Consider the following 106,318-nt stretch of genomic DNA (forward strand, 5'->3'; position numbering starts at 1 on the left):
GCGGGTTGCTGAGTGGTCAGCATCGAGTTCATGGGGGTCAGAACTTAAGAGACCCCTGACCACTCGAAACAGTTCCGCCGGTCGAGATCCAGCAGATGCAATGGAGGCAGAGAAGAAATATTTCTTCTGAGCCCGCACTGCCACGGAATAAGTCTTTAAATAGACTCTAGCCCGTGTTCGATCAGATTCGCTCCGAGTTTTCCGCCAGCGTCGCTCTAGTCTCTGTCTTTCGCGTTTCATCGCCAACAAGTCTTCAGTAAACCAAGGAGAAGGCTTGGTTCCAATTCGCGAAAGGGGACGCTTAGGTGCGATTGTGTCCACCGCCCTGGTCATTTCCTCATTCCAAAGGTCAACCAAGGCTTCGACAGAATCACCTGCCGAGGTGACAGGAAAATCCCCAAGAGCCGTCAGAAAACCATTTGGATCCATCAGTCTCCTGGGGCAGACCATTCTAATCGGTCCCCCACCCCTGCAGAGGTTCTGAGTCGCAGTGAGTTTGAACCTAACCAGGTAGTGATCTGTCCATGACAATGGAACTAATGAAAGTTCCTCCACACCAAGATCACCAACATCCCATCCAATACAGAAAACAAGGTCCAAAGTATGACCAGCAGCGTGAGTGGGGCCAGATATTATTTGGGACAGACCCATGGTACATGAAAGGTACATGAAAGGTTGTCGCACAGAGGAGGGCTGGGATCTCTTCTCGATCGTCCCAGAGTTGAATAATGGGCTGAAGTTGCAGGAAGCCAGATTTCGACTGAACATCAGGAAAAACGTCCTAACTGTTAGAGCCATACGACAAGGGAACCAATTGCCTAGAGAGGTAGTGGGCTCTCCGATACTGGAGGCATTCAAGAGGCAGCTGGACAGCCATCTGTTGGAAATGCTTTGATATGGATTCCTGCATTGAGCAGGAGGTTGGACTTGATGGCCTTATAGGCCCCTTCCAACTCCACTATTCTATGATTCTATGACTAACTCCATATCTATAATATAGGATATTTATTTAAAAATTGGGCTGAGTGATGATACTCGGCAATCCATGTCTGCTTGTAAGATTTTATTATCCTGGCTAGAACTAAACAGATTTCCCTTTTCTAGACATGTCTAGCTTGTCAAAGGAATAGCGTAGGTGGTTCCTTTCTAGTGGCTACAGCCACATTGCTGACAAAGTGAACCAGCAAATCTTGGTTGTTTCCATTTTAATCCTAACAGGCTCTCTATTTCTAAGATGCTTAATGTGCCTGTAAGTTATATTCAATAAATGAGTCTCCAGGTAGTCATTCAGTGTTGATCTTGTTCATTTATTTTTCAATCTATGCAGGTGTCTGACAAAAACAGACTAAAAATACTGAGTGGTCAAACTGGCAATCTTTTACTTGAAAACTTTGCTATGAATTTATTATGGCATAAGCTTTCTTGGATTCAAGCCCACTTCATCAGGTATGTCTTGAATCCACAATAGTTTATGCCATAATAAATTTGTCAAGGTGCTACAAACCCTTTAAGGGTTTTTGCAGCAAGAGAGATGAACACGGCTACACCTATGGAAATTTGTTACAAATGTACCCTTGCTATCATGAAGGTGGAATATCTGGATGCTCTCAAACAGTTCAAAGGTAAACATATTAAATTTTGGATATTTATGTTGGATATTTATGTCTCTTACCATATACGGTAGGCTCTGGAATACCCTACCCCAAGAAGTTCACTCTGCTCCCTCCCTGTTGGTTTTCCAAAGACTCCTGAAAACGATCTTGTTCGGGAGAGCCTTTGGGAGGGACTGAAGGTAGAGCCTGACATTGATTTTATGCCTTCTATGTTAAATTTTACCTTTGTAGTCCCTTTAGTACCAATCCCTATATATATGTATATGTGTGTGTGTATATATATATATATATGTATATAATTTTATGTATCTGATTTGTATTTTATGTATTTTAATTTATTTTAATGTTTTTGTGATTTTACTGCTTACAATTTTATTATGTACATGTCTGATTTTATTTTTGTAAGCCGCCCTGTGGCCCTTCAAATATTGCTGGACTCCAGTCCCCATCAGCCCCAGCCACCATGGCCAATGGTTAGGGATGACAGAAACTATAGTCCAGAAACATATGGAGAGTCACAGGCTCCCCATTCTTGGTGTAAGAGAAGAATTATATTCAATTATTTCAAAGCATGTTGAATTCATTTAAATGAAGGGAAATTTAAACAGAAAAATGCTAGATACATTTTTCTCTCTTGCATTTAAAATGCCCAAAAGTTATGGTCTATTTTTCCCCTTTTGCACTAATGCACACTATTTAATTTCATGGACCCATAACTCAGCAGATCCAGATTACTATGCATGAGAGTTGAGCAACGTAATGCCTTGTGTGATGGTGGTGGTATATTGTACATCTCCAGCACAAATGATGCTCACAGTGCTGAGGCAGAGTGAAGGAAGCTATAGGTTAATTAAGGGTGTGTGTGTCAAGTGAGGGTGGTAGGGAAAAGAAGGATTTAAAAACTCATTCTGGTATTTTAAACCATTTATTGCATCAGGCAGCCTGTGCTTGGAAGGAATTCCTGTAGGTAACTTGCTACCGCTTTTGTCAGGTAAGTCATCGTTCCATAAGCCCCACTCGGGGCACTGTCATAAAAGTAGTAGCAGATTCCCGTGCCTAAGTCTTGTTCCAAGAAGCCATCAGTTGCTCCAAGGGATTTCTGGAAGATAGTGGGGGGGAAGCAAAGGTTTAAAACTAGCATAGTGTGAAGGGTCTTCTCCATGTACTTTTAAGCAGCCCAAGACAGTAGCAGGGGTGGAGGAGAGAGTTTATCAATCAGCACTGTGCAAGCACACAGCTGGATAATCAACCTCTGCTTTGAGCGGTTGACATCAGTTGGGGTGACTGTCCAGTCAAACATGTGCTTGCATAGTGCTAATGGAGGGACCTCTGTGCCAATTTTAGTCTGCTCTTTAGTCTGAACTGATCACCTCTCTGCTGTAGGGTGGTGGTATGTGACTTTCTACTGCACAGATAGCAAGTATCTAGATAGCCAGATGTTGTTTGAGTCCTACTCCCATTGGTACCCGCTAGCATGGCCAGTGATTAGGCACAATGGGAGTTGTAGTCCAACAACTTCTGGAGGGTGCCACATTGGCTCCCCTCCTCTACCAAGTACATTCTTGCTTGTCTTCCACCCACCTGTTAGGTCTTGCTTATACTTCCAGTTACCCCTTGTCACTTGGAATTAGTGCACTGTCCTGCTCCATGGGCCAGTGTTCAATTCCACATGCCAGATGCAGTAGCCAAAACTTGCAACATGTAAGAGATTTTTTTTCTTGAAAAGTAAGGCAGAAGCCAGCTGGTTTTATCTCATATCCCTGGCATTAGCTAAAGCAGCACGAATTACTACACCAACAGAAGTGTTGGCATCAGAACTAGGTATGGTCTGGTATCTGCTGAGGCCCATGCCCCAACAGGGGCCCCACTGCCAATTCCAAGAGCCCCCTGGCCCTCCTTCTCCTTGCTGATGCTGCCTATTTACCTGGCCACCAAGGAAGTGAACAGTGACAAGAACAAGGAGAAGAAGCAGGTGCAGTCCCCCACCACCTTGCAATAATGTGGATTAGGACCAAAAACACATGGCTATCCAACACTAGCAAGACACCTGTCCATGATATTTCATTTGTTAAAAACAATGTTCTCTAAACTAATAAAAAACTGACTAATAACAATCCTTACGAGATTATACTTTTGGGTAACTAGCTTTTATGTGACCTATGTGTCACAGTCAGAAAAAATATAGGCACTTGTTCTTAAAAGGAATTTGATCAGAAGTTTGAAGGGCTTCCACATTAGAAAATAAATTATTGCTATGATGCTATAATAGGTTTTTTAGAAAAATTAGGATTTGTTGCTTGCCTGTTAAAAAGAAAATTCAACACACATACCTGCTCCTGAAGAAAGAGATCATTTGCTATGTGCACTATCCGATCCACATGAATTATGCCCCCAATGCTGTGAACTTCTATTTCTGATAACAATGTAAGCACAAGGATAGCCTCCACCAGCAGTTGCCTATATTCAGGCTGGGGTACATGGTTCAGCACTGACTCCACGTGGACAGCAAACTTGATTTCACAAGCTGTCATCTTCAAGAGACAAAGGGAAACAAAAAAGACATTTGGTCTTACCATGAAATGGTTTTCTCTGTGCATGTCAAAAGATGATATCAGGTGAGTAGCTAGCTCCACCTAGCCGTTGAAGGCAGAAGAGCACTGCTGAATTTTGCAGGTAGCTCCTGCTTTGTGTCGTTCCTTGTCTCAGTTCTCAATGACAAGTCAATAAACGAGGAAGGAACAATAGGAATCACACTCATAAGATAAAAGACAACAACACTCATACACTGTCTGCAAGACGCCTATTTTGTGGTAATAACTGCAGCCCAGCCCTGCTACGGAAGGGCCCTGATATCTTTTGACATGCAGAGAGAAAACTGTTTCATAGTAACCCCAAATGTCTTTTCTCCTCTGCATGTAAAAAATGATATCAGGTGGGACATACCAAAGCTGACCTATGTAGGGTGGGAACATCACAGGGCTGAAAACACTAGTGATCCAAGAGGACGTGCTGTAGCACTCTCCTCCCAAAGGCCGCCTCAGCAGATGCATAGGTGTCTATCCTGTAATGTTTAATAAATGTATGAGGAGTGGCCCATGTAGCTGCTCTACAAATCTCCACCACAGAGGCATTGCGTGAGAATGCTGCTAATGTGGCTGCCGTTCTTGTGGAGTGAGCCACTATTCTGGCCGGGCAGGCCAGTCCCAGAGAAGCATATCCCATGCTTTCATCCACCTAGCTAGTATAGAAATGGAAACCTTATTCCCTAGTGACGTTGGGTGAAAAGACACAAATAAACTGTTTTGCGTATTGATTTTGTTTTAGAAATATACACCTTAAGGGCTCTCCTCACATCAAGAGAGCGCCACGCCTTCTCTGTGGGGTGAACTGGATTAGGACAGAAGGAGACAAGCACCAGCTCTTGTTGACAGTGGAAGGTATACAGAACTTCGGGACGACAGGATGTGACTGTGTGGAGAACTACTCTATCCTTATGGAACACACAGAAATGCCTATCCACAGTGTGGGCATTCAGGTCAGACACTCCACGGGCTGAAATAATGGCCATGAGAAACAAGACCTTAAAAGAAAGCAGATGAAGATAAATTTGACTTAAAGGTTTTACTGGGGGGTTTGTAGGGCCATTAACACTTTGTGCAGGTCCCAAGTCGGGTAGCGATGAACTGTAGGTAGCGCTGAAATAGTTGACCCTTGTAGAAAATGCACGAGGAAAGGATGAGATCCCAGTGGATTGTCTGGAGATTTGGAGAGGATCGCCGATAACGCCAAAGCCTTATCGGCGAAGCCTAGGGTGTTTAGCCTGAGGCCCAATGATAAATCATCTTGTAGGAAGTATAGTATCTCATTGATATGAGATTGCTTTCCTTGGCAGTTTCTCTTTTTTCTGAGACCAGGCTGAGAAGGCCTTCCATGTACCCTCATATATTCTAACGGTGGAAGGACGCCTAGAGGCCATAATTGTTTCCAGCACTTGTGATGGAATGCCTTTCTTTAAGAGCCATCACTTCTCAAACTCCAGACATGAAGCGCCAACTACCCCAGGTCTGGGTGGAGGAGCTGCCCTTGAGAGAGCAGACCCCTTACCAATAGGTCAAGAAGTTCTGGAAACCAAGGTCTCCTCGGACACCAGGATGTTATTAGCAGGACTGTCGCCCTTTCAGTTCGGATCTTTTGGATTACTCTGGGAATAATCAGACGTGGTGAAGGCCATTGGGACATCAGAGCATCTATTCCTTCCTCCTCTGGCGTCGCATACCTGGAGAAGAATCTCTTTACCTGGCGGTTGCGACAGACAGCAAACAGGTCCGCTGCCGAAGTGCTCCACTATCTCCTGAAAGATTAATGGGTGAAGCTTCCATTCTCCCTGATGCAGTTTTTCTCAACTCAGCCAGTCTGCTTGGTTGTTGTCCTCTCTCCTGAGGTATTCTGCCAGGATCGAGTCCACATTTCTCTCCACCCACTGGAAAAGGAGAGCAGCTTCCTTCTGGAGGTGGGGGGAGCATGTGCCTCCCTGACGGTACAAATAAGATTTGGCTGACACATTGTCTGTCCTGACCAGCACCGCCCCCAACAGTCTGAACTTCACGAAGCACATCAGGGCAAGACAAATTGCCCAAAGCTTCAGGAGATTGATAGGCAGCGTGGATTCCTGTGATGTCCATTTTCCTTGTACTATTTGGCTGTTGCAGATGACTCCCCGGCCCGTCAGGCTGGCGTCTGACATGATCAGAGTTCGAGGAGGGTCCTGGAATGGCACCCTTTTCAGCAAATTGGTTTCATGAGTCCACCATAGTAAAGACTGATGGACTAGTGGTAACAATGCTACTCTGCAGTGTCGCCTGGATGCTATGTCTCCTAGGAAGGGCAGTAGCACCCACTGGAGGGTGCGAGAGTGATAGCGCGCCCAAGGAGTAATTTGGAAGGTTGACACCACCAACCCCCAAACCAGCACCAGTTGCATAAGGTCTGCCGAAGAAGACAAAAGACTTGACACTGCTGTGTGTGTATCTTGTTTACTCTTTCTTGAGTTGTCTATAGTGGCTCCCAGATGTTCCGACAGCTAACAAATACTATACACTCATGGATCCTCCGGAGGCCCTGATCCATTTGGGTTCAAAGACAGATTCAGCAAATTCACTATGGGAGCATCTATCAGCAGGACTTTCAGCTGGTCCATGATGTGTTGTTCCAGTGTATAGTATTTGTTAGCTATCGGAACAGACTTCTTGAATTGTAATGGAACATCCAATTCGGACTTGATCACTCTGGGAAGTAAAGATGGGAGTTTTAGAACTCTTGACTTGGGTTTTGGGTATGGAAACACCACTGAAACCCTTGATGCTGAGGGGGCAGGAGGATCCTCTGGGGAATTCAGAGTGAGGGATTCCACTGCCTTGCACAGGTGGGGGAGGAAGTGTGCCTCCTGAAAAATCCTATTGGTTGAAATCTCTTCCGATTCTGAGTCCCCACTCCATTCTTCTTCGTCAAGGACAATTAGGTCATTGTCTTGGTTGAGCAGAGTATCTTCTGGAGATTGGGGATGCCTGCCCTGGGTGCGGGCATAAGGATCCGGTGACGTGCAGTTCTGTGGTGGCCTTGTGTGAGCAGATGAGCAGCCAGCAATAGAACCCTGCATCACTAGTGCTCTAGATGTTGTCTGAGTTTGTGGTGCTACCAATGTGGAAACTGCACAGGCAGATAGGTCTCTGGCTAGGTCCATCAAGAGAGAGTCCCTGAGCTGGTCCTTTAATTGTTGAAGTGAGCCAGCTGACAGTTGTAACTGGATAGGCTGAGCTTGAGAAAAATATGACTGGAGTCCCGGCCCCTGTAGTTGATGAGCGTGGGGAGAAAGGGGGGAGTTGGAACATTCCCCCCCTCAGCCCTGTGAGGGTTGGATAGACTTGGCTCATCTAGAACACCTGAAAAGACCTCGGGATAGGATCTTGTAGAAAAAATGGAATCCAAGATAGGGTGAGGTTGATAGCCTTCTTCCCCAGATATGGATTCTTGGTCCCTCTGTGTTCTGCAGGTGGCACTATGAGTGTCCTTCCCTGTGGTTGCTTTCTGCTTATGAGGGCCTTGCCAATCCAGATCGGCTTGTCTGTTAATTGTAGGCCCCATGCCTTCCTGAGCCGCCCTGCCCACCACAATGTGTGCTTCAACATCTAGTCTGAGGGGGAAGCAGAAGTGGTTTCAGCTTTTTCATGGGCTTTTCCAATTTGCAGGTTGCTTTCCCCATGGGAGCACCGTGCTGCGGGGCTTACGGGGCTAAGTGCCTGAAATGGCTATGCATTGCTGCTAGATAGCTGGTATGGGGGGAGGAGGAGTCCGAAGGCAGTCCACAGGCTGGCGAAATGCGCCACAGTCCTCATTTTATGTGGGGGGTGAGATGCGGCTGGTCCTTCTACGGTGCACCCTAGGAAATGATGCCGCTAGTGGGGGGGAGATGCCAAAGCTGTTAAAATGGCTGCCACTAAGGCTCCAGTGGGGCTTGAGCAAGCTGTGAGGCCGGTGGGTGGGGAGGCTTGCTAGCAATCAGTGAGAATGCCAGTGTTGAGGTGGGGGGGAAGCCCCCTTACTGGTGGCTTTGAGCCGCAGCGAGAACTCCGGGAGCAGGGGACAAACTCAAAACCCTTTTAAAAAAAAAACAAGGGTAGGAACAGTGAAAGGAAGACAACAGAAATGAAAAAGACAAATAAAAGCCAAACACAAACACCACACACACTATACAGGCCTGAACCAATGGAGCAGAGAGAACTCAGCTGATCTTGGTGAAGGCAGAAGAGAACTGAGGCAAGGAGCGATACAAAGCAGGAGCTGCCTGCAAAATTCAACAGTGCTCTTCTGCCTTCAACCGCTAGGTGGCGCTAGCTGATATCTTTTACATGCAGCATAAGGAGTATTCCAAAGTGAGCACATAGCTTTATAATTGGTGAAGGCAGTAAGATTTCTTGCAATTGACATTAAGTGCTGCATAGTCCCATTTAAACAAACAGCTGTGGTACAGGAGACTTTCTTTAAAAAAAAAAGTTAAAACACTGACAGATGTTGTGGTTCCTCCTAGTACTGTAGTGCTTCTGGGTCCCTCCAGGTCAATGTCCCTTTACTTTTGGGGGGAGCAGGTCCCAGCATTACAGCCAATCAGCATGAATCCCCTTTCATGTTGATGGGCTCCTACTATCTGTTTTTGGGAGGATGAGGAGAGTCACGAGGACGATGTCATGAGGAGGGTAGTTCTCTCTCACCAACCTTTTAAGGATGCACCAGCTGCTGCCAGTGAGAGACGTTTACAGGTGTTCACTTTAACTCTTTAGGCAGAGGTTCCCAAACTGTGGTCTGCGCCTCCTTCACCCCATGGCTCAAGCTTATTTTTTAAAAAACTGTGCTGCAGCTAGGTGGAGGGGGGAGTGGAGTGGGGACAGCAGGGATATTACCTCAAGCTCATGCTGCTAGCATCTCCTTAAAAGGTTGGGAAGACTGGAGCTTGCTTTTTAAAAAAAGTTCTGAAGGGAAGGCTGGAACAGGCTGCTGTTGTCTGCCAGCAAGGTGGAGCTGGTGGCAGGGGCTTCCTTTGCCCCAAGGAGGAGCTTTTCTGAAGTGGGGGTTGTGCACGTACAACAAAAGGTGGACAAAGTCTGGGACATACAGGGACTACAATACTGGATTTAAGCAGCCTAATCTTGTATCACTGCAGCCCTGGATTCTATAAACCATTAACAGTGCAATCCTATACATGCCTACCCAGTCAGAAACCATCCTCACTGAGTTCACAGAGGTCTTTCTCCCTAGTAAGCATATAAAGACTTGCAGCTTAAGCTTTGTGTTTTAACATGATTGTTAAAATGCACTCCTGTCTCAGTCTCAAAGTTGTTTCTGTTACAACTCTTATTCCTGCATCTTCAGTTACACCATAACAGTTAATGTTAAATTAATTCCATAGTGTAGTAACTTTTGCTTTGTTTGGTCTGTCTGCAGACTACTCATGAACTGAACTGAAACACAGTTTCAGTGAAACAGATATTCCAGTAGCCTGTTTAAACTATATTTTCACTCTGTGCAATGGAGTTGATGAGTTCAGGTTTAGTACAACATTCCAGTCATCCATAAGCCTTTGTTAGCTTTGATTTTGCAGTAACTCCTTTCCTTGGCTGTTTGACTTTTGAAAAGAGGGACTTTGTAGTAATTCTACTCCTATTTTCGCTCACACCTATCCACTTGCTAAACTTACCAAACAAGTGCTGGGCTAAGCGTGTGTGTCTGTGTGTCTGAGTGAGTGAGTGAGTGAGTGAGTGAGAGAGAGAGAGAGAGAGAGAGAGAGAGAGAGAGAGAGAGAGAGAGAGAGAGGGCTCATCCAAACGACTGCAAAATGTGTGACACGCGCGCTATGTGTGCTTATTATTTTTCGGTCGTCCAAATGACGTCGTGCGGTGTTACGCATTTTCGCGGGTTAAATCCGCTCCTTCCAATACCGGCAAAAATGCGATCTGCTGTTTGAAATCAGGAATTTCATTGGGACATTTTTTTCATTGGGAAACAGCGAACAAAAAGGCGAAAAGTGAGGACTATCAGCTGACAAACCAGATATGGAAATGGTGGATTATCCCGCTCCGTTTGGATAAGCCCGGAGAGAGAGAGAGAGAGAGAGAGAGAGAGAGAGAGAGGTATGTATGTGTGATTTGTGTGAAAGAGGGAGAGATGCATTTGTGGGGGAGTGATGAAGGGAGAGACAGATCTATACGTTTTCTATGTGCATGTGAGAGAAAAAGAGGTATGTATATGTGAGGTCTCAGGGGAGAGGTGCACTTGGACAAAGATGGAGAGATCTATGTGTAGTGTGTGTATGTTTGTGTGTGAGAGACAAAGAGAGGGGGAGACATATATGCATGCGTGGTGTGTGAGGGGACATGGCATGCCTCATGACAAGATCCGGCACTTCTAAATTTGCCACTATACTGCTGTTCCCTCCTAATGATGTGTATCCTGATGAAGTGTTCAAGCATTCTACCAGGTACTGTAGTTCACCCATCTGTGATATCTTAACCCCACACTCTAGGCAGGCAGTGAGCTAAGGATGTCTTCTAATGTTGTGTATATGGATCTTGTCAAACTTTTACAATAAATGTGTGGGAGAGGTGAAGGGGAAAAGGCACAGGTGCCCACATATCTATGCCCACATATCTACCCTTAGAAAAGGAGTCCAAAGACAATGTGGTGATTTACAGAACACAGATTCATATTCAGTTGCAGAGCTGGACATAGCAATTTCCATAAAGGGGACCGTTACTGCCCTCTCCTGACTTCTGAGTGGCTTCCTGCAGGTTTGAGACTACCAAAATTATGCTTGCATTGTGGGACTCAATGCACCACAGATCTTTCCTGCAGTTACAGGGTAATGTGAGAAAGCCCAGCACTTATGTATTAACATTAGAAGCCCAATCTGCAACTGCTAACTATGTTGGTATCATTGAGGCAACTCTGGAATGGTTCAGCATAGGTGTATCATATTGCCCCAACAGTGTGGGAAGACCTACATGGAAGCAGTTGCTTTACCACCCCAGTAAGTGGGTGGGTGGATGGGTAAGCTGCAAATAATGGATATGTGGGATTTTCCAAAAAACCCCACAAATATTTTAAAAGAGGGCTGAAATGGGTTTTGTGGTCTTATGCTTACACAGGGTCAAGATGGTGAACCTACATCAAAGCATACTACTACAGAGAGTCATTAAGCAAATAAACAACCACCACTTGCTGCCAGTGATGTCTTGCTCCCAAAGAATGACCTCATTATTGCAAGCACAAGCCAAGCAACCTAATTTCCATTGGCAAAATGCTCAGATGTCACATGGAATCATTTGGCCTCAGGAGATCTTGTGTTTATTACGTTTGATTCCTATTAAGCAACAAAATTCGATATTGCCAAATTCTGACAATATTTGAGCCTTTATAAATCTCTACTGATAGTGAAGATAATTTATCATCTCCACATAAATTATATTATACCAACAGAAAAGATGCTAGAGCACCAGATGATTTTTTTTTTTTAGTAATGGTCAAAAGGTGTACATATTGAAATTGTATTGTAACATTTAAGTGCTGGAAACTAGCAACAGCTGGGGAGATCAGACTTCAAATCCCCACCCAGCCATGAAGTTTACTGGGCGACCATGGGTCAGTCACACACACTCATCTTAACCTACCTTATTAGGTTGTTGTGAGGACAAAATGTACAAGGGGAAGAATCATGTACTATGAGTACAGGAAAAAGGTGATTCTTGCTAACTCAAGGAGGAATTGATTTAACCCCCCCCAATCAATCAATAAATCCAGGAACCTGGCTCTGTCCTTACAGTCAATGCCACAGATTACAGCAATCAGCTCATCCTTAGGCCCTATCTGCATTATGCATTTAAAGCAACATCATACCATTTTAAACAGTCCTGGCTTCCCCCAAAGAATCCTGGGGACTGTAGTTCATTAAGGGTGTTAAGAGTTGTTAGAAGACCCCTATTCCCCTCAGAGAGCTACAATTCCTTACTTTAAAACTTTGGATTCCACTAAATAACACAATGAAAAAAGCTTGGCACCTACATAGGAAATGTTAGCCAGATGAGATTGTGATCCTGGATCTACCTCCCAGCTGCACAGTCTAGCATCCCCATAAGGAATTACATTATTGGCTATGGCTCTTATATAGAACAAACACAGCCAGAGATTATTCTGCCAAAATGGCTGTTGCCAATGGAATCTTCCAAAGGTGATCCTTCACTTGTCTAACCATAGATAGACCTTTCTACAAATCATAGAGTTCAACACTGTTGTCCTCAAGATTGCCAAGGACACCCCAAAGCAAATCCAAAATTCAAAGCGCTATGAAAGAATCTCACTGAAGGTATTACTAATGTATAATTTAAGTCTACTACTGGGGAATTCACTAAAGGAATTTTGAACAGATCTAACTCGTGAAGTAAGGTGTAATAGTTAGAAAGTTAGTAACATGCCGGCAACAGGATCAGTCCATTTTACTTTGACCACCTTTATCAAACAGATCTGGAAATGGTACTGAGAGAGAATTTGATGGTCAGTAAATGACGGTTGCTTTGGCCACCCTTGGGTTATTATAGCCAGAGCTCTCTTGCACCTTTGGTTGTTCTTCTAAATCAAGGATGCACTAAGCACCACAGGCATCCATCTAGGAAAAAGTTCTTGCAGGAAAAGTGCCCTATTTGTTCCTACACCTGATCTTCCTCAGAGTGTTCCGTTTCCTTATATAGGATGGAGGCAGCAGGATCCTCTGAGAAGGGAGTAGGGAACTGCTCACCCAGAGGACAGATCCCCATTCCCAACTGCAGCTCTTTGTCTGGGGGGAGGGCAGAGACCCATGACTGCTTGACTTTTCCTATGCTTCCTGGGCAATGGGTAATGGTGGACAAATGCTTGCTTTTCACTTTTTAGATGCTTCTGAGCAGCTATAAAAGTGGCTGTGCCTCTTCCTTTGTATTTTCTTTATTGCTTTTTCTGTCTCTTTTTCCCAGCGTCTGTCTTTTATCTCTTCAGTTCCATGTGTGTTTGCTACCATGAGATCCTCATGGTCAACTCTTGTAGTCCCAGGGGGTGGGGGTGGGCATGAAGAGGAACCACACCCTCTCCCTCTGGTGGAGCCAACTGCATTCAGACCTGCCTAAGATGGATCTGCACCCAGACACCACTTTCTAAAAACTGCTCAACAATGAAAGAACCAGGCCACTGTGATAGGTGCCTGCCATTTTAACTCCTGGCCTGGAAAGGAGTGAAGAGTGGAAATACACTGGTTGCTGCGCACCTCGGAGCAGTTGCCTGGAGTCGTTCAAACCATGTGAAAGGGGTGGCAGGGAGATAGTGATACACAGAAAGTGTAAAACTGAAGCAACAACAACAAATACTAGTGTGTGTGTGGGTAATGAGAGCTAGCTCGGCAGAAATCCAGGTAGTCACTAACTAAGATGGGAGCGGGGGGGGGGGAGAGAAAATGAATGCTAAATGGAACCACTGAACTTGGACATGAGCTCTGCCAGAACCCTGACCACTGCTTACCAGGAAAGGATGGCCTGAGGATCCTGGTCCCCTTCATGTCATTTGAAAGCTTGTCCTGTCAGTGATCAAGAGGAGGTACTAATCCAAGAAATAATGACTGTCCTGCCACTACTAGAGAAGTCTTTGTTTGATGCCTGGTGTCCATAAATAACTGAATAGCCATGTGGGATGAAGGCTCTGGAAGCGAACAACTGCATTTCCATTTTCCATGCAAGAAACACTGGAAAAATAGATCTTGCCTCTAAAATTAGAATGCCTCATTAAGCAGTAATTATGAACACTTTGCAAGGGCAGAGCTGACAACACACTCCCCCACCCCCTTTTCATTGTATACAGGAAAATAGCACACATATTGAACCAATGCCAAGGGCCTATTTGATACTATGCCACAAAAACTGAAGTGTTGCTTTTAACAAGGGCCCACAGTTTGTATGCGTGGGTTTAAAAACACATACACCTGCATATAATAAATCTTGCTGTAACAGTAAATAACGTGCAAAAGGCCCTATTTCTGCCAATTCCCCTTTCCTATTGCAGCCCCTTTCATGCTTCTTCTGGAGGGCCCACCCAGCCCTTTGGAAGACTGCAGAGTGAAGGGGGAAAACTGGTGAAGATTGCCTCCCCTTCCCTTGTGGGTACCTTGATTAGTTCAAAAGCCCTTCTGTGCATCATTGATTAGCATTCACGATAAATTAATCAAAGTTTGAAAAGATAAAACATTTACAGCAATGATACCTCATATGATACCTCTGAATTTGAGTTGTTTATCAGGAATTGTAAAGGCTTGTAATAATAAGACCTTGGAACCCAATATAAGTAAGGAAAGGCCTTGAAAACCAATGGATATTTGTTGGTGAAATGCAATGCAAGCTTGTTGTTCATAAAATAAAATGCAAAATAGTCTGTAATATAAGTGGCAAAATCTCATAGTTAAGAAAGAAATATGTTTGGCCACTATGTGCAAACTAAGTCTGTAACCCTAGGCATATTGGAGTAAACATTTCAGAACAAACATGCACAGAATTGGATTATATGATTTTTTTATTCGTAGCATCTCATTTTCTGTCTAAAGAAGAGTGTTATGTGCCTCAAACACTTGTGTCTTCTAAAATTAACCCAAATTTTAAAAAATCATCTCATTAAATCTGCATTTAGTCCACCCACCAGTAAAATAAATAATATTCACATTGATTATAATAGATTAGATTTGTACGCATTCTCACACCCCTTCTTTTCAGTATATCTCATTTTTGGGCACCTAGACAACAACAATTCCAAAGGTTAATATCTCAAAAGAAATAGTATTATAGTTCAAGCACGCCTGAAACCTTACAAATTTCTGACCTGCTCTCCTAATACAAAATGTGTGATGGCTGCCTTTGAATTACTCTGTTATACTCAGAAACATTATCTTCTTTGCTATGTTCCACAAGAGATTTCTAGTACTGACCAGACAAGGCTGAGCTTCAGCAAGATTTAATCCTGCCTCAACCTAAGGTACGAATCCTTATACCAAGGAACTACGTCAAAACTAAATAGTTTCTTCAAGTCTTACCTCCCTTGTAGTTGAAGAAGGAAGGACATAGCCATCAATAGACAGACCGTGACACTGCAACATATGAGAACATTATAATATTTAAAACATAGTAAATAATATGAATTAAATGAATCAAAATATAAGGAAATTAATTACACAAATTTGGTGGTTTGGATGGGAGGATGGTTGGTTTAAACAAGTTCTTCTTAGGACTGTTTTATGATATATGACAGCTTTTTTAAAATAACAAACAAGCAACTAACATTATTTTACTACATCTGCCAAAGAAAAGGTTATAACAAGAACAACAATTTATTATTGATCTTATTCTCCAGAAAGATAAATCAGGAGTCTGGCAATACTTGTGTGAGATCAAACTACAAGTTAAAGTTGGCAGCAAATTAGTCATGAATGTGGAACACTTATAGAAAAAGGTGAGGAAGAACCATCCAGTTCAGAAACATTTGTATGGACTCAGAAATGTAACAACTGTGTTTATTCTGATGGAGTAATTCAGGTACATGTGTGGAGCCCCACTTCTGACATATGAAATGGAAGGCCAACTGTCACCTCACACGCCACATTTGGCTTTAGAAACAAAGTTTATCAGCTCATTGATGGGTCAACCAAAGGCTGATAAAAAAGGAATGTTTTGTAAGTGTAATAAGTAAGTCAAATAAAGAGGACTCTAGATGGTATTATTGCTTCCAAGGAGAAACCAGGCAGCATACTGTCTTCTACAGGGAAAATTGTAAGCAGAATATAAAATAGTACAGTCAGTTAATTCTGTTAAATCATCAAGGCAATTTTATACTGAATTCAACTTGAGCAGTTCAACGTCCAGAAAAAAAATGAAAATGAAATGGACTGCCTTCAAGTCGATTCCGAATGATGGGCGACCCTATGAATGGGGTTTTCATGGTAAGTGGTATTCAGAGGGGGTTTACCATTGCCTTCCTCTGAGGCTGAGAGGCAGTGACTGGCCCACAGTCACCCAATGAACTTTATGGCTGTGTGGGGATTCGAACCCTGATCTCCCAGTTCGTAGTCCAACACCTTAACTGTGATGTTCCTATATTAATGTATATATGGTAAGTGTTGTTGTTTAGAAGATACATGGTAAGTGGAGTGAAAGAGGAGGGGGAGTGAATGGGCAGTAGAATGCTAGATGATTGGCTGAGTGTTTAAAATGGCTGAACGTATAAAAGGAAGAGTGAGAGTGGGGGTGGAGGAGGTGAACTGAGTGGGTTGCTTGGTGGGGTTTAGAGAGTTGTTTGCCAGGAGAGAGTGGAGAAGGAGGGGGGTGGAGTTCGGATTAGTATTGAGTAAAACCATATGCTTATGTGCCTTAAGAAGAAATCTTGTTAATCTTGTTAGCTTTGTTATCTTTAATAAATACTTAATTTGGTTTACCAAAGGCCTGATCCTTGGCTGGGGTTTCACAGACCAGAAGGGAGGGTAAGGTAATGACCAAGGCTGAAGGGGAACAGTAACAAATGGTGGCAGCGGTGAAGAGAATAACAATACCAGTATTCAGAGTCTCTGGGAATACTAGTATTAGGACGTGACTGGTGGTTGCCTAGCAGGGGGATCTGTTGAGATCTATGCTAGAGCGGAGAGAGAAATCATAAGAGAGAGCGGTCCGGACTGGTGGAGTCCCTGGTGGTGCCTAGTGACAGGCAGTAGCCACACGCAGGTAGGAACCTGACAGGGAGAACCAGGGAAGGGCGTCACATGTGGTGTCAGCGGGGGGATACGAACAACAGAGAATCCAGATACGAATACTGGAGAATCCAGAACAGTGGTGTGGCAAACAGAAATAACAAAACAAGATTTCTTGTGAGAGTGACTGGCAAAGAGTGTGTGGCAAAGAGTGAGTGAACTCAAACACCATGGCTGAATACAGTCCAACACCTTAACCACTACACCACACTGGCTCTCTCCAGACACAAAATAAATCATTAATTTCATTTGAGTTGTTATGGTGCTATTACTGGGGAAAAAATTAACTTTCCTTTTTAGTCAAGATTTTGGATTATAAGACGTTAGCCTTGCTTGTAGCCTTTTACTCTGCCATAGAGTCATTTTTATTGTGGTATTTTATTGAGGTTTGAATATTACTTTTGCTTTCATTGGTGCTCTCTTTAACAGTACTTATGATTTATTCTGCTGCTTTTTGGTTTTTAGTTCTGCTTTTATTTGTACACTTTTTATAATATATTGATATTTATTGTTTTTAGACTGTTAGCTGCTCTAGACTATTAAGGATGGGTAAGATATAAATGTTTTAAATAAACAAAACACCTGATTTTTAAAAGGCAATGCATGACGTACAGGCTGATCTGACTTATAAGGAAGCAAGTTCCATTTGAAATAGAATTTATTCCCAAAAGAACATATTTTTAAGATAAGGATTGGCGCACCAAGGCTATAACCGCCCACCCAGGAATAAAGAAACTTCCTGTGCATATGAGCTCTAACACAGCTTGCAACCCATACATAATACAGAGGAAACTGGGCAACTTCCTTTTAGTAAGTGACATTTGACTATTTTAACCACCAGTGCTTTTGGAGAAACATATTGTTATTTCAGAATATTTCAATATACTACTACTAGCCAGAAATTCCAACAGCTTTTTCTAACCAGCCAGCTATAATTCAAAGCAACATATCACACTCTAAAAGTTAACCTCATTAGACAACCCATAGCATTTCCTCTCTTCTGTTTTTTTCCACATTTACCTTCTGAAGGATCTTCCACACTTTAGGATAGAAACCCACAGGGACTCTGTTAATGGCACCATCGAGCCGCCTCCTGCGAAGCCACTGCCCTTGTCGGTCACCCCAGCTGATGCCATGCCCAACAGACCCGGTGAGGGATGATATACTGGTTGGAGAAGATGGGCTACTGCATCTCTGGAAGGAAAAATAAAAGACAAATTTCATCCAAAGTCAGAAACATCCATTTTTATTCCCCAGGACAAAAGGCTGCTTGAGGGAGTCAATTTGTGGTAAAGAAGCCACAGGCAGGGAAAGGATTAAGAGCTCTCTCTCCAGACCCCAAAACACTTCTCCACTCCAACCCCCTTCCCAAAGCTGCTTTTCTTGTTTAAAAAAGTGTTAGGGATCTATTGCACAGTTAATACCATAAATCTAGCAGAATATACCATCCAAGACTGTTATCTATTCAACAACAGCTGGATTTCAATAATGACTGTGAATTATTGAATATCTATGATATGGTAATCCTCCCCACAGCTGTTGTCACTGCACTCTGACTGTTTCAGTGTGAAAATGAACCAGCAGACCAAAAATACAATTTAATGATAATAAGAAAAAGAATAAAGAAGTCCTAGGCTTAATATGATGCACAACATGGTTATTTTTTAAATAGAAGTTTGAAAGATCTACTAAAATAGTAACCTTTCAAAAACATACAACACTAAATAGTACTCTGGTTAAAAATTTGAAACAAATGTATTGGTTTAATTAATTTGGTTAGAGTGAAAATGTCACTTCATGGGTAAGGGACTCAAAATCCATTTTTACAACGGACATTGCATTGACATCCCTGCACATTTGAAGGCTCATCTCATTATTATTTTTGACGCGGATACGAGATAGGGCCTTTTCGGTGGTCGCCCCTAGGTTGTGGAACTCTCTCCCGAGTGAGGTACGATCAGCTCCCTCCTTGCAGTCTTTTCGGCGACAAGTAAAGACTGTTTTATTTCAGTGTGCATTTGGGACAGAGAACGACCAGGATTAATGTCTTATAGGCTTGGTGATCATATTATATGATTTTATTATTTTAAATTGTTTGCTGTTTTAACTTTTATCTTATAGTTTTTAATCTTCCCTTATAGTTTAATTCTCTTTTAGTAATATACTCTGTATGTTTTAATGATGTTGTTTTTAGTTGTAAGCCGCTCTGAGTCCTATTGGAAAAGGGCGGGGTAAAAATAAAGTTTTATTATTATTATTATTATTATTATTATTATTATTATTATCTGTTACTATTAAATATTGTGGATTTGTCCAAATCGAGCCATCATTGGCTGCCATCTAAACTTATGGCTTCACTGCTAAAGTCCCACTGAATTCAATGGACATTCAAAATAGCTCCCCTCAGTCTTCTCTTCTCAAGGCTAAACATGCCCAATTCTTTGAGAACAGACTGAAAGAACTGGGCATGTTTAGCCTTGAGAAGAGAAAACTGAGGGTAGATATTATAGCATTCTTCAAGTGCCAGGATCTCTTCTCAATCATCCCAGAGTGTAGAACACAAACTAAAGGGCTCAGGTTAGAGGAAGCCAGATTGCAACTGAACATCAGAAAAACTGTTAGAGCAATACAAAATGGAACCAATTACCTAGGATGGTGGTGGGCTCTCCAACACTGGAGGTATTCAAGAGGCAGCTGAACAGTGACCTGTCAGGTATGCTTTGATTCTTGTATTGAGTAGGGGGTTGGACTTGATGGCCTTATAGGACCCTTCCAACTCTACTATTCTATGATTCTACGAAAATGAATGGGACTGAACCACTTTAATGGGATTCTACCTAGGAGTTCCTAATATCAGTAGTGAAAATAAACAAGCAAAGGAGATAGAGCTCCTTAACCTTGCATAGTAGAGGGATTACTGACTTCTGCAGTTTTCTCACTCTGGCAAGATAAGTTACAACAGCTGAAAAAGCTTCTACACAAGCTACAGCTGCTGAAAAAATCTCTTCTACCCAAGTACTAATGGTACAGATGTCATGTATCCTTTGCATATGATCACCATAGATAAAATGTGGATAATCATGGCAATCCTGTGTGAAATGTAGTCTAAATGTCTATTCTTAACCACTATTTAGCGAAGATTAGATTGGATTGGTACAGTTCTCTTGTCTCTGGGTACTTTTCAAAAGCCAGTCAATTTGAAATCTATAAACATCCTGATAAACCTCTAGCGGGCAAGACTGATATATATGTGTGTGTGTGAGAGAGAGGGCGTGTGAATACACACACACTATAGAATGCTTTAAAATTGTATTATTTATCTATTTTAATTTCCATTAAGTGCCTGATTAAAAAAAGTTTTGGCATTTACTATATTAATATAATGTTCACTTGCATTGCAGAGGGTATGGATATTGAATAAGTCATGCTGCATCCAATTCAGCAGAGCTGACAATAATCACACCATGGTTCACTGGAAGTGTTAGCGCTCAAGCAATTAGTGTATCTATACCTGTCATCTGTGCCTACAATGATAAGATTCCTTCTGCAAATAAATCATTGCAAGTGAATTGTGGGTCCAGATAACGAGTCTACAAAGTGTATAAAGCAGCATAGGCCCTCACACACCCATTTAACAGGAGAAAGCAGGATAGTTTCAGTCAAAATAAATGGAACACAGCACATTCTTAAGTGGGTGTCATAGCAAACATAAAACTCAATAGTCTACACAGAACAATGATATCTTTGCTTTTGACAGTATTCAACTACATTTTTCTCTAACACAAGGGAATTTCCCCCATCTCCTTCCCCTAGGCACTCTTGGATGAAACCGATTATCTGGATCCATTTCAATCGGGTTTCAGGCCCGGTTTTGGTACGGAGACAGCCTTGGTCTCGACCTGTGTCGAGAGAAAGAAAGAGGGAGTGTAACTCTGTTGATTCTCCTTGATCTCTCAGCGGCTTTTGATACCATCGACCATGGTATCCTTCTGGAGAGGCTTGCGGATTTGGGAGTTGGAGGTACTGCCTGGCAGTGGTTCCGCTCCTATCTGGCAGGCCGTCTCCAGAAAGTAGTGCTTGGGGAGCATTACTCGATACCCTGGGCGCTCCAATATGGAGTCCCGCAGGGATCAGTTCTGTCCCCCATGCTCTTTAACATCTATATGAAGCCGCTGGGTACGGTCATCAGGAGTTTTGGAGTGCGCTCTCATCAGTATGCTGATGATACGCAGCTCTACTTCTCCTTTTCATCTTCTTCAGGTGAGGCTGTCAAGGTCCTAAACCGATGCTTGGCCGCGATAATGGACTGGATGAGAGCGAACAAATTGAAGCTCAATCCAGACAAGACTGAGATGCTGTTAGTAAATGGATCCCCTGACCAGTTGGATGTTCGGCCTGTTTTGGATGAGGTTACACTCCCCCTGAAGGAGCAGGTGCGTAGCTTGGGAGTCCTTTTGGACCCGTCCTTGTCACTTGAGGCACAGGTGGCCTCGGTGGCACAGAGTGCTTTTTACCAACTTAGGCTGGTGGCCCAGCTACGCCTGTATCTGGACAGGGAACATCTTACCTCAGTTATCCATGCTCTGGTAACCTCAAGATTGGACTACTGCAATGCACTATACGTGGGGCTGCCCTTGAAGACGGTTCGGAAACTGCAGCTTGTGCAGAATGCAGCGGCCAGATTAATAACCGGGATCAAGCGGTCGGAACATGTGACACCAATTCTGGCCGGCTTGCACTGGCTGCCTATACATTTCCGGGCCCAATTCAAGGTGCTGGTTTTGACCTATAAAGCCTTACACGACACGGGCCCACAATACCTGGTGGATCGTCTCTCCTGATATGAACCCACCCGTGCACTACGCTCAACATCGAAGGCCCTCCTCCAGATGCCTACTCAGAAAGACGCCCGGAAGGCGACTACAAGAAAGAGGGCCTTCTCGGTAGTGGCCCCCGAACTATGGAACACCCTTCCTGATGAGGTACACCTGGCGCCTACTTTACTATCCTTTCGGCGCCAGGTGAAAACCTTCCTCTTTGCCCAGGCATTTTAATATTTTTAATATTTTTAATATTTTAGTATTGTAGTATCTGTATTATTGTTGTATATGTCAGTTACATGTTTCATCTGTTTGTTTAATTGTTGATTTGATGATTATGTGGTTTTAAAATTGAAATGTAAATTTATATTTTTATTGTTGTACACCGCCCAGAGAGCTTTGCTATGGGCGGTATAAAAATTGAATTAAATAAATAAATAAAATAAAATAAATATATGTGCTCTGCACAATCCTAAATCTGCTCTGGAGCATTGGGAGAAACCCCAGAACAGATTTAGGAGGTGTGCAGGAGAAGGAGAGGGGGAGATCATTCCATTGTGCAATCCTTAATGCTACACTGAATATAACCCTTAATTTTAAAAATAGCTCTTAAGACTATGGGCTCCTACTGGAAGGATATAAATCTAACTAACTAATTAATTAATTAATTAAAATAAAATAGACAGAAATCCTAAAATGTGCTATCAGTTTCTCTTAAAGGCTTTGTAACCAGCAAGAGATTTGTTGGGGTAAGTTTCAGACAGAAAAAAAAGGTACTGATGGATTCCAACTACCAAATGATACAGCAGGAAATTATTATTTGGAGATAGGAGTCTAAAATGGTCCCTCATCTTCAGGCATCTCTGCTCCTCAACTGGATTGCCATAAGCCACTGCTCTTCCTGGCATCGTCTTAGTAGCCCCACTTGTGTTCTTCGGGGCTAGATGTGTTGCTCTAACAGTATCTTTGAGACATTTAATCTTCTAGAGACATTCCTCAGACTTTTCTTGTCTGGCTCCTTCCTCAGAGTTTGTTCTATCAAGTCACTTTTTGGTATGGAAAAACTGAGGAAAAATATGTCTCCCTCCCATAATATCAGAACTCAAGCTGACCCAGTGAAATTGATTGGTGGAAAATTCAGAACAGACCAAAGAAGGTATTACTTTGCATAGCACATAATTAAGCATATGTAATCTGATACTACGGAATGTGGTGGTGATGATGATGGATTTAGATAGTTGTTTAAAAGGTTAGACAAAATGTTTGGAAGACAGATCTATCATGATGGAAAACACTAGATTCAGGTGGAAGTATGCCTCCAAATACCAGTTGCTGAGAGGAACACGGCAAGGAATAGCTGTTGCCTTCATACCCTACTGTTTATCTGGCCAGCCACTGAAAACAAGATGCTAAACTAGATGGCCTCCTGATCTGATCCATCAAGGCTTTTATTATGCTCAGTATGGGAAACAGTTACTATGTCCTACCAAGTGAAACACCCTGATAGTCAGCATTCTTACTCAAAGTAAAGAATTACAATTAAAAAATTAATCTCCACCCCTTTCCCAACTTTGAATTTTCCAGTTGTACTTCAGAAGTGGACATAGTCACAGCTTGCACATGGTCATTATAACAACATGAAGCTAGGGATGTAGTAATTCTGGTCTCCATCCCTCTGTGATATCTCAGCAGTTCAGCCACTAGGAATAAGGAGGGCTTGCAGACTGATAGGGACCAACTAGCCTTTGCCTTAAATGCTGCCCTTTTCCTGGGATTTGCTTTTTGTAAATTCATCATGTTCTGTGCTTTATCTCATTCAAATCTTTATCAACACATAAACACTAAGTCCCTAAGAAATTGCCAGACTGACAATGTAAGGACATGAAATAATTCTGTAGGGTTGTATCTAACAGTGACTTCCAGCTGACAGTAGGTTGATGGGGAAATTGCTGAAATTGCTTCCCTCTCTGTTCCGCTGACAGAAACCTGACTGTCAGCTGAGCGATGCTGTCAGATAAAACCCAAAAACTTTTATTAAATCAGTATGTGTATGTATATAAATACACACACATACAGAGTATTTATAATAGATAATACATGCTTAAAACTGTTACTATTTATTTATTTATTTATTGTACTTATATACTGCCCCATAGCTGAAGCTCTATGGGCAGTTTACAGTAACTAAAAACATTAAAACAAATATACAAATTTTAAAACACACCTTTTAAAAACAATTTAAAACACAATTAAAAATTTTAAAACACATGCCTGGGAGAAGAGGAAAGTCTTGACCTGGCGCCAAAAAGATAACAGTGTTGGCGCCAGGTGCACCTTGTCAGGGAGATCATTCCATAATTTGGGGGCCACCACTGAGAAGGCTATATTTTTCTATGACTTAATTATAAGAGGCAACCCAAAATAACAAGCTCTTTAATATATGAGAGATGAAAGCAAAGTAAACTTAGGCATGTATCTGCCCCTACCAAGAGGAGAGGAAGATATTCTAAGTTTTTGAGTAATGGATTACCATGGACCTGGAAGAATGCAAGCTGCTGGATGTGGATTGGCCCCCATAGAAGAACTACAAAGCAAATGAAAAACAATGAAAAAAATCAGTAAAATCAACACAACATGGAAACCAAGTGAAGTAACATAGGCATGAACAATCACAAAACTACAAATGAACCCATGCCCTCATTTGTTGAATGAAGTTCATTGCTGTAAACTCTCTGGCATCAGAGGAAAAAAAATATAAATTTGTACCAGTCCCCAATCTGTGCCTGAATGAAAAGTCTTCTAGACAAAAATCTCTTATGACAATTTGGAGAAGTCTCAGATTTTGCACTCAGAACACTGGCATAACAATGAAGGAAACAGAAATACAGCTCTTGTTTTTTACACATTAAACGTGCTTGAACTACTGTAAGATTGTATTTCCTAAGCAATGACCAACATAACCTCAGCCCCATTCCATACTATGAAGTTGCATGCAAACAAGAAGCCAAAGATACTAAGCAGTGGTAGGCCAAACTACCAAGACATCATTCCAAGATCAAGAAAAATGTTGCTGAATTACTTTATTATTAGCTTAAACCGTGATGTCTGGGATTAGTTCAAAAGTTTAGATGTTCAAAAGTACAGGAGAATATACTCTGGTTTCTGAGGATTAAATGAGGTGGAACTCTGAAATTATGGAGAACAACTGTTACCCAAAACAAAATGTTGCAGTGTGAAGTGTTCCTGTTCAGGGTTCCAGCCACCCAGCCATGACCCTTTTCCAGGATATCCCAATTCCATTCCGCTTCTGTCTGGTTTTCCATCCCCCCCACACACAATCTGTGCCCATGGAATGTGCTCAGAACTGTTTGAGTTAGCTCCCCCCCTTTTAGGGATTCCTCCCCCAAAAGCCATTGTGTTTTCCTAAGCCTGTTAATCCTCATGTGTGGATGGTGCCATTTTAGCTCCATAAGGATTCATAATCAAGAGAATGAGTTTACTCTTAATGGGATGGTGCACAAAATGATTCCAGAAGTTCATTCTCAATGTGACATTTAAAGATAATGTGTACAAATCACACTTTATTTTACAGCCTCTATTTTGGTGACAATGTTGGGCTGCATGACGGAAACCCAGGAGTCCTTTCTAAGGTGTCCTCTTCTCCCTGCACTTCCCCAGAATTCAACAAATTCTTTTTAGCATGCATTTCACAGTGATAATTTCCCCCTTATGTGTTCACAACAAGGCTTTATTTAAAATAGCCTCAGCTTAATCCATGGCTCAGCTGATTTATTTTCCCTGTCCTATGAAGATATTGAGGGGGCTGTTCCTACGCAAACATATCTATGCTCTAAAAATGTCCAGGGTTAATAAGCTCAATTTTGGGGGTGAATCTGTGTGCACGGTAAGGGAGATCACCCAAGAAGCTATAGAATGGAAGAAAAGTTTGGTCAAGAAACTCTGGCTCAGATAAGCGCAGATATCTATTTTCTCTGGCCTTTGATGCCTCAGATGTATGTTTTTGGAACCCATCTATTCTTGTGACTGTGGTTTGTTTTATACCATTTTAATATTGTATTTTACACTGGGTGATCTGCCCTTGGACCTTATGGTAAAAGGCAGGTAATAATAATAATAATAATAATTCCAGATTAATGTAATGAGCTGTGATGTACTTATGTTTACAACCATGTCTAGGATGCACACCTTAATGTGGTGAGGGGGCTTCAGTGTGTGGAAGAAGCTCAGAGCAATGCCGTCAGGAGTCTAGACCAAGAGGCTAGACTCCTAGCAAGAGCACTCAAGGCAGAATGGTCAAAGCTGAGACACCAGACTAAGATGCATCCAGACTCAGAGGAAGGCAATAGTAAACCACCTCTAAATACCTCTTACCATGAAAACCCTATGAACAGATTATCCAAAATGCAACACGAGATTGTGCTGGAAGATGAGACCCCCAGGTCAGATGGCACTCAGTGAGCTACTGGGGAAGAACAATGGACAAGTACGAGTAGTGCTGTGACTATGGCGCAACTGGGTCAAAGCCAAAAGGAAGCCCAGAAGCTGATGCGCACAGATGCGCACATACACAGTAGGAACATGGAATGTGAGAAGCATGAACCAGGGAAAGCTAGAAATTGTCAAACAAGAAATGGAACATATCTACATTACAATACTTTGTGTGAATGAATTAAAATGGATGGAAATGGGACATTTTCATTCAGGCAACTACAAAATATTTTATGCAGTAAATGATAAATCAAGAAGAAACAGGGTTGCTTTAACAGTGAGAAATGATGTAGCAAAAGCAATTAGGAGCTATAACGTTAGGTCTCAGCGAGTGATATCGATAAGACTCAACAGGAAATCTATTAACATAACCATTATCCAAGTCTATGCTCCAATGGCAAACGCAGAAGAAGAGGAATTGGAGAGAATTTACACAGAAGTACAGGAAGAAATTGATCACACACCAAAACAAGATGTTCTAATAATCATGGGGGACTGGAATGCAAAACTAGGGAACAGAGAAGAACTAGGAATTGTGGGGAAATGGGGCTTAGGAGATAGAAATGAAGCAGGTGAAAGGCTGATTGAATTCTGTGAAGCCAATAATCTGTTTCTAGCAAACAAATTCTTTGAGCAACCAAAAAGATGCCAGTACATGTGGACATCACCAAATGGTCAATATAGGATTCAAATTGATTATATAATTGGTAGCAGAAGATGAAGAAGTTCCATACTTTCTGCGAAAACAAGACCAGGAGCAGACTGCGATACAGATCATGAACTGGTCATATTGAAAATCAGAGTAAAGCTAAAGAAGAACAAAGCAATCATAAGGCCAAGACACAATTTAAATAACATCCCAGAAGAATATAAAGATCAAATAAGGGACAGATGTGAGGCTTTAAACTTAGTTGACAGAGAACCAGAAGAACTACGGATTGAAGCAAGAGACATTATTAGGGAAGACTGTAAAAAGACAATACCTCTAGCTAAAAGGAGAGAAAGACTTCAATGAATGATGGACGAAACTCTTAAAATGGTTAAAGAGAGAAGGAAAGCAAAAGCAAAAGGAGACAGAAACAAGGTCAGAACCCTAAATGCAATAATACAGTGATTAGTACGCAGGGACAAAGAGAACTATTACAACAACTATTGTATAGAAATGTTGTTATGTGACTTCATGTCGATTATGACTTATGGCAACCCTATGAACCAGTGACCTTCAATAGCATCTGTCATGAACCACCCTGTTCACATCTTGTAAGTTCAGGTCTCTGGCTTCCTTTATGGAATCAATCCATCTCTTGTTTGGCCTTCCTCTTTTTCTTCTCCTTTCTGTTTTTCCCATATTATTGGCTAGTGAATTATGTCTTCTCGTTATGTGTCCAAAGTATAACCTCAGTTTCATCATTTTAGCTCCTAGTGACAGTTCTGGTTTAATTTGTTGTAACACCCAATTATTTGTCTTTTTCGCAGTCCATGGTATGCACAAAGCTCTCCTCCAACACCACATTTCAAAGGAGTTTATTTTTCTCTTATCCACTTTTTTTTGCTGTACAATTTTCACATCCATACACGGACATTGGGAATACCATGGTCTGAATTATCCTGACTTTAGTGTTCAGTGATATATCTTTGCATTTGAGGACCCTTTCTAGTCCTCCCCAGTCCTAGCCTTCTTGTGATTTCTTGACTATTGTCTCCCTTTTGGTTGATGACTGTGCCAAGGTATTGATAATCCTTGACAAATTCAGTATCTTCACTGTCACCTTTAAAGTTACATAACTCTTCTGTTGTCATTACTTTAGTCTTATTGACGTTCAGCTGTAGTCCTGCTTTTGTGCTTTCCTCTTTAACTTTCATCAGCATTTATTTCAAATCATTACTGGTTTCTGCTAGTGGTATGGTATTGTCTGCATATCTTAAATTATTGATATATTTTCACACCTCCTTCATCTTGGTCCAATCCCGCTTTCAGTATGATATGTTCTGTATATAGATTAAACAAATAGGGTGATAGAATACACCCTTGTCTCACACCCTTTCCTAATGGGAACCAACCGGTTGCTCCATATTCTGTCCTTACAGTAGCTTCTTGACCAGAGTATAGGTTGTGCATCAGGACAATCAGATGCTGTGGCACCCCTATTTCTTTTAAAGCATTCCATAGTTTTTCATGATCTACACAGTCCAAGGCTTTGCTGTAATCTATACAGGGTGATTTTCTTCTGAAACACCTTGGTCTGTTACATTATCCAGTGTATGTTTGCGATATGATCTCTGTTACCTCTTCCCTTTCTAAATCCAGCTTGAACATCTAGCATTTCTTGCTCCATATATGGTAAGAGCCTTTGTTGTAGAATCTTGAGCATTACTTACTTGCATGGGATATTAAGGCAATAGTTCAATAATTACTGCATTCCCTGGGACCCCTTTCTTTGGAATTGGGATATATATTGAACTCTAACAGTCTGTGGACCATTGTTTAGTTTTCCATATTTATTTACAATTTTTTGTCAAAATTTGGACAGTCTCAGTAACCTGCAGCCACTCTATTGGTATGCCATCTGTTCCTGGTGATTTGTTTCTTCCAAGTATTTTAAGAGCAGCTTCCACCTCGCATTCTAAGATTTCTGGTTCATCATCATACAGTTCCTCCGTGAATGGATCTGTCATCCTTGCATCTCTTTTATATAGTTCTTCAGTGCATTGCTTCCATCTTCCTTTTATTTTATCTCGGTAAGTCAGTGTGTTCCCCTGTTGATTATTCAACATTCCTACTCTCGGTTTAAATTTTCCTTTCCGAGATGTAGGTGTAAAAATTGGAGGGAGAAATATCAGTAATTTAAGATACGCAGACGATACCATACTACTAGCAGAAACCAGTAATGATTTGAAACGAATGCTGATGAAAGTTAGAGGAAAGCACAAAAGCAGGACTACAACTGAACGTCAAAAAGACTAAAGTAATCACAACAGAAGACTTATGTAACTTTAAATTTGACAATGAGGATATTGAACTTGTCAAGGATAATCAGTACCTTGGCACAGTCATTAACCAAAAGGGAGGCAATCGTCAAGAAATGAGAAGAAGGCTAGAACTGGGGAGGGTAGCTATGAGAGAACTAGAAAAGGTCCTCAGATGCAAAGATGTATCACTGAACACTAAAGTCAGGATAATTCAGACCATGGGATTCCCGATCTCTATCTATGGATGTGAAAGTTGGACAGTGAAAAAAGTGGGTAAGAGAAAAATCAACTCCTTTGAAATGTGGTGGAGGAGAGCTTTGTGGGTACCTTGGTCCATGGAAAAGACAAATAATTGGGTGTTAGATCAAAGTACACTAAAACTATCACTAGAAGCTAAAATGAAACTGAGGTTAACATACTCTGGATACATAATAAGACAGGATTCACTAGAAAAGACGATAATGCTTGAAAAAACAGAAGGGAGTGGAAAAAGAGGAAGGCCAAACAAGAGATGGATTGATTCCATAAAGGAAGCCACAGACCTGAACTTACTCAGGACAGGGTTCACGACAGATGCTATTGGAGGCAGCCGATTTATAGGGTCTTCATAAGTCATAATCAACTTGAAGGCACATAACACACACATCGTCTGAGAAACCTGGTAGTGCAATACAGCTATTATGGCATCTTATTAATGCTGACCTCTAGTGGGCATTCCATTAGAAACAAACATAATGTATCCTTACAGTAACAAACTGAGGCATGACAGATAAGATTGGGAGAGACGTGTAGTATAAAAGACTAGAAATTAACTGTCTAGCAACAGTTTCATTAGGCCAACTAATTTGACACAGGGTTTTTTTTTACACAATCAGTTTATATAAACATACAAAATGCTTCAAGCCTCTGCTAGGGTAAATCTAAAATATATCAATGTCAAAATGAAGGAAAGATGCCTCACAGCACAAACTGACACTTGTGTACTCAGATGTAGGAAAAGGCTCTACTACTAGTTCAGTGATAGAGCACCTGCAGAAGGTCCCAGGTGCAATCCCTAGCATCTCTGGGTTGGGTTGGGAAAGACCCCACATTTAAACAGCTGAAGAACCACTCTCAGTAAGTGTAGATGGACCGACAGTCTGATTTGGTAGAAGCCAACTTCCTATGTTCCACTGTGCTTAATGGGCCTTACTGCACAGGATGTGTCTTTAGAATGCATCCCTAAACAATAAGAATAGCTTGCTTTACTTGTGTTTTCCCCCCTGCTACTGTAAACATTTACGGATCAGCACAGAAGCAGTCACATGTCACAGCAAGCACTTAGTAACTATGGGCCATTTCACACATTTGAATCCAGGTTTGACAATGTGTGAATAAAAGAGCTGCAGTGAATTCTGGCTCCCTGTTAAGTGTGCATGAATGATACCCATTTTTTCAAACATCTCTTATGGCCATATCACACAATACTTTTTCTAAGTGTACACTTAAAAACAAAGTATGTCATGGCCCCAAGAACGTCACTGCTATGTTAAGATGGTGATGCTACGATAGTGTGTGTGTGTGTGGTTTGTTTTTTTGGGGGGGGAAGAGAGGCAGGAAACCACCATTCAGGATAGCAGTCTTGCATTAGTAACCTTGGAAACAACCCTGGAACTCATGCTGGTGAGAATGAGCCAACAAAATCTCATATCACATATTAGTAATTTTCTACTTGAGGATGGAAATATGTGTGCGAATGTATATGCATGCACTTGTATCAAATACATATATGCATACATGCAATACCAGCATGCAAATTTAATAACTTAATATGCACATGTGTCATTTTCACCTGGTCATTACTACTTAGTCTCCCATGCCTCTAGAATGAAAAAATAAAATAAAATTATAAACAATTAAGAAGATGCTGCAAATAAACAACAGAAGCTAAATAACCTGAAATGTTTCATTTGCACAATACCAGCGGTTTCATACGGATGAGACATGCGTGTTCCTACCTCCCAACTAAGGTATAAAACCACCACTGATACCTTTCTTCTGCAAATTATTTGTAAGGAATATGAGATGGGACTGGCTATGTTTTGTGTTTATCTTTTTAAAGGAGGCCCCGATGAGTCATTTGCCCATCTTAAAATGCATTAATTGGGGGACTTCCGGGAAGGGTGACTTCACCCTGCTTTTTGAGACAAGCTCTCGTCTCAGAAGAAGCTTTTTCAGTTTTAAAATCAGTCAGAACGTTCTTTTTGACTGGTAAAGATTTTCTCCCGGGCAGGGAGAAACGCAGAGCTTAACCACAAAAGCCTGTTTTTGTTGGGAGGACTGGATTTCATTAATTTATGAGAGAAGGTTCAGCCAGCAATGCCGGACGGACTTCCAACAAGCTCTAACTGATTAAGCGACACGTTTATCTTTTCTTCAAAGAAAAACGGACTTTAACAGGCAAGCGTCCTTCTTTCTATTTTTTTTTCACTTGGTTTAAATCGTTGCAGCAAAAAGAGATTTGTCAATGAATCAGCTATAAAGAATTTCTGGGTGAGTTATAACTCTTCTCTTTTATTCACGAAATTAAGGAGGAAAGAAATTGAAAAAGCCTATCTTTGTTTTTATTGCAAAAAGCTGGCCTGGAAGTGCATTCTAAAGATACAAACGGAAGAGGGATTTTTATTTCAAGGAGGGAAAAAAATAAATAAATTTGATTTATGAACTTTGGAGTATTATATGTCTGGGACTATTTTCTTTTTGGTCTATTTCATTTTGACGAATCTACTTGTTCACGACGCCACTAACTGTTTTGAAGCTGGGAACTAAATTTGTTTTGTATTCCTGAACATATAAGAGATAAGGCAGGCTGTACTGTCTACACTGTGATGTCATCAAGCCTGGAATATTAACCCAATTGTGGCTGAAATAATTTTTGTTTTTGTGGTTTTAAGAATGGTAATCAGGAAAGTGGCTGAGACCATGGAAGAAATTATGTTTCAGAAAATAATGGATGAGATTGAGATAACGAAACAAACCCTGAGACAGGGTAGACAGGAGGTGAAAATTGAATTTGGCAAAATGACGCAGGAGCTTAAAGAAATAGGGGATCTTGTGAGAGAGGGGATTGATGAGATTAGAGATGAGAAAAGAAAAATTAAAGGGAAGATACAAGCCCTGGAGATTGGAACAAATGTGGAATTGGAACAAGATCTGGAGTTTATGGATATTAGAAACAAAGTTTACTGTTTGGAATTTAACGTTGTCTCTGAAGAAATTAATGAAGATATTAGAGATAAAGTTATCAATGTCTTGGATAATTTTTTGGATTGGAACGATGTGATGGAGCTTGACAGAAAAAATCTATGGAATTAACTACAGATATGTGACAATGGAAAAATTCTTAAGAGATGAGCCAGTGCATTTTGTAAAAAAGAAGAACAGAGATATGACCTGGAATGATGTGATGAAGCTTGACATAGAAAAAACCTATGGAATTAACTACAGATATGTGACAATGGAAAAATTCTTAAGAGATGAGCCAGTGCATTTTGTAAAAAAGAAGAACAGAGATATGACTTTACAACAATATTTCAGCAATATATTCAGAATTGATGGCAAGGAAATATTTGTGATAAAGGAAATTCCCATCAGACTCTTATTATATGACTATGGCTATGACAGCAAGATTAACATGGGATACTGATAACGGAAGAATGGATACTGAAATTACTGGACTGAACAGAACTATTGATGATGGAAGATGGAATTAATATTGATAATGGAAGAATGGCTATTGAAATTATTGGATCTAACAGGTTTGATGAGATGGATCAATCTATATGTTTATTTGGACTATGGCTATGACAACAAGATTATTATGGGATACTGATAATGGAAGAATGGCTACTGAAATTACTGGACTTAACAGGATTATTGATAATGGAAGAATGGCTACTGAAATTACTGGACTTAACAGGATTATTGAAGATGGAAGATGGAATTAACATTGATAATGGAAGAATGGCTATTGAAATTATTGGACCTAATAGATTTGAACGAGATGGATTAATCGACATGTTTATTTGGAGAAAAATTGAAAGATATCTCTCTCAAGGAAGTGAAACCTCTCTTTGACTTTTTGTGGAAAGAATAAAGTAATGTTTATGAGATTTGATGATTAATTAAGATAACTACTGGAGGAAAGTGATTTTATAATATAATTTAGGAGACAGGATTGTTATATATTGTAGACTTATAACTGATCTGCGACAAATCGGAAGTCAACATTTTATTTTATTGTTTAATTATTTTTGTTTTGTTTTGTTTTTTGTCTTTGAAAATTTGAATAAAAATTAATGATAAAAAAAAAATTAAAATGCATTAATTGGCAAACCTTCCTTTCATTAAGTGCAGAAAGTCCACCAGCATTAAGGACAGTGCATTTCAGCACTCACCTGGAAGTAAGAAGAGACAAGGAACTGCATGCAGGATGCAAGGTGAGCAAGCAGCCTAGCAGAGGAAGGACGGAGTGCTCCATCTCTCCTTTGCGCCCAGCGCAGAAATGCAGCAGGCTGCTGGAGGAGTGATGAACCTCTGTCTCCTCCTCTAATGACCCACAGCAGACTAACAAGTTTTCTGATTAAAAAGCAGCTTTTCAGCAGCCATGAGAGACTGTGATGGGAAGGAGGCTGAAAATCTCTGGTGGATGCTGAAATTCACACACAACTCTTCGGTCCCCAGCAGAATATGCTCTAATAGTAAGCAAAGTCTTGATCAAAGTTACTATCAGTTGTAGCAATGAGACAGAAATGAGCTCTCATGAACCTGTCCCTAAAGATGCCTGAATGGAAAAGCAGAGACACGTATTCACCTGCTTCATCTCACTCTTCAGCCTAGTAATGCCACTTCTTTCTGTTTTAGTTGCTCCTGTATGACCCACTTCATGAATGGATATTGCAGGGCTTGATGTATAGGAATCAAGAGGACGCACTGAGGGAGAGGAGAAAAAGAAGAAAACCAGTTTGTTACATAGATGAAGCATGAACAGGAGTAATTTTAAAATAAAATAACACTATAAGAAATGTATATTACTGCTCCTTTCAACTCCAAACTCTTTCCCACTGAGAATGTGATGAAGAAGATTTTTCATATCAAAGGGACTTAGATTCATTAAGCTTTCAGAGGCTTCCTCACCTATATAAGGGAAAGCAATAAAAATAATGCAGTTGCCATTGCAAAGAACAACGATCAATGATCAATGAATGAATGGCTCCATTTATTATTTCTTGGCTTAACAAATAAATGACAAGCACTGCTTTCAGCCCATATCAATTTATTAAAGGTAAATAGTTGGTGTGATCTTTTTCAGTAGGATAACCTTTCTAGCTTTTCCCTTTGACAAGGCCATATAAATTGCATTAGTAAAAAAAGGCGTTTTACATCAAAGGGGATAAGTAGCACTCTTTCTTCTCCTGGTAAATCACAGTAGCATTTTCACCTCTGAGTCAAATATCTCAGGTTCATATACAGAACCACAAGAAAGACACTTTACCTGAAAAGATCTGCTTGCCCAGTTCCTGAAAGTGGAATGTCAAACAAGGAACGCTCACTGTAAATAAACTAAATGCAATTTAACTTGATTGTTTTCCTGGGGCATTTCATTAAGGAATAAAAGTTTATGATATCTGGGGCAGACTTTTGGAAGCATGTGAAAGGAATGCAGGAACAGCCAGCAAATAAGCATTTTTTAGAAAATGATATCTATCTGATTCACAACAGCTGGTATAGCACAGTGGGGAGGAGAGCCTGGCTGGGAGTCCAGAGTCGGTGAGTTCAAATCCCCGCTCGTGTCTCCTGGGTGTCAATGGCCTGCTAAAGATCACTCCCACAGTGAGTGGCTCAGGGGTTACGTGCCGTGCCACCTGTGCAGCCGTGGGCAAGCGGCATAGTCCCAAGGAGCCCAGTTGCCCCCCAGCTGGCAGTTGTGGACAAGGAAGGAGCTGGCTTGTGCAGCTGTGGCAAGCTGAGCAGGCCCTAGCCAGCTGGGGAGGACTAGCCTCAGAGGGAGGTGTGACGCCCTTCCCTGGCTCTCCCTGTCAGGTTCCTACCTGCGCGTGGCTACTGCCTGTCACTAGGCACCAAAAGGGACTTCACCAGTCCGGACTGTCCTTTTTTATTGTTTCTCTCCCCGCTCTAGCACAGATCTCAACAGATCCCCCTGCTAGGCAACCACCAGTCACGTCCTAATACTAGTATTCCCAGAGACTCTGAATACTGGTATTGTTATTCTCTTCACCGCTGCCACCATTTGTTACAGTTTCCCTTCAGCCTTGGTCATTACCTTACCCTCCCTTCTGGTCTGTGAAACCCCAGCCAAGGATCAGGCCTTTGGTAAACCAAATTAAGTATTTATTAAAGATAACAAAGCTAACAAGATTAACAAGATTTCTTCTTAAGGCACATAAGCATATGGTTTTACTCAATACTAATCCGAACTCCACCCCCCTCCTTCTCCACTCTCTCCTGGCAAACCACTCTCTCAAACCCACCAAACAACTCACTCTTTCTCTTCTCCTCCTGATTCCACTCTCACTCTTCCTTTTATACGTTCAGCCATTTTAAACACTCAGCCAATCATCTAGCATTCTACTGCCCATTCACTCCCCCCTCCTCTTTCACTCCACTTACCATGTATCTTCTAAACAACCAACACTTACCATATATACATTAATATAGGAACATCACAGGAGGCAATAGTAAACCCCCTCTGAATGCCGCTTACCATGAAAACCCTATTCACAGCATAGCCATAAGTTGGGATCCACTTGAAGGCAGTCCATGTATGTATCTGATTCTCAGACACAGCAAGTAGGCAAAGTAACCAGCAGAAGCACTGGAACTGCAATCCTGTGCATAGTTACGTGGAACTATGTCCCACTGAACATAGTGGGAATAACTTTTGAGAAACATGGATAGGATTGCACTGTTAAATTGTAACATTCTGTCATCCTGATTTTTATGAAAAGAATCCTATAGATATTCTCCTGGTGGAACATCTTAAAACTCTTAGCAGCTTGTTGTATATTACTGAATTGCTCTTTTTATGCATTTAATAATGAAAATGAAATTACTATCACCCCCTCTGGCTACAACCCTGTGCAAGACATATCAAAGTTCTTCCACCTGCACACTACAACAATGGCTTTGTGTCATTTAAGCCTGCAAAAAAAATTATACTCTATCCTGTCATCCTGCAAAATGCCCTTTTGCACTAATGCAATTTATATGGGCTTGTCAAAGGGAAAAGCTAGAAAGATTATCCTATTGGAAAAGATGTTACTCCTTTTGTTAATGCTAAAATTTTAGATTGCATTATCTATGCACAAGGAATTATTTAGTGAAATGAACAAGATTTTCACATTTTGTGTTCTAAAACTGGACACGCAAAGACTAAGATGTGTTGGAATATGCCAAAGTAGAGACACTAACAGATCATGTGCAAGTAGAATGCACTTCTACTTGTGCAATGGGTCTTCACTCTCTTCTCCTCCCCTGCAGACCCTCATGTTACTCCCAGATCTGCTCTGGAGGGTCCTCCAAACCTCCAGAGAAGATTTTGAAGACTTTCACTTGCACAACATTGGATTCCATCCTCCCTGTCTCCACCTGCTCCACTGAGTCTCTGAGCTACTTTCTCCACATATCAGTCACCACTACTGTCATCCTGCTTTGGGACTTCTCCACTGCAAGTGAGACATAGTTCATGGGCATATTATTATTGATTTGTGGTAATGAAACTGATCTCACCCGAACAACTCAAGCTGCGAGCAAGTTCTGTAGCCATCACTTGAATAATGAGTCCAATGCGGAGTCTGAGCATCTCTGCAAAGAGACTGGGTTGTGAACGGACATACATAGCCAAATACACCATGATTTCCTATTAGGGGGAGGGGGGATGAGGAAAGAAAAAAATAACATTGATTTTAGAGTCTGTCATGTTTATGAAAACTGCGACACAGTGAGAGAAATAAGGTACAGAAAGGCTCTTTTTGTGTCACCTGTGTAAGAACCGCAATGCTGATGTCTTGACCACTGGCTTCATATATGAGTTTGCTCAGCTCCTCAGGTGGCAAAGGCCTAGAAAAAATGAACCACTAATGAAAGGCTACAAGGCCACTATTTTTCGCCAGCAGAGATCAAAGTCCCACCAACAATTATCTATGGTGTGTCTTGTGCGTGTCATTCTCCTGGGAAAACTATCCAATAGCTGATGGGAATGTCCTGGCAGCTCTATAATTTCACCCACATGGAGAAGAATGGGGGCCCTCTTCATGCAGTTTATTCACTGAACACCAAGCCACAACCTTACTGTTGCTAATCAAGTTTCCCCAAGTGTCCTTTCCTCTTAGAGTCCTATTGCACTGTTCTTGCTTCCAGACATTCCTAGTGAATTTGCTAAGGTTCTGTGTAACCTACTGCCTAGATGGACCCTGTCTTGCAAAGAATGACCTATGCCTCTTTTAACATTATTTTACTACATCTCTATAGTTGTTTGACAAACTCTTATACAATTTCTAACTAAAATACATTAAAAATACCCAGTAAAGCAGGAGTAGGGAACCTTTGGGGGTAGGGAACCTTCAGATGTTGCTGAACTACAACTACCATCAGCTCCAGCTAGCATGGCAAATGGCCAGGGATGATGGGAGTTGTAGTTCAGCTACATCTGGAGGGCCAAAGGTTCCCCACACCTCCACTAAAGTAAGGTCACATTAATCATTCTGAATATATTATTTCAGAGTATACAAAAATAAGTAAAACTAGAATCAGATAAGCTACAAAGAGTGCAATAAATAAAGCTATGTTTTGAAATAAATACGATGAACACATACGCTGTTATTGTTTTTTCACGCGGCTCAGGAGGCAGGCCCACTGTAAGCTGCTTCTGATGCGATAGAAGGTCTGTGCATGCCTAGCACAGGATCAAGGAGAGAGCAAACGAAACTGATTTCTTAAGTACACAGCAACCAACAGAGTCTTATTTTAAATTCAAAAATACTGCTTTGCCTATTCCATATCACTAATGAGATAAAGGAAGGGCCTTTTACTGTTCTTCTAGCAGAGGTAGGGAAAGCATAGCAAGGTGAAAGTCAGTGATCTTGTTTGACCTCATTCTGGTAATAAGTAGGGCTCAGTGAAGACAGCTATGACATCTTAAGGGGCTTGAACACATGTTCACTGCTCTGAAAACAAATGTCTCGAAATGTACCACCATGTGTGTACATATGACTTTCACCACACTTAAAATGCTATTGTTTGTCTTTATTCCAAAGGTCAATTTATTTGCATGCCATCCAGTAACTATGTTCTCTGGGTGGTTTACACCACCACCACATTGATTATTTCAATCATCAATACAAAGCAACATAAAAATTGCAGCAGCAGCAGCAGCATTATAAACACATCATCACTGAAAGAAGATCTAAAATTCAGTTTAATAAACTTAGGGATATATATGTGTAGACCTCCAGATTCTGCTAGACTACAACTTCCATCAATCCTGATCATACTGGCTGGGGATGATAGGAGTTGGGAGTCCAGTAACATCTGGAAGACTACAGGTTCCCTATCCTTGCTATACGTTAGTAACTTTGTTAATTGATTTTAATCGCTCTACTCTGAGTATTACTCAGCCAGATAGAACCCAATTTTGTGGTGGTGTTTTTTTTTTAAAAAAACCTAACAATGAGTTGCAAAACCTATTACATGACTAGATGCTCATTCTTTTTATGGCAAAGGCATCACCCTGCTCCCACCGAGGAAATGGTATTGGTAAGATACCGACTTGCTCTGTACCTCAGCCAGGACTTCCACTCTTTTTTTGAGTATGCCAGAGATGTAGCGGATCAATCCCCATTCTTGGTTCAGGCCTGCTTTGCTGTAGAGCTCATTGAGAAGACAATGAACTGTGATTCCACACTGGCCATAGAGTTGTGTTTCCCACTCAAGGCCTCTTAAAAGATAAAACAAATATGTACTCATAAAAAAATTAAAAAATGCAGATATATCTAGATATTTTCCTTGGAGAAATAGGGAAATAACTGAAGTATGTAAAGGTTACAAGAATTTCTCCATATTAGATCACTGGTAAATTCTGAAGCTATGCTTCCCCATCATTCTGAACCTAATGACCCTGGATTTCTGCATGATGGAAGAAAGGCAAAACATAAATGTAAAAAATAAATAAATAAATTTTCTTACATTTATGTCCCACGTTTCTTCCATCATGGAACCCAAGGTGAAATATATGTGGTTCCTAGGAGGTCTGCCATCCAGGCACTGCCAGACGGTCAGACCTGCTTAGCTCCAGCAAGGTAGTGGCCTCATGTGTCTTTATAAGAAAGCTTGGGATTACCTTATGTAAAAGTATACGGCAGTAAAGTCATGTATAGCATATAACTGGAACTCCACAGCAATATACTGATGAAATCTGAGACACCATGATTATGTACAAAGTTATTCAGCAAGTGCAACAAACATTTAAAATTAGATACTATGGCATCAAGATTTCCATGTTTCTATGTAGAAGCCGTTCAAACTTCTGATCAAAGTTCAACCAAGCGCATATAGCTATATTTTCCTTACTATGATATTTAAGTCATAAAATGTACATGTTTTATAGCTTATATAGCCAATCTTTCGTTGGTATGCTTTTCTTTTGGCTATTTTATACTATTTGTCCCACAACCATATCCATGATATATTAAGGAGAATAATCACCAAGTCCCTTAATTTCTTTAGTAATGTTGTTATATTGTTGTATTATGTGTGTGTATATTTTGTTGCCTGTATTTTTAATTTCATTGCAAAATAAAATTCCATTGTAAGTGGTGATGGGGAGAAGTTCCATCCTGAAGTTCATAATTAAAAACTGTAGTTTTTAAAGTCATCTGAGAACCTAAGCTTGATGAAAAATTAATAGGGTTTTTGACATTTAACTTCCCACAGACCCTTTGAAAATCCTAGCAAGCAGTTCTTGGTTTAGGCATATGAGCAATTCAATGAAGTCAAGAGCATTACTCATTCCTTCAATGTGATCCAGGCACTTGCACATTTCCCCCATTTACCACTCAAAAGAATTTTGCATAAATAAGACATTTGGTCTTACTGTGAAACGGTTTTCTCTGTGCATGTCAAAAGATGATATCAGGTGGGTAGCTAGCTCCACCTAATGGTTGAAGGCAGAAGAGCGCTGTTGAATTTTGCATGGACTTCCTGCTTTGTGTAGCTCCATACTCCAGTTCAGAGCTTGGAAAGGTTACTTTTTTGAACTACAACTTCCATCAGCCCCAGGCAGCATGGCCACTGGATTGGGCTGATGGGAGTTATAGTTCAAAAAAGTAACTTTTCCAAGCTCTGCTCCAGTTATCGATGACCAGCCAACCCACGAGGAGAGAAACGACAGGAACCACACCAATCAAACTACAGATAACAGCACTCATACACTCTCTGCTATAGGCCTATTCTGTAATAGTAATGGCAGCCCAGCACTCCTAGATAGTGGCCCTGATATTATCTTTTGACATGCACAGAGAACACCGTTTCACAGTAAGACCAAATGCCTTATCTCCTGTGCCTGTAAAAGATGATCTCAGGTGGGACATACTAAGGCTGACCCATGTAGGGTGGGGAGTACCGCTGGACTGAGTACATTATTGATCTGGGAGAACATGCTGTAGCACTCTTGCCTCAGCTGAAGCATACGTGTTGATCTTATAGTGTTTAATAAACGTATTAGGAGCGGCCCATGTAGCTGCTCTACAAATCTCTACCAGAGATGCATTGTGTGAGAACGCTGCCGATGTGGCTGCCGCCCTCGTGAAGTGGACCACTATCCTGGCTGGCCAGGTTAACAGTAATGAGGCATAAGCCAGGGTGATACATGCTTTGATCCACCTAGCAAATGTGGATGTGGAAACCTTCTTCCCTAATGACGCTGGGTGAAAAGACACATATAAACTATCTGTCTGCCGTATGGGTTTTGTTTTGGAAATATACGCTTTCAGGGGACTTTGCATGTCAAGCCAGTGCCACGCTTTCTCTGTGGGATGGACAGAGTTAGGACAGAAAGAAGGAAGCACCAGCTCTTGCAGACAGTGAAAGGTAGAAAGTACTTTAGGATGAAAGGAACAGTGTGGAGGACTACTCTATCCTTATGAAACACACAGAAATTCTTATCCACAGAGAGGGCATTCAGCTCAGACACTCAACGGGCTGAAGTAATGGCCATGAGAAACAAGACCTTAAAGGATAGGAGACGAAGAGAGATTTCACTTAAACGTTCAAATGGGAGCTTTTGTAGACCTGTTAACACTTTGTGAAGGTCCTAAGTCGGGTAGCGATGGACCATAAGGGGTGCTGATGCCAATGCCCCATGAAGAAAATGCTTGAGCAGTGGGTGAGATCCCAGTGATTTCTCAGGAGATGTAGACAGAACCGCCGATAGAGCTGAAGCCTGGCATCTCAGAGTGTTTGGTCTAAGACCCAATGATAACCCATCTTGTAGAAAGGAGAGGATCTCGTTGATACCTGCTTTCCTTGGAATTAGACCCTCCTCTGTGACCATGCCGAGAATGCGTTCCATGTAGTCTCATATATTCTAACTAAGCCATCATAGTTTCTAGCACTTGTGCCAGAATGCCTTTCTTCAAGAGATATCACCTCTCAACCTCCAGACATGAAGAGCCAACCACCCTGGGTCTGGGTGAAGAAGCTGTCCCTGTGACAAGAGGTCTTCCCTGAGGGGAATTTGCCACGGAGGACTGACCAACAGGTTGAGGAGTTCTGGAAACCAGGGTCTCCTTGGCCACCAAGAGGCTATCAGTAAAACTGTCGCCCTTTCGGCTTGGATCTTTTGGATTACCCTGGGAATGTTTGGAAGTGGTGGGAAGGCATACAGTTAGCCTGGAGGCCACTGGGATGTCAAAGCATCTATACTTTCTGCCTCTGGTGTCATGTATCTGGAAAGGAACCTATTTACCTGGCAGTTCAGATGAGTGGCAAAGAGGTCCACTTTGACTCTGTTGAAGCGTGTCACTATTTCCTGAAAAGCCATCGGGTGAAGCTTCCATTCTCCCTGATGTACCTTCTGTCTGCTCAGCCAATCTGCTTGGCAGTTGTCCTCCCCCGAGGTACTCCACCAGGATCAAGTCCACATTTGTTTCTGCCCACTGAAAAAGGAGGGAAGCTTCCTTCTGGAGGTGGGGAGAGTGTGTGCCTCCTTGAGAGTTCAAATGAGATTTGGCTGAGACATTGTCTGTTCTGACAAGCACCGCCCCCAGCGGTCTGATCTCTGCGAAGTGTCTCAGGGCCAGTCGAACTGCCTGAAGTTCCAGGAGATTGATAGGAAGTGTGGACTCCTGCGCTGACCAAGTTCCTTGCACCATCTGACCACTGCAAATAGCTCTCCAGCCTGTCAGGCTGGCATCCAACGTGATCAGGGTCTACGGGGGATCCTGGAACGGCATTCCTTTTAGCAGATTGGGTTCGTGTGTCCACCATAGCAGGGACCGACAGACCGCTGGTGACAATGCCACCTTCCAGTGATGCCTGGCTGTGATGTCTCTTTGGAAGGTAGTAGTGCCCACTGTAGTGAGCAAGAGTGATGACGTGTCCAGGGGTAGTTTGAAAGGCTGAGACCCCAAGATAGCTGCCAGATGCATCAGGTCTGCCGATGGTGACATTAGAAGATGTTTTACAGCTGTAATTATCTTGTCCACTCTATCTTGTGTCAACCTTATGATTCCCTGCTGGGAGTCTATAGTGGCCCCCAGATGTATTATGCAGCGAGATGGAAAAAGCTGGCTCTTGGTTTGGTTGATGAGGAAGCTGTGATCCTTTAGGCAGGCCAAGGTGATGTGCAAATGTTCCCAAGCCTTATGGAGGGAGGCAGATCTGATCAGAAAGTCGTCTAGGTAGGGGAAGACATTGACTCCCTGTGTCCTGAGGTGTGCCACCAGAGCAATCACAATCTTCGTGAATACCCTGGGGGCAGACGCCAGACAGAAGGGCATGGCCTTGTACTGGAAATGGCCCTCCCCGACCGCAAACTGGAGGTAGCGTCTGTGAGGAGGAAAAAAAATAGAGACATGTAGGTAGGCCTCCTTCAGATCGTTAAGTGAGAGGAAGTCTCCTCTTCTCAATGACTCCTTGATCAACAGCAAGGTCCCCATGCGAAACCTACGGTATTTTATGTACTGGTTTAAGTTCTTTAGATTGAGTACCACCCTGAATGATCCGTCTTTTTTCACAACGGTAAAAAATATTGAGTAGTTTCCTGAAAACCCCTTGCCTATTGGGACAGGTTCTATTGCTGCAATATGCATGAGGTTGGAAATCACCTGTAGGACCCTTGCCTTTTTGTCTGGAGACATTAAGAAGGGGAATGTGATGGATCTGGTTGGAGGGAGGGAGGTGAATTCCAACCACAAGCCAAACCGGAGGGTATGTAGTACCCACTGGTCTGAAAAAGTGGGCGAAGCTTTGGAGATGTCCTCCCACCTGAGGGGTGCTGGTGTCAGAATTGATGCTTATTCCCTTGGGACTGGGCTTCAAATCCCGATATGTTGGGAAAATGTTGTTGGCCCTTAGTCTGGGTACATTGTCTATTCCAGAAAGGATGGCTGGTACAGGTGTCCTTTGTTCATCCCGATGTCCTGGGGCCTTGAAAGGACTGTGAGGGCAGATATGGGTGAAACAGTCTCCAAAAGGATCTCCTGTCATCCCATTTCTTTGCAGAAGGCATAGCCTTCTTCTTTTCCTTAGATTCCAAGACCCCTGCTAGGGCATCATCACCAAATAGTTTGCCTCCCACATAGGGCTCAGATGCGACATTAGATTGAGATGTGGTATCAGCATCCCAATGGCGTCCTTCGAGTAAAAACATCCGCTGCTAATGACTGTGCCAAAAACTGCATGGCGTCCATGGATGCATCTGCCATAAAGGTCACTGCTCCCGAAATTTTTAGAAGACACTTGCGGGTTTGAGCCAGATCCTGCTGCAGACCATCAAACAGGTCCTCCAACCATAGAAGAGATGTGAGGATGTCTACCCTGTGAGGTGGCATAATGTCAGGTGATGTACGGCCCGGTGGAGGAGAAGAAGAAGAAGAAGGGCAGGCTATAGAAAATCCCTGTGCCACTTGTGCTCTCGTAGTTAGCTGAGTGGGTGCTGGGGCTGATGTGACCTGTGGGAGCTGTCGTGAAGTAGCTGCCAATGTAGACGGGTATTTGGCTAGGTCCATTAACACAGAATCCCTCAGCTGTTCCTTTAATTGTTGCAGCATGTGTGCTGACAGCTGCAACTGAAGAGGCTGAGTATGCGAACAATGTGGGTGGTGCCCCCCTGTAGCTGGTATTCCTGGAGAAAAGTGGGGGGTTTGGGGTGCTTCCCCCACCCCAGCCTCTTGCACAGCTTTGTGTTGAGGAACCTTGTAAAATCCTCAGGAGAAGATCTTGCAGAGAAAATTGCATCTAAGGCAGGATGAAGCTGGATGCCTTTCTCCTCAGATAAGGATTCTTGGTCCCTCTGCATCTTGCAGGTAGCACTGTGAGAGTCCTTCCCTGCAGCTCCCTGTGAGTTATTTGGCCCTTGCCAGTTGCGGCTGGTTCCCCTATTTTTCTTAGGTGCCACTGCTTGTGAAGCCAACCTGCCCACCAAAATACATGCCTCAGCCACCTCCTACCTGTTGGTAGAGGGGCGGGCCATGGCTGCCTCCACCTGAGTCTCCACAGTACACAAAGGCCCTAAGGCCTGCCTAGGTACTGGTGGCGGCGCAACATCCAGTCTGAGTGGAGGCGGGAGTGGTTTATACTTCTTTGCTGGATTTTCCGATTTGCCTGTTGCTTTCCCCATGGAAGCAACCACACTGCAGGTCTTACAGGGGCTGAGGGCCATGATAGCGGCTATGCCTCCCCGCTGTTGTTCTGGGGGGTAAGGCAGACCACGCTTCCCATGCAGCTGGTGCATCCCGCTGTGGCCTTCCATGGGCAAGGGGACGCTGGTGGAGGCAGTAGGGGAGTTGTGTCCTCCTGGGCAGTGCACTCTAGGAGACGCCGCTGCTCGCACGGGGAAAACAGGAGTTTTCCGCTGAGGTCTGATCAGGAGCAGCTGAGACATTGTCTGAGGCCAGCGGAGGGGGTGTGTGCTGGTAACAAGCGGTGAGGAAACAGCCAGTCCTGAGGAAGAGGGGGTGCCCCTGTCGTGGGTGGCTTAGCGCCGCAGTGAGGTCTCCGGGAGAGGAGAAAAAAACTTTAAACCTTTTTTTTAAAGAACGCCAAGAGGGACAACAGTAAGGGAAAACAGTAGAGAACCAACACACAGTATAAAGTCACAGAAAAAAAAAACTACAGAGCAGACAGAGATATCAACCAACCTTGGTGAAGGCAGAAAATAACAACAGTGCTCTTCTGCCTTCAGCCACTAGGTGGAGCTAGCTACCCACCTGAGATCATCTTTTATATGCACAGGAGAAATATATCAAAACCAAACACAGTTGCATATGAGAACAGGTAGGTGCATCACTTCGATTACATCTTGTGTTGTGACAAGCGGAATGGTTAAGTCTATGAACATTAACAAAGAATATTGGAGTAGAAACCAGATAGCACTTCAAACAATTTTACTAACATGTTAAAAGGCAACAGAATAGGAAATAAAAAGCTGTAATAAAATGTTATGAATATGTAGCACTGCTCTCAAGGTTGCAACCTGAAGGACCAACAACGATAACCTTTTCTACTGACCTATAGAAACAGAAAGATCTCAACATAACCCGTGCAAGTACATAGCGGTTCCTACCCAAAGGTCAGGAGTAGGGAAACTGTGGCCCTCCAGATGTTGTTGGAGTCCAACTCCCACCATCCATGACCACTGGCCATGCTGGCTGGGACTTATGGAAGTTTGACTCCAGCAAATCTGGAGGGTCACAGGTTCCCCACCATAAGTGAACAGAAAAAAGGTCACAACTGTAATAGAGTTGGATGCTTTGTCTTCCTGAAAATACCATTGTTGCAAAAATTAAACTCCGAATTGCCTATAAAGATACTAAGAAACTTACTTTAGTAGGTACAAGATGTATAATATATCTGCCTGATCATGTAAAGTAGGACATTCCTTTAATTGCCCAACTAATTTCTCACAGTCCAAATCGCCATGAGCATCTTTGGGTAATTGTAGAACAGCCTCCGGCTCCTATTAAATCAAAGACAAACATCAAATGACCAAAAGTCAAAAGGGCCTGAACATGAAAGGCTGCTCTGTAACTCATTAGCTACAGTTGCTTGCTAGAGAATGTGAGAGGCATAGAAATGTAATTATGGATGTGAAATGCAGCTTTTCTGTACACTTTTTACATTTTGCTCAACCAACTTTATTCAAGGAATACAGACAAAAAATAAGGAAGTCAGCTAGAAGTTCAAAGTTGGTTGGATATGGTGTTTTTCTTTTGCTCAGCAACTTATAGCTAACCCTCTCTTCTTACAAAACAGAAATGAAATCACAGCTATTTGAAACTCACAATATATAACATTGCCCTCATAGACAGATACTTTATTGAAAACTAGAACCGGTATCTACAATCAACGGCAGGTTTTTCATTATTTTGGAGGATTAAAAATAGCCCTTCTAAGTGATATGGGCTGACTGCCAGGTGCAGATCTTGGGTCCCGCAGCCCCTGGGGGCCTCCAAAACAATAGTGCCACAATGGCCACCACTCCCCTCCACTCATTTCTCTATTTAAAATGTTGTACAATGGGTGTGCTACTGCAATTGGACCAAACAGTTGCTCCTACAATTTTAATTCCCCAGAGTGCCTCTGGGTCCCAGGTGGTCCAGACTGAGGCACTCTAGAACTGTAGAGGGTAGATGTGACTGTTTGGAGCTTTGCTCCAAGTGCACATATGCACCGACTGTTTTTGTTGTTGTTTTTCGATGTTGTCGTGGGGACTGCCAATACCTGAGAGGAGGGGGGGAGATGACTGACCAGGTAGGCAGTAGGAAAGGAATCTTTCCTTTTTCCTAACCTTTCTATTAATTAATTAGTTGCTTCATACCCAGTGGTTTCTAGGTGACTTACAACGAATTTTAAAAACATACTGTCTAAAATGGATGTAAAAACATACAATATGAAGGGTGGGATATAAATTTAATAAATAAAAAAAACCCAAACAAAGAAGACTAAGACAGCATACCAAAGGCCTGAGTTAAAAGGAAGGTCTTTGCCTGTCGCCTAAAGATTGATAGAGAAGGCGAGCCTCCCATGGAGGGGGCACATGAAGAAGGGCTTCAGATGACAAAAGCAGAGTCTGGGTCAGTTCATATGGGGAGAGGTAGTCCTTGAGATACTGAGGTCCTGAGCTGCATAAGACTTTATAGGTCAAAACCAGCACTTTGAATTGAGCCTGGAAACTAATCTAGCTGTGAGGGTGATCTGGCTGCAACACATGGATTGCCAGGGTACATCCTAACCTTTCTTCAAAATTTCTTATAGTGGTTGTCAGGCATGCTGGAGGCAGCATGGCAACAATCTCTTTAAGAGGTTTTAAACTGGTTTTTAGAAAAAAGGAAAATTCTAATGAGTGAAAGAAAAACAAGACCCACTTCCCCCCCCAAAAAACTCACACACACTTCTTACCAAGACAGTAAGCATAGGTGGTGGGTGGGAGGGGACAGAAAAGAACAGATACCTTTTTCTTTCACTCCCCCATCCCACTTCTTACCAGGATGGTAAGCAGTGTGTGTGGGGGAGAGAAAATTGCATGCCAGGGGTGGGCAGAAGGCATCTTGCCCTCAAAGCCTGGCAGCACCACTGCTTCTTTTTCCTGGAAATAATGATGTTATCGCACAACCAGATTTGGCTTTAACAGAATCATTGGAGGAATTTTTTTTCACAGCATTCTTCGCTTGCCCTCAGCAATGGTTTATCACATAGCGCACAGCCAGTCAGATTTGGCTGACATCTATTACTAGAAGAAGAGGCCTAGGACATGGCATGAAATCACACAAGGCAGAAACTATGCTGAAGCAAAGGAGGGTCTGGACTGAAGTATGTTGGTGTCTGGATTGGAGAGTACCTGTGAACCATGTACACTACCTTGAGATCTATGGAACTAAGCCAATGCACAAATGTAGCAATATAAATTGTGGAGTTTAAGCTGCAGCCAATTAAAGCTACCAATATGGAAACAGTTTGGGTCCCCCTGAAGTCTTTTTCAGGTTGAAAGCATCTGCTGTAGAATGTCTAGCTCAGCTACAAATCTAGATGCTGCCTCTTAGGGTTTGTGATTATTGTAGCAATGACCAAGTGTTTAGAACTCCAGAAACAACAGAATAACATTTACTGTGCTAAAAAAAAAGGCTCTAGGTAACTAAGAAATAAAGAAAGTCAAGCAATATTAGCTGTGTCTTTTAAAGGAATCTGCATTTAGTATACACAGGTTTTGAAACTGTAAGCAGACAGGGCTGTATATGTGTAGCATGGCCTCTGTACTTCTTTTCCAACAGCAGCTGCTCACTCATTGCAAGCTGATTTTTCAGCTTTAGATAATGTTAGATGTTCTGCTACCAAGCTTTTAGGCAAAAGAGGATGGAAAGCAAAAGGGGAGTGGATGTGATGAAGTCTTTGTCCAAAAATGTCTACTCAAGTCATGCTTCTGTTGTTTTATTTTGCATACCCCAAATAAATGATCTGTGTGCCGAGCAATTCTGCAGGAGCTAAGAATGCAATCCTCCTGGCCTCAGAGAGTCATATGCATTTGCTAAAGAGTTACTAGGATTCTAATACGCACCCTTAGTATTTGGCTGTTCTAAAAGAAAGCAATGTTGTGTGAGCAGAGTTCCCCTGAAACAATGAGACTTTTCCCCCCTCTCCTCCCCTGTGCAATCCATCACCCCCTTCCCCCAAATCTGGTCTGGAAGGAGGCCGTCAAGGGAATGAGCAGAAGGAGACATCCCATTGCACAAGTGGAACTGTGCATGGACAACACTGCATACAACTCAATGACTTTTACTGCTGGTGCTGCATTGTTGTTTTTAGCATTTTAATATTTTTGTAACCAGTATGTTAAATTGTGAAATTAATGTTTAAATTTGTTGCTACCCACCTTGAGCTCCTTAAGGTGGGGTACAAATGTTTTAAAATAAACTGTTCTAATTCTGCATAAGTAAAACAGGATACATTTGTTTCCCTAATGTAACTAATATTTTTCAGCTAATTCTATCAATTAAAAATGTATACAAAAAGATAAGTCACTATGCTTTCCAAATGTGAACATAATAGAAGTTTACTTTGTCCATCAATGGATGCGGGGAGTCAACAAGGTTCAGAGATTTCCGATGTGTGTTTAAAACCTTGGTAGGCAATGACATTGAAACATCTGGAAAGCAAACAAAACATGCCATTCTAAGTACACAAAAGTGCTACTGCAACAACCCACAGTCTTTCAAAAAACCAAAACATAAATCAATGGTAGTCATGCAATGTGAGGAAATATGTATAATCAAACACTGCCAGCCCAGGAAAAGCTGCTTTGAGGAAGGCAATTTAAAATAAATAAAACTTGGACTCCTACTGGGAGGAAGGGTGGGATATAAATTTAATAAATAAATAAGAAAGTTGAAGCAGGAGGCAGAGGAAGGTTTAGGCATCCTCTCCCCTCTGATTCAAGTTATCTCCTTCCAAAGTAGTTTTTCCAGGGAAAAAGAAAAGAATATCTGGTTATATACATGTCTGTATAATATCTAGTTAGTCTCTTGTGAAAAGAGATCAGTTTTCTCTCATCTAAAATCAGAGATTACTATAACATGCCAGCACGTGTGTTCTAGTCGAGATAAAGATAATACTGTATATTAAAAAACAAAATCTTGTAGTGCCAGCATGTCACCAAAGGGCAAAATGCTAAATATCAAGGGTGTGTAAAAGCATGCCCACATCACTCCAAGTTTTATTTTCTCTCTCTATTATATCCAACTAACAGCTTCTGTAATTTGCAGTTAATTACCAAGTTCTGTCCCAATTTTCACTCTATTTCTACATTTTAGCACCTCACAAATGAAGTACCGACTGACCCATGATATGCCTTAGCCACAGCAATGATCATCTAAACAAACATTTCACAATTTATGTTATCTCCCTCCTCCTTCATATTCTTAAGACTTTATCATTTAAAATCTGATTATTCTTATATCTCCCCTGTTCACCAACCCAGTAGAATAGAGAGCTCTCTGTAGCTCTGGATTCTCATTCCTGACTTTACACTTGTGGTCACAATGTGATGCTTATTACCAACAATGTTTGACAATAGAAATTGGCTGCAAATTGTTCCTTTTGTACGTGATGTCGTACTGTCCACTTTGACTACAGAACTTAGCTTTAGTGGTGACAAGCTAATTGCATAGTTCCCCAAAATTCAAATATTACTTCATAGGAATTGTGCCATAATAGCAGTGGAATATGTCTTGGTAACTACAATTAATGTGGGCTAATGATTTCCAGACATTTTTTAGCTATAACAAAGTTTGGCATTTACAGGCATTCATCTGTAAAAGATTATACAATTTAAAATGCTGTAAAAACTTACTAGGAACATCCAGTCCTTTAGTCTTGGCCATGATAGACAGTATTTCTCTGGTGGAATGAGCAGCACTAAAGACATAGGTTGAACCAGACGTTTTTGAGATTGGAGGCAAGTATGATTTAAGAGCGGTACTCTGTAACATACTGTTTATATACTGGTCCAGTTCATCCTGGCTTTCTGTCAAGACAGGTGTAAAAGGAAATCAGTTTGAAATAGTGACTGGAATTGTGCTTCCTTCTGAATGTCATCACCTTCTGGCATGAGGAAACAATAAAAAGTAAAAAAATATAACTCTTTTAAAATTAGCTATTGTGTACATAGTTGGCATAATTATGTAATTAGGTCAGAACTCCAACTCTAGCACTCAGTTGCCCTAAAGTGTCGTACTCTCTTAAACAACTTAACTGTCCATTATGTCTGCAACTACTTTCTAATACACCTATGAGGTGCCATCTCCACTTCAGAACCCAGCTTTTCTATAAAACCTTTGCCCTACCTTCTTCTTTTCATCCTTGACCAAAATGAAATATAAGTACATGTAACTGCGCTTGCTGAAATTCATCTCGATACCCTCGCTTCAGCTTATTCTTTCTGCCCTTTACCTTTTAGGGAGGGAATTAGAATATATTAAAGTATTTTTGGATAGGAGTAACACCTTGCTAACAACGTCAGCTGAAATCTCCATGCAAACTTTACTTGAATTGACTAAAATGAATCTAGACTCGCAAAGTAATAAGGAGGAGACTAAAACAAAAGAGGCTGCAACAGTTTGTAACAGGGGGACCAAATCGAGCAACCCCAAATTATTGGCAAAGAAAAGTAAGAATTGCAGGAAAAGTAAAAACATAGGAGGAAAGAAAAGTAAAAATATAAAGAATCCCAAGATTGTAAAGTACAAGAAAATGCAATACGGAAAATTGTTCAGGCATCTCAATGCGAGATCACCAGCTGGTGTGTTGCCTAACATTGGTGCAATCCCGCCCAAAAAGGTTGGGACTACCGAAACTGAGGCTTCCTGGGACTCGAATCGAACTACGGTGAATCCCTCAGAAATATCCCCATCTCAACCTTCGGGTGACAATTTTGAGAACACTACCCTAGAACTGATCCCTTCTCCAGCGAAATCCACAGACAGGAATAAGCATCATAATGGTAAGCATTGGAATTTGATTTTAAACAGCAAAAAGCTGGTGCTTTCCAATTTACCAAAATCAAAGAGCTTTATCTCACAATTGCAGCAAAAATTACACTTACTAAACCTCTTGAGGGGTATTGTCACAAGTACTTTCTCAGTTGAGGACTTAGACTATGTTATATGTCTATCCTCCTCTGGAGCTGCTATGCGGGCAATGGTAGCTTTTAAGAAGGCCAATGTAGCTAAGAAATTATATGCTCTTAGGGATGTTCTGCACACCCATAACATAGTGGTGCAGAGAGTTTTTGACAACATAGCACCACCTATGCCCCTGATATCTAGTTTGAACGTCTGTTGCCATTTCCCCGCGGCCGAGGCTGCGCTTACATTGCGCCCAAAGGTTTCACCTGAGGAATCGATCGTGCAACCACTTGAAGAGGAGGAAGTCCAATTACGCGTGGAGCATGGTCAAGATACGGCACCTGTTCAATGTCCCCATGAATCGGCGATCAATGAACTGGCGAGCAATTCATTTGTCATAGAGGAGTCCTATGGAGCTCTAACATTACAAGCCCAAGAGAACATTATATCGAGAGTGGATTGTCTTAGATCCCGTCTGCTTGCATTGACTCAAATACCCAAAGAATCCCCTACCCACAAACATTGCAGGGAGATAGAAGTTCTTCATGTTCCGGACAATAAAGTTGGTCCTCTGCCCCGTCGGGAAAAGTTGGAAATCCAGGTGATGGCAGAAATCAACTCTGTTGCCGACATGCATTATGTAGCGGACACGATGAGTTCCTCTGGGTGTGATCAGGGGATTGGTTTAGTCCTTACATCGACAAATCGGTCCAAGTCAGCAGATTTAAGGGGTGTAAAGACCGCCGAGCAAAATAATGCTGGACTTCCATCCCCTTGCCCCCCTCCCCAGATGAAGTTCCCTCTTAAGGTTGTTTCTAATGTCAGTTGTTGGAGCCCTATGTTGGAGGGGATCTTTTCGCTTGAGGGACCTAATGAGGTGCAGGTGAACAATGATATATCCACTAGGGACTTGGGAAAAGTCAGGACTATAGAGGCCCCCATCATGCAGGGTGCTTCCTCTATTCCATCTATGGCCCCCAGTAAGCAGTTGAGTAATCCTGTGCAATCCAGGCTTTTGATAACTTCTCCTGGCCGCTCTGTAGATAACATCTCTGCTACAGGAAATGTAAGGTATCCCTTAAATTGACATAAGGTACTTCTGACAGATGCTTTGCTATCTTTAGTCTCCTGGAACGTGGCAGGTTGGTCCAACAAGAGCTCCAACCCCGCATTTTTCACGTTTCTCAATCAGCATTATATTATAATGCTCCAAGAGACCTGGCTTATAGAGGAATTGCACAAGTGGTTTTGTAAGTTATTCTCTAGAGGTAGTTTTAAGCACTGGAGGCGGCCGGCCAAAAGGTGGTCTAGTGACCCTGATTTCTACCAGATTGGTCGCAACGGCGTCGAGCCTAGAGGGGCTATAGGACATAGCAACCGCCTTACTGTTGAATATACAAGATGATTCTTTTTTGGCAATTAACATTTACCTCCCTCCCGCATCTAGAAAACAATTGAAAAGAGAGCAATGGTCGATATTACAGGATTATGTCACCAAGCTTATGGCCAAGTACCCCCAAGCCTTTGTTATTCTGGCAGGGGACTTCAGTGCAAGGTCAGGTGCTAACAATCCTGCTTTGTATGAACACTTTCATCTAGTCCCTCCAATAGTGGAATGGCCCTTTTTCTGCCCGAGTAGGCAATCTAAGGACAAAGGCTGTAATTTTGCTGGCCTCTGCTTCTTACAGATGGTCCATGCCCTTGACCTGGTTATTCTAAATGGAGGCATGGCGGGAGACTGGCACGGCGAATTTACTTACGTTTCATGCCATGGAGTGTCCACCATTGATTGCATCGTGATCTCCCCCAATTTGTTGAAATACGTCTCCAGGTGCAAAGTTGGTGTCAGGGAGGAAAGTGATCATCTCCCTTTGATTTTTACACTTAAACCGGGTCATAAAAAGTTGCTATTGGACTGAGAACCTTTATATAATCTAGCGGCGGAGAGAAGAGCCACCCGTATCAGATGGTCCCCTGCTATTGCTAACAAATTAGCTAAATCCCTATATTCTGCTGAAGCTCTAGGCATTAGGAATAAGCTTTTATTTGCCTCTGCTTCGTCATCTGTCTGTTTATGGTATCAGGAGATGGTGAAATTTATAAGTAACTCCTTAATCCTTAAAAACCAATGGAGACCAGGCTCTCTAGAGCAGGCGTCAAAGCCCTGGTTTGACCAGGACTGCATAGCATTGAAGAAAACCCTCACGGCCATTTATAAAAGGTATAGAGCCTCTGAATTATCAGTACTCCCTACTGAATATTTAGATACTAAAAGACGATTTAAAACTTTAATAAAAAAAAGAAAAAGCTACATCAAAAAGAAGTTTGGCACAACTTAATAGAAGCCTCTCGTTCAAAAGACTCTGGAAAGTTTTGGATGCTGGTTACAAGGGGGTGCCAGCCCGTTCCGCCGAGTATCGAATATCATATATCGGCTGGCGCATGGGAATTATACTTCGCTAGTATATTTGCCAAAAGTGATAAATGTGATTGTCCCAAGGGGGAAGACGTTAATACGTTACCCCAATGGCCACCGGTCTCCATTTGTGAGACTGCTGCACTTATTAACAAACTGAAAATGGGCAAGGCACCCGGTGTAGATAATATTTCCCCAGAACTTCTTAAAACTCACCTGGACTGGTGGGCTCCCATTTTGGCAGCCTTGTTTACTGTAATAGATCAATCAATCTCCATCCCAGAAGATTGGAGAATGGCCATTGTGATACCCATCTATAAGAAGGGCAAGAGGATGGATCCTTCAAATTATAGACCCATAAGCCTTCTTAGCATCATCAGTAAACTTTACGCAAGCCATCTTCTAGAGAAGCTAACATCTTGGATGGATGGTGAAAACATCTTGGCCGACGAACAGGCCGGATACAGACTTGGGCGCTCCACCATGGACCAGGGCCTTGTCCTTCAGCATTTGGCCGAAAAATGCTCTTTAAGCAAGGGAGGGGCTCTTTTTACTGCTTTTATAGATCTCAAATCAGCTTTCGATGTAATATCTCGTGAGAGGCTGTGGGAGCAACTAAGGGACACAAACACTGATAGACGTTTACTTTGATTAATTCGATGTTTGCACGAAAGGACCCAGATAAGGGTAAGATGCAATTGGGCTGGACATCTGTCTGCACTGATTGCATCTTTTAAGGATGTAAAACAAGGATGTGTCTTGGCTCCCTCTTTATTTAGTTTTTATATTAATCCATTGGTTAAACATCTAGAGTCAGTAAATTCTCATCCCCCTGCGCTTATGAGGAGACATATCTCATGCTTATTGTACACTGATGATATTGTTTTACTTTCTCAAACGCCGATTGGATTGCGCCACTCATTAAGAGAAATTGCAGCCTTCTGTACTGATGAACTTTTAAAAATCAACTATGCAAAATGCAAGGTCTTAGTTTTCTCCAGGAAGAGGCATAAGAACAGATGGCAAATTGACAATCATTCTATTGTCCAAGTTAATGCCTTTAGCTACCTTGGTATAGTATTCCAGTCCTCAAGATTCTGGAAGGCACATCTCGTAAGGTCGGTTAAGACAGCCCAGAAAACGGTAAAGGCTTTGCTTGCCTTTTTCTATACAAGGGGCGGCTCATATGTTCCTGCGGCTGTCCAGGTGTTTAATGCCAAGGCTCTTGCGCAACTACTTTACGGGACCCAAATTTGTAGCGGGGGCAATTATACATTGCTGGAGGTGGTTCAATCCAACTTTCTGAGGTTGGTAATGGGTGTCCCATGCTGTGTCCCTAATGTGGCACTACATTTGGAACTGGGTGCGCTTTTAATCGAGACCCAAGTTTGGATGCTCAGATTCAGCTATTGGCTGAAGTTACTATTCATACCCACAGGATTGGCCCCTTTAACACTGGAAAATTCCTTCCAGTCCCAATGGAAGCGGACACTGTCCAACAAATTAGAATCTCTTGGCTTATCGCTGCCAGCGATAGGGGCCCTAGGGTATATGAGAGCCAAAACAACAATAATTCAACGCCTTAGAGACACTGAACTCCAGAACAACCAGTGCTTGGCTGCTGTCTACTCCTTAAGCCACATTAATATGAAACCCTTTGTCCCTGCCTCTTATATTTCGAATCTATCTACCCCGAAATTTAGGAGAGCATTTACCCTGGCACAATTTAATGTTCTTCCTTCAGCACTATTGGAGGGCAGATATAAGGGCGTCCCATATTCTGAACGAACCTGCCCCTGTGATGCTGAGGAGGTGGAGTCGGTGTGTCATGTATTGCTCTGTTGCCCTTTCTATTCTAACCTTCGCCACAAATTTATTTTCCCAATTTTAGCTAATCTTCATCCTAGTGCTGAGGCTGAGTTTCTGCGACGTTTATTGGCGGATTGGGATCCTCGGATTACTGCAAAGGTCGCCTCATTCTGTGTAGCTGCTATGGTTTGCAGAAAGGAACTGTGCGCTGCCAACCAGCCCGACTCCCTTCTACCCTGATTCTTTTATGACATTCCTGGACTACTTTTTAATCAGCCCTTGCTGTAATTTTGCATTTTATTGCTATTCCGATATCCAGCTGATTGTATTGTATTTGTATTGCTGATCCTCGATCGTAATAAAGACATGTATGTTTAGGGAAGGGACCCGACTTTTTGCCAATACTTGAGTACCATTTATATTCATGGCACTACAAAAAGAGATGTGGGGAACCTACTTCAGCTGAAGGTCTGCATTCCTTCATGATTAAACTGCCAGGTGCTGCATGGCAACTGTGGCAAGACTGTAGCCAAAAATGGGTGTGACAAAAGCCAAACGTAGGGGGGCACAACATTTCTCCATACACACCTACTCCATTCAGATACATCCTGCTCATCTGCTACTGACACTCACCTAATCATCACCCTCATCAATCATTCAGGAAGGGATTCACTTCTTAGTCCTTCCTCAGCAAGGGAATTGAGGCCAGGGCAACACTTCCAGCACAAATCTTAGGATTCGTCTTTTCTCAGTCTGATCTCCATCTTTGCCCTGCTCCCCTCTTCTCTCAGCCTCATTTTCCCCTCCATTTTGCCTTCCCCCCCCGTCTCTCTGCTTCTTTCAACATGATTCCTCTGTCATTCTGGGCCCACTGCGTAGAAATATTCTACACATCTCTCTCTATCACTATCATCCACACAAACAGGAAGAGGCAGAGGAAGGCTGTACTTGAGGAGGCACACCGCAAAGTTTGCATACAGCAGGTCCCAGTTTAATCCATAGCATCTCCAATTAAAGGATTTCAAATAGCAGAACAAGGAAAAACATATGCCTAAGCTCATGAAGATGACCCAAAATCATGTTCACTTATCCATATATTTAACTTTCAAAATCTGCTGTTATATCCGCTTACACACATTTCAAAGACAGCACGGAAAAAACTACCTATCCACAAAGCCAACAACTCTTTCAACATCTAATTTAAAATACATTCATCTGTCATAGCTTTGAGATCTGCTCACTTTGGCAAGTGTGTATATAATTGGAAATATAAAAATAAACAAAAGAAAACAGTATCACCTTTGTTGCAGAAGTCTGCATAATCTTCTAGTTCATATCCACTTTCAGGGCTAGAATAACCTCCACTGTCATCATCAAATAGTTTCCCATCAGAATCAGGATCCAGAAAGCTTAGGTTTGTATAGAATGACGTGGTCAGAAAGTCTGAAAGCCTGCCCAACTTCACTCTGAGGACCAAACATCAAAGAAGAAGAAAAATGTTGTTTCATATGTATGTTTATTGTACAAGAGATACATGTTTTCCTAAGGACACCATAATCAACAACTGGTAGTCAGCAAGAGGGTTTTGACTATCAGGGGTATTACACGAATGAAGAAAGCCCAAACCTATTAACCATGAGAGCTAACTGGTCTCCATATTACGTCACTCCCTCTTTGATTACTAGATGCTATGGGAAACAAGAGGCTCATACTCTGCTTGAGAGCTATTCAAACAAGAGGCTCATACTCTGCTTGAGAGCTATTCAAAAGCATCTGACTCCCCACTTAAAAGACAAAACACTAAACTAAAGCTGTAATTCTATGCATACTTACCTGAGAGGAGCTCCCATTGAGTAGATATGTATAGGATTGCACTGCAAAAGAACTTTCAACCTGGTCCAGCAAACCACTGTATGTTCTTATTTGTTATTGATACAATAGAATTTAGGAGCACAGTTGGACCACATTCACACCAGACATTTACTCCACTATTATGCCACTTTAAACAGTCATGGCTTCCCTCAGAGAATCCTGGGAAGTGTAGTTTGTGAAGGGTGCTGAAAGCTGTCAGAAGATTCCTGTTCCCCTCACAGAGCTACAATTCTCAAGAGTTTTCTGGAAAGAGGAAATGACTGTTAAACCACTATGGTAAACTGTAGCTCTGTGAAGGGAATAGGGTGTCTCCTAACAATTCTCAGCACCCTTCAAAAACTACACTTCCCTTGATTCTTTGGGGAAAGCAAAGACTGTTTAAAGTGGAATAATAGTGGAATAAATGTCTGGTGTGAATGTGGCCTTGGGAAGCTTCAGTCCCACAAGTCACTTGTAACTCCTCCTTGACATTTAATCATTTTGCTTCATCCCCATTCTCCTTCGGCCACCCTAACTCCCCTAAATTGACTATTAAGCATGCACATGCCCTGGCTCACAAAGTTTCAAACAAGATAAGGAGGTAGCTTTCCTGGCATTCTATCAAAATATACATTTATTAGTACAAGATAAAGCAAGAATCTGCCCTTACCAAGAAACAGATAGTGTGTAGTGCGGCCAATCGCTCATCCCACTTTTTGAATAAACAACTTCATATGGGATGGGAACACTACACTGAGGATAGCTTTGTTTAACTGAGAAAAAGATTTATGAGTGATAATTGTTTTCAAGCTGTAATATTAAAGTTAAAAGAACCTAATCCAAACTAATTGCCAATATGTTTGGTTAACCCACATACCAGAGTCCTCTCTAAACCAGAACTGTCACTAGAAGCAAAACCATGAAACAGAGGTTATCATACTTTGGACACATAATGAGAAGCCATGATTCACTATAAAATAATGCTGGGGAAAACAGAAGAGAGTAGAAAAAGAAGAAGGCCAAACAAGAGATGGATTGATTCCATAAAGGGAGCCACAGACCTGAACTTACAAGATCTGAACAAGGTGGTTCATGACAGATGCTATTGGAGGTCACTGATTCATAGGATTGCCATAAGTCTTAATCGACTTGAAGGCACATAACAACAAACAACAATAGGGTTTACTCTCTGTTAAGTGTGCAAAGAGTTACAGTCTAATTTTATTTGTTTAAAGCATGTGTATGCTACCTTTCCTGCCTTCAAAACAGCATACAAAATAAGACATTTTGTTAAACAAAAACACACAATTGTACAAGTCTAACTGCAAAAACTCAGCAATTACATCACCATCAACTTCCAGCTCAAAAGAACAAATTCTGTAAAATTTATGAAACCCTAGCTGGAGCAAAATAGTATAATAACTTTTGCCAAAGGCAGAGAAGGAATAGCCTCAGGAATCAACAGGGATTGTGACACTTACCTGGCCCCTCCAAAGTATCCATCCCCAAGTTTTCTTACTGTGGCAAGAATTGCTGGATCAATGTCAGACCCATCATCAACTAAAAAGAAAGAAAACAGATGGGCATCTTGGCAGTAGCTTTCTTTATCAACTCATTTTAAAAAATAAATTTGGATATCCAATGTGGAAACTTAAAAAACAACAACAAAAGGGTATTGCTGACTAGTCTAATTTTTCCCTTTGTAAGTTTGATGAAGATTAGGGAGGCGGGTAGATCCTGACTGTAGGGCATCATATGCTGGCATCCAGTTTTCATACTGCTGTAAGCAATTTCACTTATTAAATCTATTTAAGGACACAAGAAGCTGACTCACACAGACATCACTGATCCATCTAGCTCGGTATCATTCTATATGGATGGGCAGTGGCTACCTGAAGATGCCAGGGATTGATCCTAGAACCTCTGGCCTAGAAAGCAGATGTCTCCTGCTTTGGTGCCATACCTACTGAGTATTGCTTGCTCATTACATGAATTGTATATTTTTTACTTCATTCTGTGTACTCCCACAAAATGCAGGCTAAGGATTCACACAGATGTCTCAGTAGCAGTTTCCATAAGCAGGGAACACCATGGATAAGGAACTTCACGCTCAAAGAAGCTGCTGCTGTTAAATTTGAGGATACTAAGGGTGTGTTTCAGATGACAGTGTTTTAGAGTGAAACAAAAATACTAAACTTGTGATGTCCTTTCAGCATTTGTACTTATACAATATTCTGCCATTGCCTCACAAACACACACCCCAGCTTAAAATTGCCCCCACATAAAAAAGCCAGATTAATATAAAAATTAATCCTAAAAAATGTTCTAGGATATTCAGAAAGATAATCATTTGTTTCTCTTTCGGATACAGCCTGTCCCTTCATTTCTACATCCAGTATGGAATGTGAAATAAATCAATAAATAAAGGGAAAACTGTTATTGCAAATGACACGTGAACTCAAGCATTCAGAAAAACAAAGATGTTGGATTCTGCTATAATCATCAAAACTCTAGTTTACTAACTAAGCATTGTATTGGTGATTGGGAAAGTGAGGGTTGGTCTTCCTGTCATCCTCCAACAGGAAGTGAGATAAGCCAGTTCTGTTCGTAGCATCTCCACAATCATTCGATTGTCTAAAGCCAAATAGAAGTGATGCTGATCTGTAAACTGGAAGAAAGAACAAATTGAAGACAGGTGTTTACAAATTTTCTTCTTTGTAAAGGCTTTGGTACAATGATTATAAATATATGACCTATACAAGGTCATAATAATTTTCACCAGCTGAGGCTAGTACTCCTATTAGGATGGTGCTCCAATTGTGGCCACTCCCAGAGACAGTCAAGCCACATTTATTCATGCCCTGACAAAATCCCATTTGGACAATGTATTTTCAGTGGGGCTACCCTTCAACATAATACAAAATACGGGTTACTACATTTCTGGGTCTGATTCAAGATCTTGGTCATGATCTTTAGAATCCTAAACAGCTTGAGACCTGGGTACCTGAAGGACTACTTCATTCCACACACAAACATGCTTAGGTGTTAAGATCTTCAATTCAACCTGTGGATTCTCCTGGCTACCTGAGGGGAGGAAGGTGGCAACCTGTGATATGGCCTTCTTTGTTGTGGCACCCTGTCTTCAGAATGCTCTCCCCAGGGAGGCTCGCCTGGCATTGACTGATATATTTTCACTGAAAACCTTATTTACCTAGGCTTTAAGTGTATTTTAAAAATGTTAATAATGTTTTTCTCTCAGTTTGTTGTTTCTCTCTCTCTAATATTTGTACTGGTCTGTCATCATGCTGTAGTTGGTGTGGCCATCGACAGATGATAATAGCATCACAAAGCGCCCTGCAAACTGCAGCATAAAGACAATCTAGAGTGGGGGTTCTCTGAGAGCCAAAGAAACCCAAGTCCTGCAAGCTGTGAGAGAAGCAGGGGCCCTAGCATGAACCCTGCTGGCCCTCCATTGTCTCTGCCTTCACCCTGCTCAGAGCTGGGCCTGCTGCATTTGGCTTTCTTTGGCCTACCGGCTCTCTCATATTTATTTATTTATTTAATTTATTATACTTGTATACCGCCCCATAGCCGAAGCTCTCTGGGCAGTTTACATATCCAGTTACGGAGCCAGCCTGGGGCACAGCAGGGGGCACCATTGGTGGCAGCATTAGCAATGGCATTGCTTTGCCCTCAAAGGGCTCCGCCACCTACTCCTCACCCTACACCAGGCACAGGCTGGAGAAAGCCTGGGAGGAGGCTAGCAACTCTGGAGTGCATTGTCTCAGTGGAAGCAAGATTCAAGAATTCTTCCAAGCCATTGTGAGGACTAGTATGGCCTCCTACAACACCAGCAACACCATGTAGGCAGGTGAAGAATGCAGAGAGGTGCTCGGGTGGGTGCATAAGAGATGAAAAGGGAGAGACAAACAGCTACCATGTGAATTGTCTGTGTGCAAGAGGGAGTTGAGAAAAAGAGTGAAGAAGAGGTATAAAAAAGGGTATGAAGATAAAAACAGGGGAGTGCAAAGGGGGGCTGCAGTATAGAAGATACTTTAGAAATGGGGGTAAAAAGTAGGGCTAGAAATTACATCAGGTGGAAAGATCTAAGGGGTTACATGGAGGTCTGTATGGAATTGGGGTGTGCACAAAAGGAGGGAGGAGGCAGCATGGGAAGGGGTGAAGGTGAATACAGGGGTACTAAGGGGGTTACAGAATGGGGGGTCTGACTTCAGAATTAGGGGAGAGGTGAAAAAGAAGCTTCACAGATGCAATGTGAGGGGTAGTCAGAGGTTAACATGGGGTTGGAAGAAAAGGAGGGGGAGGAAGAGGCGTGGAAATGCGGGTAAAGATGAAAATAGAGGTGCAAAGTAGGGGTACAGAACGGAAGAGAGAAGCAGCTTCAGAAATGGGACTGGGCAGATGAAAAGTGGGATTAGTGGGGGGGTGAGCAAAATGGACAGGGGGTAGAACCCCTCCCCCATTTTAATACCTGTGTCAGTTTTTTATTGACAATTGTACTCATTTAATTGTGAGAGATACAAAGCAATATATACATTTATTTATTATTTATTAAATTTATATCCTGCCCTTCCTCCCAGAGGCAGCCTTTCATTATAAGTTTAATTAAAGGTCTGTTGCACTTTTTGCAACAAATTTGAGGATGTAGTCATTTGTCTATAAGGCCCAAACCTCGTATGTATGTGTGACGATAGAAAATATTCTTCTAAGTGCTTATTTCTCATGAATTCAACATAAAAATGTACTAGAACAAATATAAAACTCACAAGCCAACAATGAGTGAAGCAAGAATCCCATTTATTTGAGTGGTCTTAAGTGCAACGATGTCTGCCCGAGTTCATTTAGCCTGGGTGTGTGTGTGCTGAAATAATATGGCTGTGCCACGGCATGAGACTCTCCTCACCACCACACCGAAAGCCTTCTAGGACCCACATAAACCAGGCACTTCCAATGAGCATCCCATCACAGAGCCTCTGTTCACATGACCTACCTGCACCTTAAAAATGCCTCGAAAAGATTTAGACTGGGAAACCTTGTGGATGGATATTCACATGGAGGATTGGGTCACACGCCAGGCTGTCAGAATGATGGCTGACGATGGGCTGACCTTGCTCCCCCCATCATGCTATTTCAGCATCACCTGCACTGAGCGCATGAACCAGGACTCCTACCTGGATTGCCTCCTTGAATGATAAAGACTGTGTAATATTAACCCAAGGAAACCACACAACACCCACTATCCCTGACCATTGGCCATATTGGCTGGGGCTGATGGGGAGCTGATCTGAACATCTGAAGATTCGCCATCCCTATATTAACCTGTGTGTTCACTTCTGGCTTGTGTCATTAGCAAAACTAGGCTTCTCTCTGTGGAAAGTTGATGGGCTGATCAGTATTCCTGTTTCATTATCGTCCAATTCTGTAAACAGCTAGTACAGATTTTTTTATCAACTCCACCTAAACGAGGTCAAGAAGTGACATGTGAAAAGCAAAGTGTTTTGCCAGCAATTAGGAAACAGGCAATATACCTTTTGGTATTATAGGCTCACCTGAGGGGTAAAAGTAAATATTTGATTTCTTATAACATATAGCTTGGATGTTCCCAGGACACCGATATGCCGGTAAGGTCTTCCACTCAGCTTCATGTTTTTGTTGCGGCCTGGCAAAACAAAGAGACACAGCTAACATTTACTTCCACTCTTATACTTTACACAACACAAACATATCCTTAAAATTTTGCTGACAGAGGAATAATATCAAAGTGATGAATGTTTCACATATTCATATAACTAAAGTTAGTTCTGAGAAACCGAGTAGTGTACTGCTTCAGCATGAAACTGCATGAATTAGACAAATGCTCTGCCTAATTAATGAAATCAGTAATGGCTTTTGAGTGGTTACAGAAGCTACTTACTGCTGCAGTTATTAAAAATATCCAGTATAAATTTAAAAGTATTAAAGGCTTGTACATGTTTCCATTTTTTAACTGTGGGCATATAAAATTTGCCAGCCTCTCATTCTCTCTCTCTCTCTCTCCCTCCCCCCACAAACAAATCACTTTTTGAGCATTTTGCACATATAGACTAGTAATTCGTTGCCCTTTCCAGTTTTTCAATTAGTAATTGTTTAATTCATACAATTTCATGAAAATGAATGAAACCAGTACTCATTTCATGGCTAAAAGCTTGTTATATAAATATACTTCAGATTTTACATCTTGATATTTTCTTCTGACTTTGTGATAAAAAAAATTTAAAATTGAAATTTCTACAACTAATATTTTCTTGGCAAATGCTTGTTTGCTTGGTTATCTGCTTGATTATCAAACAGGTATGTCTCCTATAGAAATCTTATTATTGCAGATATTTATTCTTTTACAAGCAATTGCTACATTTCAGCATGTTGATGTTTAAGCATCGCCTCAGAAATATAGGGACAGCTTCCTGTGTGCACAGTAAGTGGCTTGACATTATTAACAAGGAGTGGGGCCACCAAAGGCATTTGTGCCCATTCTCCTGGCTCCATCCTGACTTCCATACATAGAGTGAAAGTCATGAAGGCGGAGCTCCTCCATGTGAACAGGAACCTTGAACAATGGGGACTGTTGATTGCATGAAGCAGCCTTTTTCAGCACACTAGTTCCCCCTTCAAACCATGTTCAACATACAGAGGTTGAAGTGTACAGAGCCAGGAGGACAGGTGCAACATTTGTGGAGACGCCAGAGGCATGCTCCCACTCCCCTTAAATCACATGGAGCACCTTCACAAAAGTAAGTAAAGCATTATGGGAACTCGTGAGGCAATGAAACTTGAGTTTCCAACTTAGATTGCAATTCAATACACACTTTCCTGAGAGTAAGTCTCATTGAACCCAGTGGAGCTTATTTCTGAGTAGACATGTATTGGATTGCAGCCTTAGTGTATTAAAGGGGATATTCTTCATCACAGAGAATGTGGGATTTGTACTTGGAGCCCTACAGAATTTTAGACTGCTAAATTTAAGATTAAATTAGTTGAAAAACTGCACAATTTCAATTCAAAACAACACATGATTTTAGGCTTCCCTTTAAAAAAACGACGAAGGGGGATTAAGTGTCAATGTTGGAGAAGCAAATAATATGGTGTCACAATTCCTTTGCCACAGCACCCACCAAGCTTGGCATACAGATTGCTCAGAATCCGTGCTGGTTGCACTCTGGTCGGATTGATGTCAGCAATGCTCTGAACATGGATTCCATGGCGTCTCAACAGTTTCTTAATTTCATTTGTCTCTGCTAGGACATTTACTGTACAAGAGAAAAAAATAATAAAAAGCAACACTTAGTTATTGGAAGCAAAATGTATCTCTGGGAATACCACACTAAATGTACACACATCTGGGAGGAAATAAAGAAGCTTTTTTCATTGCACTTTAATTTGATTGCATATGATAACCATGTAAGGATGAAGGTATTGACATAACTAATACATATGTGCTTTATCTTTTCACAGACTTTGGAATAGAAAGGAATTAAAAGTTGATATATTTGGCCATGTTGGGGTTTATGTGAAACTACAATAACAGAAGCTCAGCTTACAAGATATGCCACTGATCAGGAAAGTTACTATTGAGTCCAAGAGGATGGTAACATGGTTAACAAGCAGAGTCAACAAAGCTATTAGAGGAAAGAAGTGAAGAGAACAAAAAGGGAAACAAATGGGCACAAGAAAAATGCAAGCACACAAGGAGGGATACCAAAAAAAGACAAAAAAAAAGAAGTTGACAAGAATATCACTAAAAAAATTAAGACTAATAATAATAATAATTCTTTATTTCAGAAACAAGAAAACAGTTAGAGAGGTGGTTGGTGTATTAGACCAGCCTTTCCCAATCTTTGGGTCCCCCGATGTTTCTGGACTACAGCTCCCATGATTCCTGACCATTGTAGCCCTACAGAACTTTACCACTGACCATTGACTATGCTGGCTATCTGGAAACCCAAAGGCTGCTAGACAACAAGAGGGTTAAAAGTGCTAGAGGAGTTTGCAGAAAAGCTGAATTAATTATTTGTATCTCTTTCCACAACAAAAAGACATGCCAGAACTGATGGTTTGAGGAAGGGAGTCTAAAGAATGGAGGCAAACAATGATGTCAAGAGATAAAGTTCTAGGTCTTCTATCTAGACAATTTTTTTTAAATCACTGAGTCCAAAAGGTATCCTGAGGGTCTCAATGAACTCTAATGTGACATTGCTAACCTTCTAACAAAAACAGGTAACTTTAGATAATCATCCTAGCATAGTCACAGGGCAATGACATCAACAGAAGAGATTATCCACTTGGCAACATGAACTTGCAGAGAGCTGGCTGTGGCACTCACCATCTTCATCCATGTTTACTAGTCCTGATATAGAAGAGCAGTAATTTCCCTCTTCCTCCTATTGTCATTGTTACGACGTGTCATAACAGTCATGTAGCGTTGCCAGCAACTTTACCTTCTGAACTGTGTCATTGGCTGCCACTGTTCATTTATTCATATGTTAGAACTCTCATGAGTGCAGGACCTGCTTGATGGAGATGTGTTTTTATTTCATTTTCCCTTTAACTTCCTCTAACATTGTAAAAATTGTCTAATAGTCACCAACCTTGAACAACAACATCAGGCTTAAAAGCAGTCGAAAATCTTCTATTTAAGGGGTCAATTTCGCCAGGAGCCAGAAATCCCTGTGAAGGTGAGAAAAATTAGAAAAAAGATCCAGTGACCACAATCTTGTTCCCTGGTCAATGGCATGCAGAAGGGAGCTCCATGAATATGTAAATTCATTGAGGTCTAGGCTAGCCTTCTCCAGCCTTGGATCTCCAGATGTTGTTGGAACACATGTCCTTTTTATATTCCCAGGCATTTTAATGTGTACTATTAATATTTATTGATGTTTCGCTGTTGCTTTGATTTTTGTTTACGTCTGTTTGGTTTGATTTCATTGTATTATTGTATTTATATATTTTCTGATTGTTTTATTGTTATGTACACCGCCCAGAGAGCCCTCAGGCTTAGTGCAGTATATAAATTAAATTAATTAAATTAAATTAAATGTCCCTATCATCCCTCACAATTGGCCATACTGGGGGTAAGGGGAGTAAGCATCCAACAAGATCTGGGGTCCCAAGTTTGGGAAGACTGGTCTAAGTAGACAGAGTTGATTCAAATATAGACAAACAAAACCCTTTGCTTAAAGATATATTCTCCAATGTTAACTAAGGATGTGAATGATAAAGACAAATAAACGTGTCAACAAAATTGTCAAAGCTATATAAAAATAGAATTACCTCTGCTAGGAGGGCACTGAGAATGTATAATGACTGGCCCCAGAGATGAGGAAGCTTTCCTGCTGGGATACGGTCCACCGTGTGAGGATTATCATACTCTTCATTTACCTGGCAAACAAGATATGAACCAGTTCACACATCACTTAATTCTCTTTACACCTGCTGACTGTTGAAGGTATGTGGTGAATATGAGGTCATCTGAAAGTTCTGTTGTATCTTCAGTGGGCCATTCACATTTGATATTCCAGTCATCAAGTGATAAACATGTAAACATGATCTAGCCCTCACCTGCACCTTGAGGTTTTGCATCTCTATAGTATCACCACCATATACATTACACATTGTGACCACAATGCAGGCTGCTGATCTTTTAGATGTGCTCAAAGCTTGCAGGTGACCAATAAATAAGAATCTAGAAAAATATCACTCTTTTAGTAAAAATAATTTTCAAACTGGACTCCAAAAATGCACTTTCTTTTTCACAACAAGCTACTCCACTGCAAAATGTTTTTAAAATTCTCCTAACTGAAAAAAAAAATCAGCCTACAAACCAATGCACAAATGGCTTCTCTTGAAAAATTGCATGAGTCACACTTTGAAAATATACTGGCATAGGTAAAGATCTGTTACCCACAGTTCCTCAACCTTGGGTCTCTAGATGTTCTTGTGCTACAATTCCCACCATCCCCAGTCAGCTTAACCACTAAGGAATCATGGAAGTCCAACATCTGGGAACCCGACGTTGAAGAATACCGTGTGATATCTGACAACTTTTTACTTCTTCTCTTACGAACAGCAAAGTTATTCTTCTGTCCCCCACTACAAATCAACAACTTCCTTCCATATATGTTACAGTCTTTAGGGTTACTTAAATTATACATGACAGGGAAACCAGTATTTCATTAATCACATCTCTGTCCCATTCACATATAAAAATATGAACAAAGGAATCTATGTTTAAATGAAATGGAGTACATGAGTGAGAAAGGAGTTAACCATTTTTCCTTTCCCAACCTTACCTCACTGAACTCTGACTGAAAGTAAGTTTCTCCTGTTTGGCTCACTTCTGACATTGGGGAAATTCTACCCACTTCTAGGCTAGGAGTAAATTCCTTGAAGCCGCAAGACATGAGGGAAGAGGTCGGGTTTCATTCCTCCCCCCCAATACTCCCACTTTATAAATTCATGTTCTGTCTAGCTTGATCCTTAGTCTAACATGTACTGAGGATTTATTGAAAGGTGTAGCATGTGAAGCAAAAAACAACCCTAACAGTTATAATAAATCACATAAAAAGGACAACATGATATTTCTACATAATTGGGCGAAGCACACTTTATGTCAGAAGTGCATACTTTACAAATTCAGGCATGTTCTGTATTGCTAACATACCTTATCTGGAGGAACAGCATATAGTTCTGGCACCAAAAGAATCCCGTTCTTTTTCCTAATGAGTATCCCCTCCAAAGCTTCTCTGTACTCTTGCACCTGTGAAGAACAAAACAAGGAATATCGGTTTACGACTGAAAGAGAGAAAAGTCTATGGAACAGACTGCTTAAATCACTGCTTAAACAAAAAGTGAATCCCAGGAATCCTCTTTTGTTAAATGTTGCGATGTCATAGAAGATTAGAAATGGTTCCTAAATGTAGGAAGACCCCTATTGGATCAGGCCAAAGGCAGATATAGCCCACCATCCTGTTCTCAAACAGGATGAACAGTAATAACAGCACAGTAATGTTTACAGATCAAACTACAAGCCATTTAAGCAATTCACAAACAGCCACTTTTCCTTTTAAAATTACTGGAAGGGGTTTCTTTTTGCCTAGGATCACATTCAAAAATCACATTTCTCCACCCCACCTTCAGTTTGAAGTGGAACAGTCCAGAATGCATACACAGACAGGGCCTTGTCCCATTACCTTCAAGAGCAGAGCCTGATGCTGTACTTTATGAGTGTAGGATTGGGTAGAGCTCTCATCTCTGATACAATAGTGCCAATGGCACTGCTGTTGGAGGAATATGAAGAAATGCTGTGCAGGAGATGTTGCAGGCATGGGGGGGGGGCGCTGTGGAAGGAGGGAAGCATAGCTTGTAATGCTAGTGCGGGAGCTCTAGAGACAAATGGGGCAAAGCATTCTAATCCAGTTCTCCTCTTATTGCCTCGTAGAGGATGTCACAGCTGATGCTGCAGTATAAGTTTGTTGAAAGGTAATATATGAAACTGTATTATATTGTGTGTGACCATTAGACCATTAGCCTATTAGTTCTGGCTACTCAGACTGGCAGCAGCTCTTTAAAGTCCTGGACAGAGATTACTCCTCCCGCCGACATGAGCTGCCAAAGACGACAGCACAAGAGCCAGAGATGGGAAAGTGATCCAATTGTCCACCAGCTTCTATCCAACTACTATAGTTTAGCTGGTTTATAAATAACAGCTACAATGCTATTATAATTTCAACTTTTTTTCCCTTACCTGAATTCTGTCTCCATTAAACACTCCATCAATTAGGAAATAGGTCCAGAATACAGGCCACTCACATTCAATGTTCTCAAATAACTTGAGCTCAGCAGGATCATAGTGTAATCTATTTGGATCCTAGAAATATAATTGTTCAACTTAGACTTTATTATTACTGATTCACAATATTACACAGGATATTCCACCTCTATATTATACTTGCATTCTGCCTATGCTCAAAGGGGTTTCATCTAGCATAGGCATTTCCCCCCTCCCTCACTCCCTCCTTTTGTTGTGTTCAGCACCTAGACTTTTAAAGGGCAACACAGGTTACACAACCTGAAACTAGTCTAGAAGGACAAACATAAATGAACTTAGATGTAGTATTAATTGAATAATTACAATTAATGTGAGGTTTTAAAAATTTAAATCAATGTTGCAGGAAGGGTTTATACTTTCTTCCCATGCCACAGTCCACACACACATACATATACACACACTCAGGAGTGGGGGTAGCTATTTTCCTTGGGACCACAGCAGGGATGGAAATGAGTTCATCCTCACCACCATCCCACCCCAACACATACTGCAGTCCTGACCATGATCAGGTCCTCCTATGGTTGCTTTAAAAATATATGGCAATATTGGATGTCTGCTGTGGAAAAATGACATACTAATTAAATTAAAAAATGAGTAACAGTTTCAGAGACAGGACCTCTCTTGGTGTTTTATAGCCATCTCGAAGGAAACGGCAGCAGCCATACCGCCCCTGTAAATACAAAATAATTATAGTATAAGCACTATTTTATTTTATATAATCTTTTCTTCTTAATTATACAGAATACTTTTTCTTCTTTCTTTACTAACAAATCAGGCCAAGTTTACTATCTATAAACAAATTAATTAAAGATTTCTTGATATGCCAGAATTAAACTCTTACTTGCAGTTTGGTGATAATTTCATTTTTCGTTGCATTAACAACATTCATATCCTCTATGGCAAAGGCTGGGTAAGAAATAATGGACAAAAGTCCAGCATCAATCTCTTTTGATGTGGATGCCCTCGGCAACATGGAGTACAGAATAGACTGAGCAGAATATACATAAGCACCAATAAAGAACAAGACAAAACAAAAATAATTAGTTTCATTCCACAGTATTTTATCAGATGTAGAAAGAGCACCCTGGTCATTTTTGAAATAAGAGTTACAAACTATTTTCTAAGAAATGAATTCACATGAGAGGGAAATTTGCTGTGTCGGCAGAATACATCAATGGATGGCCCATCTGCCAGCAGAATTAGGCTGCTACATGGGAATCTATGAGCGCTGCCAGGAATTTCCCACGGTCAGCTATGGAATGCTGATATTCCCAGATCTCCGGCTTCCATAGCTGGTTGGTAGTGGACCAACATGATGGACTGTAAATGTAATTTGATTTATATTTCAGGGTGAGTTTTTTGTTAGAGCTTTAAAGAGGGTGGGTGCTTTGCTGCTGTTTCTTTAGGACTGAAAGGAGATTTGAATTTACCTGACAATGTTCAACTTCATCTGGAAGGACGTGAATAACTGACTTGTGCCCTCCTCCTGCTCCAAAAAGGTCCAGTTCATCAATTGCTTCCAATGCAGCCTTCAGAAACATACATGTGTGTTCAGTAACTTGTCAAATATTATCACTAATGAATGAAATGGTAATTGATTAACTATTAAAACAATTATATCTATCACCAAATGGCAATTTTTTTTTACATTTTATCTTATTTATCCTCATAATAATTGCATGATGCAGGTTGCAATTTTTTCCTATTGCAGGTTGATGGTGCATGCTAATAGCCCACCCTAAGCAAATTCACTTGGAAGCAGGGACACTTAAGAATTGCCTCTAAGTGCTTCATATTTACTCAAGCTTATTGAATTAAGCCTGCTTTATACTTTACTTGGGTGGTGCAGGCTAAAAACAACTCCCGCATTATGGAAGCATGCCATAGCAGCTGCACTGAATGGAGGCAGCTCAGTACATATAACAGCATATCGCACAGAACATCCTCATACCATCACCAGCAGCTTCCAGGAACTTGTGGCACTCGTATGCTCAAATCAGGAATATGAATTACCATCTTTTAGCTCAAATTCCAAATATGCTATCCATTGCACAACAGCACTTCTACAGATCATTGGACATTGATCCCATTATGGAAGCTGTGTATAATCTTCGACCCAGGTTGTGGAACTGGATGCCCTTCTCTTATTGGCATCTGGTGAAGACTTCTTTCTTTTTCAGTGCTTTGGAATGTCTAAATATAGTTTTATTTTGCCCCTGTTATAGAATTTGCATTTCAGCTTTGGATGCTTTTTTAACTTTGTTCATTTAATTGTTCAGATATTATGCTTTTAATTGATAATAAGCTGCCTTGTAGCCACTTTAAGACTTGAAAAGTGGGGTAGACGTTTTGGGTTGTAGTCATTGTTAGTCCTACTCAGAGTAGGCCCATTAAAAATAATAAACATGACGACCGTAGGTCCATTAATTTCAATGGGTTTACTCCGAGTATTACTTAAGATGGAAACAACCAGATTTGAAATATAAATAGAAGTAAATATAATCAGCCTTCTATCACACTGGCTCCACTGTGCTGGAATTTCTCCTTGGGTCAGAACTTTTTGTTTTTAGCTGTTTGAGTCTTTAAAAATGATCTCCGTCTTATCAAATCACTGTCTTAATCACTGTATTAAATGTATAAATAAATATGGGTTAATAATCCACTTAATCCAAACAATAACAATTAGTATCAGTAACTTAACGCACTGAAGGCATTGTTTATATTTTGATGCCTACAAATTTATAAAAATCTACTGACTAAATGAATGTCTCATCATTTATGCTTTTCTGCCACCCTCCTCCAAAGTGTTTGCATCAGCAGTATTCTCAGTCTGTTATCTCAGATATCCACAGACTTGAGTTTAACCCATTTAAATACTGTTGCTTTTCAGTTTCATTTTAACACTTTTTTGCTCTTATATTTTAATTTAAATGTGTAGCTTTTTTAAAACACACACGCCAAACCCAACTAACATCATCAATGGGATATATTGTTTTGGACACCCTTGTAAAACAGTCCTTTCATTGTATTCCTTACCTGAAATATGATTTTCTGATTTACTTAACAGATTTTATCCCAACAGAAAAACAACAAATGTAGTCGGGAAGAAAAAAGGATCTTCAGTGCAGATTTCCAGCTAGTGCACTTGTAACAAATGAATGGAATGTCTTAAATAGGGTCTTTTAGGATTCCACCCCAAGTCATCAGCTGCCAGTTTCTGAATTCAGGCAACCTAACTGCCAGTTATCACAACAATGCTAAGTAAAGCATGTTGAAAAAATATGCATTATTTATACAAATAAAAAAAATATTATTTATACAAATAAAACCTACAGCACTTTCTTGAAATCTGGACCTGAAGTGGTTGTTTACTATTGGAAAAAGTACAATCAGTTCCCATTGAAATAACAAACCTATTTATTGCAATAGTTCTGAATTACAACAGCAAACTGGAATTAAGTTTCACAAAAACCAATTAAGTTTTTGTAGAAGTGTTTCTTAATTGTGTTTATTATCATCGTAGAGCATCATTGTTAATTTACAATAGAAAACAACAAAAATGAAAACATCCTCACTTTGGCCATTCCTACAGAGCTTGCATTTAGTTCAGGGATGCCCTGGTTGGTCTTATCACCACGTTCCCACATGCCATAATCCTGAAGCAAAAGAAAGAGGAAAGCAAACAATTCTTAATAACCCAGATCCAGAGGTATGCATAATGGACCGCTCATGTACTATTGTGAACAAGAAGGAAGAACCATGCCAGCAGTACTCAATTGGTTTGATTTGTACATGCATATCTCAGCTTATTAAGATATGCATATGCATAAGCATTGTGCTCACCTGTTTATTCCTTGGGCCACCCATTCCACAATATCTTCTTGGCACACCATAATACAATACTTCCTGGGTTAATCAATCACAGTTTCCTGTTAAATCTAAACCAGGAAACTATGGCTCCCAGGATCAGAAAAATGCAGAATCTTAAACTGTGGTTGGAAGTTGCTTTACGATCCTGGTTGATTCCAACTCTTGTCACCATGGTTTCTCACTTTGAAAGTAACACAAAACCATGGCTAATCAACCCAGAGTATTGAATTGTGCACAATGAGAAAGAAGGGATGACACAAGACTTGTGCATATCTTGGCTTAATAAACTGAAACACTTACATCCAAACCATGCCCATCTGTTGGCATAGTCTTCTCTCAATCTGACGCTGCCAGCAAAAGAATGATCACTTTCTCTTCCAACAGACATCTTCAAAAGCAATTTTCCTGAATGCAAATTGTAGATGTTGCACCTGCTTCATCCATCTGGTGCCAACACTGATTTACCTTTAATAACATTGCTGTACTTCCAGTGCCAGGTAAAGACATTTTTATAGTCCTAAGCCTTTTAATGTTTTTTTAATTTTCTCTTTTAACACATTGTTAAAATTTCTTGATTTTGTAAACTGTCCTACAAACTCTTCTGAAGGGTGGTATATAAATCTTTTAAATAAAAATGGGTTGAATCCAGACTTAGAGCAGACCCACTGAAATCAATGGAACTTATGTCAGTCATGGCTAACTTGAGTCCCATTACATTTCAAATGATGTAATTATGAGCCTAAGTATGATTCTGCTTGGATTCAACTCTACAACATTAAATCTATTTAATGTTATTTGATTAGTTCTCCACAGTAGTCATATCTTCATTTTTATTTTTCTTGGCAATCATGAGGATACATAGCTAGCAATATTCAAACCTTTTTCACTATTGTTAGAATCATAATACAAATTATTACCACAGATTTTCTTTTTAACCTTTTCTGGTTTATGTGATAAATGAATTTTAAAAAACAAATAAAAAGATAAATGCAAAACAATGCTTTTGAGGGGTTAGCTGTGGATTCAAGACATTTATAACTTTTTTAAAAAATAAATAAAATGGCCTTCAGCATACTTACAGCAACTTTGTAGGCAGCCTCTATGTAAAATACAAGATTCTGTATAAAGGCAACTTCATCAAGGGTGAATATAATACGTAATCCTAAATAAGAAAGAGCCACCATTAGGGTTATATTACATAAACCCCAGTGAGCAGTTCATTTGTAGATACAGTTCATCATGCGCTGCTGGTACTGAACTGGGAAACCTTTTACAACCTTTTAAATTGTCTGTTACGCCAGAGAAAGCTGCTATATATCATATATAAAAAGGTAAAGGTGTCCCTGCACTTATAGTGCGAGTCATTTCCGACTCTTAGGGTGACGTCTTGCGACATTTACTAGGCAGACCGTATATATGGGGTGGTTTGCCAGTTTCTTCCCCGGCCTTTCTTTACCCCCCCCAGCGTGTGCCGAGTACTCATTTTACCAACCACGGATGGAAGGAAGGCTGACTGGACCTCGACCCCTTTTACCGGAGATTCGACTCCCTCCTTCCATTGGAATCGAACTCCGGCCATGAGCAGAGCTTTGGCTGCGTTACCGCCGCTTACCACTCTGCACCACGGAGGGTCTATATATATCATATATGCACGCATATAAAACATTATGCCATTGCACTGTGTTGACTTCACACAGCACAATGTCAGGGATGGGGCGCAGCGGTACGATAAAAACATGGCTGACTTGGTGAGGCAAGTGGGTTGGAGTGGGGAGTGTGGGTGCCTGGGTGGGTATGCAGTGGCGTCAAGGGGAGTAGGGGGGGTTGGCAAGCGATTGATGAGTGGACTACATGGCGGAGGCAGTGGCTGAAGCCTGGAAGTGTGTGGGAGCGTTGGAGGCCAACGGCAGCACCTGCAGAGTTTGTCAGGGCAGCACTGGTGCAACAGGCAAGGCAAGCCAGTTGGGGAGTGTGGGTGCCTGGGGTGGTGACAGTGGTGAGGGAAGTCGGGGGGGCTGGTGAGCAAGTGGGCTCCATGGTGGAGGCTGAAACGTGGGCAGGTGCTTGGGAGGTCACTGGTGCCACCCGCGGAGTTTGTCCGGGACAACAGCCAAGGCAAGCGGGTTGGGGAGAGGAGTGTGGGTGCCCAGGGGGTGGCAATGATGAGGGGAGGGGAGGGGTTGGCAAGTGAGCGGGCTACGTGGCAGAGGCTGCAGCCTGGCTAACTGCATGGGAGGTGGAAAGCTGATGGTGGCACCTGCAGAGTTTGTCTGGGGCAGCAGCACAACTGATGAGGCAAGTGGAGGCTACAGCCTGGGTGGGTGCATGGCAGGCCAGTGGCGGCGCCTGCAGAGATGGTCCAGGATGGCGGTGGCATAACAGGCGAGGCAAGTGGGTTGCGGAAGGGAGTGTGGGTGCTTGGGGGGCTGGCAATGGCGAGGGGACTGGGGGTTTGGCAGGGGCGTTTCAACAGAGGATACTGAAGAGAGTGGGTTGGTGGGGGGATTGAGGGTGTCTGCATGGGTGGTAGGAGCAGTGAGGGGAGTTGGTGAGTGGAGCGAGCGGGGCTGCATTTATTCTTGACACTGACATTGCGCCCAGGTATCCTTTTATCTCATCTAACACAACATAGAAGTAGATAATCTATTATTTTTCACCATGCTTTCTTTGCTACTCAAAATTTATAATAAGATTCATGCACTAGAGTAGCTTTTATTTTTGTGAAGAATATCAACCAAAATAAAACACATGTTCAGTTCTTAAATGGGATGGATTTTCCAGTGATAATCCTACTCTGTAATATCAGGCTCCAATAATAAGTGCCATACATCATGCTCGTAATTTTTGTTTCTGTGATTTATCACAGCGCAGTTAAACACTACGACAAAAAAAATAGCAGTAAGTGGTTTTTAAAGTGCTGAAACAACCATCTGCTTTGTGGGTAGTCAGTCATCTGTAGGATGAGTGTCCTTGGAAACACACTGCAAATATCTATCCTCATGCAGAGGATGCATGAGCGTGTAGGTGCTTTCTTAGAAGGCATGGATGGAGAACTTATGGCCCTCCAGTTGTTATTGGATTACAGCTCCCATCATCCGTAACCACTGGCCATATTGGACGGGACTTGGAGCCCAACAGCATCTGGCGGGCAAGAAGTTTTCAATCCCTGTTGTAAGGCATTCCCTGCAAAACATTTACATGAGAACCTATCAAACCAACTGTTAATTCAGATTCAAAACAGTTAAAATATCTTTTTCACAAAAGTTTGAAGCACAATAGATAGTCATTGTCATTCCAAAGAAGATCAAGCCATTTAGATAGTTACAGAGATCCAGATAGCAACTTGTCCAGTCCAATCTGCAACTAAGGAGGCATACAGAAGAAGAGTTAAAGACAAGTCTGATACTAAATCTGGTTTTTTTAAAGCTACTTGCTGATTATAAACAACTTTGAACTGACCTTAGAAAAGAACTATTGATTCCAGAAAGCTTACCTGATGCTGTCATCTGAGCCAAAAAGAGAAGGTAAAGGGAAGTTGCATCAACCTGTAGATGCCCCCATTCATCATCTGCAACTACTGTACCACAAGTGGCTGTGTTATATTTGGCATGCAGGCAGTCCTTGGTACTCTGTGTGTGCTTGAACTTTTCAACCTTATCTACCTAAGAAAAACATGAAATATTTCGAAAGTGGCTCCTTAGGCATAAGCATTTTAAAATCATAATTCTTTATCAGTGCCAAGATTTTGGTACATTTAATCTAATGGGCTTTGATACAACAAAACCCTCAAAGCAAATTATTCACTCATCAATAAACCAATTTCAATTGAGCAATGGATAAAGCTCTGACAGTTTATTGTTAACTGAAAATCACACTGATATACACCTTGGATTGTCTGGAAGACAGACACCCAGATAGAAACTTCTAACTGGTAAAGAGAATCACCAAATAATCAGGCATCCTTTACACAACTTTATATACCATTAGAATTATATAAAGTAAGGAAATATCCCAATAAGCATTATCATTGTCAATATTTCAGCCTTGCAGAACTAGATAGAGTTTTCAGTTCTTAGCAACCACACAGGAATGTAAACGTTTTTTTTTAAATGGTGGGCATTGCACTGGACCTAAAATGTCATGGATTTCTTGTCAATGAAAACAAACCCTAGTATAAAAATATTAAATTAAAAACATTGAACACAATCTCTCAGTCACTGATCATGCAAACTAGTCCTTACACGTGTATCTAAAGTGAAATTATTGTGGAGGGAACTGAGCATGGCTGATTTCAACCACTGAAGGGCCAAACTACACCTCACATCACACAGTTTGCCCTCAAGTGCAAGATTTTTCTTGCAGAAATAGACAGCATGGGAGAGGTTGACATCTATCAGAACCCAGGCACGGGGTAATAGGGGTACCCCCTGCTACAATCCAGGGGCCTCACACTGGCAATTGGCATTGGAAGAGAGCTGCCACTCTTCCTTCAGGACCCTGGTGCACTGCAACTCCCAGCAAAATAATTATTACACTCAAATATTTATCACAGAAAGCCATGTTGTATAAATAGAACACACAGTTAAAATAGTTGTATGTATAATATCATATCATGGCTGACTGCCTTTAAATTCATTTCAGTGGGACTTCTTATCATCACTCAAATAGCTCGCAAAGCCCAAAATGCACTTCCCCATCTTCCACCAACTGAAATGGTTACAAAGGAGCTGCTGCAGACAGAATCTGATAGCCACAAGTACTGCTTCAGCTTAACCTGCCTTCCTCATTGTCTCCCATCCTTCATACCTCAGATTGCATTGGTATCATTAGAATTGTTCACATCACTGAAAATAACAGAATTAAAAGTTGTCCTGTTGTTTATTACCTGTCTCAACATACATTGTAGAAGTCCCCGCATCAGTTTAACAACATTCTGCAGGAATATAATTAAAGAAAATTATATATGTGTTTGTATGTTATTACATGTATTAATATGTAACTATTAATGCTCATGTAACAAAAACTGCATTTACACAACTATCCTATACATTTAAGCCGCTTTGAGGTGACCTGGCGATGAAAAGAGGCATACAAATATACTAAATAAATAAAAATTAAAGAAATACATTTAAGAAAACAATTTGTTCAATGGAGTAACCTGATTTTATAACCGACAAAGATACATGCTAAAACATTGTTACCACTTTATGTCATTGCCAAAGATGTCATACAACTAAAACAAGAAAGAGAGAAAGAAATTGACGTTTTAATAGTCATTCCTACACTATAAATAGAAGCTCAGAATTTTATTCAAGGACACAGCATTCACATATCATTTCTGTTTCACTGACCAAATAGTGCATGGAGTGATATTACTGAAGTTCAGAGCTGGGGAGCTTGTAGTATGAGCTTTCTCAATTCAGAGCTGCTAAGCTAATTACAAGAAAATCCCAAATCTTTCTGGTGTTTTATTAGATCATTATTAGCTTTGCCCCAGTCCCAGCATTAACTCTCCCTGCCATTTCAGTCACTGCCTTCCTTTTTCCCATGGAAGCTTACAGATAGAAGCAACGACAATAATAATGGCTCCATTCATTAAGCCCTGTAGCAGTCCCTGAGAAATGTAGTTTTGCAGAGCTTCTAGGGCCATAATAAAGAATAAGTAGAAAAGGAAAAAGGAAGCAATAGTCTTTCTTGCCATTGCTGCTATCAAAATCAGACAAGATTTGGGTCAAGAGAAGTGAGCATCAGAAGGAACTCACTCTATACGCAATGTGAAGCTTGAAACGCACACAAATCTATAAAAATGAGCAAACTTCAGCCTGTTACAAACTGAGCCTAAAATATGTTTCAAGTGAGTCAGTCTGAACTGAACTATAGAAGCTCACCTATCAATACTGTGTATAGGAGAACCCTTAGTTCTTTCTCAAGAAAAGATGATGGATATATGAAGTCAATCACTGAATGAGCACTTTCCCTGAATCTCATCCATACCTTTGATCTTACCACCTTTCAGCTCTTATATTACAATTTTAACACCACCCATAATAAACAGTACTGAAAGTGGCAAGATTTTTGATGCACCTGTCAAGTAAGTAATAAATGTTACCTATTCTAAATGTTCATCCTTAGATATCATACTAGAAAATGAAAGTGATTGAAAGACATACCTGTTCTAGTTCATATGCTTTGGCTTTATCTTCATCACGATCTGCATTCTTCCTGTAGGCCATCCCCAGGCCCCACACAGCCAAAATGCTATATATATTATCCCGTACCCAAGCATCCTTTTGCTCAGTACTGGCAGAGAGCAATCCCGTAACAGCGTTCTTAAATAATAAAAAAGGAAATTATTTATTCAACATGCTACTGAGAACAACTGTTCCATAGTTTCTACAGCGGGTGGGGGGAACGTTTGGCCCTCCAGATGTTGCTGAACTACAACTCCTATCACCCCTGGGCACTGGCCATACTAGATAGGGCTGATGAGAGTTGTACTGCAGGACTAAAGGTTTACCACACCTGGTCTATGGCTACAGTCTTATACAAGCTTACTAGGGAGTAAATCTATTGAATGAAATGCGGCTTAAGTATACATGCACCAGATTGCATAGGAAATTGAGCAGTGAACCAGGAAGTCCTCTTTCAGATCTGATCTCTTGCATGATAACTTTATGAAAGCTACAGTCTCTCAACCTCATCCCATGTGTATATGGACATGATATTTGCCTATATTACAGATCTGTCTCAAGGATTACTGAGATAATGTATAAACATCCTACAATACTATATATAAATTCGAAGTATAATTATTGTTGCCTATGACAGATTATGTGGCAATAACCATTGGAAGCTGAGGTACTTTTGCGCCTCTGGGATGATATAAGAAGAATTTATTCATAATATTTTTACACATCAATAACAGCATGAGGAGAATGAATGGCTGCTATATGCCTCTCCAACATAGGAATTTACCTTATACCAGAGGAAACTATTTATCCCTCTAGTCCAGTGCGATCTATTGTCCAGAATCAAGATCCTTGATTTGGAGAAAAGTTGTAGCTTGGGGAAGGGCCATAGCTCAGTGGTAGAGCATCTGTCCGCATGCAAAAGGTCCCAAGTTCAATCTGCAATCAGCGCCTTTTGAAGACTTTCCTCTTTCAACAAGCCTTTTAGGTTGAGACCTATCCCAGTCTGCGTCTGTGTTAGAATTGCTTAATATGTTTTTTAATAATGTTTTTAACCCTTTTTTAAAGTTTTTTTTTTTAAAAAATGTTTTTAACGCTGTTTTGTTTTAATGTATTTTAAGATCTGTTTCTATGATGTTTTAAAGTGTTTTTAGTGCTTTCTTTGCCGCTCTGGGCTCCTGCTGGGAGGAAGGGCGGGATACAAATTAAATAATAAATAAATAAATAAACCCTGGAGAAGCCGCTGCCGGTCACTGTAGACAATACTGAGCTAGACGGACCAGCGGTCTGACTCAGTGTAAGGCAGCTTCCTATGTTCCTATGAGGAACCTGTGGCCACCCAGAAGTTGTTGGTCTACAACACTAAACATTCCTGGCCCCTGGCCATGCTGACTGGGGCTTATGGGAGTTGTAGTCCAACAACATTTGGGGGCCACAGGTTCTCTGCCCCTGGTCTAGGTGGAGGTCTCTCTTAGCACTTGTTACCCAAGACCCTTTTTAAACTAGATATGGCAGGCAGGGATTGAAGTTGGGGGCTTGTTCATGCAAAGCACATGCTCTGCCATTGAGTTTTAGCCTTTAAAAATCCACCTTGAGCATTTTTTCAAATGGAAATTTTTATTTTTATTTTTTAAAAATAAGGGTGCAATCCTATGTCCGTGTACCTGAGTGTAAATCCTATTGAACTTGATGATGCCTACTTCCAAGAGGCCATGCACAGGATTCCACTGTAAATAACAAAAATTAACTCATCGAGTAAGATGTTCATTGACCTTGCTTGCCTGCTAGCCAGAGAGAACTGGCACTGGAGAAATACATTTTTGGGTCCCTGGTTGAATGAGTGGAAATGTACTCAAGGTAAAGAGCTGCCCTCAAAAAGCTTTTCTGCTATGAACATATTAAAGAAGGCTTGAGTGATATAGATTCAAAGGCTGTCCACTTATACATAGGAACAAAGAAGATGACCTTGTGTATTAATCAAAGATGGGTACCCATCTAAATCAGCTGCCTCTAGTGCTGTATGAGAATTTCATTCATATGAAAATTAATTGTCCACAGATTAACTTCTAAAATACAGGTTGATGGGGTGAAAAGCAAGACCATAGCAAAAACAGCAACCTGGTATTGAATTTAACTTGAAATGACAAGCAGAAGTATGTGAGCCTCAAAAGTAGCTCATCTCTTTCCAAATGGTTGGGATTTTATCTCACTGTGAACTCCTCTTTACTTACAATAAAGTCATGTTTACATTCAACAGCATTTTTTAACAGCTCTGGGATTACAGATTTCAGGGAAGGAATGGTGACGGAGAGCCAGAGCCAGCTCCAGGTATCTGGCAGCAGCACTGGCAGTGCTCCAATGAACAATGCACAGTGGGGTCTGGATTAGAAGCCACAGAGGCCCAGCAGCTGCCAGAAGCCACATACCAGGCCTGAATTTTTTCCTTTTTCCTTTTGCTGCTCAAATTAACCCCTCAGTTGTTTTTCACCTCATAAGGAAAGATATATGCATATCTTTTTTTTCCTGAGAGATGAAAATCAGCTGGGAAGAAGTGAAACACCCAGAGGAATAAGAGCTGAGTAAGCCTTCTAACCTGCTGCTTCTACATTGAAATTTGAAAAAATGAAAGATGCTGTCAGTTTAAAAAAGAAAGAAAGAAAGAAAGAAAGAAAGAAAGAAAGAAAGAAAGAAAGAAAGAAAGAAAGAAAGAAAGAAAGAAAGAAGAAACCACAAAAGAAAAGATACAAACGTCTGTGAAAGATGTATAGTTTGGTCCTAAGACTATGTGTTAACTCAGTCACTAATTTCTAATTACTAATTTTTGTGCTGTGGGAAGAAAAAGAAAGAAGATGCTTGTTACTGTGTCTGTGTGTGTGTGTTTAGCAGCTTCATTCTGGGCTCAGTGCCAGAGGAGTAATGGAACATTCTAAGAAGGAGATTTCTGGGGAATTGCCTATGCATCAGAACACAGGATGATCTTTAGCTTTTAAAATGTTGTGAAATCATAGAGAGCCACAACTGCTATTATCAACTGTCTCTAAGCTTCAAGGTCATAGGGAGGGGGGTTGTATGGATTATTTTAGTCTTCATGCCCAAATCTATTAATTATTAAACTTTTGTGAGAATAAATTCTTAGCAAAACACAGGAAACTAAGGAGGGAGGGAATCGCTTATTTGGAGGAACTCTGTGCTTGCTCAGGGCTTGTTTCCACAACCTGCAACAGTATAAAGTTGCACTTGTAAGAGCAGTAGTTTAACATTCCCATTGACTGAAGTCAATGGAAAGTGCCAGAAGACTACCCCCATGCTCCTCTCTCTTCACTACCACAGTATCAACAGAGGACAGAATTAATGCTGCAGCCAATCATGGCACACCTCTGTTGTTGTTGCTGTTATGTGCCTTCAAGTCGATTATGATTTATGGCGACCCTATGAATTAGTGACCTCCAATAGCATCTGTCATGAACCACCCTGTTCAGAAGTTATATGTTCAGACCTGTGGCTTCCTTTCTTGCAGCCAGGTCAACATTTTCCTCTTCCCCCAGGCATTTTAGCATGTGTTTTTAAACTGTTTTTAAACTTTTTAAAATTGTGTTTTTAAATTGTTTTTTGTGTTTAAAAATTTGTATATTTGTTTTTGTAGTTTTTAATTGCTGTAAACCGCCCAGAGAACTTTGGCTATGGGGCGGTATATAAATGCAATAATAAATAAATAAATAAATAAATAAATCCGTCACTTGTCTGGCCTTCCTCTTTTTCTACTCCCTTCTGTTTTTCCCAGCATTATTGTCTTTTCTAGTGAATCATGTCTTCTCATGATGTGTCCAAAGTATGATAGCCTCAGTTCCATCATTTTAGCTTCTAGTGATAGTTCTGGTTGAATTTGTTCTAACACCCAATTATCGTCTTTTTCACAGTCCATGGTATGCGTAAAACTCTCTTCCAACACCACGTTTCAAATGAGTTGATTTTTCTCTTATCCGCTTTTGTCACTGTCCAACTTTCACATCCATACATAGAGATCGGGAATACCACAGTCTGAATGATCCTGACTTTAGTGTTCAGTGATACATCTTTGCATTTGAGGACCTTTTCTAGTTCTCTCATAGCTACCCTCCCCAGTCCTAGCCTTCTTCTGATTTCTTTATTGTCTCCATTTTGGTTAATGACTATGCCAAGGTATTGATAATCCTTGACAAGTTCAATGTCATTCTTGTCAACTTTAAAGTTAAATCTTCTGTTGTCATTGCTGTAGTCTTCTTGAAGTTCAGCTGTAGTCCTGCTTTTATGCTTTCCTCTTTAACTTTCAACAGCATTTGTTTCAAATCATTACAGGTTTCTGCTAGTAGTATGGTATCATCTGCATATCTTAAATTATTTATATGACTCCCTCCAATTTTCACACCTCCTTCATCTTGGTTCAGTCCCGCTTTCCGTATGATATGTTCTGCGTATAGATTAAACAAATACGGTGATAAAATACACCCGTCTCATACCCTTTCCAATTAGAAACCAATTGGTTTCTCCAAACTCTGTCCTTACAGTAGCCTCTTGTCCAGAGTATAGGTTGTGCATCTGGACAATCAGATGCTGTGGCACCCTCATTCCTTTTAAAGCATTCCATAGTTTTTCATGATCTACACAATCAAAGGCTTTGCTGTAATCTATAAAGCACAGGGTGATTTTCTTCTGAAATTCCTTGGTCAGTTCCATTATCCAACGTATGTTTGCAATATGATATCTGGTGCCTCTTCCCTTTCTAAATCCAGCTTGGATGTCTGGCATTTCTCGCTCCATATATGGTAAGAGCCTTTGTTGTAGAATCTTGAGCATTACTTTACTTGCATGGGATATTAAGGCAATAGTTCAATAATTACTGCATTCCCTGGGATCCCCTTTCTTTGGAAGTGGAATGTATATGGAACGCTTCCAGTCTGTGGGCCATTTGTTTAGTTTTCCATATTTGTTGACATATTTTTGTCAAAATCTGGACAGATTCTGTCTCAGTAGCTTGTAGCAACTGTATTGGTATGCCATATGTTCCTGCTGATTTGTTTCTTCCAAGTATTTTAAGAACAGCTTTCACCACACATTCTAAAATTTCTGGTTATCATAGGGTTCCTCCATGAATGAATCTGTCATCCTTGCATCTCTTTTATAGAGTACAGTGCATTGCTTCCATCTTCCTTTTATGTCATCTCGGTCACACCTCTGAGGGTACAGAATACCCACTCAGGAAAGTCTGACTCATACACACACTCTCATTGCAACAAAGCATTTCCTTCTTCTCTTGCCATATGTGGAACAAGCCTCTCTTCATCATAAGAAGATCCTTACTAGATCAGACTGCATGTTTATCTAATCCATGATTCTATTTCCCATAGTGACTACTCATATGCCACTCCACAGGTTAGCAATGGGCTCCACACAGGGGATATGGGGTAAGTAAGTATGCAGGTTACTAAAACAGGGCCCTGTTCACTACAACAAACCCACAAATGCAAGTAAGTTCCACCATGCATTAGTGAAGGCAACACGGTCATCTTTACTGGTGAACACAAAACAGTGTCCATATTGGCAATACTGGTCAATGGCCAAAATAATGGGGCATTTTTCCTTATAGGACTGGACCCAGTGCATAGGTGTTTTGATTTGAACCTGGCACCTCTTGGGTACTAACCTCATGCTTGAGCCCCAATCCTGGTCTATATGGCTGTGCACCCTGGGTGCCATGAATGGGGCTGAGGGAAGGGAAGGAAACATATCAAAGGATGGCCCTCTGGAAGACTTCAAAGACCCCATCTTGAATTTGTCTTAAGAATGTAAGATGATCCCTGCTGAATCAAACCAAATGTCCATCTGGTCTACCTTCCTGTTTCTCACATGCCAATGGGGAGCCCACAACCACATTAGTAAAATAGCCTTCTCCAACTGTTGTTTCCAAGTGACTGGTACTCATAAGTGTGCTGCATCTGATCCTGTAGGTAGTATACAGCCAGCATAACTAGTAGCCATTGATACTATTATCCTCCCTTTTAAAGCTGCCTTCTTTCTGCACTTATTACGGCTATGCTGTTAGGAAGAGGATCTGTGGAGTGAGAAGATTGGGTTCTGTTCCTGGTATCCCCCACTTCTGTCAGCAACAATCCCCTTAGATAAAGAATATCCAAAAGCTAAGCTTTGCACTGTATTATTATTAGTATTATTCTGCCTTTCCTCCCAGCAGAAGCCCAGGGCAGCAAACTAAAAACACTTTAAAACATCTTTTTAAAAAAACCTTTAAAAACATCTTAAAAAGCAATTCCAAACAGACGCAGACTGGGATAAGGTCTCTACTTTTAAGGCTTGTTGAAAGGGAAAGGTCTTCAGTAGGCACCAAAAAGACAACAGAGATGGTGCCTGTCTGATATTTAAGGGGAGGGAATTTCAAAGGGTAGGTGCCACTGCACTAAAGATCTACTTTCTATGTTGTGTGGAATGGACCTCTTAATAAGATGGTATCTGCAGAAGGCCCTCACCTTCAGAGCGCAGTGATCGACAGGGTATATAAGGGATAAGACGATCTTTCAGGTAGGGATCACTTCAACATCCCCCCCCCTTATTTTCTACTGCAGCCCTTTTCCTCGTGAAGGTAGCAGATGGCTTTTTGGTGATGGTGCCATGATGGCTACGTTTGGAGGCAGTATGCCTCTGAGTACCAGTTGCTGAGAATCATAAGCAATGAGAGTGCAATTGCACATGGGTCCTGCTTGTGGGCTTCCCATAAGCTTATGGTTGACCACTCTGAGAACAGGATGATGGACTAGACTGGCCTTTGGCCGGATCCAGCAGGGCTCTTCTTAAGTTTTTATGGCTCCTGTGAACTTATTACTGGGTTTTCTGTTCTTCTTTGTGGTTCATACTCCTGCATTAAACAAGCACTATTTCCCTCTGATGATTTGGGCGTACTGCTTGGAGTGTCTATATGGGTGGGAGCACTGTTTCCATAGAAGGACTTAAATCCCCCTTGTGGGAAGTGTGTGGGTTCTCCATATACACTTCCTGCTTACTAGGCTATGAAACTGGCTAAATGCTTGACTGAACTGGCATTCTTTCCTTCCCTGACTGTTTGGAGGCTGCCTGTGTTTGTACTGACAAGCATCTCAAACTCCTGTCTGTGGAGAAACCTGGCTACAACTGCAAGTTGCTGTCTTCTTATATCATTTCCTGGGGAAGGCACTGTAGTCTCTCTTTAACTACTTAGTTGCACACTAAGTGTGGAAAACGCATGTACACTGGTTAGGTGGCATCACAGTGTTGTTTGGCTGCCACCAGAATTGATTAGCACCATCTAAAGCTCAGCCGCTGTGGGAATGTAATCAGTGCACAATGTTGTGACAGGTGGGTTGTGGTAGAATTGCTAGGGATGTTGTAGGAATGTGTGTCAGCATTGCTATAGCAGCCTTATTTAGGGATGGGTGAGGGAGTTAAGAAGGGAGCTCAATAGGCACTTGAATAAGGCAGCAGCAACCAGAGACTGATAAAGCCTCCTTTGAGCTTGGCCTCCACCACCTGTTACTCTGATAGTCAAGATAAAGATTTTCAGAGCCAAGTGGGGAGACTTGAGGGGCCCCCAATTAGTGTAGTGACGGGTAGAGGGAAATATGACGTTGTGAGGAGGACGTGCCAGGTAAAGGGAACGCAGCCCAGGGAGTTAATGGCTGTGCCTTGTTCCGGACCTCCCCACACCTGCAGGTTTGTTGGTTGCCCTCTCAGCCAGCTCTCAGACCTCCGGACGCTGCTTCTAAATGCCAGATCAGTGCATAATAAGATCTCCCTCATTCACGATTTAATTGTGGATGTGGCAGCCGATCTGGCATGTATAACTGAGTCCTGGGTGGGTGAGCAGGGGGGAGTCAGTCTCCCCAACTATGCCCGCCAGGGTACCTGGTTCAGCATCAGGGTAAACCTGAGGGTTGGGGAGGGGGGTTGCTGTGGTCTATAGGAGCTCCCTTTGCAAGCACCCTGTCCATGTGACTACCGGTCTGGAGTGTTTGCACCTTGTGTTGGGTCAGCAGGACATACTGGGGATTCTGTTGGTGTACCGCCCACCCTGCTGCCCAACAGACTCCCTAGCTGAGCTGACGGAGGTGGTCTCAGGTGTACTATTGAGATCCCCCAGATTGTTGGTTCTGGGGGATGTCAACATTCATGCCGAGGCCACCTTATCCGGGGCTGTTCAGGATTTCATGGTCTCCATAACAACCATGGGACTGTCCCAATATGCCATTGGCCCAACACATGTAGCAGGACATACTCTAGACTTGTTTTTTGCAACTGGACATGGAGATGGTGATCTGAATGTGGGGGGCCTTACATCAGTCCCTCTGTCAGGGACAGATCACTGCTTGCTGAAGTTTAGACTTACAGAGGCCTTTCCCCTCTGCAAGTGTGGGTGACCTATTAAGTTGCTCCACCCCCAGAGACTAACTGATCCGGATGGTTTTCAAAGGGCTCTGGAGAGTTTTCCGGCTGATAGGGCTGGTGCTCCTGTCGAAACCCTGGTTGAACTGTGGGATACAGAAATGACCCGGGCGGTTGACATGATTGTTCCTGAGCGCCCTCTTCTGTGTAGAGATTATACAGCTCCATGGTATACCCCAGAGCTGAGAGCGATGAAAGAACATAGGTGACAGCTTGAGTGCAGATGGAGACGAACTCCTGGCGGATGCAATTACACACTGGTAAGTGCCTATGGTAAGCTGTATTTAGGGGCAGTGAGGGCAGCAAAAATATATATTTTGCTGCCACTATCAAATCATCAATCTGACGCCCAGCAGAGCTCTTCAGAATTGTCCAGGGGCTATTACATGCTGGCCCCAAGGACATGGTAGATCCATCTGAGGCCCACTGTAATGAATTTGCTAGGCACCTCCAGGATAAAATCTTTAGCATCCGCCAGGACTTAGACTCCAGTGTTATAGCAGGTGAATAAAGCTGGGTATCCAGAGCACAGCCTTGTCCCAATTTCTTGGATGAGTTTCAGTTGGTACAGCTTGAGGACGTTGGCAAGGTGCTTGGACAGGTTCGTGCAACCACTTCTGTGCTGGATCCTTGCCCTTCTTGGCTAATAAAAGCTTGCAGGGATGCAACAGCCGGCTGGGTCAGGGAAGTGATTAATGCCTCTCTGCGAGAGGGAGTGGTCCCTGGCTGCATGAAAGAGGTGGTAGTGAGACCACTCCTGAAGAGACCCTCCCTGGATGCAGAAAATCTTAATAACTATAGGCCTGTAGCAAATGTTCCATTCCTGGGCAAGGTCCTTGAACGAGTGGTGGCAGGCCAGCTCCAGACACTCTTGGATGAAGCCGATTATCTAAATCCATTTCAGTTGGGTTTCAGGCCTGGTTTTGGCATGGAAACAGCCTTGGTCGCCCTGTATGATGACCTCTGTTGGGAGAGAGACAGGGGGAGTGTGACTCTGTTGATTCTCCTTGTTCTCTCAACGGCTTTCAATACCATCGACCATGGTGTCCTTCTGGGAAGACTGGCTGACTTGGGAGTGGGAGGGACTGCATGGTGGTGGTTCCGCTCCTACTTGGTGGGTCGGCTCCAGAAGGTGGTGCTTGGGGAACATTGCTCGGCACCCTGGACTCTCCAGTACGGGGTTCTGCAGGGGTCAGTTCTGTCCCCCATGCTGTTCAACATCTACATGAAACCGTTGGGTGCGGTCATCCAGAGCTTTGGAGTGCATTGCCATCAGTATGCTGATGACACACAGCTCTATTTCTCATTTTTATCTTCTTCAGGTGAGGCTGTCAATGTGCTGAACCAGTGCCTGGCTGCGACAATGGACTGGATGAGGGCTAATAAACTGAGGCTCAGTCCAGACAAGACTGAGATGCTGCTAGTGGGTGGTTCTTCTGACTGGATGGTGGATGTCCAACCTGTCCTGGATGGGGTTGCACTCTCCCTGAAGAAGCAGGTTCGTAGCTTAGGGGTTCTCCTAGAACCATCTCTGTCACTTGAGGCTCAGGTAGCCTCGGTGGCACGGAGTGCCTTCTACCAACTTTGGTTGGTGGCCCAGCTGTGCCCCTATCTGGACAGGGATAACCTGGCTTCAGTTGTCCATGATCTGGTAACCTCCAAGTTAGATTACTGCAATGCGCTCTGTGTGCGGCTGCCTTTGAAGATGGTTCGGAAACTGCAGCTTGTGCAAAATGCAGTGGCCAGATTGGTAACAGGGACCAGACGGTTCAAATATATAAAACCGATTCTGGCCCGCTTGCATTGGCTGCCTGTATGTTTCTGAGCTCGATTCAAGGTGCTGGTTTTAACCTATAAAGCCTTACATAGCTTAGGACCACAACACCTGATGGAACGCCTCTCTGGACACGAACCCACCCGTAGACAACGCTCAACATCCAAGGCCCTCCTCCGGGTGTCTACTCAGAGGGAAGCTGGGAGTCTGGCAACAAGGGAGAGGGCCTTCTCAGTGGTGGCCCCCAAATTATGGAATGATTGTTTTGATGAGGTGCGCCTGGCGCCAACACTGTTATCTTTTCGGTGCCAGGTCAAGACTTTCCTCTTCTCCCAGGCATTTTACCACGTGTTTTTAAATTGCTTTTTAAAAAATGTGTTTTTAAATTTGTATATTTGTTTTTAACATTTTTAATTGTTCTAAACCGCCCAGAGAGCTTCAGCTATGGGGCAGTATACAAATGCAATAAATAAATAAATTTTTTGGGTTGTAAAAAGTGGTGGAAGCAACAGGGAAGCAGACAGCAGTGGTTATGAGGCTGTTGGAGTGGTCCATTCACACCTCAAAAAGCCTTAGGGGCTATGTGGAACAGCTTGATTTATTTCAAAAGGAAGTCAGTTCTAGTACTAGAAACAGGAACAGCCACTGGCACTGCTTCATATGCCCAGTAGCTGCATAACAAAGTGCAATGTCAGGAAATCATTTTTGAGCTGACCATAGAAACTGTAATTGGACACCAGGAAAAACGCTATCCTCAAGGTCTGTAGTGCTCATACTGTTCGGAGTCCTATTGTTTAGTCATTTTCTGTTGTGAACAACTGGACTCTTCAAGTTCACACAACCTACAAAAGACAAGTCTCTGGTCCCATTAAGCTCTCACTGATGGATGGGAAGTTCTGCATGTGCCATAGTGTTAAGGCAGCTTGCTGGGAGCATACTAACCCTCAACAGCTCTAATACAGAACTGCAATCACAAATTGCAATGAATAAGAACACAGAAGTGTGGGCAGAATGCCTTATTGTGGTAAAGGCAGAGTGGGTGGGTTCATGGCTGCCTTTCAGTTCAGGGATTTCTACCTACCAATATGCCTTAGTGACCCAATGCTGCAGACACATGTAATGAAAAGCAAGAACCTTGGCTTAATATTATACTGTACATGATACAGATATCTCCCATTTTGCTCCTCACCTGGCATGAGTGAGTAAACAAAACAGCTTAGTGTGACATCCAAATACAGGATTGTGGTTTTTTTCTCCCTCATAAGATTTTTAAGCCAACAGCAAACCTCAGCTTAAGTCTGGCAAGTGATCCTGCCTTGTTGGCCAGAAACAAACCTGGGTGATCCTAGGTTTGAACATCATGCTGCCCTGGCTTGTTTAACCACTTGAAGTAGGAGAGATGCACAAGAACACATCTCAGGCACATAATGGTTTATCAAGCCAAGGTTTTTGAGTGAATGCAGCCATTATGTGATCACACTGTGATTACAAAACTGACATTTCATGGTTCCAGGACTGAAACTGACTTTGCATGAAGAGAATCCGTTGCAGGGGAAATCTAGTGAAATCATTAGGGCTCTGCATGGTACAAGGATTTGACTAGGACTGTACTAATATAGTTTACCAAAGCCGTGTATTCAGGGGTAAGCAGCCAAGAAACATACACAACACTCAGAATCATAACATTGTACAGAACTGTACAAGCATTATCTTCGTCTGTTTAATGACATTGTTATGAGATTCAAGTGTACAATATATAAAAAATGCCAATGAATGGATCTGACCCTGAATTACATTGATGGAACTATTCTGCGGCCCTTAACGTCTTTGCTGGAATCATTAAAGATTTAATAAACTGTTTCAGCTGGAGTTAGAGTCTAGCCCACAGTACAGTTATGTAAGCTCTCAGGTTGACCAGAAAATCAGATTCACAATAGCTATACAGTGATGCTAGAGCCATCTCACCACCGAAGTAAAGAATGTGTGGTTCTGTCATGTGAAACAGAAATGAACGGAGACAGTGTGCTTTTTAAAAAACATACATTGAATGTCTGGTTAAACAGACTCACGTACACAGGGCACAATCCACTTGTATTGCAGCCACATTGCTTCCACAGCCTATGTCACACATAATGCTAAGCCAAATCGCAGCACAGTGCAAATGAGCAAACATGCAGGTTGCTAGAGTGCAGATTGTGAGTGCAGTGCTCCTCGTCCAGCCCTCCTGCTGCCACATTACCCAGGTCTAAGCCGTGGTTTGGGCTTAGCATTACATCCAAACCCAGGCAACTGGTAACTTTGGTTACAGCTTGTGATTTGTTTAGAGCAATACAAACTATGAGCCCAGATTCTGACATAATGCTAAGCCAAACCACAATTTAGCCCCAGATAGCCCAACAGCAGCAGGAATGGGGAAGGAGCATTGCAGCCAGAATACTTGCTCTGGAAACTTTTGCTCATTTGTGTTAAATTATGGTTTGGCTCAGCTGAAAGTGCTAAACACAACTGTCTTTCCCTGCTCCTGCACCACCTACATGTACATGAAGACAGCATGATGAAGCTTTAGAAGCAAGGAGTTTGTATGCACATCCCTGATTAGCCCTCCCTTTCTATCTGATACAAGTTTATTTATATTTATTTATTAAACTTATTTATTTATTAAACTTGTATACCACCCCATAGCCGAAGCTCTCTGGGTAAGAACATAAGAACATAAGAAGAGCCTGCTGGATCAGGCCAGTGGCCCATCTAGTCCAGCATCCTGTTCTCACAGTGGCCAACCAGGTGCCTGGGGGAAGCCCGCAAGCAGGACCCGAGTGCAAGAACACTCTCCCCTCCTGAGGCTTCCGGCAACTGGTTTTCAGAAGCATGCTGCCTCTGACTAGGGTGGCACAGCACAGCCATCACGGCTAGTAGCCATTGATAGCCCTGTCCTCCATGAATTTGTCTAATCTTCTTTTAAAGCCGTCCAAGCTGGTGGCCATTACTGCATCTTGTGGGAGCAAATTCCATAGTTTAACTATGCGCTGAGTAAAGAAGTACTTCCTTTTGTCTGTCCTGAATCTTCCAACATTCAGCTTCTTTGAATGTCCACGAGTTCTAGCATTATGAGAGAGGGAGAAGAACTTTTCTCTATCCACTTTCTCAAGGCCATGCATAATTTTATACACTTCTATCATGTCTCCTCTGACCCGCCTTTTCTCTAAACTAAAAAGCCCCAAATGCTGCAACCTTTCCTCGTAAGGGAGTCGCTCCATCCCCTTGATCATTCTGGTTGCCCTCTTCAGAACCTTTTCCAACTCTATAATATCCTTTTTGAGATGAGGCGACCAGAACTGTACACAGTATTCCAAATGCGGCCGCACCATAGATTTATACAACGGCATTATGATATCGGCTGTTTTATTTTCAATACCTTTCCTAATTATCGCTAGCATGGAATTTGCCTTTTTCACAGCTGCCGCACACTGGGTCGACATTTTCATCGTAGTAAAGGTCATAGCACAAGTATATTGCAAGGCACAGGGAGACAAGGCTAGATGGGGATAAGGGAGGCAAAGATGCCCCTTTCCTTCCCAAAATCCTGTTGTGCTGGCTGTGTGCACATGTTAAGTAGGGGAAAGAGGGGAAACGGGGTATTTACTATGACACAATCTTGGAAAAATTTTAAAGAAGGATAGAACTGAGGCAGAGAGAAAACAAAGATACTACTGTCGAAACTTTGCACACGCCATATCTCACTCTCATGAGGTCATATTGAAGGATTCCATAAATGCACATTTATTTATTTATTATTTAATTTATATCCCGCCCTTCCTCCCAGCAGGAGCCCAGGGCGGCACATCACATTGGATCTCTGCAATGTAAAGTGAGGAGTCTGAATTCTATATTTCAAGATTTCCTTCAAATTAAGTAAAACGTGAATAAATTTTTGCAGTTGCACTGACCATGCCTGTTTCTGTTGTGACACATCTCTGTCTCCCATGAGTCTTGTAACATCTTATTCTGGCAGACAACTGTAAAGAGGATTACTAATTATTAGTTGTGCCCTGTAGAGTGCTCCTAGCATAGTCTGGTGTCGAAGTTGCACTTGACCTTTAGGGTCTTAAATTTGTATGATGCCCTTTATTCTATCCTACTCCAGCTTATACTGCTTAGCAAGAAGTATATTTGGAAAGTGACTCACGGAAAAAAATCCTACTCTCATCACTATAGATTAGATTATTTTATTTGAAGGCTCTCTCAAAAGACACTACTGCTTTCTCCTGTAGGATATCTTCAGGTAAACAAATTGAAAGAATTAAAGCATTTTGTTTACTCTTATCCAGGAACCCCAAACTATCCAATGAGGCTAGATATTCTTTACCTTCAATGTTTTGTAATGCTCATGATTTATTTCTTTTTTAACCACACTGTAATAACTATTAACAGCCAGCCATCAAAATAAATATGGTGCCTGTTTGTACAAACATCTAGTCTAAGGGTCACATAGGGCGCAATCCAGCTGACATTTACACTATGCTGAGGGGAGTTCGATGCGGCAGATCTTCAACTGAGCTGACTGGGTCCTGGCATGGCCAGGTTACACCAGCACAAGTCCCTCAGCCTGGTTCTGCCAGCTCAACCAAGACCAGCATAAGTGAAGCTGGTGTAAGCAGGGCTGTGGAGTCGGAGTCGTGAGCAATTTTGGGTGGAGTCGGAGTCAGTAGAAATGTACCGACTCCGACTCCTTCATAAATGGCAAATGTATATTAACTAGTAATAACACATTTACTGTAGTAAAATGGTACCACAAGGCCATCACCACCACGTGAATCCAGAGCTTGGAGAAGTTACTTTTTTAAACTACAACTCCCATCAGCCCCAGGGATTGGGCTCGTGGGAGTTGTAGTTCAAAAAAATAACTTTTCCAAGCTCTAGATTCACGTGGTGGTGATGAAACGCCTTGTGCTACCATTTTACTACAGTAAATGTGTTATTACTAGTTAATATACATTTGCCATTTATGAAGGAGTTGGAGTCAGAGTCGGACAGTAGAAAAACAGAGGAGTCGGAGTCAAAGGTCTGGCGTACCGACTCCACAGCCCTGGGCATAAGCTCCAAAAAAGGTATGTTCTGGAGGCATATCAGGGAAGGGGCTGAGGGGACTTAGGCTACATCCAACTCCTGTTTGGAGTACTCCTGCAGGTCCAAATTCAGACAAAAGTTATTTTTAAAGTCTGTTTTTATGATGTTTTAAAGTGTTTTTAGTGCTTTTGTTTGCTGCCCTGGGATCCTACTAGGAGGAAGGGTGGGATATAAATCAAATAAATAAATAAATAAGTTGTGCTGGGGGAAAGGTTGGTCTAAGAAAATAAATACAATAGAAGTGAATGGAGAGGGCTTACTTCCTGGCAGGGGTATTTGGGAGAGCAGGCTTTTACTTTCTGATACCTGCATGCAGCTCCTGGCTGAGTTGGCATTCAACCAACTCAGAGGCTGCTGCACGGCAACTGGATGCAGAGGAACTTTACGCAGACTTTTGCGCCAGCACCACTTAGGCCAACTTCCCCTGAGTTGGATTACTCTGTTAGACTATTTTCTTGCACCTGTACCATTTCTTTGTAGGAGAAAGCACACCCACAATGTATAAATCGTCACACATGATGAGTATACAATTATCCATTCCACATATGAATATGTGGTGAATAGACAATGGTACTTCTCAGTACCTGATATCTGTAGAACTTGTGCAGGAAAACTGATACTGTCCATTTTCGCTGTACTGTTTTTGGTGCCTGCTAAAAAGAATTTTATTTCAGCTAGCCTACCCAGCCATGAAATTTTAGCATGCAGTTTAACGGGATTTAAGTATAATTGCTTTAACTAGAGTTACTGATTATATTTTTTATTTTATCTAACTTGTTTTCAATGTTTGCTTTCATTGATATTTTAATGAATATATTAGTTTGTCTTTTCTAGACCACTTACATGTTCTTTGTTTGAGTAAGCAGTATATTCATTTTGTCAAATAAATAAAAATACTTATTTAAAATATTTTTATCCTGTCCTTCTACCTCACAATGGGGCACTCAGGGTGGCTTATAATAAAATCACACACATACATAATACAATTATATAATATAATATATATATAATAAAATGTGCACAGAATATTGTATTGTGACCTGGAAAAATGCTTGCCAATTACAGTTAACACATGGGACCTGCACCAAGATGTATCAGTGCTGTGTGTTGCTGTTTAGGATTCTAGCAACTCCACTCCACTCCACTCCACTCCATTCCATTCCATTCCATTTCTTTCTCCTGGTTTTTCTCCAAACACCAGTCACCATTCCATGGCCACTTAAGCAAGCTCGATCCTCATTAGACTGTTTTTGGGAGACCCCCCCTCGGTTTTTTCCTCCCTAAAGGTTTTTCTTATACTTCTGCAATCCTTCAGGTTCCCCCAAGCCTGCCCATACCCCCCTCTTGGGAGTGGATGGTACTATTTTGGTTACATGACCAATGGCATTCACAGCCGGAATGTTGGAAATGGAGAGAATGATTAACATGCCAGGACTCAGGAATTTGCCAATAAACTCATAGCTGGTCTTAAATGAAATTTTACACTTGGTACATTTGTTGGGGGGGAAACACAACTAGAGCAAGCCATCACCCATAGTACACAGTCTGGAAAAACCCAAAAGTTCTTTACTCTGGGGCAATAACAGCCATGTCTTAACTATATTCACTTGAAGCATAGCGTAAGACTTCTAAGGTGAGGAATAGGCAGAAGGTGAGATGGGCATCTGGTAGTGAGACTCCAAGGGCAGCCTGTGAGGAAGGAGATTCTCTTAAAGCAACTGTCAATGGTAAAAGCACTCCATACATTTCATTATCAGCTGCTTAGCTCAGCAACAACACGATAATTAGGAGCAGGGAGGAGTTAAGCCCAGCTGGTAAAGCAGAACCCAACTGCAGCAGAAGCAGTTGCCTATGTCATCAGAAGAAGAGCATGGAGGCCTGAGGATGAGAGGACCCCCTCCCTCATGCTAAGCTACCTTAAAAAAAGGGGCAGTATGTCCTCCTGACCAGTGGAATCTGCCAGTCATATAAAACTATTTAAAGCCTTCTCAGCTCCCTCAAAGAACTTTGGAAGAGAGTGGTAGAATTACACAGGCATCCATGAAGATGCCCTTGCCTGGGACCTTGCGGGAGATCACAGTCACCCATCCTTCATTAAAGTGAGTTCTTGTAGACTCTCACACCAACATTTGTTTACAGTAAGTTGACATCTAACAAGAAATACCTGTCCATGTAGAAAACAAAGATTTTTACTTCTGTATATGATCTAAAGTGTTCTTGTCACATCTAAATAATGCAAATACCTTACAGATGAAAAACACATCAATAACCAAGCAAACAATGGTTGCTAAAAATAAATATAAAAACCTAGAGGACTGTTAAGAATGGGAATAGCCTTTTCACCTGTAAGTAGCTGCACTGACCTGGTGGTTCAAAATGGTCTGTTGAACAAGTCGGGCATAGCCGTCTAAACGGACTCCAGAGTTGCTTCTGCTCCTCATTCTTCAGGGGGAAGATTGGCTGGCTGGTGGAGTCGAACTATTTCTAGCAGTGTTTAGCACTTGTAGTTCATTCATCCATCAGCAGGCTGAACTGTAACTTGCTGGCAACCGGCATCTTTGTTCCAAAATAAACAGAGTAGCTATCAGTAAAATAGGGATTACTGGGCAATTTTCCCTTTTGCCTGCATATAACTCATAGTCAAAACCACACTCTGGAAGCAGCAGTTCTATACACACTTAATGTGGGATTAGGCTCACTACTTCTCACATTATCTGTCCTATATAGGACTCACACACAAAAAAATAATACTGTAAGTGACAGGCTCATGTCTCTGTATGCCTGCCTTCCCCAACCTGGTACCCTCCAGATGTTTTGGACTACAATTCCAACCATCCTTGACCATTGGCCATGCATGTGGGAGCTGATGGGAGTTGGAATCCAAAAGATGTGGAAGGTACCAAGTTGAGGAAGGTTGTTTTTCGTTTCCTCTATAGACATACAAAATTAATTGGGTGGCACAAATGTATAAAACAAATATTTCCAAAGTTTAACAACTTTGCTGTTTCTTTATCACATTTATATCTCATCCTTGCACTAGGAAACTCAGGACAGTCTTCATGGGCTTTCTCCATTTCACCTTCACAAGAATCTTGTGAGGTAGATTGGTTAGGGTCATATTTACACATTACACTAAAATATAGTTTAGCACAACATGCATGAGCAGGAATGAGGCACAGTGAGCCTTGGGCTTCCATACACACACTTTCCATCTCCTCTCAAGCAGCTCAGAGTAGACGTTCAGAAGCTTTCATTTTAAGTTAACCACAGACTGTCATGTCATTCTGACCTGGAACTATGGTTAACATTAACTATGGCTAGCCAGCTTCAGAAATGATGATTTGAAGGTCACTTGTTTAAACTAACCATAGGAAACGTTTACCAGTTGTTGCTCTAGGCCACATGGCAAAACAGACTTCTTGTTGTTCTCAGGTGTCAAAGGCCAGGGTAAGGAGCCACATCTTCTACATACTACAATATATATTTCATGAAGGTGCCAGATGCACCACTGTGGGGAGGGAATTCCAATTCTACAGAGAATGCCCTCTCCAAGGCTGACAGCCCCCAAACTTCTCAGGGCACCTGAACTACTAAAAGGGCCTCCTCTGCCCATCTTACCTGAGAGAGTCTACAGGGAAGGAGGCATTTTTTTAGATAACCAGAAGCAGAAGACTTTCCAACTCCCTCCAACGATGCGGGGGGGGAGTAAAAGCATGTAACCTGAGGCTCACTGAGGCTCGTTTCTGTTAGTGCACATTATACTAAACCACAGTTTAGCATACCATGAAAATATGGCCATTGTAACCGACTCCAAGGTCATCCTGTCCTAATGGATAAGGACAGATTTGAACTAAGGTTTTACATTCAGTTCTAGCAAGTCTAGATTGAACACTGTTTAATGTATCATTTGGAAATGTTAAAACATAATTACTGTAACAATCATGGTTTTTGTAGGACAAAGAGAACAGCAGTCCACTATACAGCATACAATCCAATGCATATTCCAGTCAACTCAATGGCAAAAGTATAATTAATAGGAATTGCACTCTTTAAACGTGCACACTCCACACAGCAGTATGCACATGCTATCTAGCTTCCAAACTTCGGCCCCATTCAAATACTGTTTTCCGTGCCAAGAATCATCAGCAGTTTCTTATGCCCATGTTAGACTTTTATCTGTGTATATAATAATAAAACCAGGAACAATTCTGCATGCATAACTAACTACACTGTCCTGACAAAACCCCTAGAAACATAAACAGTAGGAGCAAACTTGCCAAATCAAGCGTGGAGCCAAATCTGCAGAAAAACTGCTGGATCTTTTCAAATTAACAGTTTCCAAAGCAATTTAAACTACTGAAGTCTCCCCTGCAACCACCACCACCTCTATTTCTCAGCCCAAATAAATGCATCTTAAAACCAGCACTGTAAAACATGGATTCAGGACAGATCCAGCCATACAGGCAAGCTGGGCCTGGGGTGATCAAATTCCAGAGTTGTCTACTTCAGAGAAGTAAATGTCTTGAGCAGAGCTACTGCCTGCACATTTAGATTTATCCACTTTTCCCAAGGCAGGTTTATAGACGATATGGCACAATCCTATACTGTACATGTCTACTCAAATATATCTTGTGTTGAGTCAACAGGGACTTATTGCATGGGATTGTAGCTTAAATTTGTAAATTTGGGGGGGAGGTGGATAGCATTTAGTGTAATTAATTTGGAGTTATATAATAGTATTATAGTAATGTTAGCAAAAATAAAAATAACTGTAACAGTAACCCAGTCAACTTTGATCATTTGATGTGCTCGTGGTCTAATGTGACAGCATTATACTACTGATAGAAAAAAATGAAAAGAGGAGGTGCAAAATTATAATTTGGGTAGGCTAGCAAAAAAAAAAGCCTGGAAGCACCACTGTGTAGCTTAATATTTGTGCTAGTACTTCAATATAATTATTTCAATTTTTTTTAAAGCGGATGTCCTCCCTGCTTGTATCTCAAAATTACTAGGTGCCTTTATTTTAAATGGGGGCGATCTCTTTGGAACTAGGTTCTCTAGACCATAACTAATATCCTCCGTCAACGAAAACAAAAGTTGCGTTTTCTTAAGGTTAAGCATCCTATATAATCAAAAGGCTAGGCAGCAGCCACAAAGTCATCCAATCTAACCCTCACTCCTAATCCTCCATCGGACAACCCCTCCTAATTAACTCACATAATGCAGATGCGCCACAAACAGAGATGCCCTTACCTGCCAAAGCTCTCCACGGCGGTTCCCATTCTCCAGGACAGGGCGGCAGCAGGCGATTACTTATTCCTTCGAGCTATTAAAAAAAAGGGGGGGGGAAGCACTCGCCGCACAGTAGTAGATCCCCATTAGCTGCAAAGCTACTCAAGCTCGCTTGCCTCTCCTGGCTCCCCCCCTTCACCACTACCACGCGGTATAAAAGAGCAAGATGGCAACAACAGAGCGCCTCTGCAGTGCTCTATGAGGATCCCGCCTTGGGAGTCTGAGCCTCTTTCTCTTTCTGCAGCGGCAAGCTTCCGAACTGAGGTTGCATTCAGGCACACGTCGTTAGGGCCTGAGGAATATTTCTTCCTCTTTATCAGACTGTTTACAAGGCCGGCATGAGTCAGGCAGCCGTAAAAGCCTGAAGCAACCCGCCTCTTTTGCAAGCAGCTTGCATTTTGAGCGGGTCTGCAAAGACATGCGGCAGAAGAGACTTAAATCACACAAAAATGTTACATTGTTCCTCCGATAAGAGAAAAAAGTGAGGAAGACGGTTTTATATATATATATATATATAAAGTGTGTCACAGACTGCCGTTAGGGATGTACTCGCTCTGCTTTGTTTTGTATTTAATGAAGCCTCTTTATGTATCTTTATGTATCTGTCAGGATCTGCTTGCAAGCTGTTTTCCTGTTAGTGAGAGAAGGATCAATGGGAGTGAGCTGAGCTTCTGCAAGATCTAGGTTGTGTATGCTAGGCTGGGGGGCGCGGCAGGGAGCGCACACACACTGTTACATGTTCTGCTTTACTGTGTTAAAAATTGCTGGACTGCTTAGGAGACAGAACAATTGTTAATGACCGGACAATTTAAATGCGTGTCAGATGTATTTTAAGAGCTTGGAAAAGTTACTTTTTTGAACTACAACTCCCATCAGCCGTATGCAACATGGCCACAGGATTAGGCTGATGGGAGCTGTAGTTCAAAAAAGTAACTTTTCCAAGCTCTGAAATCACGGATATTTTAGAATTTTTGGGAAGGCTTTGAGGACGCTGTATTGAGGCATTTTATCCTTCATTCAGACCCGGCAAAAAAATCACACTAACTGACTTTGGGGTATATTTGGATCCCAAAGAGATTTCTAATGGAAGGATGAGGTCACAGAGATCTCTATTTTGCTGGTCTTGTCACAAGTGTGCTTGACGCTACCAAAGCACCTTCAGCCTAAAAAACACTTATTCACAGGAGGTATAATTTTTTAATGAGCATTATATATTAGCCCCTTCTTCATGCATATTGAGTAAACAACACAATTTCTGGGATATTTTTGGCCCCCAGTGGTTTCTTTTCCCCATAAGAAAAACAGTAAGTGGTAACTGATAGAAATTTGCAGAAGTTGTAGTAGTGACAGTTTGTGAGAGTGACCTAGAGCTCATCCAGACAACCGCAAAATGTGTGACGGGCGCTATGTGTGTTTATTATTTTTCGGTCATCCAAATGACGTCGTGCGGTGTTACGCATTTTCGCGGGTTAAATACTCTCCTTCCAATACCAGCAAAAATGCGATTTGCTGTTTGAAATCAGGAATCTCGCTGTGACACAAAAAAAGCGTTTTTTCCAATGGGAAACAGCGGGGGGGGGGGTGGCGGGGAGAAGGCAAAGTGAGGACTATCAGCTGACAACCCGAATAGGAAACAGTGGATTATCCCACTCCGTTTGGATAAGCCCCTAGAATGACAACACAATAAAAGGTAGGAATTTGCCCCCAGAACTTTTTGCTGGGATAGTTTTGGACGCCATTGGGGGTTTTGTGTGTGTGTGTGTTTCCAGAAGGAAAACGGTAAGTGGTAACTCACTGGATTGACTCCATAAAGGCAGCCACAGACCTGAACTTACAAGATCTGAACAGGGTGGTTTACAACAGATGCTACTGGAGGTAGCTGATTCACAGAGTCGTCGTAAATCGTAATCAACTTGAAGGCACATAACACATACACGTTAAAATTTGTGACAGTGTCCTAGAAGGATACTCACTAAGCGGTTAAGGTGTTGTGACCTTGGGCCAGTCACTGCCTCTCAGCCTCAGAGGGAGGCAATGGTAAACCACCTCTGAATACCGCTTACCATGAAAACCCTAGGGTCGCCATAAGTCGGGATCGACTTGCAGGCAGAACGTACCTATAGCCAAAAAATATTTCTATCAAACTTTAAAAAGCAAGGAAATTGGGCAGCTATATTGAATGCACCAGGGGAGCAGGAGAGCTGACTTCCTCTCTGAGAGATTGTACTGCCCTAAGAATGTCAAAATGCTAACACAATTTGGGTTGGTCTTTCACAGTCCAATCCACTTCCTGTGTAGCTTGAAAGAATTTGGGAACATGTTCCTCTGAGCATATGGTGAGTGGTGGCCACACCTGCCATCTCCAAAGATGGAGAATTACATTTTTGTATATTTGTTGGTGTTCTTACGTTGCTTCTTTCCTGTGTTACTATTGTTTCTACAGAAAACTTTATTTCCCTCATTATTCATCCTAGAAACCTGTCTCAAATTTATTTTTATTAATTTCAAAGCCTTTGTATTGGTCAGTAACATATGATGGTGAAAGCAGCCTTTTGTGTTTCAAATTGGAGGTTATGTTCTATTTCTACTTTGGGTGCATTAACAGTTGAATCTGAAACTGCAGTTTGATGTAAAATCAGACTGATTACAATATGTTGCTACTTAAGCAAAATGCAAACACAATTTGGGTTGGTCTTTCACTGAAGACTCTCCCTTTGAGTTCTGTTTAATTTTCCCATGTTTAGTATTGCCTTTGTATCTCCATTTTTCTATAGTAGAGTTAAATGAATGAAACAATACATTCCCTGGAATGATGCTGAGAATCTGGAACAGGTTCTGTCATTTTGATGTGCAACAGTATGGTTGACAACATTGCTAGGTGCTTGAAAGGATTCTTGAAAGTTACAAACTATCCCACTGTTCCCTTTGTCAATTCCTGTGCATCCCCCATCAAAACTCTACCTTGCATGTATAAAGTGCTAAATCAGTGGTGGGCAACCTTTTTTCTGTCAAAGGCAACATTCCTTTGGGGGTAATGTGTTGGAGGCTGCATGTTGGTGTGGAGTAAGAGCCTACGATGGAGATGAAAATATTCTGGATTAACACATTCAGAATAAAAATCACTCTACCTTAATTTTCACTATGGCTATCTCAGATTAGAATTCCCAACTCTATGCACATCTGCTCAAAAGAAAACCCCACTGAGTTTGATAGAGTTAGTCTCAAATAAGTATACGGAAGATTTTTTTTTGTACAAAAGACAAATGACGCCACTGTTTTGGGGAAAAAGTGAAAGTAATTCCTTTCTGATGTTAGGCATACATACACATATATAAATGGCAGAATGATTTTTTTTCTTGGACAGCTAAGGAAAAAAATACAACTAGGAAAACCCATTTATTTAGCTTGATCCATGTGGAAGATCAGCTGCACCATGAAGAACACCACAGGTTCTTATTAGCCATAACCATTGCTTGTATAGCTACCACTGTTTCTTTATTGTTCCTAGGTCCTTTGTTGCGTATGTTACAACCCTGCAACTGCAGAGTTGCAGGAGCTCAGATTCATTCCTCTCAGGGTTGCTTTTAATAATATGTTTGGATATTTCAAGCTCACATGCCAGCTCTCTCCTACTGGGCTCTCAGACATGCATGTTTTTTTCCACAGTTATTTTTTGAGCCAGGGCAGACTAAATGGTCCAGACCTATTTTTGAAAGGACATCAGTGAAGAGAGCACATTGCTTTACCGTCAACATTTCTTACCACAAATCAGGTTTTTATTTCTATCCTGAAAATTAATTCCACTGAAAATTAAAAAATACAGTAGGGCCCCACTCATACAGCGGGTTACGTTCCAGACCCCTGCCGAAAAGTGAAACCCACCTAAAAGCAGAACTCATTCAATAGAATGGCGCCCCGACGCCCAAAAAACACCGTAAAAGCGGAACAACTGCCGTATGAGTGGAGCTTTACTCTAATTGAAAGCCGCCGTATTAGCGGAATGCTGCAAAGTGGGCCACCAAAAAGCAGGGCCCTATTGTACAAGTATAAAGAATATTTAATTTTTTTAAAAAACCCTCAACAAAGTAAACCAGCTGGCCAATGGAAGTATTTACAAAAAATGCAATTACAATTCATATGCCCGTTTCGTTATCTTTGTACATAATTGTCAAGATCTTACAGCTAGGGATAAGCAGTTCAATTACTTAGAATGGCAGTGGTTTAGCATAGCATCGGTATTCAACACAGAAAGATAAAGAAGAAGTTTGAGACTACGCTGATAATCATGGGGTATACTGTAACTGTGGTGGATGGAGCTATTGGAGCTTCTATCACTGTTGGCTCCTATATCCCATGACTATTAATTAGCTGCCAGTTTACTTATCAAAGAAGGCTGCAAAGAAGCACTGCCTCATTTGATTATCAGATGTTTAGCAAAGTGCTGTAAACCTGATAGAAGACAACAAGAGAACAGAGCAGGTGCATCATTGCATCATTAATTTACAATTTTTGGGAAGTGCATGCAACAAAGCTGCTGCTGTCAAGCCACACTCATGGCAGCTAGGAAGAAAAACAGAATAAATAAAAATACTAATTAATGCATTATTCAGTTATTTCCAGAGTTTATGATAGAAGGCAATACAAATACCAGACTTCTTAGGATTAGTACTTAACTGAAATTCATATATATGTTTAATCCTAGTTGAAAGAAACTCAAGATAATCCCTGAGGGGAGGTTTCTGGCAATTGTACCTATACTCTACACCTAAACATGAAGGTCCTTGCCTCTCATCACTTTATATATCTGTATTAAGAGCATGCAGGATTGGTGTGTAGCAGTAATCACTTTCCTGTTAGATTGTTGTCTATGTTTTCCATCTATTTCAACACATTGTTTATACAAACTATGGTTATACTGTTAATGTATCCCGAGTTAAGAAAAAAAGTAAATGTGATAACTTTTTTTCCCTGGTAAAGCATTCATTGACAAAGAATATAAATTATGATTAGGAGAACATCACCTGGGATCTACTGCTATTTGGCTCTCCACCTGTGGCATAGTGGATGGGGAATACAGGGGAGCACAGCACTGGGATTTTTTTTTCCAGAGCAGCAGTTGATATGTTCTGGAGCAGCAGGGTAACTGACAGAGCATCCTTGCTCTGGCAAGTACATATGTTGATAAGGAAGCTTTCAATTTGTTTGTGATTAGATTAACACAGAGGGAGCCAAAAAATTAAGCAGAGGCTAAATATACTCTTTTTCTTTGATGGGGTTCCTACCTCATGCTTGCAGTTTAAATGGTAACATTTCATTGCAAGATTGTTTGCATTTCTAATTAAGAGTAAAGGCTATATTTCAGCTCACTAAATCCCTTTTTGTAAAGCTCTGTGTTTTACAAGTTTTTTTTTAAAAAAATATATATATATCCTGCCCTTTCTCCCAAAGGAGCCCAGCATGGCATAAGTTGGACCTATAGTCAGAACCATTT

At 41.6% G+C, this 106,318-nt stretch overlaps 1 protein-coding gene across 5 annotated transcripts; it reads right to left on the reverse strand.

Annotated features, from left to right (window-relative positions):
* Positions 1-2,519: 2,519 nt before the first annotated feature.
* Positions 2,520-101,239, reverse strand: PHKA2 (phosphorylase kinase regulatory subunit alpha 2). 5 transcript variants are annotated; one of them, XM_061627244.1, is made up of 35 exons: positions 100,789-101,238; positions 97,899-98,091; positions 94,356-94,424; positions 80,154-80,312; positions 78,869-78,916; positions 77,477-77,645; positions 75,063-75,145; positions 73,689-73,769; positions 71,544-71,642; positions 70,955-71,101; positions 70,730-70,783; positions 70,030-70,152; positions 68,947-69,042; positions 67,557-67,664; positions 66,875-66,953; positions 65,402-65,536; positions 63,800-63,909; positions 60,753-60,897; positions 59,711-59,789; positions 57,678-57,844; positions 50,881-51,054; positions 49,589-49,677; positions 46,361-46,494; positions 39,099-39,255; positions 38,135-38,214; positions 37,301-37,379; positions 37,050-37,179; positions 34,335-34,436; positions 34,114-34,232; positions 31,093-31,122; positions 24,313-24,366; positions 17,983-18,156; positions 15,259-15,312; positions 3,944-4,144; positions 2,520-2,712 (listed from the first exon to the last, which is right to left on the reverse strand). In XM_061627244.1, the coding sequence occupies exons 2-35, from the start codon at positions 97,974-97,976 to the stop codon at positions 2,539-2,541; spliced, it is 3,780 nt and encodes a 1,259-aa protein (XP_061483228.1). In that variant the 5' UTR covers positions 97,977-98,091; positions 100,789-101,238; the 3' UTR covers positions 2,520-2,538. The 5 variants fall into 5 exon arrangements, with proteins under 5 accessions (XP_061483228.1, XP_061483232.1, XP_061483229.1 ...); XM_061627248.1 differs by lacking the exon at positions 34,335-34,436 and having other exon boundaries at positions 100,789-101,239; XM_061627245.1 differs by lacking the exon at positions 31,093-31,122.
* Positions 101,240-106,318: the final 5,079 nt, after the last annotated feature.

The sequence above is a fragment of the Rhineura floridana genome, chromosome 5, assembly GCF_030035675.1.
Source record: "Rhineura floridana isolate rRhiFlo1 chromosome 5, rRhiFlo1.hap2, whole genome shotgun sequence".
Lineage (NCBI taxonomy): Eukaryota > Metazoa > Chordata > Lepidosauria > Squamata > Rhineuridae > Rhineura > Rhineura floridana.

Coding starts and splice junctions, on each gene's coding strand:
- PHKA2 (XM_061627244.1), bottom strand. CDS start 97,976: ATGAGGAGCAGAAGCAACTCTGGAGTCCGTTTAGACGGCTATGCCCGA. Junction 94,425..97,898: donor AGACCATTTTGAACCACCAG/GTCAGTGCAGCT, acceptor TCCTCTTTACAG/TTGTCTGCCAGAATAAGATG. Junction 77,646..78,868: donor TACAATGTATGTTGAGACAG/GTAATAAACAAC, acceptor TGTTTTTCTTAG/GTAGATAAGGTTGAAAAGTT.